Genomic DNA, 108,213 nt, shown 5'->3' on the forward strand with positions numbered 1-108,213 from the left:
AGTAAAATCTCCTCAGGACCAGACAAGAATCATATTATTGCATCCAAAGAGCAATAATATTCTGTAGAAGGTAGGAGAAGATGCTCTCTCAAGTTCTGAAGTTGAATTCTCTGTTAAAACAGTGGCCTTTTCTTTGTCTTCTTCTGGTCATTTTCATGTTTCATATGGTCATCTATTTCATCGAATATATATTTATATACAGTTCGATGAATGCTTCCAAATTGATCATGATACATGAATGGACTGCAAAACCGAAACTTGCATGTGCCCTTAACATGGTAGGACCGACCTGATATCGTCAGTAAAAGACTACCTGACCAGACCAACTGAAAACTATTTACTTTAGTAGTGATTTTGATGTTTGCACCATTTGAAAATGACAACCCTCTCTCTCTCTCTGTCTATGGGAACTTGTAATCCGCTTGAAAATCCTGTTGTCCCAAGTTTATGAGAACTAATTAATGTTCGAACTATAAACATTTATTAACATGCTGCATATTTTGTGCACAACAAAATCGAATTCTGGCTAGCTTCGACATCTGAAGATAGCTCTATGTTAATGTTAGTACTGCCCATCCATCAATACATGGGCCACAAATACAAACCAGATCCACTTACTCAGCAAAGACAAAAACAAAATCATGGTCCCAGTTGTTTTTATCTGGGTAAACATTATAAATTCATTGAATAAGAAAAAAGAATGAGTACTTTATAATTATGGCATTAAAATATATTCAAAAATTGTGGAAGCTCGTGTTTCGCCTACAATCTTTCTTTGCTCTTGTCGGTTTTTAAATCATTTCTTCTTCTTTTTGATATGTCAGATTAATCGAGTTTTGAACCATGTCTGAAAGTCTGAACGGCCATCGCATAGATTGATGAAACGTGTAATAGGTTTTTGTATTTTTGTTATATAATATTCGATTATTTAACTAGGAATCGTATCAATAAATATTACTTTCAGCGACTTTCGGTTTTATCTTTACTTGCTCAGAGAGAAGTATAACAAACGAATTCCGCCAAAGCAGTTTACTTTACAGGCAAGACGACATTCATGAACTTACCGCAATAATCATATATTATATGATTATTTAACTTGTTTAACATCCGAAGAACAAGGGTAACCTCACTTTCACTGTGTCACATGCCCCATTTGTAACTGCCCAAAACAATCTTAAAGAAGGGAAAGAATGCTAGGATAATGTATACGTTGAAAAATCTAAGAACCCACATTCTCTAGTCTTTAATCTGAAGCTTAATTATCTTAGTAAGCTTAATTATCTTAATTATCTAAAATATGTCTACCCTTGAAAAATTATATAAAGCCCCACAAATTCAAATTCTATCGTATGCAAATCCGTTTTTGAAGTTTCAAGCAAGTTCAAACTGCTAATCATTGAATGAATTAATGAGATATTTTAGAAATATTATAAATTTTATTAAATAAATCTTAAAAATAAATGTGTCTAGTGTCAACATTTAAACAAACATAAAAAATAATTAATTCTTTTTTATATTATATTATTGATATTAAACTAATTTATTATTGTGAAGTTAATATATAAGTCTTTTGCAGTAATTGATAATAATTTTAGTATATTCTTTAATTAACTTTATAGCTTTGCTTGCCCTCTCCTGTATTACGACGTCAGCCCCCAGTATTCAATATAAGTCGGCCATACATGTGACCCAACGTCCAACAAAAACTGGACACAATCACATTTGTATGTCTGCAACACCCACGTAAGACTCGAAAATCTATATTTCGGTGGAAACTAATTGTAAAGACGATCAATGTAATTGATAACAAAAAAACATATCCGTACACAAATATTTGCTAAAATTAGTAGGCAATATATCATACAATTTGAGAAGGATGTCAATTTACTCATAGTATATTCTGATCTGCATCAGCAAATTCATTGTCATCTTACCCTGAAAATCTTGAATTTAACATAAACTAATTAAGTCAAAACTAGCTAGAAGCTAATACTTTGTTGCCTTAATACAACTAAAAAGATATCAAGGCATTGAGGTCCTGACTTGTCCTGTGACAAACATAAACATGTACTGATGCACTCTTCAAGTTAAAGCCCACAGATATGCCTTTGTGTGTGGGTCACCCTTTCACACTCTGCATTGTTTTATCTTTGACCCAAGTTGCACTTACATACCACGGGCTCAAAAAGCAAACATATCCATACACAAATATTTGCTAAAATTAGTAGGCAATATGTCATACAATTTGAGAAGGATGTCAATTTACTCATAGTATATTCTGATCTGCATCAGCAAATTCATTGTCATCTTACCCTGAAAATCTTGAATTTAACATAAACTAATTAAGTCAAAACTAGCTAGAAGCTAATTCTTTGTTGCCTTAATACAACTAAAAAGATATCAAGGTCATTGAGGTCCTGACTTGTCCTGTGACTAACATAAACATGTACTGATGCACTCTTCAAGTTAAAGCCCACAGATATGCCTTTGTATGTGGGTCACCCTTTCAGACTCTGCACTGTTTTATCTTTGACCCAAGTTGCACTTACATACCACGGGCTCAAAAAGCATGCAGGTCCTTAGAAAAGAAATTTGTTGCTTAAGCTAAATGCTTACCTATTTTGATGAATTGGCAAAGCATATATGCCTCTCATTCTTTCTTACATCTAAATAAATTGAACAAAACAAAATAGAGAAGAAGAGAACAGTATAAATGATTGGAACAGTATAAGCAAAGATCTCCACCCATGTGCAAAGATACCATTTAATCTCTTATTAAGACCCTACCCACTTAAAATGAGTAAGCAAATTCAGCTCTATTATATGGACCCAAATTAAGTGAAACAAGCTGTACTTATCCATAATGAAAATTTGGGAAGATAAAAAAATGACAAGAAGTTTCCCAAACCAGCTGCAACAACGAAAATCATGCAGCAATATAATAATGCATAAGTTAAAAAGAAAGCGGTTGAGAAATGCATGTGCATAGGTCTAGATCCACGGGCTCAGCGGTTGGTAGACCCAACTAGAACCAGAGCATGTGCACTTGATTTTCTCAAATATTTTTGTAACTTTGGCCGGCTGTCAATCACAACCAATGGTATGTGACTTTAGTTCCTTATAAATAGAAACCCCCCTCGTGTATTTTTAGTATCATACAAACACAAAAGCAAATCATTACACCTCCCCCATCTAAGCTCCTCTGTTTCTTTCCTTATCATAGAGTCTAATAGAATGGCAGCTCAAGCATTCTTCTTTAGTCTTGTTCTTTTCATTATTCAGCTACAGTTGCTTGGAACTACAGCTGACTATGGAGGGTGGCAAAGTGCTCACGCCACTTTCTATGGTGGCGGTGATGCCTCAGGCACAATGGGTAAGTCCAAGTGCTACTAAAATTCAGTGTTACTATGGCATTACTATATAGGAAGTACAGAGTTTCAGAAGTAGAGTTTAACTCATGAAAAGCTGGTTAGTGTTCCGAGCGTTTGACAAGTAACATAGTAGAGCTTTAACTAAAAAGCTCTTTACCATTTTAAGTGTTTGGCAAATTTAAAGATCTGAATTAATAGAGGCCTAGTGTTTTTTTTTTTTTTTCAATATAACTTAAGTTTTTCTTTTTATAAAAAATTAGCTAGTTTTTTTTTTTTTTTTTGTCACACATTTAGCATAAAAATTACCAAAATTATATCTTTTTATATACATTATGTAAAGAAGCTACCGAAAACTATGGAGTACTCAAATGTACTGTAAAACTGTTTTGAGCTTTAATAATTCTCTTAAAGGTTCATCTAAATATTCTACCATTTCTTCTAAGACTTTAAATCCCTTCAAAAGTAAAAACAAATGGGCTCTCAGTCTATAGTATAAACGTATACTTTAAGAATGCCATTAAAACATAAATAATAAATTAAGGTGTATTTAATATTATATTTAATATTTTTGAATTAAAATTTAAAAATAAAGTCAAATTATACATTAATATTAGGGAAAAGAACACACAATACCTAGAATTTCTGTGCACTTTAAAATTAAAAACAGAAATTCTAGCTTGCAATTGAACCTACATCTCTTCCTTCTTTTAGAATTGTGTTTGATAGGGTTTTTTGTGATATGCAGGAGGAGCATGTGGTTATGGGAACTTGTACAGCCAGGGGTATGGAACGAACACTGCAGCTCTAAGCACAGCCTTGTTCAACAATGGCTTGACCTGTGGTGCTTGTTACGAAATGCGATGCAATGATGACCCCAGGTGGTGCCTCCCTGGCACCATCACTGTCACAGCTACAAACTTTTGCCCCCCAAATTTCGCAGAGGCTAATGACAATGGTGGATGGTGCAATCCTCCACTCCAACATTTTGATATGGCAGAACCAGCTTTCCTCAAAATTGCTCAATTCCGCGCTGGAATAGTCCCCGTGGCTTTCAGAAGGTAACTGATTAAATTTATTATTTTCTAATAAATTAAACTTTTGAGACGTCCGATAATTTATTATGGTAACTTACTATATAAGTTACACTTCAATTGGTTCAACTTTAGTGACCTCAGCTAGCTCATTATGTGTTTTGGTGATGACAGAGTGCCCTGTGTGAAGAAAGGAGGAATAAGATTCACAATCAATGGCCACTCTTACTTCAACTTGGTCTTGATCACCAACGTGGGTGGTGCAGGGGATGTTCATAGTGTCTCAATCAAGGGGTCTAAAACTGGGTGGCAAGCAATGTCAAGGAACTGGGGACAAAATTGGCAGAGCAACTCATACCTTAATGGTCAGAGTGTGTCTTTTCAAGTCACCACCAGTGATGGTAGAACTGTGACAAGCCTCAACGTGGCGCCTGCCGGTTGGCAGTTTGGTCAGACCTTTTCAGGGCCTCAATTTTAATTTTTCCATTTGAAGTTTGGATTTGGAGGTAGAGATATATAGTCAAATCAATATTTGTATATCTAGTTGCATGTGCCTTTTACAATTGTAACTTGTAAAAGAGCCAGAGAGTGTGTACTGTGGAGTGGCTCGCTTCTGCTGTGGTGGCTAAATAGTACCCGCTGGGCCTTTCACATATTTAGTTTTGAGAATTTGATTCCTCATTCAAGTTATATATATATATATATATATATCGATTTTATATTTCCTAATTGTAGTATTTATTATATCCAAAATTGTGTAATTAGTATAAGAATAGTACTGTGCTTAATTATCCATAAAATATCCAATATTCTTGTTTTTTTTTTTTTTTTTTTTTTTTTTAATGAAATAAAACAACTACCATTACTCTCAAGAATCTCCTTCCACCGGTAACAATATTCACCATTACATATCTTCCTTATCTTCTTGAGGAGTAAAACGTCTTAAGCTTTCCCTGCCATACCACCTAATGAGATCACAGCAATTGTTCTGCGGCTGAAATAGTGAAAAGATAAAATTTAGTTACAAAAAAAACCTTAATATCTTTTTATTGGAAGTGAATTTTGATAAATCCACCATTAGATTACATCGTTTTATTATATTCTCCATACTTGCAAAATTTCTAGAAAATTAATAACTATGTTATCAATGAATTGATTAAAATACGAGTTTTTTGTAATTTAAAATTATGCATAAAATATAAGTTTATAGATTATATAGTAACTAATATCTCATTGACACAAAATTTGACATGTATATAAAAAACGTAAAGAGCATGCAATTCAACAATTAGATTTTTAAAATATGTAGTAATATTTATTTATTGAGTAAGGTTGTAATCTTAAGCTACAACTAATTTTGTAACTAACTTTTGTCTATAATAAAATATCATCATTAATATGGATTATCTTAGATGCCCAAAAAGGAATGGTAGTATATTTTCTTCAATTTGGATTGCACCAAAGCTAAACAAGCTAGGCTAGACTCAAATATGCACAATAGAATGATGAGTAACCAGTAACCACTATTTCTAAATATAGACTCCAATTTGCAGGGCCAAGTCCGGCCCAAGTAACGACACTACCGCGAGCAACTTTTATTTTTTGAGAAACCACCGTGAGCAGTTTGTCGTTAACAAAAAAGCCCAATTATGCTTATCAAGCGTATTTTAATGACTAAAAGTATTTTTATTTATTTATATTTTTTGGGTAAGCATGACTAAAAGAAATTTCAACATGAATGGGTTGGCTTAATGATTCATAAGACTTCAAGAAATTCATGAAATTTTAGGTTTGAAACCTTTTACAATTAGAGTCAGCTTTACGTAATAGGCAAATGAGACGGTTGTTAAAGGCCCCAAGTGGAAAAATGCTCACAAATATCAATGAGGCTGTTTCTTTCATTGCAATAGTATTAATTAAACTCAAATATTAGCCAATAAATAAAATAATATTTTTTTATCAAATGAAAAAACAAGAAAAAAAAGAGAAAAAAAATGCTACATCCACAACATTTTTCACAACAAATCTTACGGGTACGTTTGATTGGAAGGATAAAAAAGTGGGAGAATAGAAAATGATGGGAGGATAGAAAAAATTTTAATTTCTCACATTTTTGTTTGGTTGGGAGTGGAAAAGTAGAGGGATGCAAAAAGTAAGTTTGTATAAATTTACTCATATACCCTTATTAAAAAAGTGATGCCCAATTAAAACAAAAAAGTGATAAACAACAACAACAAAAAAAAAGCAATCATCCAAATTTATTAAAAAAATAAAAATCATCCCCAGGAAAAAAAAAATCACATCCAAACCAAAAAAGAAAAAAGAAAAAAAAAAATAAAGCACTGTCATGGCCCCAAGAAAAGAAAAGAAAAAAGAAAAGAAAAGAAAAGAAAAGAAAAGAAGAGGCAAAGTCCAAGAAAGAAAAAGAAAAAAAGAAAGAAAGAGCACCCAAAAAAAAATATATCTTAAAACTAGAACTGGACGTGCACCCAAAAAAAACAAAAAACACAAAAAACAAAAAAAAAAAAACAAAAAAAACAAACAAACGTATCAAACGAAGCCCATGTTTAAGTGTACATGGGCATTTTTGTCATTTACCTATCAAACTTTCCTCCACCCAAATTTCTCTCTATTTTAGAGAGAAAACTTTTTGGTAAGTTTAGGAAGAAAACACCTAGGCCCCATGATATTTTCCCCTCCCTCTTCCAACCAAACACCCTCCAAAAAGTTTTTTTCTTTTTTTTTTCATCCTCCCTAAAACCTACTCTACCAAACACACTATAAGTGTCAAGTTGTGATTGATTGTTATTGGTAAGTAAAAAAATAATTTTAATTGTAAGTTCAAATTTGAATTAGTAACAATTTAACATTTAGGATTTGTTGTAAAAATGTTGTGAAAGTAGCACTTCTATATACATTAAAAATAATTATAACATTTTTCATAATAGTTGAGTTGATAAACTTTTATTAGTTCTCATTTAGGTCCACCACTAACATTACATTTTTCTTTACTCCTATCAATATGCTACAGTAACATGTTTGAAAAGTTTTTCAAATGTTTTGTGTTTATAGGCTTTTTCAAAAAAAAAATAAAAAATACATGGGTAATTATTGTAATTTTGCATCTAAAACAAGAAAATAGAGTTTAAGTAATATTAATTTTTTTAAGACATATTTAAAAATATAAAAGGCCTCAGTTTAGTTTTTACCCAAGATCCCTAAATGCATCAAGCCGTCCTACTTAGCATTATCTAGGGCCACCTCCAAGGGACTCCCTTGAAAGTTGCACATACTTAAGGAGATAGTTGGATACTTGAAAAGGTTTAGATACCCTCTTTTTTTTTTCTTTTTTTTTTAATAAATGAAAAGGTCTATTACACTTTATCCAATTTTGGTAATTTGGATTTTGGTTCTTAAAATTTAAAAGGTTTTTTTTTTTTTTTGAGAGTTTCAACCAATGGCAAATAAACTCAAAACAACTTATATCCTAAAATTACATCATTTTGAGCACACCACGTTAAAGAAAAAAAAATTATATAGTTTTTTTTTTAATCATTTTAATTCATTTGATTTTCTTTGTTTCTCCTATTGTAGTGATATACCTAAGCATCATTGCCAAGGAAAGTCCTTACACAAATTTCTTCCCATAACTTGGTTCCAATTTAGTTTCCGCATTGGTTGAAATCCATGTGTCTCCAACTTCCAAATTCATCATCCATGACAACTTCACATTAAGAAAAACCCATAAAACCATATTTTCCATTGTTGCTCCGTGTATACTTCGATCTCATGTATCCTAAATACATAAAAGCACGTTCGTTTACAATTTCTTTGAAGTTTCTCATTGTAGGTGCTTTTTGTGTTAACGAGCTGAAGCCTGTTTTGCTATGCCCAGACCCATCCTGCTGTGGATTAGAAAGTTAGGCCTAGCCCATTGTTCTAGCAGGACCATGCTATAGGCCAGTCTGTGCACAAGCCTAGCATCCAAGAAATATAGACAACAAAGATAAAAATATACATATACATATTAAAACTACAAGCATTAGCACAAGTTTTATGGACTTAAAAGTAAATGCCTTTACAATAGAAAGTTAGCTATAACAAGTGGGTTAGTTACAGTAGAAAAATTCAGTTAGCAGAACAGCTAATACAACAAATATAATAAAGATGCTACGGTAAAACAACTGATACAACAAATATAATAAAGTTCCAGCATGTAAACTTATGCATGCAAGCGTTTGTCATGAAGGTGAGATGCTGAATCTTCCCGCAAGAAGTGAACCAAAAAGAACCCAAACCCCAACCTACACACCCTTACTATTGGACTATGCCATCAAAGTTGTGCATTCTGGAGAATGGGCCTAGATGGCTATTTGTTATTTCTTCTGGGATTTCGGAGGGTGAGTTTGCTAAAGAGAGAGGGAAAAGACATTGATGCATGCCTTTTTGCCGTGTTTTCTCTCTTTCTTATCACAATTCCTTTTCCTCTTTTTTTCTCTGTTATTCTTCTTTTAGTTTCCTCTATTTTCTTACCTTGGGCCTCTTTCCTTTTATCTACGACAACGGCCCCTATTTATAATGGGTTGATCTTATAAGATTTCTCCCTTATACTTCAGGGCTTTTCCAACTGTTTCTAGTCCACCGTGGACATCCCTTCAGGGTTGCCCACCAACCCATTGGTTGCCCGTCCACTACTACTATTGGACATGCCCAATGTATTCTCTTTTTTCCGCTACTCATTCCATGACAAATTTCCCTTTGTTTGATTTTGTTATAAGCCTTTCCCAATTATTTGAACAGATAAGGCTTTGGGGTTTCTCATTACCTACCTCTTTGGCATGCATCAAGTGGTACTAGCCGTCTACTATCCTTTTTGGGCAAAATGTCATCCCAACAAAGCATTTTCCCAAAAGAGACCCTGGCTGAAAAATAGAAATAGGCTCTTTTCCCCCCTCTACCAAACAACACCCTCTGAATCCCTTAATTGTGGGCCCACTTTTCTTGTATTGGTTGGGTATAAGTTGGTGGTGCTCAGGCTGCTGTGTGCTTGTTTTCTGCTTTTGTTTTCTTTCATTCCCTCGCCATTTCTACCATTATAGGTTTGTTTTGTTTTGTCCTGCTGCATGTCCCATTTGCCCATCCTTATCCTCTATGGAGAGTGATGTGGGCTTTTCTCTCTGGGCTTACCTTGTTTTCTTTCATCCCTTCTTGGGCTCGTGGGTTTGCTTGGCATGATTTCTTGCCAAACTGGCCCATTGGGCTTTCATTCCTCTCTTTCTTTCTTCCTCGGGCTTTTATGGCCCATTTGCTTCTATCTTGCTTTACTTTTACCTCTTATTGTGCTTGTGGGCTTGCTTACTGCCATTTCCTGCCATGCTGGCTCACTAGGCTTTATTTATTTATTTATTTCTTTTTTACTTTCTTCTTTGGCCTTTTATGACATATTTGTTTCTATTTTGCTTTGCTTTTATCTCTTATTGTGTTTGTGGGCCTGTTTGCTGTCATTTCTTGCTATGTTGGCCCACTAGCCTTTATTTATTTATTTATTTCTTCTTTGGGCTTTTATGGCCGATTTATTTCTATTTGCTTTTCAATCCTTCTCTTCTTCATTTTTTGCTTGTTGTTGAGCATTTCTGCTGTTGGACCCTTTTTAACAAAAACGGGTATCAACACTCATTTGCCACATTTTTCTAGAGACGGTTATAATTAGAAATCACATAATATATGTAGGCTTTTTGCAGTTGTCTGATCAAGTGTTCGGTAATATTATAGTGGTAGCATTCAAATCCCTCTCAATTATCAAATTATTAAAAAAAAAAAATCAAATCATAATATACTATATTATATAATAAAAGTTGGACTTAGAACCATATATATCTCCATTAATTTCTACGTTCATGACATTTTAAAAAAAAAAAATTTAAAAATAATATCTGTCATATTCCCTTACAACCATCAATCATGTTTTCATTCTTCTTCTTCTTCTTTTTTTCATTTTTTTATATGTTAACGTTGATTAGAAAATAAAATTTCAATAGGATTTAAACTCTATAATTATATCAAATGAGACTCTATAAATATATATCATTTTTTATTTCAATAGGATTTAAATTTTATATCAAATGGAATCTACCAACATATTCATCCTTTAAAAAAAATTATATCCTATATTTCCTTACTCCCTCATAAGATTTAAATTTTATATCATATGAGACTCTACCAATTTATACATCTTTTAAAAATAAAAAATAAAAATCTATCTTGTATTTCCTTACATTCACATTCTTTTTTTTCCCCCAATATTTTATGTTATGTTGATATCAACTTTTTTTTTTTCATTTTATTCATATGACTTTTTTTTTATTCCACTTTTTATGAATTAAGAACAAATACATTGATTAAATATCATAATTTCAATAGGATTTAAATAAATTCTATATCAAATGAAACTCTACCAATATATATAACCTTATATATCATTTTTGGAGTGAAGCTTACTCCAATATGTGAATGCCTACATCTCATGACAACACAAGTTTGCTTTCTTTCTTCTTTATTATTTTTCATTTTGTTTATTTTCTTAGGTGTTACTATTGGTTCTTAGTCTTCATGTGGTTTTTAATTAACAAATTCAAACCATTCGAAAACTTGTTAAGTTTCTAAAAGCTCCTTCTTTGTTTTTATATTTTGTTTTTATTAAATTGATTAGATTTTGTGTATTGGTTGCCTTTTGTTTAAACTAACTTTCTTAGTTTTGATTATATGCTTAGGGTCTTAGAATTAATGATTAAATATGGTTAGAACTAATAGATTAATTTTAACAATTTTCGTATTTGATTTTTACGTTCCATTAGATTATCAAGATGTTCTACACGTGTATTCTTGAATTATCAGTTTTAATTTTAAAATATTATCAAGATTATATTAAATTTGGCCTTATCAATTGCTTAGAATGTTTTTTTTTTTTTTTTAATTTATCAATTTAAAATTTATTTTGGAATTATCAATTTAATTTAATTCTAGGAAGATATCTTACCCCTTACTTTAGTGAGATAATTATTTATACTTATCACTTTTTCTTTAATCTTTATTGAATCTTTAACTCTTTTAGGCAGCTTTTATGAGCATTACATTGATTCTTTATCTCAAAGATAAGGCTTCCATTGCTACTGCAACAATGGTGGACAGGTACATATCTCATGCAAGCATACATAAACTTAAATTGCCTCTTAATATTTTGAATGCTTTATTATTTTGCTAGATGTGATTAGGCTAAAAAGAATATGCTTCATTAATTTAATAGGATTTATTTTATATAATTTTTTAAACAAAATGAAATATATTTTTTGAATAGGATTTATTAATGTTGTTTCCCCTTTTTCCTTTTCTTTTTTTTCAATTTATATTTGGAATATTAGCACTTATTTATGTAAAGTGCACAGAATTATGTATATGTTTGCAACAGTAATTAATATTTTTTTTTTGCTAATTATTAGTATAATTTTTTATTCCCAAAATATTCTTCATTAATCTTTTATTTTGTTGGTTTCAAATTGCAAAATTTTGGAAATTTAATTCCTAAAATTTCATAATCTTTAAAAAGTCATCATTCTTTCAATATCAATTTTTTATGCATTAATTATTTTTACTCTTGAGCCATCACTATAAAATAGGTTTTTTTTTTCCTTGCAATTATGGAACTTATTTGACAAAAGTAGTAGAATCAAAGTTGAAATGATAGCTCTCCTTTTCTTTTCTTTTTTAATTTTACTTTAAAGCTTGGTAATAGGTGGTCAAAGACTCATGTTTACAATCTATATGGTTCTTTTTTTTTTCTTTTTCTTTTTTTTAACATTTAATTTTCTTCTTGATTTTTTATTTGTAGTTACATATCATTTGTCGATACATGTACAAAAGTAGTGTGGGGGGTAAAAAACTTCAAACACACAAAAACGAAATAAAATGTCTAGGTAACTAACTTGCACAATTCCACAATGGGAGGCCCAAATAATTGATTAAGAAAGCGGGGAGTGAAAATGAACTATTTTAAAATACATAAACAGCTTTCCCAAGGTGTAGGGAGTGAGCAAAAAAACAAAAGTACAAAGTGACTCTACTTAGCTGATCTAGTTTTTTCTCTCTCTTCTTCTTCTCTAGGGTTTTCTCTTAATATCTCCCAACTTCCTCTATGTTGCAACCCCCTCTTTTATAGGCATTTTTCTTTCCATTATCTCCCCTACTAGCCTGCTGCCAGCTGGACTTTTTTGGGATACTTGTCACATCACGTTTGATTCTACCTCCCTATTATCATGAAATAGGACTTTTGGGAAGTGTCTATACTATTCAGGTTGTCCTCTATATATTTAATGTCGAAGAGATTAGATAGGGAATTTCTCATTAATGAGGAGGTGACTGCCTCTATGATCCTTTTCCTTTTAAGATGTTTCTCAAGATGAACTAGGTGGGAGTGGCATCTTGGTCTAAAAAAAGCATCAGTTGGACCAAAATTGGAATTTGACCATGATTTCCCAACTATATAGTTAGTAGGCAATGTTTTCAAACTATATTTTTTACTAGCATCTTGAGTCTAAAAGACTCGATTTTGGCTTATAAATTGAGTCTCAAAAACTCAATTTCCATGGTCTGATCACGTCTGATGTGGCATCTTTTTTCACGTGGGGACCACCTGGAAATCGAGTCCTTAAGACTCGATTTATAAACCAAAAAAATTTATAAAAAAAAAAAAAAAATTAAGTCTCAAATCTCTCATGTACAAGCTGAAATACTTAAAAAAAAAAAATACAATCAGATCAGAGAGAGAGAGAAAGAATCTAGAGAAAGAGCTCACCTCACTAGCACGGCTGGGGCTCGCACAGCTTGGGTCTCGACCCGATCCAGTCAACCACAGCCACCCAAACTCCAAACAAAAGCCAAAGAAACCACAACAGGGAGAAGGAGTGAGACGGATCTGGTGGTTGTGGTGGTGTTTTTGTTCTTGGATTGAAGCATGAGAAGATTGAGAGAGGAGTGAGACAAGAAGANAATCGAGTCTCTTAGACTCGAGATACTAGTAAAAAATATAGTGTGAAAACATTGGCCACTAATTATATTATTTGAAAATCAAGGTTAATTTCTCATTTTGGTCCATTAGTTGCCTGTGGTCCTTCTTTTGTTCACCGAAGGACCACCCATGCTCATGACCTCGGATAAGAGTTTCGATATTGATGGCGTACTCAAATTTCCATGGAAACTGCTTACTGGAGTTACCATTTACTCTTTAGACGCTCTTGCTTAAACCTACATTGATGGGCCTAGCCCATCTTTTCAAGTATGACCTTCTAGGCCCAAAGGCCCAGACCGAAAATCAAGTTCAACCCCTTCACAAGTAGTAAAATCAAAGTTTGACTCTTTTATATATATATATATATATATATTTTAAAGCTTGGTTGTGGTCATAGAGTCATGTTTACCATCTACATGGTTCTATTTTTTTTTTTTTTTTTTTAACACGGTTTAATTTTCTTCTTGATTTTTTATTTGTAATTACATGTACAAAAGTAGTAAATCAAAGTTGAAATGATAGCTTTTTTTTTTTCTTTTCTTTTTTTCTTTTTATTTTAAGCTTGGTAATATGTGGTCGTAGACTCGTTTATTATAAAAAAAATCTATATGGTTCTATTTTTTTTTTTTTTTTAACACAGTTTAATTTTCTTCTTGATTTTTTATTTGTAGTTACATGTCATTTGTAGTTACATGTATCAATCCAAGAGAAAACAAGGTGTGAACAATATCTAATTACTTGAACACCAATATAAACCTTTTAAAAGCTGAACACATTCTACCTTCAGTAAGTGTGCATTTGGTTGTTGATGAAAAATGAAAATTATTTCACTATTCAACTTAATTTTGCTACTATTTATAGGCCTCATTGTACTTTTTGGCACTATTCATGGACTTCACTGTACTATTTCAACTAACTTTTACATTTATCTACAGTACTTTCAGCAATACTTTTTCAGTTTCAACAAAATAAGTGGTATCTAAACACACTCTAAGTGGTCTCTTGGAGATCAGGCAAGGCATAATTCCTAATGAAACTTCTGTATTTTATCAAAGATATCTATTTCAGGGGATGATTCCAATTCCTGCAATAAAGATATCTGTCAATTTTCAGACAATATTTTAACCAAATCAAGTTCAAGGCTTAATTACAAATGAAATAATCTGCTTCTAAAAGCCCTACTCTGATGTAATCATAAAAAGCTGGATTAGAATCCACAGTTAGCAGGAGTAACAAAGATAAAACTTGAGACAATCCAGTTCCAGAATTCTTCCCATTAGCTTCAGATGGAATGCAACAAGCCCCCAACTTTGACACCAAAAACTGCAGCAACACACAATCAGAGGAGAGCAGTAAATGTTGACTGAGGAAAGGGCAAAATACTTGAGATTTTATGATCAATAAATGACATATACCTGAAGTTGTTCACCCAGCACACTGATCATTTCCATGGATGGGTTACTTCAAAAAGTCCTCAGCAATAAAACATCACAGTATTGGTCTTGTAAAAAGAACCAATGAATTGTTCAATTAAGTTGAAAAGATTACTGCAAAAATTCGACAGTAGACAATCTCAATGAGAAGTCATATTGACTGCAATGTGACATAATTGAACAAAATTGGCCCTGTATAACTTGAAAACTAATTAATAGCCTAATTTTCAAACAACAGTACTATAAAAATTCACAAAATTTAAGGGAAAATATAATATCCACCAATGATAAAGAAAGAAAGAAAAGTGAAGCACCCCCAGACCTAGAAAATCTGAAATATAAAAGAAACTTAGGCAATCAGAAAGCAACCATCACAAATTACATTAAGAACATCCAGCAAAGTGATCATATACCCTCACTAATAAATGAAACTTGTAGAACAACTTCAAAAAGGAAAAAAAAAAATTTTGGGGGGGGATGAAGAGATCTGGAATTTTCAAGAGAATTTCAGAAAACCCAGAAATAGAAAAACATATTAGATAAAAAAGCAAATATCACCAGGAAAACTCTATCTGGGTGAAATTAATCTTATCGACAACACCAGCAGTTATAGGATTGTTCTCCCTGCATGAGTCCAGTAAGAGCAAATATGAACATAAGGCTCCACAAAGGAACACAGATAAATTAAATAGTGTAGAAAGGCAGTGCACATTTCCAAAAAACCATCAACAACTGTTTGAACCGCATGCACAATGGTATCCCTGGAAAATAAAGGGACCGCAGGATCAGATGCACAAGAGGCTAGAGACAGAATGTGGCTGACAATCGATACCTGCAAATATCAAAGAAGCTAGACAACATATTATAACTAAAGAATCTCTAATCAATTCACTTAGTCCTTACTAACAAGAAATATAAATTAGTTTAAATTTTTGTCAACTATATCAAAACAAATCAGCATTTGCGTAACGAACCTTTCATGGAGAGATGCACATGGAAATTCGTGTGATGCTGTACCATTGGGCTGGATGGAGAAGAATTATCCATTGTGGATGCCCTAAACTAGCTCATGGACCCTACTTAGTTTAAGAAGTTCTTTTAATCCAATAATAGTCCGTGGAAGTCAGTTGATACTTAGTAGATTATTGTTTTGACAATTTAAATCTTTTCAGAATTTTTAATTAAGATTTTAATGTATGGCCAGGATTTAATCAATGGTGGGGCCAGAGTTTGTTTTCTTAGGGTTTTCTTTAGCATTACAAAAAAAAAATTGTAGTTCTCATAAATGACCTTCAACAACAACCAAGTCTTAGTCCAAACACTTTGGGGTCAGACATGAATCCTCATCAGACTAGTAAGGGTCGGCCATATGTATTCTATTCCACCATTCTATTCTTTTTTTTTTTTTTTTTTTTTGATAAGAAAGATGTATATATAAAAAGCTACCTTATGCAAATAGCACAAAGCAATCCAAAAAATTACGAGGAAAAAAAAAGAGCAAATAAGAATTAAGTAAAAACAATGAGAAAACTAAGGCTGTGTTTGGTTTATGTAAAATATTTTCCGGAAATGCTATTTTCGGGAAAAGAAAATATTTTCAAGTGTTTGGTTTCATTATGAAAATTGTTCTAGAAAATATTTTCATGTGTTTGGTAACATTTTGAAAATGCTATTTTCCACCACCACCCACACAAAACCCACCACCACACAACAGGAAAACCACCAAAACACCACAACAACAACAAAAAAAAAGATCAAAGAGAGTAAAAAATCAAAATCACACAGAAACGTAGATCGGTTCGTGGGTCGATCAAAATCACACAAAAAATCAAAATCAAAGAGAGAGAGATCGGTTCGTGGGTTCATGGCGTGAAGGCTATAGGTCGCCAGCGAAGTCGAAGGCGTGATCTGGGCTCTAGGTTCACCGACGAAGTTGAAGGCATGATTTGGGCTCTCTCTCTCTCTCTCTCTCTCTCTCTCTCTCTGCGCATGAGTTCGGAAATAGTTTGAAGTGAAAATTTTGACTGAAACTAATTTCCGGGTCAAAGCCATTAAACACACGGTCAACTGAAAATATTTTCCGGAAAATTTATTTTCCATTCGCAACCAAACACCCGCATTTACGGAAAAGCATTTCTAGAAGTGATTTGAAGCCAAAACAAACACAACCTAAGAAACAAAGGAAGGGAATCACTAGATGTGAGTCTCCAAGCTCAAGACCAGTCAAATAGAGAACCACTAAAAGAAGCAAAGCAATCAATCTCCTGATCTATCCATGTTCTCAAATGTTTGTCATTCTATTCCATCCAAAATAATACTCTCTATTACTTCCCTAATTGACACTTTTTTTTTTACGACTTCTATTAACGTATTTTTTGGTCTTCCTTTATCTTTTTTCATTCCATTAACTTGAATCAATTCACTTCTTCTCACTAGTGCATTAATTGCTAATCTTTAAACATGATCAAACTATTTTAAGAAATCTTTTCATCAATAGAAGTTACCTTGATTTTTAAAAGAATTTCCTCATTTCTATGGGAAATGGTAAAATTTAGCTTGTTCCAAAAGTTTAAAAACTAATAGGAAATAGTAAATTAAATCATTTAATTTTTATTCTAATACTACCCTTCACATGTGGGCTCAAACTCCCCTTCATATGCAGGGTCTAACATGTAGAATTTTAGATCAAATCAAATCTGCAAAGTGCAAACACCCTAGAAGCCTATTAAACCCTAAATCTTAGTCCCGATAATTTTCACAATCAAACCCTAATTGGCCCTACCCCTTTCACATCAACCCTAATCCCAATTCCCCAAAATAGAGTTAGAAGGTGCAGGACTCGGCTGTTGCCTTGCTTCGATTAGCATAACACTAAAATTGACAAAATACTAATACATAGCACTCACTATACACATGATAACCAATTATTTATTTAAAAAAGAAATTAAATAAACATAAGCCTTCCTTTCTAGGATTTAACATAATTTCTCAATCCTTCTATCATATCAATAAATCAGATTATAGTTGATTGGAGTTGCACATGCAAGAGGAGGGGCGAGAACCCAGATCATTTCCTACTCCACTATTCTTTTGCAAGGGAATTGTGCAAGTTCATCATTGGGATGTTCAGAGCTATGTTGCACGGACACTGACACAGACACGGACACGGACACGGAGATACGGCAATTTTTGAAAAATAAGGACACGACACGGCGGGGACACGGCGGTTAAATAATTAATTAAATTTTATATTTAGGCATATTTTTTAATATTTTTAGACATAAAATACGTTTATGTCTAGAATTTAAATTATGTAAAAATTACAAATAAATAAATTAACACCCAAATTAATACAATAATGTACATAAATATTTATATTACAAACCAAAAATTTAAATAAACTACGTTTAAATACTAATAATAATACTAAAAATAATAGTCAAAATAATAATATAAATTATTTTCTCTTGAACCAATGGCATATTAATGACACCATGGCATTGATATATGTTGCTCAAAAGTTTAAATTTGAAGTTGAAACTTTCACGTGAGTTGGCAGTTGACACACAAAACAAAGAGGTAATATATAAAAAAGTATTATAAAAGTTTAAATGAATAGAAGAAGACAGAAGGCAGTGGTTTTGCGAAGAAAAAGAAAACGAAAAAGAAGCAGAAGAAGAAGAAGAAGGAGAGAGGAGGAGCTCGCCGATCGGAAGGGACAAGGTACGCCGGCACAGCGTCGACGTCTATGGAGTTCTCCGATCGGCCCGATCTAGCTCCGGCGAGGGCAGCGGCAGCGGGCAGAGGTCAAAGAGAGGGTACGCCGGCACAGATTTTTTTTTTTTTTCGTTGCTGGCGTGTCGGACGCGTCGGATCCGCGTCGGCGCCATGTCGAAGCCGCGTCGGCGCCGTGTCGGAGCCGTGTCGGAGAAGCGAAAAAAAAAAAAAAAAAAAAAAGGGACNGGGGGGGGGAGGAAGACAGTAATTATAAAACATAGAATTAAAATAAAATCTTTTAAAGCCTAAATCTAAACCTCTAGGCCCCAAAAATCTGAGAAGACTTTTTGAAAGAGGAATTTAATCATATGAGGCCTTAAACAACAGCTCCGCTTCCTGTCCACCTCAGCCACATCTTAAAGACCAAAATAGATACTAATGGGAAAATATAAGTACTTACACTACAACAACTAAAACATAAAGCTTCTCAATGTAAACTCACTTAGAAGTACTTGAAACAGAAGCTCTGTGCCCAAGAATATTTATAAGAACCTCAATTCCAGCCAACTGATGACATTTATGCCTATTATGAACAGCTGCTGCTATTTTATAATGCATTTCTACTATAAACTGCACACTGCAAGGAACCACTAAGAAATAATGAAGAGATCTGGAATTTTCAAGAGAATTTCAGAAAACCCAGAAATAGAAAAACATATTAGATAAAAAAGCAAATATCACCAGGAAAACTCTATCTGGGTGAAATTAATCTTATCGACAACACCAGCAGTTATAGGATTGTTCTCCCTGCATGAGTCCAGTAAGAGCAAATATGAACATAAGGCTCCACAAAGGAACACAGATAAATTAAATAGTGTAGAAAGGCAGTGCACATTTCCAAAAAACCATCAACAACTGTTTGAACCGCATGCACAATGGTATCCCTGGAAAATAAAGGGACCGCAGGATCAGATGCACAAGAGGCTAGAGACAGAATGTGGCTGACAATCGATACCTGCAAATATCAAAGAAGCTAGACAACATATTATAACTAAAGAATCTCTAATCAATTCACTTAGTCCTTACTAACAAGAAATATAAATTAGTTTAAATTTTGTCAACTATATCAAAACAAATCAGCATTTGCGTAACGAACCTTTCATGGAGAGATGCACATGGAAATTCGTGTGATGCTGTACCATTGGGCTGGATGGAGAAGAATTATCCATTGTGGATGCCCTAAACTAGCTCATGGACCCTACTTAGTTTAAGAAGTTCTTTTAATCCAATAATAGTCCGTGGAAGTCAGTTGATACTTAGTAGATTATTGTTTTGACAATTTAAATCTTTTCAGAATTTTTAATTAAGATTTTAATGTATGGCCAGGATTTAATCAATGGTGGGGCCAGAGTTTGTTTTCTTAGGGTTTTCTTTAGCATTACAAAAAAAAAATTGTAGTTCTCATAAATGACCTTCAACAACAACCAAGTCTTAGTCCAAACACTTTGGGGTCAGACATGAATCCTCATCAGACTAGTAAGGGTCGGCCATATGTATTCTATTCCACCATTCTATTTTTTTTTTTTTTTTTTTTTTTGATAAGAAAGATGTATATATAAAAAGCTACCTTATGCAAATAGCACAAAGCAATCCAAAAAATTACGAGGAAAAAAAAAGAGCAAATAAGAATTAAGTAAAAACAATGAGAAAACTAAGGCTGTGTTTGGTTTATGTAAAATATTTTCCGGAAATGCTATTTTCGGAAAAGAAAATATTTTCAAGTGTTTGGTTTCATTATGAAAATTGTTCTAGAAAATATTTTCATGTGTTTGGTAACATTTTGAAAATGCTATTTTCCACCACCACCCACACAAAACCCACCACCACACAACAGGAAAACCACCAAAACACCACAACAACAACAAAAAACAAAGATCAAAGAGAGTAAAAAATCAAAATCACACAGAAACGTAGATCGGTTCGTGGGTCGATCAAAATCACACAAAAAATCAAAATCAAAGAGAGAGAGATCGGTTCGTGGGTTCATGGCGTGAAGGCTATAGGTCGCCAGCGAAGTCGAAGGCGTGATCTGGGCTCTAGGTTCACCGACGAAGTTGAAGGCATGATTTGGGCTCCTCTCTCTCTCTCTCTCTCTCTCTCTCTCTGCGCATGAGTTCGGAAATAGTTTGAAGTGAAAATTTGACTGGAACTAATAAAAAAAAAAAAAAAGGGACACCGCCGGACACCGGAATCTGGCGCGTCGTGGCCGTTCCGGTGTCCGATACGTGTCGGACACCGACACGATGCCAAAAATGGCGTGTCCGTGCAACCTAGGTTCAGAGTTTGGTGGGTGATGCCCAAGACTGCTTTTGTTGATTCAAGGTTGGAGAAGGAAGCCAAACTCCTTCCAACACAGAGCCTGGGATTTAGGACATCCATGTTTGATGTGGACTTTGCAGAGGGAAAGTACTCAAAGGATTTTTAGGGAGCAGCAATTTTCAACTATGAGAATTAAGTTGACGTTGGTAAGCTCATTGTTTTCTTGACTTTAGTTGATACAGGGTGACCAACTGGTTTTGTAGAATTCATATCCTCTTTACATTTTTGAGAGATCTTTGGTTTTTAGGAGGAAGAAACCCAGCATACTCATCAAACCAAAAATCTGACATATTGGTGACTTATATTTTTTTATAATATTTACCATTACCTATCCAAAAAAAGAAAATGATTAGACAGTTTGAAAAGCCATGAGATTATGTGATATCTTTTAAATTAGACTAATATTTTTATGCTTGTCATGGATCTTAAACTTCCTAAATCATATAGAGAGAGAGAGAGGAGCAAACCATATGTTTCTTTATGAGTTTGTCTCATTCACTCCTAGATATCCCAGCAAGACACAAAATTGAACCCTGAAGAACAATTGCTGCCTTTTCCCACCCAGATTCCTTACTGCAATGCAATGCCATACAGATAGCAAAGATTTGCACAAGTGATTTTCGACCAGAACAGCCAACAGTGACAAGCAACCTGGTATCAAACAACCATCAGATTCAATTACAAATTTACAAGGAAATATATTTTTAAGAAGACAGATAAAAGAACCAGACACCAGAACAATCAACAAGCAATATTAGTTTCATGTTCAGTGGGGAAATATACATAATACATTAGTTACAACTTATATATTTAACAATGACATTTTCGAAACTAGAGTATTCAACAAAAAGAACTTGATATCAAGCAGAAAGTAGAGGTTCCCATCCCCTTGATATAAAAATGAGATAGATATTAGAATATGTTGATACCTAAGCAACCCAGCTTCGTTTAGAGCAATCCCCATGCAGGACCAGAGCTGGAAGAAGCCAATGGCAAATACTATATGAAATAACTAGGTTTGGCATCAGAAACAAATAGTTGACGTATCTACATTGAGCATGTGCAATGTGTTCAAATGGACCACTTATGGATAACATATCCCAAACCAAGAAAAAACCGTTAAAATAATATAAATTTTGTTAGCATTATGGTTAAATTGATTAAATTCATCATTTCCTAATAGGTTAAACTTTTGAGACAATCGATAAATTAACATGGTATTAAAGTAGGGAATCCTAAATGTTATGCCTGTCTCCACCCTACCTCCCATTTAAAATGTTAATATCCCACATGTTGGGCCTCACTTATTAAGAGAAAGTGTTAGAATTATAATTAAGTAATTAAATTTATCACTTCCTAATCGCTTAAGCCTAGAGAATCGGTAATTTAAAAAACTTTAATTAGTCAAAAATATATTAATAATGTGGAAATTTAAATATAGGACGGAGTTGAGCTACCAGTATTGCCTGCACATAAATGGCACTACACAAGCAAATAAATATCCAAAGCATCAACTTTATTTTCAACTTAATATATCAAAATAACACATTGTTGGTCAAATAAAAAAGGGACTATAGGTTAGCACCATTTAGACTTATAAAGTCCTTAAATGCACTTTTCTTATCAATTTCATGAATCATTGTTAACTAAAACAGATGAAAAATATTGAATTTTGATACTTTCATAATTTTTGAAATAGTTCATATCAAAAAGCATCAACTCCAATTATACCACCAAAATAAGTCAAACAGATTACAACACACTATATCAAAAAGTTACCAACGCATTCAAATATTGAACTCTCTTAAATTCCCACAACTCCAAATATTTGCCAAGTTTTGATTTGGTGTGTGTGTGTGTGTTGAAATTACTGTTTTTTTTTTTTTTTTAATCGCTGAGCGGTGGCGGGGTCAGAATGTGACAGGTTAATATGCAATACCACAAACACGACATGAACATGCCACATCAAAGGATAATCAGGCATAAAAATAAATGTGATTTAGCATAAACTCAAACCAAGAAAATAATCATTGCTTAATCTATTTCAGAAACAGAAGATCATACAAATTGGTAAGCTTAAAAATAGAAGCATCATGTACATGACTTGGAGAATTTACCTGTAAAGAATTTATTTCCTAGAAATATTGTATAAAATGCATACATGAAACCTTTTTTTCTTTTTCCTTTTTGGGTAAAAACGTATACTTAAAACTTAATATTCAAGTTTCCGGTCAAGCATATATATCAATGCCTTTGAATTTTCAAAATATCCATGCCTTATGGAACAGAAACAATTTTATTATGGGGTTCAATTATGCAACCCTGAATCATTTCTAGTTCAACAAAAGGACAGCTTTTTTGAAACACTTGAAACTGATGTCACTTTACTTTGTATTGGAGAATGTCATGTAAAAACAATGCGAGGAATATCACAACTTTATTTAATGCATATAATGTGGGAAGCAATTTAATGTTTCCTTCTTTTTTGATAAGTAATTTAATGTTTCCTTCTAAGGGAGCAGATGCTATACTTGTCTGATTCCTCAATCAATCCATAAACCGTAGACAAATATCGGCCCCTAGGAATTTTGTGAGCATAGTGTTTATGTGAGCTCCTTTTCCAACATGTTAGGATGTATGTATTATGTAAGAAAGTGTCAATCCAAGATGTTCTTCCCTTTGTCTAGTTTGAAAAGATAAAGAAGGGAAAGTCCTAAAATTACATACCCCCAAAAAATAATCACAAAGCTAAGTACAAACTTATAACTGAATTTTCACAATGTATTCCAAGACTTAAAATTCGTCTCCCTATCTCTACAAACTTTGTCCTCAAATAAACTGAAGTGCAACCTATGCCATATATGATAGCAGTTTCCCTACCTATGTTGGAGAAAACTATATTAACAATGAGGGTTGTTCACACACACTAAGACAAATTAAAAGGGTTTTTTGTGGAAAAAGTGAGCACATTACCTCCACAAGTGCAACTAAGCTTACACCACAAGCAACCCAGCAAAAGAGAATTGATCCCATTAGTTTTTTTTTTGATAAGTAAAAATTTTATTGATCTCAAAAAATGGAACACCCTAGTACACAGGGAGTGTACAAGGGATCAAACAATCAAGAACAAAAATTACAAGAATCTAAGAAATCAAGAAAGGATGAAAAGGATTGGTTCCGCAATGCAGCCAACCAATCCATTAAAGTGCTAAAGAAAAATAGCTTCAAGTCTGATGTGGATCTCTCCTTATCTTCAAAGCACCGACTATTTCTCTCCCTCCAAAGGCACCACAATAAGCAATGGGGAACCATAAGCCATATAGACCCATTTCGATGACGGCCAAAAAAGCTTCAAGTCTGATGTGGATCTCTCCTTATCTTCAAAGCACCGACTATTTCTCTCCCTCCAAAGGCACCACAATAAGCAATGGGGAACCATAAGCCATATAGACCCATTTCGATGACGGCCAAAACTGCCTTGCCAACATGCTAGAAGGCCCACTACAGATTGCGGCATAACCCAGCTCACTCCAAACAACCCGAACACCATAGCCCACATATCCATTGCAACTGGACAATGAAGAAAAAGATGATCAACCGATTCCCCATTACACTTGCACATGTAGCACCAGTCTAATATCCAAACCTTCCTTCTTCGTAAATTGTCAATCGTTAAGCATTTCCCTAAAGCAACAGTCCAAACAAAGAAAGCTACTCAAGAAGGGATCTTCTGCTTCCAAATGCTTTTCCAAGGAAAACAATAGTCATTAGAGCCCATTAAGAGATTGTAATAATCCCTAACCGTGAAGCCCTTCTCTCTAATAGATTTCCAGCACATCTTATCCTCACCAAGCCCTCTAACTGACGCACCATATATGGTATCCATGAAACTATCTAGTGCCTCAAGTTCCCGGGCATGTACAACCCTAAAGAAACTTACATCCCAAAACAGGATTCCGTTATCAAACTTCATAACCTCAGCCACACTAACCGCTTGATCTCGGCAAAATCTAAACAATTCAGGATAGCTGACTACAAGAGATGTTTCTCCACACCAACGGTCTTGCCAAAATTTCACCCTAGACCCATCCCCAATATCATATAGAATGTGGCGAGAGAAAGTAGGCCATCCCCGACTAATATTTTTCCACAAGCCAACACCATATGGACCATTAGTTCAAACAAACAAACAAACTTCCTCATCTTCTCCTATTTCTTATAAATGTACTCTTATTTATTAAAAAAAAAAAATGGCTTCAATCCTTTCCTTGCTGGCCGTTATGAATTTCCTAAAACATTTTAAGTTTTGGACTTCTTTTTGAATTTCAATATCATAGCCTCTGCATTCCAAGAGTGTCACCCTAAATGTGATCTAAGCTGATATTGATGTAAAATAGGTTAGGGTGTCAGTTTTTGGTTGGCTAAGTGTTAAACATAAGTTACGGTCTAAGATTTAAATATGTTATTCTTTAGATATCCACAACGATATTTTTGCCAACATAGTTTTAGTATCTTCTTTTTGTCTAGTCTATATTCTATTGTTTGGTATAGTCAGATCAGCAAAATTGTCAAGATGATATGCTTATGTGGTTTTTGAATTCACAGCAGGCAGGAGTGCTATGCAATATACTCCAGGAGATGTTTCAAAATTGATGAGCTTCAGTCCTATACTCAACGGGGTAGAATTGCAGCCGCCAGTGTCCAATGTCTTCCCAAGTCACCTTCCTAGGAAAAACAATGTTGCTGCCACGGTTTGCATCTTTGCTTTTCTACTTATTACTGTCACTTTTCTAGTAATAGATTTGTTTTCAATTGAATAATAACCTTGGCTTTATTTCCTGAATATGTTATGGTTTGTTTAACATGGTTGTTACAGAGAGAAAAGTGCAGGAGACTAATTCAAATTGCGGAAAAATGCTTAGAGGAGGCAACAAATTATTTCTATGGCATTGAGGCATGCAGTGAGGTTTTGGATGGATATGTTCATGACGTTGGGCCTATGCTAAAGTGTGAATGTCTATGTCTACGTGCTGCTTTGTTGCTCCAGGTTATTCCTCAAAAAAAAAAAAGAAAAAAAAAGGTTATTTGAAAATTAAGTTACTTGGTTGGAAGTGCAGTTTCATTCATTTGGTATTTACTCTTTTCTTTTTCCCCAGAGGAAGTGGAAAAATGATGCTCATATGGCCGTAAGAGATTGTTACAATGCTAGAAGAATTGATAATTCCTCTTTTCAAGCACATTACTATATGTCTGAAGCTTTATCGCAGGTATGGATCATCCAACTTCATTCTATTCTTCTGGTCTAGGTGTTTACACAGGATGCAATCTGTAAGGGTTTTGTGCTGGCCCAGGGACTACAAGAAACTGCCTTGTCATCTAGGCATGTGAATTTGATGACTGAATCTGTCCCTTTAGTTGTTTAGTGATTTAATGAGTCTTATTTTCTTGCAGTTAGGCAAACATAAAGAGGCTCTAGAATTTGCCCTTACAGCTCAAATTTTGTCCCCATCCAATTCTAAAGCGGTAGACAGAGTGGACAATGTCAAAAGGGATCTTGCTGCAGGTTTGTGTCTATAGTATGTTTTCTCCATTTATTATTTCACCTATTGGTGCACCCAATTTCTCAGCTGTTAGTGTAATGTCAATCCAGTTGGTTCCATAATAGTGTCTGGAAATTAAGATATTTTTAGTCATTAATTAAAGTGAGATAACTTGTCATTAATTTAAGCAACCTTGAATGTCATTAGCATTGCAGTGCACATTTCAATATTTAGTTACAAAGAGGAGGCTTTAGCATTTGTGGGTTCAGAATCTTAAGATGAAATTCAGTCTAGTTTAGAAGAATAGATGAGTCTAACTATCAGAAACCTCACTGAAGGTTAATGTAGTTAGCCCATGATATTTTATTCTTCTGCTGGGGAAAGGATATATAGAAACCCTGGTTGAAGTAGTTTCTAGATTTGATGGAAAGGTTGTTGGACAAAGGTTAAGATAAATCATTTTCATTGGTTTGATTTCACTGCGGACCTGTCACTATCAATTCTCCTGTGCATTAGGGACTTGATATTGATAAATGACCATATGTTCCAAAAGCTTAAGTTATTAGGAAACAATGAATTTAATCATTTAACTATTATTCTAACTCCTCTCATGTTTAAGCCCAAACATTATAAATAGGGCCTAACATGTGATTTTTACCTGTTTAAATTGGAGGTAGAGTGGAGAAAATTTTCAAACTTAGGACCACTTGCTTTGATACCATGATAAATTACCAATTTTCCAAAAGTTGAATCTGTTAAGAAATTCTGAATTTAATCATTTAACCATTATTAAAGCTGTTATGTATGGTAATAAGTCCCTGTGTGCATTATTAGTGGAGCCTGTCATATGAGAGAGATGAAAGTTTTCTTGGAAGTTGTAATTCAGCATATGTAATCTAGGGCAAGTTAGTTTTGCCAGCTGGAAATCACTGCTTGAACAGGTCTACGAGGATTCTTTTAAATGTGGTATATTCTTGTAAGAAACTTGGTTGCCACATGTTATATTTTGAATATGCGGTATGCTTGTCAGGAAACTTGGCCAGTGTATAGCAAAGAACCTAAGCTCAATGTAGCCCTTGAAAAGTGTTTTCCTATAATGCAACTTCCAATTCTACTAAGTTCAAGTCACCATGGTAGGACAGGTTGCCTTATGTTAGCAAATCCTGGTTGTGTGTAAAATGTAAATCTAACTTCATGATTGCATTAATAGTTGAAGCTGAAAAAAATAAAGCAAATGATGGATTGCCAAGGTCTGAATCAAGAGGTGGAAGAGTACTCTCATTAAGTGATATACTCTACCGTTCAGAAGCTAATAGTGATGCTTCGCAAGATGGTCCAAGATCTGAAAGAGAAGATTCTGATTATGATGAGGAAGTGGAGTTGGACTTTGAAACTTCAATATCGGGTGATGAAGGACGTGATGTTGAATCAAACATTCTTCATGGGAGTTTAAATGTGAGATTTCATCGAAGAGGTGATTCAGGTAGAGAAAGTGTTGGTGCAAATGGCATATGTGGATCACCTTCATCATCATCACAAAATGACAGGATACCTTATCTGGTTCGTTTTCATGTTTTGTTTTTTTAAATGCAAATGCAATTGTTTCTGGATTTTCCTTCTCATAAATGTTATGTTTACTTAATAGCTCACCTTTATAATTTAGCAGTCATTTTAGCTATAAAAAAGAAAAGAAAGAAGCAGCCATTGGAATTGCTGATTAATGCGCGCACGCAAGCGCATTAAATGGGTTGCCCGAAATATGGAATCCTTTGTTCTCTTTCTTATCATATATTATATAATTTTTTCTCCCATTCATCTTGCATTGGCCATGTAAGTCATGCTTTTGTTTATTTGTTTATTGTGCAGCCTGAGGTAGCTATTGATATGAAGCAGAGATATGTTGGTCACTGTAATACTGGAACTGACATAAAGCAGGCCAGTTTTCTTGGCCAGAAAGGTACTTTCTTTAGTATTGGTCTTGTTATAATTAGATTATACTGTGCAAGTTTGCACTGGTATTAAATTTCAACTGTTCATAGTAGTTGTAAAAACATTTGTCCCAAGTATTTAAACTTCTACATAGTGTCCCAGCACTGTATGCTGATCCAACAAAAATAACTACACTAACATTCTTCATTTGTAGACTTGCTGAATAACACTGAACCAATTATGGGCCTTGCACATAGAGAATAGATAAATTACCAAAAAAGGACAGGCCTCACAAACAATCAGGCTTCAATCATCTGTTGTTAATAGCTAGAGTGAAAGAAAGTAAATCATTGTGAGAGTACAACTGTAGAGTGATTGGCCTTTATTATTGTGTGAATAATTAAATATGTAAAAAATGTAAAAGATGACTGACGTAAGGGTTGTTACCTTCACATCATCATTTCTTTTTCGTTCACTTTACATCTTAGTCAGCATCTGTTCACATTCAAACTCCCAATTGGTGATTATGTCTCATTTAATAAAATCTGTGCTTGAAAAAATTCTTAAGTGGATAATGTTTAATTAGTTAAACCTCCTATATCCTCTCTCTCTGCCTTTTAAAAAAATTATTTTAGTCTTACTTATAAAAAGATGGTGAATGTGGGCCCTATAACTGTAAATGGCACTTCCTTTCCCATTTACTTGAGGGTGGGCTTCTTGGGTGTCTATATTTTATTAAAGAATTGAATTTTCCTCCAAGTTGATTTAAAAGAAAATTTCTTCAATCTATTATTTGGTGATTGAAATGATTATCCACGTATGCTTTTAGTCATGGGACCTATTTAATAGTCATCTGATCTGTTTAAATGACTTAATAGATGATGTGATTAAAGTACAGTTGTTTAAATGACTTAATAGGTGATGTGCTTAAATTACATGAGAATGATTTTATTAATGGCCAAATTACGTTGGAGGAGATTTCTTTAAACTGGTTTGCAAGAAAATTTTCGTATATGGGGGGGAAAAAAGCCTTTTGCATGCATACATACTATTTTCTACTATTTGTGTGCACGCGATGCTAATACATTTATGGTTGTTTATTTTGAATCTTAATTTTCATAACGATTTGCATGTTTCAATATGAACTTCTGTCCTAGTTCTAAATTACTTTTGATATTCGATATTGATGTTGATACCTCCATTAGTATTTCTGTTTTTTGGAACCTTGATATGATAGTTGATGTTGATGTATCCTGTTATTCATGCATCTTCCAAGTTTAATGGATGGGATGAGTCAATGGACAATATAATGTAGCAATCACATTGTTTCTTTTGTGATTTAAGGTGAGTTTGTTGCTAGTGGAAGCGATGATGGAAGATGGTTTATCTGGGAAAAGCGAACTGGTAGACTGATAAAAATGCTTCTGGGAGATGATGCTGGTAATTGTTTTCTTTAACTGTGAGATAAATGGGGTTTGTTGCAGTCTTGCAGACTGTAGTCTCTTAATTGATTGTATTGTCTGATATCACTTTTTCGTGTCCTTTCTTAGTTGTGAACTGTGTCCAATGCCACCCATATGATTCTGTTGTGGCAACTAGTGGGATTGACAACACAATAAAGGTAAGGTTTATCAGTAGTAGTCTGTTTGTTGGAGAAGACAAGGATAATTTCTGAATTTTGGTGGTCCATTGTTGTAGATATGGACTCCAACCGCTTCTGTCCCATCAATTGTAGCAGGTGGAGCAGACAGACCAGAAACTGCCGATATTCTGGTTGCCATGGAAAACAATCAACGAAAATTATCCCGTAACCGTGAAGCTATACTGTGAGCCCTATTGAGCCTTCAATATTTTTCCTGATATTTTATTAGATCAATATTCTGGTGGTTATTTATTTATTTGGATTGGCAAGTACATCATTCTGGGAGAAGATTTTCCTGCTTTTGTCAAATCAGTTTCCTTTCTCACCAGTGATCAAACTTGATTGCTTCCTCCTTCATTTTGGAGGTTATACTAGAATTGAAGTTCATATATGTTGCCCTTATCCTATTTATCTCTATTTTATAGTCAGTTATACTAAATCACATTTCATTGTTTTCATTTCTTTTATAATATGTAGACAGTTAGTTAATTGCTAATACTAACAAAAGGCAATCCCAATAACAGTTTCACTCAAAAAATTTTGTCACATAAAATTCCTAGAAAGCCCTTCAAGGCTTCATCTTATAATGTTGCAAAACAAAATTGAAAATTTAGATGAAAAAGGTCAAATATAAATTTTAGCTACAAGATGTTCACTAACCCCACTCTTCACTCTAATTTCTCTCCTCTTTGCTCTCTCTCTCTCTCTCTCTCTGGTTGAAGAGATTTTGCCATGTGCAGAGGCTGGTTTTCTGTTAAAGGGAAAAGTGTGGTTCTGAATTTGTTAAAATCCAGATTCATACTATAGCTGCTCATTCCTTGAACAGATCTGTGTAATCATGCTAATATTTAAAAGTACTAAGTGGTACTTGGCCAATCCACTACCTTCTTGCGTAGTTACACCTTCCACAATAGTCGAGAGAAATGCAAATAATTACTTCAGAAAGAGGATGAGAAATACTTAAAAGATGTGATTTTACCAGGAGAAATTCTGAGATATAATTTACATATTTCACCAAGGAAGAGAACTTTTTCCTTGGTCAAATGGATAATTGGAAATGCAAGTAAAAATAAATTTTGAAATGAAGAAATCCCCTTAAATATAGGGGTGGTCATATTGATGAAATGATAAGGGAGAGTCGCTTGAGATGATTTGGTTGTGTGTATAGAAGAGTGATTAATTCACCAATGAGGAAGAGTGAATTGATTCGAGTTGAGGGAAAGAAAAAAGGTAGAGGAAGACCTAAAATAACATTATTAGAACAACAACAACCTAGAGTGCAATCTGTTAATGTGCTGTGAAATATCATAAATTCATAATATTAATAATCCGTGTCCTGGTGGTTTGTGCCTTTTCATTGGACATTCTAAATATATACTTTTGTTTGATAGTCACAGAATTTGTCATGCTTTGTAAGCTGTCTGCAAAATTGTTTTTATAAGTACTTTCATGAGTGTGGATTCTTCAGAATTTGTTAGACAAGAATGAGTTGGGTGTGGGCCTGAATCTATTGTCATGAATCTCCCTACTATTTTGACAGATACCTAGGATTGAAAAACTGAAATGCGATATTCTGTTTTGAAATGAAAACATGTTACATGCCACATTGTTATTTTGAATCGAGTAGAAGCACCAATGTCAAACATGCCATAGTATGTGAATGCTTCCTCGTACACAATGTCCAAGTCAATCAGAAGGGATGAACAGATAAAATTTGCTACCTGTGTTAAGATCTAAAATTTAGTTTTAAGATTGCCAATGAATTAAAAGGGGTCAACTGGCACTTTCTTCTCTCATCATAATGGGTCAGAAAATGGGGTTTGTGAGTTCAAGGTCTATTGTGCGTGTGCGTGTGCAGTTTACCAATAAAAAATAAGGAAATTTAGTTTTAAGATTTAGACTAGCCTGCACATTGCACAAAACATGTGTGAGCATGCAGAATCAAACTATGTTTCTACTAAAGGATTATATGTTTTGTTAATCCCATTCTCTTCAGATGGATTCTTACTTTGGTTATATTCACAATGAAGAATTACTCTGTTAACGTGCAGGCCTTTTGAAATTTTTGAGCGGTTTCGGATGCATGAATTTAGGGAAGGAACATTTCATCCGTTTGAGTGTACACAGAGCTAATCAGCTTCTTATTGAAGCATGCATGTAAGTTATGCAGTGTCTGTTTGTTCATTATATTTGCGTTTCCTGGTACTTCATATCATCGCTTAGTATTTCTTTAGGGATTTTTATGTACAGACAATCAAAATGAATCTCAAGGTATAAGGTTTGCTAGTAATTTAAACAAATTGATTTGCTGCATGTGAAAGGTGTACACACACACACACACACACCCACACCATGAAGTGGAAGCAACAAGTTGATGTTGTTATATCCGTATTCTCGACCTTGGATACCTTTGGATTTTTTTTTTTTCTTTTTTATGAATAAAAGCTATGGATTTTTTTATTTATAGAATTGTCAACAAGGACATTATATTCCAGACCCTGATTGATTTCTACTTTTATACCATGAACAGCTGCTGCCTGTTTAAATGTATATATTGAGTGGAGTTGTTTATGCGAAATGCAGAAGGTCGTGAAAGGGGAGAGATACAATCAACCATATTGTTGGTAATAGGAAACCAGTTGATACTTTGATACCAAGTGGCGTCCTGCAAAAATAAATTGAAGATTGAATAAGGACACCCTTCATCCCTGGTTAGAGCTTTTTTGCTCTTTTCATGTTAATATTAATGATTTATCCTCTCAAATTTTCATTCGTCTGTTTGGTAATATACATCTGAAAATTTCTTGTATAGTTGGTGTACAGAATAAGAACACAGAACTCCAACATTTTGTGTTTTATTATTAAAATTTTCTCTATAACATGGTGCACAGTGCGGTTGCCACCTGTAATGTAATCACTTTTATCATTACCATCGATCATAACGGTGTTCATCATAGTTCTAGTTGATTACTTAAAAATTCGAAACTTCAGGATAGTGAATTCTTTAATTCACTACAAATTTAACACACCTATTCCGTAAAGTTAGCCCAACATGCCAGCAATATTATAGGCTTGGGTTTGTTGTCTTAGCTGGTTCCTCGGACTGTGTTCACATTATTTTTTGTACCTGATGTCTTATTTTAACAAAATGGAAGTACTTCGTCTAATGCAAATCAATAATTTATGTCATGCATTTGATTAGAAAACTTTAGAAGGGGATCGGAGTGAATGGCTGTATGAGTCTTGACTAAAAGTTGTAGAATATAAGAAAGTCGACTCCAATAAATTTTAATCATTGACGTGTACGCTTAAGTAACATTGTCGGCCAATACATAATATGTTTATCTTTTCCAATAAAACTAGTTGGCACTTGGCACTCCTCTAATTCGATTTTTATTTTTTAATTTTTAATTTTGTGTGTGTGTGTGTGAATTTTCTTTGAAAATTCTAATTTTTATGGGAAAATTATTAAATGGTTTTTCTTTTATATAAAATATACTAGTATTACTCTCACATAATAGTAAGTGTTCAAGTGGTGGGCTCATTGGTCTCAAGCGTGCTGTGAACCTAGAGAATTTAGGATCAATTTACCATACTATTGATCCGTGTGGTTTCCGAAGCCTCTTGTGGAGAGGTATTGAGATAATCTACCAATAATTACACTAAAAACTGTATGAGCTCATGTTTAACCTCACTTAGGTCGGCAAAATGTGTGAAAATTTTGGTCATGTCTAACCTCACTTAAGTAGGCAAAACGTGTGAAATTTTTTGGTCAAATATTAAGTGACTCTAGACTTTTCATTATGCTTAAGGGTGTGTTTGAATACTGCTTATTAATTGAAAACTGAAAACTGAAAACTTATTACTAAAAATACTATAATAAAATAATTTTTAAAGGCAAAACACTGTTCATGAACACTATTTACGTTTACGCGTTTTTGTGCTTTGGTTGGTCCATGAACAGTGTTATGGGATCAGCAAAAAAAATGCAAATGCAGCTTAAACGCAAACGCAATGCCAGGCAAACACACTAAATAAAGCAAGCAAAAACAATATCAAATAATTTAAAGCTTTGGTTAGAAAAGTAATCAATATTTATCTATTAACTTTACATAAAAACATCACGTTTTAGCTTTTAGGACTTCTCATAATGAAAAAGAGGATCAAAGAAAAGTATTATAGAAAGAGTAGCATTTCAAATAAAAATTCTGTGCACAACTGTGTGCACATTCACTCACCAACTTTGTGGGAGGAATTGCAGACATAATTATTCAGGTAGCACAATATGTTCCATTATGAAGCAAATATTCCAGCTGGAATCTGGCAGATTTTTTTGCCTGCATTAGGTGTGAAGCATTCATTTTCATGCAAATAGCCAATAAATATAAATTAAAGGAAAAAATTTGGTTCCAAAATATATTTGAAGCTATCTTTTTCCAACCAACTATGGCTGTGTTTGTTTCGTGTAAAATATTTTCCGGAAAATACATATTTTCTGGAAATGCTATTTTCCGGAAAAGGAAAATATTTTTAAGTGTTTGGTTGTATTATGAAAATTGGGGTGGAAAATATTTTTATGTGTTTGGTTCAATTAGGAAAATGCTATTTTCCTACAACAAATTCCGGCAGTAAAATTCCGAAGTATAACATACCTTAAAACCTACCAATCACCTCAGCATTTAAGCAAAATTCAAAGCGTTTGAGCGCACGAATGACCAACTACATAATGACTTAAGCCTCAAGCCTATACACATATTGGCTTCCAAGTGTGTGCACTTGTGTGTGGATATCATACGAGTGAATATCAATACTTGTGAGCATGCAATTATCAAAACATTTGAACGTAGGAGCATGTAATCATTAAATCATCCAAAATTATGAGCATGAAGTTAAACAAGCAAGTGGGCATGTGATTGTTAAAGCACATAGGCATAGGAGTATATGATCATCAAAACATTAATCATCAAAGAATTTGAACATCAAAGCATCTAAACATTGGCCATGTGATCACCAAAGCATGTAGGCATGTGAGCATACTATCGACAAAGCATGAGAACATACAAGCATTTGATCATGAGAGCAAACAATGTGATTGTTAGAGCATACATGCCTATGAGCATTTAAGCACCTAAGTACACATAACTCTAATCTCCCAATCTCCTCAACATACAAGCACAATCATCAAAGTATTTGCTTGCACATACGCCCAACAACACGATCACTTATGCCTCCAAGACTATAGACATTTCACGATCATCGTGTGTGCACTTGTGTATGGATATCAAACATGTGAATACTGATGCATTTGAGCATGCAATCATCAAAGGGCAAGTAATCATCAAAGCATCCAATCATATGAGAATGACAACATACAGGTAAATGGCATGTGATCATCGAAGCATATAGACATGGGAGCATACGATCATCGAAGCACCTGAACATCAAAGTATGTGAGCATAGGAGCATGTGATCATTTAAGTAGACACGTGAGCATTTTATCATCAAAGCAAAGTCAAATGTGAATAGGTTATCAACAAAGCATGTGATCATGAAAGCATCCATGCATATGTGCATGAAAGCATCCATGCATACCTTTAATCTTCAAATCATCTCAGCATTCGAGCACAATCATCAACACATTTGAGCGGAAAAATGTCCTACTAAACAGTCACTTTAACCTTCGAGCCAATAGATATTTTATCATCCAAGTGTGTGCACGTGTGTGGATATCAAACATGTGAATATCAATGGATGTGAGAATGCAATCATTGAAGCATTTCAAAATAGGAGTAAGTAATCATCAAAGTGTCCAAGCATATAAGCTTGAAGGCATACAGGCAAGTGGGCATGTGATCATCAAAGCATGTAAACATGGAAACACTTTATCATCATGGCACGTGAGCTTAAATGCATGTGTTCAACAAAGCTTGTTAACATAGGAGCACCAATCATAAAAGTCTCCAAGCATATGAGCTTTAAGGAATATAGGCAAGTGGACATGTTCTGGTTGAAGCATGTAAACATAGGAGCATATGATCATCAAAGCGTGTGAACATAAAAGTGTATGATCATCAAAGCATGTGACCATAAAAGCATGTGAATATCAAAACGCGTAAATATAAAAGCACATGATCATCTTAGCAATTAGACATGTGAGCAAATGATCATTAAAGCAAGTACACATGTGAGTACGTGATCAAAAAAGCATTGAACATAAAAGCACACGAACATTTAAGCATCCAAGTACACATACATCTTACCATCCAATTACCTTAGGAATTAAACACGATCATCAAAGCATGTGAGAGTCCGGGCATCCAACTACATGAACGTTTCAGTCTCCTACCATATCGATATATTATCATTCAAGCGTGTGAAAATGTGGATAAAAATAAATCTCATGAAGGAGTGACACTTAATTTATATGAACCATTTAAGCGTGAGAGTATATGAGCATTTGATCATGAAAGCATACAAGGATATGATCATTAGAGCATACATGCATATGAGCATTTAAAAACTCAAGTATATATACCTCAAACCTACCAATCACCTCAGCATTCAAGCAAAATCATCAAAGCGCACGAATGTCCTACGTAATGACTTAAGCCTCCAAGCCTATACACATATTAGCTTCCAAGTGCATGCACATGTGTGTGGATATCATACGAGTGAATATCAAAGCTTGTGAGCATGCAATTATCAAAACATTCGAACGTAGGAGCATGTAATCATTAAATCATCCAAACTTATGAGCATGAAGTTATACAAGCAAGCAGGCATGTGATTGTTAAAGCACATAGGCATGGGAGTATATGATTATCAAAACATGTAATCATCAAAGAATTTGAACATTGAAGCATCTAAACATTGGTGCATGTGATCACTAAAGCATGTAGACATGTGAGCATGTGATCATCAAAGCAAGTACAAATGTAAGCATGCTATCAACAAAGCATGAGAACATAAAAGCATTTGATCATGAGAGCAAACAAGAATGTGATTGTGAGAGGCACCCAAGTACACATACCTCTAATCTCCCAATCTCCTCAGCATACAAGCACAATCATCAAGGTATTTGAGCACACGTTGCCTGTTAGAGCATACAAGCACAATCGTCTTGTTTTATTTTAGTTGAATTTTCTTTTAGTAATCAAGGGTCTTTTTGGACCTATAAGGTTTACCAAAACGACTTGTAGTTTCAAAACCATAGTAATTTTATTGGACTTCTTTTTTTCTATGTGGTTTTTAATAGTTAAAAAAAGATAAATTCAGAGCTATAATGGTGTTGAGGTTTGTTCAACGCAATTCTTCCCTAAGCAATGTCAAGGACCCTAGGTGTAACGCCTGCAAAAACTAGGAACAATGTCATTTATCTTTTTTTACTTCTTTCACTTCAATTTCCAGCAACTTGAAATCTTGCAACTAGATCATAATTCCACACAATGAGAACCCTAAAGAGAATAGGATAAAAAACCTTGTACAATCCACAAACCAATATTGGCATTACTGAGTTATTTCTAACAGCCAACCAGATCTGCTTTTCTTCCTTTTTCTCACCTGTTTTGACTGTTGAACTCTAAAATATACCCAGCTTGTTACTCCCTAATTGAATCTTAATCAACCTACTTCTCTATAATTACCAACCACAAATCCATAACCCCCATCAACCCCAACTCCATCAAATACATGCTGCAAAAGTGAGTCTGAATGAGATTTTCTTTTTTCTTTTTCTTTTTTTTTTAAAAAAAAAAGTTACTACTACATAATACCATAACATTCAAAAACTAAAATTAAAACATAAGATTCCTACCAAGTACTACTTATCAAAAAAACAGATCCCTACCAAGTGCTAACATAATTTATCAATGGTTCAAGTGTGCAGGCTTCAAAAGTGAAAAATACACATCAAATAGAAGAAAGGAAATATAAAGCATCCTATTAAACATCTTCAACTAATAGCAAAATAAAACACCAAAGGTTCATATGTGAATTTAACATGCAAGTCTATCGCAATAATTTCAAAAGAAGAACATGTCAATCTCTGGCTCTTTGAAGTATCGATAATATTTAAGGTTTTATAAAGCTAAGGATTTTGTTTAAATAATTTTGGCATAACCATACAATTATCCTAGTGCTCTATACATATTTCTTACCCGAGTAAACAAAAATTCCTGCCTCTTTTGTTTTCTAGGAGTTATAATGGACAAAGTACTTTTATCATGGTCACATTAAGACGGTAGCTGTGGTGGTCAACGTGAGCACAGGTCAGCAATGCAAGTACATCTACTAGTCAATTTGTCAAACACTACTAATAGTTCAAGTCCTTTTAAGTTTCAGGGATGAGAAAACACAATCAACTAAATGATGCTTTCCTTCATCACCTAAAGGCAGACCAAAGAAAATTGAGCTAACTGAGATATTTTTAATCATGGATATCCAATACAAGGAGAATACAAAGCACAATGGATGAAAGTAACCTTACCACCTAAAAGTCAAGTTTACCAAAGATAATGCAAATTTCTTAGACTCAAGATCTTTTTAGACCATTGAACTTCAGAATTCTAACACATAAAAATTATTTCTGTGTAAACAAAAATATTTGAAACTCCAATCTTTAAGATCACATTCACGAGTACCACTGCAGATTTCAGCATCAACATTGACATCTACACTTCAATAAATTAGAAACAATGTAAACCAAATGAGAACAACTAGAAAACTAAAGAGTAGGCATATTCATAATACTAACCCATAAGGATTATTTCTGTGTTATAAACTAAAATATTTGAATCTCCAGTCTTTAAGATCACATTCACGAGTTCCAGAGCAAATTTCAACATCAACATTGACATCTATGCTTCAATAAATTAGAAATTATGTAAACCAAATGAGAACAACTAGAAAACTAAAGAGTATGTTATATTCATAATACTAAAAGCAAACAGACCTTCCAGTTAGCATGTCACAAAACTGCTTTCAGGAGACTCTTTCCTTAGACTTCAAATGTCACAAATGTCATCCAGCCAAAAAATGAAGAAAGAGAATATGTACAAGTACACGTGTTGGTACATATCCCATAACTGAAACTCATTACATATAAAAACACCCCATGCAAGCATTAAAGTAAATTGCATTCTTGATTGCTTGAAGAAAGATTTGATGTGTGGCTAGTCCAAGAATACATCATGACTCATACAAAAGTCAATAAAACCCAAACTCACATGAAACTTAAATGTTCTACAACTCTACCCAGCTTCATTAAGTTGACAAGTTCCTTGTGTTATGTTATTCTCAAGAAGTGAATAGGGTAAAAATTAAATTACCCTAACACAAGACATTTTGTTTATACGATGTTTCTAATCATTATAACTAATTTTTCCTTAGCATATATACTACTCATAACACTTGTAATGGTTTCTCTGTAGCTGTAGCCAAAGAAGTATAAATGCTAGTAGCGGAAGCAATCAAGGAAGACACAAGAGGAGAACTAACACTCATAGAGGAAGGAGAGGAATAATATGAAGTAGACTCAATAAAGACTACAACAACTCCAACAAAGTGTCTTTGATTTCTTTTTATGGACTTCCTGTCCTTTGCTTTACATTAAAAAAAAAAAATGCTCTAAATAAATATATAAATGAAAAGGCACAACATATACGTCCAACTCTACTTCCTCCCTATAAATAGCAATGTGCATTAGAGTAAGAATAACAGTTACAAGCGTGGGTTGAGGCTGGGGACTAGCAACTAGGACCTCCCTTTCTGTAGCATGTTTTCCTTTTGAGGAAACCACCAATGTAACACTAAAGTTTGAAATAGAGGAGATTATTAATAGACCTTAGTATTGAGAATCACTTTTCAAAATCTAAATATCAATCTCTATTAACCAAAATAACATTCCAACTCATAGAAGAATCTAGTAACAGCAATATATAAGGTTGCAACCACATGACAATAAATATTGGCCATAACAACTAATTAGAGACGGTAGCAATATCCACAATGTACTTTTGGTGATAATCATGATGTACATTTATGCACAAACTATGAGATAACATATAGTTGTTATCAAGAATGAGATCAAGTGAAAATCTTATTTGACTTGTGTTTATAGATTATGGTAATCTAAAGACATCAACATCATAGGCAATGTTAGTAAAAGCATCAAGCACACTTAAGCACATAAGTCTCTTGGAGCCTAGACGCAGCTGCTTGAAGTAAAGTACACAGTTTTTAAATATAATTATCTCATAACTTTCAATAGATGTATTTGTAACTATATAATAAAAAATAATAATAACTCAAAATTTGTATATTTTACCAAGTAGATAAGTGCACTAATATAATGTTTTAAGTTCAAATTTAACCTAACTTATTTCAATTCTTAAAATTTTTATATAGTAAAATGAAAACAATTATCAATAGTCAAAAGCACAATTATCTAGTCATAGAAAAGCATACCAATTCACTGAGCAAGGAAAAATCTAACTTGATAGTCCGGATCTCGGAGCTTCAATCATTACCTGTAAACAGATACACCACAACAAACATATAACAAAGAATTGAAAGAAATAACCAAAATCAATGTATGCAATTAGAGGGAGAGAGGGAGTCAAATTGGCCTCAGATATCCTAAACACCAAAATTACAACCTTAGTGCTAATGAACTGAATTCCCAATTATTAAAGTCCATATGAAATCTCATATCCCAGCTTCTCTTCCCCCCATGACATTGTACCAAAATGCAATCCAATGACACCTCTCTACCTAATAAACAGTCTATAAACCTGTAATGCCCCTATCAAAGGCTGATCTCTTACCAGAATAGGACCCAACTACCGATACCAACCAATACCTACTTCAAAGTAAATGTATTGTAAGAACCTATCCCACCCTTCTCACACTTGTAAATACCTAGGGCTATGTCCTTACAACTTAAGACAGATTCATAAATTGAGAACCTTTCCTTGAAAAGTAACATGAAATGAAGTAAAAAAACTGACCTGGATGAAAACCATAAGCCATATTATTCTTCAGACCAGGGAAAGGAGTAGAGCTTATATACCTGAATGATTGTGTGGTATGGATGGTCAATGGCCATTTTCTTCACAGTGACACCAAAGCAAACTGCATAGTCCAACAATCCTGGTTAAAAAAAAAAACACCCAACTCTATTAAGTATAACAATTTCACCTCAGTATCAAACCTAAAAATTATGTGGCCCCGAAGTTTCCATTCAGTTACCCATTCCTGATGCAATTTGGTATGCTAAAGGTATGAACTTGTATGACTGAACATACACACACACACGCACGCACACACACATATAAGACATCAAACACGCAGAAGATAAATTATTAAAAACAGGGGAAAAAAACATCTTAAGAAGTAACTAACTATGCTAATTTCAATGTGTCATTAATTGTGCTAAGCATGCTATTTACAACATTTTGTCTAGAAAAGAGAGTGAACCACAGGGAAACTAGTAGAAACACCTGAAACCACATATGTTAGATCCTCCAAGGAAGCTAAATTCACTTTAATTAAAATTCATGCAAATTAATTCAGTTTCAGTAGCATATATTCCCATGTAACATGATTCAAGCTTTTCAATTATTCATTTCACCCAAATAGTGCATAACAAATTTCAATTTGTTGAACAGAGGATTTGAATAAATAATTGCATACCACTCTCACATCATATTTGTCACTTACAACCAAACAACATTGATATCACTCCAATACTAGACTGAGAAAATTGTCTCTGTCATCGTCCAAGATTATATGAAACCAATCACATAATTTGAACTAGATTTAATTCAAACAAAAGTTTATAGGCTTAAAATTCATCTTTGTTAGGAGATGACCAAGCATCGGTGCAAAAATTAAACATAAAATCTTCCAAGTATGATTCACTAGCAACTCCATCAAGTGGGTTTAAATATAGAAACAAGTATTTACATTTATATGCTCAACAGATTACTGATTATTCAGTTCACCAAATATGACATAGACACATTCTCAATACCTGCAATTTTTCAGCCTCTTCCTCATCCATTGCAAGTTGCTTTTGTAATTTTCGTGTTTTTACAGAGTAGTTAGTCTTCCTCCCCAAAAATATTGTACATGGAAATCTTATTAGCAAGGTAAAGAAACATGGTGGGCATACCACTATGGAACCAACAGTACAGAATTCACCAGTAAAATAAGTGGAGTCAGCATTGTAATTCACCTTTGATGAACTTTTCAAACATCTAATAAGTGCCTCCAAGTCTGTTTTCGGCAAAATTAACATACCCAAGAAATATTAAAAAAGATTTTTATTTTTTTTATTTTTAAAGAGAGAGTATAACTTAGGATTCCAAGGATCTCATAAATTAGTGGGCATCTGAAACCTTATGTTTCCTTAAGCGCGCGCATTGCTGCTTGCCACTCATTAGAGGTATGTCTATCCTCTTAAATCCTAAATAGAGCATCTGCATAATGTGCAAGATGAAAATGAGTTTAGATTTGTCTTTCAATAGACTTCTTGTTTGTCATCTTCTGTTCCTCAGCAAGTGAAACGGCAGGTTTACACAACTCTAAAATAGTTCTGGAGCTGCATTTTAAACCGCAAGCAGAGTGTACAAAACAATCAAAAAAAATTATAGAAACTAGCACATATAAAACCCAAAGGGGCACAAACCAAATTTTTTGAATATATAAATTTAGATTATGACTTGCATGTAAACCCAAACTAACTGTGTATATGTCTGATATCAAAAGATTTAAAAACTATTTTACTGATGTATTAATTAAATGTAGACATTCAGTCAACTCTGCGTTGCATTGCATTGCTACTGATATTAAATGAGTTTCAAACAATTCAAAACAAATTCATAAACGCAATAGTTTCAAACCACAAAATTGTTCAAAACAATTCAAGAAACTAGTGAAGTCAGATTCAATATGACACAGAGTTGATAAAAATAAATTAATACTAGTTCTAACAGTTTCAATAAAACAAAGTTTAAAGTTCCATAAATAAGGAAAAGTTTTGAAAACTCTCTACCCTTCCAAGCCAACACAAGGTTGAGTATTGCTCTATGGCTTCAAGACATAGGAACTTAAACTCATGCCAAGCTACAGTGGCTTGAGAAAAGTAGAAAACCTGGAGCCCTATTACCAAAGAACAAGATATCAGAAGCAGGATTAAGTAAAGTTTTCTGGATTAAAAAATAAAAAAACAAAAACAACCATTGATCATACCTAAAAATGGTTTTTCATAAGCATCTAGAAGCACCCTCTCATTGCGGATAAGCATAGAACAGCCTCAAATCTTATTCCGCAAAGACCACAGAGCCATCTGACATGTCACTATTACAATTTATGAATGGATTGAGGAACTATGTTGCCCAAAATTAAACATTAGAACGTAACTGGAATTGAACAACCTATTCAAGGCAATGCAGTTTCTATTGCTTAGGAATAAAAGATCTATCATAGGAACCAACAACATCAACAAATTAAAAAAAAACAACACCAAAACAGAAGAAGAGCGTGCTTTTATAGAATCAAAGACAGACGTTTGCATCTCATTCAGCACAAAAGCTAGGCTGATAACAAAATACCTGGTTTGTGGTTGGAATTACAGGTTCAGAAAATACTCTCTCCTTCTCTGTAAAGAATCTGGTTTGTGGTTGGAATTACAGGTTCAGAAATACTTTCTGCTTCTCTGGAAAGAATCTTATTCTTCCACATGAAGATGCTGTCCAACGTAAATCCCAAGCCATGCCAAGATGATAAAGAATATGCACAGGTGACATTGACATAGCAGAAATTTAAAATAAAAAAACACTATATAAAGAAAACATATATTTTTTATTCAGTAATAATCGGTTTTTTTTTTTTTTGAACCGTAGACTTGCACAATGATTTAGGATTTAAAATTTTACAGAATTTCAAACCATTCAAATACATACTCAACTTTGTGTTGGAGCCCCCCAAAATCAACATTTATTGAAAGGAAATCTGTTAAATATAGTTCAGCAACTACCAGGATTGACTAAAATCAATTCTAATTATCCAAAGAGAATTATACCAATGTCAGAAAGAACCACACAAGTATAATTTGGACTTGATTTCCAAAAGGTCACTACTATTGGCTATTGCCCTCTATGTCAGGAGCATTGTATCACAGGTATAATAAGTACCTGGAGTTTGATTATTGTTTGGTAGATGTATCAGTGCTCTCTTCACTTGCATGGTAAACAGACAACACAAGCTCCTAAAACAAATGAAACATAAGTTGAATACATAAAGTCCAGTAACTGGTTTAAGAATATGAAATTTTGATGAATATTACCTGCTTTGAATCTTTCAGTTTTCTACAAAATTCATCACAATCTCCCTCCTGCAATGCCCTCAAGCAACTAATTTGTAGAAATTAAAAATATTTCATCCGCTACAATTTAATGAAAATACGTTTTTTTCTTGGTACAGTTGTTAAGACCACTGAATATATATTCACATGTCCTAGTCCTACATAATATGAAATATCTATGGATGATGAAAATTAAAAATCATACCTTTTAAGTGTGAGGTCAGCACCATGAGCTACTTATTAACCTTTTTTTATGCTTTGTAATTAGTAACTTATGGTAAAGTGTGACTTGTTGCAGCATAGTTCAAATAATTTCTCAACTTTGGCAATGTACAAAAGGGCTAAATGGTCACTTTACTAGTACATATCAAGAGTATTCATTTCAAATCAAGAAATTTATTATTGAAATGTTTACATTACACCAATGTATAAATACCATATTGGTGGCTCTTTCAAGTTAGCCACTAGAACAAAATATGCTGGTACTGGTGTGTGCCAATGTATTGTCTCAAGATTATTGCTAATACGTGCGTGTATTTCAACAAACATGAAGTCAAACTAAATATACCTTAATTTCCTTTCTTTCTTCTTTTTATCTATTGAATAGATTATTTTATTAATCAAAACCTTAATTTAAGTTCTAAATATTATTTTGTTTGGGCTGTTTGGGAATTGGCTCTTAAAAAGGTAATTTGGAGAGTCAAAAAAAACCATAAGCCAAGTTTGAGTCAGAATAGTAGTTCTACTTTGGCCCAAGACCTTGCTAAAGAACAATGATCTTCTAAGGACATTCAGAAAGGTAAATAATATAGACTAACCTTGTGTGACTGGATGATCCCATACAAGCTGTCAGGTTCATTGATTTGAGTGACTGCTGAGACTAGTATTTCAACATGAAGTGGTAATTGATGATCAAGAAGACCCAAAAAAACAAAAAATGCAGAATTTATGCGAATCTTCAAAAATGCATAGGACCAAAATAGAAATAAGAACAGTTCAAATGTACTTGAAGATTAAATGGATCCTTAGTGGCTGTCTATTTTTTACAACATATTGGACCATAAATATGATCCTGAATAGCAGGGTAAAAAAAATACCTCTATATCAAAAATGGGTATGACACAGTATCTCTGTGAGACTTACCATTTCATTATGGGAGAAATCTGGACTCTCCATTACGAGGCTGTTGAAATGGTCTTCACACCATTACTCAACATACATCATAGAAGTAAAATAAGAACCACATTTCTAGAAAGTAAACAATCCATTTCACATTAACTGTCAAATAAATGATAAAGAAGTAAATGGATTGAGGAAGCAGAATTAAAAACACAAAAATAAGAAGGAAACTTCAACATTCACAACTGCTGATTTAGCTACAAGAAGATAATCAATGCAAAGCCAATAAACCAAGGAACAAATAAAACATGTTAGAAAAAGAGAATGGAGCATATTCTAATTCCTGTGTCTTTGATTTTTCTTTTATTGGACTCGTTGTCCATTGCCTCACATAAAACAATGCTCTAAATAAATAAATAAATGAAAAGGCACTAGACATACCTCCAACTCTACTTCCTCACAATAAATAGCGATGTGCATTAGAGTAATAATAATAGTTTCCTAGCTGAGGACCAGAAGCTAGGACCTCCCTCACTGTAACAAGTTTTTCTTTTGAGGAAACCACTAATATAACATCAAAGTTCGAACTAGAAGAGAATTTTTTTTTTTTGATAGATAATGAAAAAATTTATTAATAAAGAAAAAGCCAACTTGAGTACACTGGGAATGTACTGTGGGGGCAAAAATCAAGAATCAAAATTACAATGATCAAGCAAAACAGAGAATGAAAAACAAGAAAAAATGCAACAAAGCTATAATCCAATCAAGGAGAGTATTGAAAATCACTTTTTCAAAATTTAAATATCAATCTCTATTAACCAAAATAACATTCATATTCATAGAAGAATCTAGTAACAGTAACATATACCGCATGACAATAAATATTGACCATAACAATAATAGGGCATTAAAAGTGCAAAATTCTATTTAATTTTGTTACTTCTCTTATGGATCAGCACTTCAAGTCTCTAGTGATGCAGGTGGCAAAAGGTTGGTCTTGTTTTATTTTAGTTGTATGTTCTTTTAGTAATCAAGGGTCTTTTTGGAGCTTTAAGGTTTTCCGGAATGGCTTGTAGTTTCAAACCCATAGTTATTTTATTGGGCTTCTTTTTTCTTTGTGGATTTTAATAGTTAAAAAAATATAAATATGCAGCTATAATGGTGTTGAGGTTTGTTTGATGCAATGCCTGCAAAACTAGGAACAATGTCATTTACATTTTTTTCACTTCTTTCTCTTTAATTTCCAGCAACTTGAAATCTTGCAACTAGATCATAATTCCACACACTGAGAACCCTAAAGATCCCTACCAAGTACTACTTGTCCAAAAAAAAAAAGATCCCTACCAAGTACTAACAAAATTTATCAAAGATTCAAGTGTGCAGGCTTCAAAAGTGAAAAAAACACATCAAATAGAAGAAAAATGAAACACCAAAGGTCCATGTATGAATTTAAAATGGAAGTCTATCGCAATAGTTTCAAAAGAAGAACATGTCAATCTCTAGCTCTATGAAGTATAGATAATATTTAAGGTTTCATAAAGCAGAGGATTAGGTTAAAATAATTTTGGCATAACCATACAATTATCTTAGGGCTCTATACATTTTTCTTACTCTAGCAAACAAAAATTCCTGCCTCCTTTGTTTTCTAGGAGTTATAATGGACAAAGGACTTTTATCGTGGTCACATTAAGACGGTAGCTGTGGTAGTCAAGGTGAGCACAGGCCAGCAATACAAGTACATCTACTAGTCAACTTCTCAAACACAACTAATAGGTCAAGTCCTTTTAAGTTTCAGGGATGAGAAAGCACAATCAACTAAATGAGGCTTTCCTTCATCACCTAAAACCAGACCAAGGAGAATTGAGCTGAGATATTTTTAGTCATGGATATCCAATACAAGGAGACTACAAAGCGCAATTGACGAAAGTAACCTTACCACCTAAAAGTCAAGTTTACCAAAACTGATGCAAATTTCTTAGACTCAAGATCTTTTAAACCATTGAACTTCAGAATTCTAACCCATAAGGATTAGTTCTGCGTTGTAAACCCAAATATTTGAAGCTCTAGTCTTTAGCATCACATTCACGAGTACCACAGCAGATTTCAGCATCAACATTGACATCTATGCTTCAATAAATTAGAAATACTGTAAACCAAATCAGAACAACTAGGAAACTAAAGAGTATGCATATTCATAATACTAACCCATAAGGATTATTTTTGTGTTGTAAACTAAAATATTTGTAGCTCCAGTCTTTAAGATCACATTCATGAGTACCACAGCAGATTTGAGCATCAATATTGACATCTACATTTCAATAAATTAGAAATAGTGTAAACCAAATGAAACAACTAGAAAACTAAAGAATATGTCATATTCATAATACTAGAAGCAAACAGACCTTCCAGTTAGCATGTCACAAAACTACTCTCAGGAGAGACTTTCCTGAGATTTAAAATGTCATGAATGTCATCCAGCCCAAAAATGAAGAAAGTGAATATGTACAAGTACACAGGTTGGTACACATCCCATAACTGAAACTCATTACATAGAAAAACACCCCATGTAAGCATTAAAGTAAATTGCATTCTCGATTGCTTGAAGAAAAATTTGATATGTGGCCAATCCAAGAATACATCCTGACTCATACAAATGTCAATAAAACCCAAACTCACATGAAACTTAAATGTTCTGCAACTCCACCCCAGCTTCATTAAGTTGACAAGTACCTTGTGTTTTGTTATTCTCAAGAAGTGAATATGGTAAAAATTAAATTACCCTAACACAAGAAATTTTGTTTATGTGATGTTTCCAATCATTATAACTAATTTTTCCTAGCATATATACTACTCATAACACTTGTAATGGTTACTCGAGAGCTATGGCCAAAGAAGTATAAATGCTGGTAGTGGAAGCAATCAAGGAAGACACAGAGGAGAACTAACACTCATAGAGAAAGGAGAGGAATAATATGAAGTACACAGAGATGCAGTGATCTACATGCATATGAATACTTGAGTTCAAACAATGAAAAGATGAAGCCGGGAAAAAATATAATCCAAGCCCAATTAACAAAACCTCATAGAAACTCAACACACAAAATTCAAAAAGTACGCTTTTATATGGAACCACATTTGTGTGGTGTTTGAATCGAAGAGTCCAATATACCCTTTGGCATCCAAATTCCTAAGAATGGCCTAGGAACGTAATGATGCCCATATTTAGTTCGACAAGATATATGCAAATATGAGATTTTTTAGTTTGACAAATTCAAAGGAATTCAAAAGGGTTGCATTTTTTCCCCAGAATACCTGTGCATAAAATAAACTTGAAATATCTTATACGTTGTAATTTTTATTGAAAATACCAATAATGTTATCTTTTTAATATATATATATATATATATAAAATAAGGGCCATAAAAAAGATAATAAATGCATCACATGAATCCATATAAAGAAATTTAAAGCATAGAATAAACACCTTAAATTGCATAACCATTGCCAATCTGACTAGCTTTTCCCCAAAATAAAAATGAAGAAAGAAATGGTTAGGATATAGCATAAAACTTCCCCAAAACTGATTCCAATGCATAACACCTGGCATTAACAAAAATAAACTCTTTATGCCTTGTTTTTGGGACATTCTGGCATTTTACCCCCTTTTATGTTTTTAATTGGCAAAATGCCCCTGTTTCGAAACTATATAGGTGCGTGCCCTTGTTTTGATACTCGATGACCCTAAAATCGAGTTACTTAAAGTACTCGATTGATTTAAAATCGAGTTATGCCCGATTAAACTTAAAAAAAAAAAAAAAAATTCATCAAACTCGAGTAAATGGAAATCGAGTTCCAAAACGTCACTATAGGGTTTAAAAACGCCACTATAGGGATAAAAAACGCCGCTATAGGTCCACTGAAACCTGGTATAAAAAAATTTTCCAGAAAAACGCCACTATAGGGCTTAAAAACGTCACTATAGGACTTAAAAACGCCGCTATAGGTCTCCCTGAATATTGGGCAATCACACTTGTAAAATTTTTTTGCATGAAACTCGATTTCCCTAAGCTCGAGTTACATACAAATTATTATTATTTTTTTTTTTTTTTTAAGTTTGATCGGGCATAACTCGATTTCCTACAAATCGAGTATTTCATTAAAACTCGATTTTAGGGTAATCGAGTATTGAAACAGGGGCATATCCCTATATAGTTTCGAAATAGGGGCATTTTGCCAATTAAGAACATAAAAGGGGGTAAAATGCCAGAATGTCCCCTGTTTTTGTAAATGAAGATTGATTAGATATGTGGTTTGATTGATTTTTTCAGAGGAAATAAGTTTAATACTTCTTGGCTTATAAAAATTTGAATACTTTCATAATCTTTTACCTATCTAATTGAGGTTAGGTTTTCTAATAAAGTGAGGCTAATATTGTCAATTACTAAAAAAAATTATAACTTTCCTCAACCTTAGGAATGTGGACACTGACCTGTTTGGAGGAAATCTCTATTCTCCTAAATGTGAGGTTTTGTGGGTATTGGGATGCCTGTGGACATCCGAATTCCTTGAGCTACTTGCAATGAAACAAGGGAATACCTCAGAATCCTTTTAGGAAATGATTCTTAGGAATTTTAAAAGATGATCCTAACCAAAAGCCACATTAGGGAAAGCTAATAAATATTAATTTTATTAAAATTAAGAAACTAGCACTACAAAGTTTCCTAACCTAGACTTTTTTCCCCCCAATTTATATTCCATTCGAAAATCTTCTTTTTTTTATGTAAGTTGTTATAGTTACTCTTGTTATCTTTTTGTATTAGCATGTTATTTTACATTATGAGCTAAGGTGAGGGACTAATTTATAAGCATATAGAAGCAATTTGCTAATTAGAGTTATTTCACTTTTTTTTTTAGTTATTTGTTATCTTTATATATTAGCATGTTATTTTACATTCTAGTAATTATGCCATAAACCCTAATATAAATAGGTGCTAAGGTGAGATAGTTGCTAAGGTGAGGGACTCTCTCTCTCTCTCTCTCTCTCTCTCTCTCTTAACCCAAATATCTCAATTTAAAACTCAAGTAAGAAGTTTCTTTAGTAGGAAAAAAACTCATGTAAACTAGGAGCATTCAAGAGAGCCCTTTACAGAACTACAGTCTAAGGTTTAATACATCCACAAATCAATAAAAAGTTACAAGAACCCTATCCATAACAGTATTTTCGTACAATGAAAACAAATTTGATCTCTTGCTTTCTTTTTGCAAGTAATAAGATTTTATCAAATAAGAGGAAATACTTCTGCACACAGGAAAAGCACACAAAATTCTAGAAAACGGATGTGATCTCAACATAAGACTTCTCAAAACCATCATAAAGCCTACAAGGTCAAACACTATATGTCACCAAAGCCTAACCAAAGATTCCATTCCATGTATCAGATATAAACACTAATGGGTGCACCTAGATCATCTTATATGTTCCAGTAGAAATTCGAAGAAGCATAATAATGAAGGATGGTCAATAGAAATTTATTACTGACTAAAGCTACCTATGGATGGACAAAACACCTAGATTGGAACTGCAAAGTTCATCACTAGCTTCAAAGATGCAACAAATATATTGCTTTAGAAAGATGAAATCAAAAATAAATAAGGTAATTTTTTGTTCTCATTCATACCTCATATGCACACTAATCTCTTTAAACTTTTCCTTGCTCGTTGCTTGTTGACATCAGGATGGTAATGAAAAAAAAATGAATGGAAAAGTCAGGATTGCAAGGAAATCTTATCAATGTATGTTTTAGTGCTCATAACTAGAAGAAAAGAAGTAAAAGAAAGAATTAAATTAAGATAAGCAAATAAATCTCTCAACAGGAATCAAAAGAACACATATCTGATTTGCTAACACATTTATAACAAAAGGAAGCAATTTGCAAATTAGATCAGTCCATACACATGCATTCACCTTTCCACACTAAACTACTTTCAAGGATAAGAACAGTAAATCATTTATGTTATTGCTGGCAGACTGGATCAATACATGTGAGCACAGGAAAGTCTCTGGTACAAAACAAATATCAGAAACCAAATTTCTAGCCAACATAGGAAAATCACCACTACCCCAAAATCAATCACTGCATTATCTTTTTTAAAGAAGTAACTAAGCATTTTATTAAGGGGAAAAAAAGGAATATTCCAGACACAGAAATATACTAGGCAACCCTAAAAACTTGAAGCAAAAACATTCTATAGCTTTACAATTTACAAAATTATCAAAAACCCACAAAGGTTTTCATAAAGAAACACATTACATAGACACAAAAGTCCTGATTGGTTGCAGAGAAAACATAAATAATGAACAAAGAGAAAAACCCAGAAACTCAAATTAAAATTCTTTACTATGATAATTCAGAACACAACTTAATTTCATATTCTTCTTGGCAACCAAACATAATAAACGAAAAATAAACAATATGTTATAAAGAAAAATGGAAAACGAAGAAAGCCAATTAGAATTGAGTTACTACTGGCAGGCTAACTTTGATAAGCTGTTTGATTCTTTGCTACTAGCAGACTTGGGGACCCCAGAGTGGTATAGTAGTCCCAGAAGCATAACCACTGTCCTAACCCGACCCAAAGAGACTACTACAGTCAAACTGAGAAATTTTCTCAAAAAAATAAGTCAGTTTTAAGTATGAAGTATAACAATATTAATTAACATTACAGAAGACATATATGATCATTAATAGGATTTAAATTTTGAATACGTGAAAAGTTTTCTTGCAAAAAAAGAGGAACTCAACCACACAAATCTGAAAGATTATTACATGATTAGGGAAGGCTTAACTTATAGAAATCTCACACTTTCCAGCATCACTCTTATCCTTAGCACTAACAAGATCTATAGATATGAGTCATCTGAATAACAGCCCATCTGACTGGGAACAGTATTAACATTGCTCTTCAATGATTCTCCTCCACACAATATCCCCCTCTATGTAGAAAATAATACCACAGCATGCAAATACAAATTTCCTACACACACANTCATAATTTGAACAAAACTCAAAAAAAAAAAAAAAAAAAAAAAAAAAAAAAAGAAGGGTGACAAATTGATGAGCTTAACTTTTTAACAATTGACATAAGGGCAAATCAAAGGCAAATAGACAAAGGAATCAAGACAAACAAGCATAGCAATGCAGGAGTTTAATAAAGCATGACGAATGAAACCTCAAATACACACACCAGCCCAATGAAAGAAAAAACTAAAAGTTTAGCCTCAAATCGCATTTATTACTGTAGAGACCACAAGATAATTTTGTGGCCTTGAGAATTCTTGCAAACACAAAGCTTATCGGCAAAAAGTATGGCAGGGTCAAATGACATTAATTGCAACCAATGTAACAAAACTTAGACGCTACAAATTGCAAGATGCATGTATATATTACAAAGTTTATTTATGTTCCCAAACCAATACAATCAACTTCTCTACAGCAGATACCACAAAATGAAGAAGTGTTAAACTAAAAAGTGAAAGAAGTGTTCTATGTAGCCAAAAATTCTCCACATATTTCCAGACATACTGTATTCAGGGTGGCCAAAATTAGTGAAGCTTTTATGACTATCAATTGTATCCAGATTGTGCCCCTTCATTCATGCTAGGTTAGATGATTTTTTTTATTTATTTTTAGTTGACATTGTAAAAACCAATTAGTACACAGAAAAATGATGCCCAAGATCAAATTCAACTCAAAAAAAAATGTCAAAAAAGCAATGGATAAGTTTATCACAAAAATAAAATAAAAAAAGCAACAAATAAGACTTTCACCTACACACAAATCAACTATAATAACTATGAATTTCAATACCTAGCAGGAATCAGTCAAACCCATTAAGCCAAGATTTGGAACACCTGCAACATTACCTCGATAACAATCTCCCTACATCGATCAAGCAGTCACCGCATAGGATTGTCATCAAGATTAAAGGGCAGGATATTACTTTTAACTTTTCCAAGACACCATGCTGTAAACTTGCAATATTTTCTCAATCTCACAGCAAAAACAAAAAGGAAAAGAATTGCAATACTTGGCTGACAAAAGTTTTTATAAAAACAACTTTGCAACATCAGTAGATAAGCTCACTATTATACAAAAGCGTATTAATCCTGATACACTATTGAGAGTGCTGAAGGTGTTAATGACATTTACATATTGGAGTTGCTAGAAACAAACCAAAGGAATGAAAGAATTACATTACCTTCTTTAAAGGGCATTTGAAGCACTCAAAAGATTCAGTTCAACAATAACATATGCTATATCAGAGAATTCGATGTCCTCAACTACAGTGACCATACAAAGAAACAAAATCAATATCTAGCAATTTCAACAGTAAAAGAGAAAGAAGATTATAGACAATATCTCTTACACACACCTAAAAGTCCACCTCATGATAACGAAAAAACTACATGTCAATAAATAAGACGTATTACCAAACTCCACATCAAGGCACAAAAACAAACTTCCTGGGATATAAAGGAACTTTTTATCATGATGACACAGGACAAACCAAAACTTTGTAACAAGAAATTAAAGAAAAGGAAAATATGAACATCAGCCTGCACACAAGAAGTACATGCAGGCAGTCAAATCAAGGAAAATTACAATCATCAAGAAACTTGAACAGATTAGAATTTGAATGGTATGATAAAGCAATCATCAATTCACATAAAGAATACAATAAAAGCATCTTAAACCCCGTGCACCATTCTAAACTTTCAAATGCTCTATTGTTCCGCTCTCTCCGTATGTACTGTATCAAGTACATGAACAAAGAAACAAAATCAATATCTAACAATTATGACAGTAAAAGAGAAGGAAGATTATGGACAATATCTCTTACACACACCTGAAACCCACCTCATGATAAAGCACAAACCCCATGTCAATAAATAAGATGTATTAACAAACTCAAATTGTATTACCAAACTGCACAACAAGGCACAAAAAGAAACTTCTAGGGATATCGAAGAACTTTTTATCACGATGACACAGGACAAACCAAAACTTTGTAACAGGAAATTAAAGAATAGGAAATTATGAACATCACCCTGCACACAAGAAGCACACGCAGGTGACTAAATCAAGGGAAATTACAATCATCAATGGTAAACTGATTTTCCCAACATAGGGACCTTTGGAGATCGAAGCAAAGGCCACGGAGGAAGGAGTTACCTTTGTTTGGGAGATGTATACAAAATGTGTTTTTTGAATGTGATTCTAAGATAATTTCAAATAGTCTCATGGGGTTGCATACCCCTCCCATTGTTGTAGCTAATATCCTAACTGGAATCGGCCAAAGGCTTGATGATTTTAGGACTGCTTAAGTCAGCCAAGTGAAGAGGCAAGGCAATAAAACCCAGCACATATCCTGGCACAACATGGAAAACATTAAACACGCATGTAAAACAATTTTTAATGAGAGTGTTGGAAAAGTTATGTCTGACAACGTATACTATTTTCCAGTCTCAGGCCACTAGTGCACTAAAAAATGGGACACCTGGTCAATTGGCTCACCAGTTTGCTGCTCCAATTCAGACAGGTTGGAAATTTAATCCTATCAATTAATCTACATTAAATTGATCACCCCTGCTACAATGTGAAGGAATGCAACATAAATTTGATTAATAATATCTCTTCAAAGACATATGGCAGGCAAGAAGAGCAAGCAGCAAGCTACTCCACTTCAGCTAAATATATCAATTTCAGCTAGGGTTAGTTCTCTACAAAAAGCAAGTACAACAAAACTAATATGAATTAAAAACTACAAAAGAAACTTCAAAATAAGAGAATCATAAAAGTCTAGTAATGATTAGAAAATCAGAGTTTAACAAGGACAGTATCAATAATAAGTACAGGAAACATAAATGATAAATTTTTTTGGGAAGGAGGCTAATTAAAGACGAGATCAGGGAAAAGGGGTTTTATGTTGCCATTCTGAAATTAGTAATGACAAAGCAGAATCGTTTCATCATCATTCTAAATTAGTTTTTTTTATTGGAAAGCCACACCATGCAAATAAAGTGTGAGAACACAGTCTAAGAGGATACACGTTTTGGCACTCACATATAAAATTATGTTTCCAAGGAGCACAAAAGCAGCATCTACCTGCATGGAAATTAAAACGAACATTAAAGTGGCCGCTCAAACAAACAGTTAGAAAAACTTGCAGGCTATTTTAGTAAATTTCCCAACAATTAGATCTTTTAGGCTGTGTTTATTTCACACTATCAACAAACCAAAGAAAGGTTGTCTATCATCATAACTATAATTCAGAAAGGCCAGAATGTGCACTCCTCCCTAATCTTCAAAATCAAAAGCATCCACACTACAGACCCTGTTCGACCACCTAATGAGTGACACACCTGAAACCCTAAACACTTCCCCCCCTAAAAAAAAAAAAACACGCATTGTTACAAAAACATTTTTCAAAAAGCACCTAGATTGGAACTGCAAAGTTCATCACTAGCTTCAAAGATGCAACAAATATATTGCTTTAGCAAAGATGAAATCAAAAATAAATAAGTGCCAATTTTTTGGTTCTCATTCATACCTCATATGCAACACTAATCTCTTTAAACTTTTCCGTTGCTCGGGGTTGCTTGTTGACATCAGGATGGTAAATGAAAAAAAAAATGAATGGCAAAAGTCAGGATTGCAAGGAAATCTTATCAATTGTATTGTTTTATGTGCTCATAACTAGAAGAAAAGAAGTTAAAGAAAGAATTAAATTAAAGATAAGCAAATAAATCTGCTCAACAGGAATCAAAAGAACACATATCTGATTTGCTAACACATTTATTAACAAAAGGAAGCAATTTGCAAAATAGATCAGTCCATAGCACATGCATTCACCTTTCCACACTAAACTACTTGTCAAGGATAAGAACAGTAAATCATTTATGTTATTGCTGGCAGACTGGATCGATACATGTGAGCACAGGAAAGTCTCTGGTACAAAACAAATATCAGAGACCAAATTTCTCAGCCAACATAGGAAAATCACCACTACCCCAAAATCAATCACTGGCATTATCTTTTTTAAAGAAGTAACTAAGCATTTTATTAAGCGGGAAAAAAAGGAATATTCCAGCACACAGAAAATATACTAGGCAACTCCTAAAAACTTGAAGCAAAAACATTCTATAGCTTTACAATTTACAAAATTATCAAAAACCCACAAAGGTTTTCGATAAAGAAACACATTACATAGACACAAAAGTCCTGATTGGTTGCAGAGAAAACAATAAATAATGAACAAAGAGAAAAACCCAGAAACTCAAATTAAAACTCTTTACTATGATAATTCAGAAACCCAACTGTAATTTCATATTCTTCTTGGCAACCAAACATAATAAACTGAATAATAAACAATATGTTATAAAGAAAAATGGAAAACGAAGAAAGCCAAATTAGAATTGAGTTACTACCTGGCAGGCTAACTTTCGATAAGCTGAATTGATTTCTTTGCTACTAGCAGACTTGGGGACCCCAAGAGTGGTATAGTAGTCCCCAGAAGCATAAACCACTGTCCTAAACCGACCCGAAGAGACTACTACAGTCAAACTGAGAAATCTTCTCAAAAAAATAAGTCAGTTTTAAGTTTTAAGTATAAGAATAACAATATTAATTATAACAATACAGAAGACATATATGATCATTAATAAGATTTATAATTTTGTGATACGTGAAAAGTTTTCCTGCAAAAAAAGAGGAACTCAACCACACAAATCTGAAAGATTATTACATGATTAGGGAGAAAGCTTAACTTATAGAAATTTGCTCACACTTTCCAGCATCACTCTTATCCTTAGCACTAACAAGATCTATAGATATCGAGTCAATCTGAATAAACGGCCCATCTGACTTGGAGACAGTATTAACATTGCTCTTACAATGATTCTCCTCCACCACAATACTCCTCTCTATGTTAGCAAATAATACCACAGCATGCAAATACATAATTTCCTACACACACCCCCCCCCCCCCAAATAAATAATAATAAAATATATTAAAAAAAAAAAATCTTACATAAAATATTTGGGTAATAAATTTAAAACCCTAGCTTTCCATTAAATAAAAAACACAAAGACGTTTGCAGCCTCTAATTCCATTCTCAAACAATCCAACCAATCCACAAAAGGTTCAAAGTAAACCATAACTTAATACCCATATAAATAACAAAGCACACATTAGGGTTTCATCCTTATAAAAGTTAGATAATTCCCCACACATTGAGAAAGGTTGAGTCAATGTCCACAAACCCACCAATTCAATAGGCAGTGAATAGTTATAACAACTTGTTATACAAAAAAAAATGGGCTTTATGCTGTCATTCTAAAATTAGTAATGACAAAGCAGAAGCGTTTCATCATCGTTCTGAAATTATTTTTTTTTTATTGGAAAGCCACACCATGTGAGTTTTGAATCCACAACCTCACCCTATGTCCCAAGATTGAGGGAGAAGACGTGCTACTCGAGCTAGAGCCCATCGGCAAAATTAGGTGATATGCTTACCAAAAATTACTCTAGATTGTTTATATGACTATTAAAACCAAATTTAACAATTTGAATTAAATAATGATGGTCATTTTTTGTTCATGCCAGCATATGTGACAGTGACATATGCAACAAGGAGTTCATGTCTTTCCAAGAATGTCTACACCTTGCCAAAGGAATACATGTCAACCAGACTACTAATAGAGTAGAAGGATAGTAATTGCCTCTCTTCTGGTATTTGGATACTTAACATAACTGCCTCTTGGACTAGATCCACAAGATTGAATGTGAAAGTGCTGAACCAAAGCTATGCTCAACATGACCCTTTCTTGCCCAAAGCAAATTGAGGCCTGGCATGAACTTCTCTAGCACTTGTCACAGGCTTTTTCACCTAAACCAACCAGCCCAAGCAAGCCACTCCTAAGACCAGTGGTTCGGGTATTCCTAGCTCAATTTCCTCTCTACAAACTAAGCAACTAGCCCTTGCACTGGAAAAATTCCATTCAAAAGGCAACTCACGACCACAAAAGAAAATCTACATTCTCTAGGTTTGGCTCCATGTAATACCCATTCTGGCAGCAATGCATAATGTCTTGTCTCCATACATGGCTTCTCCAAGAAGCCAATGTCTCATACCAATGTATGGCATCATGAAGTTACACCCTTCCAAAACATTATCCAGCATCTCTCAACCTTAATCATCATCTACATCTTTGATCCAGTTCATTTTCAAAACTAGTTGTTTACTAGTGCTTATGTTGTATGATAAGTAATCCTTTCACTTGTAACAGAAAGTTAGTTAGCTGATAGATTGTTAGTGACAAGAGCAATAGCCTAGCAATTAGTTAGAGATGTTTGTTAGGCTTTGGCCAATCGCATGGCAAGTTCTTGTAACTTTCTAGCCAGTCAGCAACTTGGTTATGTATCTATAAATAAGCAAGGCTGCCCTAATTGTAACTAGTTGAATTTGAATCCAAGAAATCTATCTAGGAGGTATTATTCCAAGAGTGTGTCTCTTGAAGAGCTAGTTCATTCATTCTTTTATCTAGGCAACTTAGCTTTCTAAAAAATCTTTCTCTTTCACCATTCTTTTCTTCCATCAATCTTCTCCAATAAGCATCACCCTGTTAGCATACACATCGAGCTCCACCAATGCCCTAGCTTTTACCATTCTAGCTGCACCCAAAGACAGCTCTTTAAATATATTTATTTTAGGGGGTGGGGGAAGCTTAACAGTCATTTACCCCTCCTTCAGCATTAAAAAAGCCGTATGTACGGCATCATCAAGCTCAATATCATCAGTGTACCTAAATGGGAAAGGGAACTTAGTCAATATGAAGAATTGGAAAAACTTAACAAAAACAAAATTGGGGAAAAAAGAGGGGGTAGGGATGGTTTTGACAGATAACTAAAGTTAAGTGAGAAATCCTACATCAGTTATTCTTAAGAAATGCATCTAATTGAATTAAATATGTAGTAAATATAGATAAAAGTAAAAGAAACATCGCTACATGCATTTTAAGTTCAAATTTAATGGTGTGAACAAATGTATATGACCTGTGATATAACCTATGAAGCACGGGTGCGTTTCGAGACTCGGGTGCGGGTGCGGGTGCGGGTGCGGGACACGGCAATTTTTGAAAAAGGTGGGTGCGGGTGCGGTAGGACTCGGCAATTAAAAAATCATTAAAAATATTTTTATTTATATTTTTAATATATTGCTAAGCATACTTTTTCACATTATATAAATATATACCAAATAAAAAATTAATATTATCAGTTTTTACTTAAGGGCCAAAAAAAAAAAAAAAAAGTTTAACAGTCATTTACCCCTCTTTCAACATCAAAATAGCTGTATGCACGGCATCATCAAGCTCCGTATCATCAGTGTACAGCTCCATATCATCAGTGTAGCTAAATGGAAAGGGGAACATAGACAATATGAAAAAATTGGAAAAACTTAACAAAAACAAAATTTGGGAAAAAAGAGGGGGTGGGGATGGTTTTGACAGATAACTAAAGTTAAGTGAGAAATCCTACATCAGTTATTCTTAAGAAATGCATTTTATTAAATTAAATATGTAGTAAATATAGATAAAAATAAAAGAAATATCGCTACATGCACATTAAGTTCAAATTTAACGGTGTGAACAAATGTATATGACCTGTCATATTACCTCTTGCTCTTTACAGAGTTGCACTTGATCTTTATGCCGCAAAATTAACCATAGCCATGAGACAAGCTTACCAGGACAAGTGAAATTACAGAAGGTGCATCTCAGCAATACGATGGGTAACCTAGAGGGCTTTTACATGATTCCCAAGGAGTGGCAAGTCAACGAATCATTTTTCACAAAAACCTCAAGAGACTTTGCATGCTTGAAAAAGACGTGTTTCAATAAGTTCCACCTCTTTGCTTGATCTCTCACCAGACACATTGCAACCATTTCTTTAAAAGACTGATCATTCAGTTAGAATATTATTCTATAAGAGAGACATTGAAAGATGGCAACCACCAAAAACATATCTTTTGAACATGAATACCTTAGAGAACTTTCAAAATTACAAATAAACATGTAGAAGACAAACATGTAAACAACTCCAATATTTAATGTGAGAGACTGTATCTTTTGAACCTGAGATCAAATAAAAGCACATAATAATTGGCAACCAAAATTTTAGGTGATTTGAATATTGAAAATATTGAGAGAAGCCTGCAGCTTTGAAACAAAGCAACCACAACATTCTAGAAAATTAGAGATAATTCACATATGGGATTTGCTAATGTGTACCCTTAGGGCATATATTAGTAAACTATTTTAGGAAACTTTTTATGGAAAAACGAAAAAGTAATTTACTGTTTTGACAGGTTTTTCAATTTTCTATAAAAACTTTCCCAAAATGGATACTTTAACTGGACCCTTCACATATTTAGACAGAAAGATATTTCAACCTGTGATATTACAAACTAGAACTTTGATTTCAAAAATGCTTCCAAGAATATAAAAATAAAAAATAAAACAAAATTCAACTCAGAAGAATATAAGAAAGAGAACAACAAAATCAAATCAACCTTACATAAAAGAATGCAAATGGATCACCCCTAGATTATACAAAATAAAAGAAAAAAGGCAAGGATTTGCTACAAACTAAGTTGCAGCAACTCCTGCAAAAATGCACACTTGTCAATGCCTCAGATAAACACCTGTCTATGCTTCTATTTAACAGAAAACTTCCACGTCAAGATTAAATTTTTCAACAAAAGGCCACTTGCCCAAATATAAATACACAAGCATCATTTAACAAAAATTAAATTAATAAAGTAAAAGAAAAAATCAAAAACCCCAACAAACAATTGTTAAGTAAATCAGGAATAGGTAGTTAACATAGAAGCACAATCAAAACTTAGGTAATCTAAAGCAAAATGCTAAAAAGATTATGATAAATAATAGTAAACAGTGACTCAAATTGAGATTTATAACATGCACTAAGAATGGCAGGAGTTGCAAAACAAAAAATAGAAAAACTAGCATATTTACCCAACTATAGAGGTAAATCCAATTAACACTGAAAGCCAAGCTCTTCTCTGCTTCCTGGTATTTGGAAACCAGGAAATTAATTAGCAAAAATCCAAGTAAACAAATTATGAAGCAAATCCAAAACATAAGTTAAATCCATATGATTCCCAAAAAGCCCAACTCATGCCGGTAAAAGAGAAAGCACTGTCCTGATTTCCATTTACAGCCATATTCGGGTCACACTGTTATATTACTACCCCACACCTATAAGAGGCATTGTCGGATTAGCCATTGAAATTGATATTAAGGTTGCCAACACAGAATGACCAAAAATTAAACAAGACAGATGCAAAAAAAGCATAAGAATGGCAAGAGAAATTTCGAACACTCGCTCACTGAGTCTGGAGTTAATGATCCACCCAAAAAAATGGAAACGAAACCTAGGAAAAGTAATGAAAGAGCCAAGTATTAGAAATAATTAAAACAACCAAAAAAAAATCATCTTTAAAAATTCTGATGATTTTAGGAAAGTAAAACAAACAAGGTAGGGAAAGAGGGCTCATTGGCGAATCAAGGTCCACAGAGAAGCACCATAAAAATCTTGCTTCATATAGTTAGACATTAAGTGACAATCCAAACTGGATTTAAAAGAGGCACCCCCAACACAGTATAACCAGGCTCAACTAAAACCAAGAAAACATCAACAAAAACAAACATAATATGAGATTGTTGAGAAAACTAAAGAGAATCCTGATCTCAATTCAAGGTCACTCCAACAAATTGTTTTTCTAACTCATAATTATCTTAATCCAAAAATTAAAACCTTTTAACTTTAGAAAAAGAATATTGAAATTACGAGATAAAGAGAAACTATTTCCTTAAGTTCCCCATCAAACTTTGTTTCCTAAGTAGACAAACCTATCAAAAAAATAATTAAACATTGGGATAGCAGGGTCATAAAAACCCAATGTTAACTAACAACCTTTAAAAATTATATTTTGAACCCAAAAGGAAGCACATGTTTAAAAGCATGCATCTATATATCTAATACAATTAACGAATAACAATGCATCATAATTTGACCAAAACTCAAAAATAATAAGAAGGGTGACAAATTGATGAGCTTAAGTTTTTAACAATTGACATAAATGCAAATCAAAGGCAAATCGACAAAGGAACCCAGACAAACAAGCAGAGCAATGCAGGAGTTTAATAAAGCATGACAAATGAAACCTAAAAAACACACACCAGCCCAATGAAAGAAAAAACTAAAAGTTTAGCCTCAAATAATATTTATTACTGTGGAGACCACAAGATAAGATTGTGGCCTTAACTCTTTTAATTAGCAAGTAACAACTTGTCAGCACCACTATCCTCTTTCAACCAAAATAGGCAAAGAAGTGTTCCATAAATAGAAGAAGTCTTGCAAATACAAAGCTTATCAGCAAAAAGTATGGCAAAGTCAAATGACATCAATTGGAACCAATGTAATAATCCAGCAAGACTTAGCCCCTACAAATTGCAAGATACATATATATATATTACAAAGTTTATTTATGTTCCCAAACCAATACAATCAACTTCTCTACAGCAGATACCACAAAATGAAGAAGTGTTAAACTAAAAAGTCAAATAAGTGTTCTATGTAGCCGAAAATCCTCCATATATTTCCACACATAATGTATTCAGGGTGGTCTAAATTAGTGAAGCTTTTATGACTGTCAATTGCATCCAGATTGTGCACCTTCATTCATGCTAGGTTAGGTGATTTTTTTATTTATTTTTAGTTGACATCATAAAAACCAATTAGTCCACAGAAAAATGATGCCCAAGATCAAATAAAACTCAATAAAAATGTCAAAAAAGCAATGGATAAGTTTATCACAAAACAAAACAAAACAAAAACAAACAAAAAAACCCACGAATAAGACTTTTGCCTACACACAAATCAACCATAATAACTTTGAATTTCAAGACCTAGCAGGAATCAGTCAAACAAAAAAAAAAAACCCACGAATTAGACTTTCGCCTACACACAAATCAACCATAATAACTTTGAATTTCAAGACATAGCAGGAATCAGTCAAACCCATTAAGCCAAGAGTTGGAACATGTGCAACATTACATCTAAGATAACAATCTCCCTACATCGATCAAGAAGTCACAAAATAGGATTTTCATCAAGGTTAAAGGACTGGATATTAATTTTATCTTTTCCAAGACACCAAGCAGTAAACCTGCAATACTTTCTCAATCTCACACCAAAAACAAAAAGGAAAAGAATTGCAATACTTGGTTGACAAAAGAATAAAAACAACTTTGCAACATCACAAGATAAGCTCACTATTATACAAAAGCATATAAATCCAGATATACTATTGAAAGTGCTGAAGGTGTTAATGACATTTACATATTGGAGTTGCTAGACACAAACCAAAGGAATGAAAGAATTACATTACCTTCTTTAAAGGGCATTTGAAGCACTTGGAAGATTCAGTTCAACAATAACATCAGCTATATTGGAGCATTCGATGTCCTCAACTATAGTGATCAACACAGTTAACACTGTTTCAAGTACATGTACAAAGAAACAAAATCAATATCTAACAATTTTGACAGTAAAAGAGAAGGAAGATTATGGACAACATCTCTTACACACGCCTGAAAGCCCACCTCATGATTAAGCAAAAACCTCATCTCAATAAATAAGATGTATTACCAAACTCCACAACAAGGCACAAAAAGAAACTTCTTGGGATATCGGGGAACTTTTTATCACGATGACGCAGGACAAACCAAAACTTCGTAGCAGGATATTAAAGAACAGGAAAATATGAACATCACCCTGCACACAAGAAGTACATGCAGCTGGTCAAATCAAGGAAAATTACAATCATCAAGAAACTTGAACAAATTAGAATTTGAATGGTATGATAAAGCAGCCATCCATTCACATAAGGAAAACAATAAAACCATCTTGAAACCCATCGTGGTCCATTCTAACCCTTCAAATGCTCTATTGTTCCGCTCTCTCCATATGTACTGTTTCAAATACATGTACAAAGAAACAAAGTCAATATCTAACAATTTTTTACGGTAAGAGAGAAGGAAGATTATGGACAATATCTCTTACATGTCCTGAAAGCCCACCTCCCCATGATTAAGCAAAAACCCTATGTCAATAAATAAGAAGTATTACCAAACTCCACAACAAGGCACAAAAAGAAACTTCCTAGGATATTGGGGAACTTTTTATCACGATGACATAGGACAAACCAAAACTTTGTAACAGGAAATTAAAGAACAGGAAAATATAAACATCACCCTGCACACAAGAAGTACATGCAGGTGGTCAAATCAAGGGAAATTACAATCATCAAGAAGCTTGAACAAGTTAGAATTTGAATGGTATGATAAAGCAGTCATCCATTCACATAAGGAATACAATAAAAGCATCTTAAAACCCGTCGTGGACCATTCTAAACCTTCAAATGCTCTATTGTTCCACTCTCTCCGTATCTACTGTTTTGAGTACATGTACAAAGAAACGAAATCAATATCTAACAATTAGGATAGTAAAAGAGAAGGAAGATTATGGACAATATCTCTTACACATACCTGAAAGCCCACCTCATGATAAAGCAAAAACCCCATGTCAATAAATAAGATGTATTACCAAACTCAAATTGTATTACCAAACTCCACAAAAAGGCACAAAAAGGCACAAAAAGAAACTTCCAGGGATATCGGAGAACTTTTTATCACGATGATGCACGACAAACCAAAACTTTGTAACAGGAAAATATGAACATCACCCTGCACACAAGTACACGTAGGTGGTCAAATCAAGGGAAATTACAATCATCAATGGTAAACTGATTTTCCAAACACTGGGACCTTTGGAGATCGAAGCAAAGGCCACAGAGGAAGTTCTCTTTGCTTGGGAGATGTATACAAAATGTGTTTTCTTAATGTGATTCTATGCTAATTTCAGATAGTCCCTTAGGGTTGTGTACCCCTCCCATTGTTGTAGCTAATATCCTAACTGGAATCGGCCAAAGGCCTGATGATTTTAGGACTGCTTAAGTCGGCCACGTGAAGAGGCAAGGCAATAAACCCCAGCACATATCATAGCACAACATGGAAAACATTAAACACGCATGTATAACAATTTTTAATGAGAGTGTTTGAAAAGTTATGTCTGACAACGTATACTATTTTCTAGTCTAAGGCCACCAGTGCACTAAAAAAAGGGACACCAGGTCAATTGGCTCACCAGTTTGCTGCTCCAATTCAGACAGGTTGGAAATTTAATCCTATCAATTAATCTACATTAAATTGATCACCCCTGCTACAATGTGAAGGAATGCAACATAAATTTGATTAATAATATCTCTTCAAAGACATATGGCAGGCAAGAAGAGCAAGCAGCAAGCTACTCCACTTCAGCTAAATACATCAATTTCAGCTGGGGTTAGTTCCCTACAAAAAGAAAGTACAACAAAACTAATATGAATTAAAAACTACAAAAGAAACTTCAAAATAAGAGAATCATAAAAGTCTAGGAATGATTAGAAAATCAGAGTTTATCGAGGAAAGTATCAATAATAAGTAGAGGAAACATAAATGATAAATTTTTATGGGATGGAGGCTAATTAAAGATGAGATCAAATAAAAGGGGTTTCATGTTGCCATTCAGAAATTAGTAAGGAGTAAGGACAAAGCATATGCGTTTCATCATCATTCTAAATTAGTTTTTTTTTATTGGAAAGCCACACCGTGCAAATAAAGTGTGAGAACACAGTCTAAGAGGATACGCGTTCTGGCACTCACATATAAAATTACGTTTCCAAGGAGCACCACAGCAGCATCTACCTGCATGGAAATTAAAATGAACATAAAAGTGGCAGCTCAAACAAACAGTTAGAAAAAACTTGCAGGCTATTTTAGTAAATTTCCCGACAATTAGATCTTTTAGGCTGTGTTTATTTCTTACTATCAACAAACCAAAGAAAGGTTGTCTATCATCATAACTATAATTCAGTAAGGCCAGAATGTGTACTCCTCCCTAATCTTCGAAATCAAAAGCGTCCCCATTCCAGACCCAGCCAGTTCCACCAACCCAATGAGTGACACACCTGAAACCCAAAACCCCAACAAAAAAAAAAAACACACACACACATATTATTACGAAAACATTTTTCAAAAAGATAAAAAATTGTTGAAAAATAATAACCCCCATTTGAAACCGACACATTTCACATTTCACATCAAACATTACAAACATAAAATTACATGAGAATTTTATACCTTGTAGGAAGTCACAATTTTCGAACAACGGGAATCGATCAACTCAGCACCTTCAGTGTAATGCCCTTTAGCCCGGTTGTTTCCGAAAACGAAGTTGTCCGGCCAGAAGCACCGCAGTAGCGACCGGTGGAATCGATGCCGTGCTCAGCGCAAACCACTTCCCAGAACTTGGCACCGATTTGGTTCCCACATTAACCTCCTTGGATGTGAAGTATTTCTCTCATTTTTGGAATAGCATAGCAGAGAGTGAATTCGAAAATTAGGGTTTGAAAATTGCGGTTTTGTCCGTATAAAAGTTAGATACATCCCCACGTATACATTGAAAAATTCAACTTGTTATACAAAAAAAAAAATCAAAATAACACATGAAAAATAGTACAAAAGCGTTCAAATTCATTCCCAAAACAAAACCCATATAGGAAAACCCAAATCAACTGGGAGAGGGAGAGAAATTGATCTTACCTAGGGAGAGAGAGAACGAAGATCTTACCAATGAGAGAGATAGAAAATGCCGAGTAGATCGGTGGCGTGGCCGGGACAGGAGAGAAGGGAGAGCGGAGAGAATGTGAAGAGAGAGACCTTTGGGATTTTTGGAGAGAGAGAGAGAGAGCAGTCTTTCCAAAACTGATACGTGGAGAAAGAGGGTAAGAGAGCCTTTGGGATGTGTGCATTTAAATACATAAATTTCGGCTTTTTTACAAAAATGACACCGTATTTGCTTGTATTCTTTTTTTTTTTTTGGATTCCACGTCCCAGTTTTACAAAACTCTTCCTTCTTTTTTTTTTTTAATTCTTCCCTTTATTTTCCTAAAAAGAAATCATTTATATTTACCATATTTCGTGATGGTTACATTTCCAATTACAAAATTACTTAAGGCTCCGCTTGGAAGTTCATAAGGGAATATAATGAAATGGAATAAGAGGATTATAAGAAAATGGAATGGAATAGAATGTATTTAAGTAAGGGAAATGAAATGAAAATAATGGAATAGAATGGAATTAAGTAACCTTGATTGGATGTTTTAAAATCAAGGAATAGAAAGGAATGAAAATGAATGGAATGTAAGTAATCTTCTTTGGGAGCAACATGAAGGGAATGGAATGGAATCATTTTACGACAATATTACTATTACACTCCTATTTTAAAATAAAGGGTTGAATATATAGGGGTATTTTGGGAGTTTTATTAAAAAAATCATTAAATCTAATTTCATTCCCTCTTATTCCTCCCAATTTCGAGGGGAATGAAAATTTGAGATTTTAAGGGAATAGAGAGGAATGAGTGTTCCCTTCTATCCATTTCATTCCCTCCCACTTAAACTCCCAAACAAGGGAATAGACTTTCCATTCCCTCCTTTAAAACTCCCAAACAAGAGAAGAGAAGAATATTCTAAAATTATTCTTTTTATTCCTTTCCATTTCATTCCATTCCCTCCTACCAAGCGGAGCCTAAAAATGCGTGATGAGATTTATATACAAAATTATTTGACTAAAAAAAATGTCAAATTATAAAGAATGAAAATTATTACCTTTTAGGGGGAAAAATTGGAGAAAATCAGACTTAACCCATTTATGATTAGGCCGATTTTGTCACTTAAATCATCTATGGAGCCCTCTATTATGCAACCTTAATCCACCTTACCCTATTCCATTTGTAAACCTCATTTACTATATAAGCCAACTTTTATAACACTCTTTTAAGACACATTTTAAGGAAATTTTTTTGGAGAAGAACTCAAGACAATAGATTTGGCCAATACACTATTGAAATCACATTACATAATCAAAATAATGTGAGATCTGGCTTTTGTTATTGATTTCGAGCAAGGAGAAACAAGTTTTCACCATCATCATCCTCTCACATTGGTAAGCCCATGTTCTAGGGTTTAAAACATTTTTTGAAAAAAATTATACTAATTTTTAGCCATTTTGATGTTGCTGAGTAGGAATTAAAGATTCACCTTACACCATGTCTTCATCATGTGACTTTTACTCGAGTTCTAGTTAGCATTTTTGTTCAATAAAGAAATGTGCACTAAGGACCTCTTTGACACTATCTAACTTTGTGAGGAGATTTTTTGGCTGTTGCTTTTACAATTACTAATTACAAACCCATGTGATACGTGAGAATAAATAGTTATTTTGTAATTATAACATAATGTGTATAATTTTTTCTCTAAAAAATTGTCGAACATAATTTGTTCTCCCTAAAAATTAAACAATTCTTATTTGGTCCAATTAAATCCACTTCATTCAAATTCCATCTAATTAAGTCTACTTTAGTCCAATTCAGTCAACTCGGTCAATTTCAATCCCCTTCGTTCCATTTTGGACTAATTGGGCTTTAAATTGATTCTTTTTGTAGGTTGCCTTTTCAAGTTTAGCTCACAAATTCTTTTTTCTTTTCTTTTTTTCTTAATTTTCTGGTTGAAGAGTATGAAATTTTATTATATTTTGACTAAACTCTTTAGTTTTGAGTTAAAAAATACAAATAACATAGAGATTATAAACTATAAATATGAGTCCTAAAAATGTAATAAAAGTGATGATGCTGAACAGAATCAGTAGGCTAGATAACTCAGCTTCGATAGGCTGAAAGTAGTACCATAGGCCTGAAAAATGAACAAAATATTAAAGGAGACCGAGGTAGACCGGCCTAAGACCCTCCGATGACTAAGTTAGTATCTTTCCACAAATAGAGTTCTAACTGTATTGGAGTAATGTCAGAATGCTCTCAAACCTTTGCTTGATTCAGACCGGTCTTTATATAGGGAACCCTGGAGCAGTTATTTGGTTTAGTAACTTCCCCAAGATTTATGGAAGTCCGAAATTCCAAAAATAACTTCTTCAACGACTACAAAAGTTGTAACCGCTAATGGAAGTTACATACTTAGGAGAAATTGGTGGCGATAAACACGAGTCGTCCATGTGCAAAGCACATGGACAACTCATCCGTCCTGATTACCTGAGGGTTCGTCTATGTTCTTTGCACATGGACAACTCCTTGTATACAAAAAGATGTCGTGTGGTCGTCCATGCGCTTTGCACATGGACGACTGACCTTCCTAAGGTTCATTTGGTTAATCAATACTCATGGACGATCCCTATGGACGAACCAGAGATGGTCAAATTTGTTATCCCATAGTTGCCCCCTTCGTCCAAGGGTCGGCCAAGGAAAGATTCAATTTTCATTAGCCAGAAGGTTAGGAAATTTTTTTTTTTGACCACATGTCTTGATTTCATTGGTTGACCCCTCACGTCCATTGCGTTTTTCAAAAGAACAGCCACGTGTCTTGTTCTGAATGGCTGGGATCGCTTCGTTGACCTGCTTCTGGGCCCTATAAATAGGTACATTCTCTTTCCTGCCCTTCACCTTTTTCATAATCTCCCTTCTGCTATCTCATCCAGAAGTCTCGTTTAGCTCTTCATCCTAGTTCTCAGGTACTTCCTCTTCCTTTTTTAGGTTTTTCGTCTTAATCTTTACATTAATTATGTCTTCGTCTAGTAGTATAGAGAGAGAGATTAACGAGTACCAAGACGTTTCTTTTGGGAGTTATGAAAGTGGTGAGGGTAGCATAAGCTACAGTAGTAGCTCCTCGGACGAGCAATACTCATCTGGGGTTCCTCGCATTCCCTTCAAGGAATTCTAGGAAATACAATGCAGGATGGCATCCGAGGCTGGGACTAACTCGTTTAGGGAGCCACCTAGCGTTTCTCAAGACGAGGATGAGGAAGAGGAGAATGTTATATATAGTTGTGCCCCCGAGATATCGTCCACTCTAGACGCCCCAAAATTAAAAACTCTTGTAGATAGATACCAGGTCTCTCTTGAATTCAACCCTCGTCTACCCAAGGAAGGAGAGTGGTGTTGCTCTCCTTCTTCTAGTTTAGAAGTATATGCTTCATACCTTTTAGTTGGCCTTAGGTTTCCTCTTAATTCTTTTTGTAGAGGACTTCTCCATAGGTTGGGTATTGGACCTAACCAACTCAACCCCAATGGATGGAGGACAGTAGTTGCCATGCAAGTGCTATGGCGTGAAGCATTGGAAGGGGACTGTCCTATCACAATGGACGAGTTCCAATACTGTTATAAGCCCTCAGAGATAAAGAAGTCTGCTGATTTTTACTAGTTCTCATCCAGAGGCTCCTACTATAGTTTAATAAAGGGCCACAGCTCGTCTGACAGGCTTTGGAAAAAAGAGTTTTTTTTTTATTATTTATGGAAATTGGGCTGGGGACCCAGCTGGTGTGAGTAATGCCCCCTTCCCACCTTTTACTGGCCCTTTAGGTTGTCTTCGTCCTAAGGGTATGTTCCCTTCCATTTTATTTTATTTTTCTTTATATATTTTCCAACTCTTAGTCGTCTAACCCCTTTTCTTATTGATGCAGCCATTGTTCATCCACGCTTGGACAAATTTTACTTGGATCAAATTGACCAAGTGTGTGCCTTCCCTGGGAGAACCTTTCACGATCTAGTCACTCTCAGTCGTCTAGCTACGTAGGGGCTTGGTCCAGAACCTACTGTCAAGAATTTAGGTCATGAGAAAACCACTTGTCGAAGTAAGTGTCGTCCATCCTTTCTTTTCTCTCCCCTTCTCATATTTTTTTTAACTGATTTTTCTCGTCGTAGGAATAACTACAATGAGGGGGAACAAGGAAAAAACTGTAGCTAGTGGGGACGAGGATGCAACTACACCACCAGTCGTCCAAAAACCTTCCGTCCAGACAGGGAAGAGAAAGTCTAAGTCAATATCCAGTGCTGTGGATCTGGACGATCTTCCAAGTCGTCGAGGTCTTAAGAAACAAAAGCCTGGCAAGACTTCTCTTCTCAAGGTTCCTAAATTCACAGCTCTAACGGTTAATTTGGATGACCCTATAGTGAATGTGGAACCCGTCCAAATAGTTCATCCCGTCTAGACTGACCTTACTCCCCCTCCAGCCAAGACTCCTCGCAAGCCTTATCCGTCTGAGCCATCTGAACGTCCTTCAAACCTAGTGCTAGACGAGGGCTATGCATGGAGGACGTTCAAAGGAATCGTCATTAATAATAAAGTTAATGAATGTTATAATATGTCAGTGAAGAAATTTGAACGTTCTAGTATCCATGACCTCTTTAAGGTATGAGCTTCATTCGTCTTTGTGTGTTTTCAATAAGTTTTTCAAAGAATGAAATATCTAACTTTCCTTCATCCACACATAGGCTACGTCAAAGTTTTACACAGCGACTTGCCATGCCAAGGAACTTTGTGAAGAGGCAAAGACGGCGAAAGAGAAGGCTAAGAAGCTGAACAATAAAATTTTGTTAAAGAAGGGGGTGGTGATTAGGCTGACTGATGACTACAATCGTCTACTAGCAAGTGAGACGAAGTTGAAGGACGAGGTGGAAGAGCTCAAATCAGATGATGTCGAGAAAGACACTCGTATTGCTTACTTGGAGGGTCAAGTTTCTGGATTTGTCTCATCCTTGGAGAAAGCACGTGAGGAAGCCATTCTAGCCTTCAAGAAGTCTGACGAGTACAAGAATCGTCTAGACAGCCATTATGCTGCTGGGTATGAGGACTTCCGTGCTAATGCCAAGGAAGTTTTTCCTAATTTAAACTTTGACTCCTTCAAGCTTCCCCTTGTTACAAAAACCTTCTTGCTACAAACGAGTTTTGATGATGTCAACAATATAGACGATGCCAACAATGAAGTTACTCAGGACGAGCCCAAGTGATTTTATTTTCCTTTTAGAAGATTTATGTTTTAATTTTGTTGGAGATGCCTGTTGTTTTGGGCTTTATTTCTTTTAAAATTCATTCAAGTACAATTCTCTCGTCCAAGTTTATGGACGAGCTTTTATGAACAATTACTCATTACTTTCAAGGGTTTTTAGACGGTAGTCGTCTATCCTTTGAATTTTATGAATGAATAAATGCTTTTTATTTTCATTATTTATTGTGTTTGAATATGCTATAAGTTTTGTGGAAAAAATTATTTATATCGTCCATACCATTTCTGCGGTTGGGGTTCACCCACCTAAGGAGATTTTATCTCGTCTTGAGCATATGGACGAATTTCTTCCTGCATCTTTAACAATAGTACAGTTCGTCCATGAGTGGCGTCTTTTTGCCAGCTTTATTCATTATTCAAACTTGGGACAATCAATTACTCGTCCTTAGCAAAAATTGTTCCCAACTAATACTCGTCCATGTGCTGGATTGTTAGGTTGGTTAAATTCGTCTATGGGCTTGTGGCATTTTTTTTTTCAACCACATTATTCGTCCATTATTTAGACGATCATACCTTGGGTTTTATCTCGCCTTGAGCTTAGACGGATACACCTTAGGTTTTATCTCGTCTGGAGCTTTAAACGGACGTATCTTAGGTTTTATCTCATCTTAAGCTTAGACGGACATACCTCAAATTCATTTTTCCTGCTTTATCCTTATTTGAAGGAAAGCTTATAGACGGTACATCCTTACGTCCAAAGATTTTATTCATCTTTGGCTGTTTGCCTTTTGTAGATTATTTTGAATGAAATCATAGAAATAAAAGATTCCCCTACAATCATACATATACTTGAAAATACATCACACATATATATATATTTGGAAATCCACACCATGTAATCATTCGTTCACAGGCTTGACCCATGCTTAAGAGCTAGTGCCTTTAGGGAATTAAAAATACTTATACAATCACAGATTCATCCATGAGTAACACAAAATACTTACATATCTAAAAACACAGTAGTAGAAATAATCAAACACAAGCAAATAACACTTCAAGCAATAAATTACTTCCAACATCCATCGCATTCGTCCTGCAACAATGTTCGTCCATGATCATCCTTTATTGACCTTCTTAGGTGTTCAACATTCCAAGGGTGTTCCAGATTCCTTCCATCCAGGGCTTCCAAGTAGTAGGATCCTTGCCTCTTGAAGTTGATAACCTTGTAAGGTCCTTCCTAATTTGGTCCCAGTTTCCCGTGGGCCGAGTTTTTGGTGGCCAAAGAAATCCTATTTAGAACGAGATCCCCAATGTTGAAACGCCTAGGTTTTACCATGGCATCGTGCTGCTTTGCCATGAGATTTTTTTATCTTACTGTTCTCTGATCTGCTTCCATCCTTACCTCGTCTATAAGATCAAGGTTAAGACAAATTTGCTCCTTGTTTTCTTCATATTGATACTTCATCACCCTATGGCTGGCCATGTACACCTCTGCAGGTATGACTGCTTCACTCCCATAAGCTAGTTTGAAAGGAGTTTCTCTAATGGGGGTTCTCGCCGTTATTCTGTAAGCCCACAAAATACCTAGTAATTCATCTGACCATACTCCCTTTGCCCCTTCAAGCCGAGTCTTGATGATTTTCAACAAGGATCGGTTTGCCACTTCTGCTTGTCCATTGGCTTGCGGGTGGGAGGGTGAAAAATAATGATTCTTAATTCCTAGTTGTTCACAAAATTCTTTGAAGGGTGTGTTGTTGAATTTTCGTCCATTGTTAGATACTAATACCCTTAGTACTCCAAATCTGCACACAATATTCTTCCAGACGAAGTTTTTAACATTCTGCTGCGTAATTTTTGCTAAGGATTCAGCTTCCACCCACTTAGTGAAATAGTCTATTCCTAACACCAAAAACTTTATCTGTCTAGTTCCAGTTGGAAAGGGGCATAATATATTCAAACCCCATTGTGCAAAAAGCCAAGGGGGCATCATTGGAGTAAGATATTCTGACAGCTGTCTAGGAATATTACTGAAACGTTGACATTGATCACATACCTTGACATATGCTTTAGCATTAACTTGGATGGTTAGCCAATAGTATCCTGCACGGATGACCTTATGGACGAGAGATCTGGTTCCTGAGTGGTTCCCATATGCTCCTTCATGAACTTCCCTCAACACGTAATTCGCTTCGTCTGGAGCTAAGCAGCTTAGGTATGGCTGGAAAAAACCTCGTTTGTATAGTACCTTGTCCACAAGGATGTACCTAGCTGATTTAACCCTGAACTTTCTGGCCTCTTCCTTCCTCTCTGGAAGCCTTCCGTCCTTCAGGTATGAAACTATCGGGGTCATCCAATTTTCTTCATCTTCTAGTTGTAATATTTCGGGGAAGTCTACGCTTGGCATGTACTAGATTTCATTAAACCCATCACTGGCTTCATTTGTGGAGACTTCCTTTGCTAGAGTATCTGTTTCCATATTCTCTTCCCTTGAGATTTGAACGAAATCAGCTTCCTTGAATTTCTTCATAAGTCGTACCACCTTTTTCAAATATCTCTTTATTCTATCTTCCTTGGCTTCACATGTCCTGTTTACTTGCCCTATGACCAACTGAAAGTCTCCTAAGACAAGTATTGAATCTGCTTCCTTTAATTTAGCCAACTCCAACCATTTAAAAAGGGTTTCATACTCTGCTTCATTATTAGTTGTTTGGTACTGCAAGCAAACTCTGTGCTTCAATTTATCTCTTCCTGATGATTGCAAAACAATTCATATACCTCCTGCATGCAGCATAGATGATCCATCTATATGAACGACCCATTTTTATTGTCTTCTTTCTCATCCAAGTCCTCATAACTTGGAGTGAATTCTGCAATGAAATCTGCCAAAACTTGAGCTTTTATTGCATTCTTCGGTCAGTACCGGATGTCAAATTCACTGAGTTCAACTGCCCATTGGATTAGTTGTCCTACAGCTTCTAGTTTGTTCATTACCTTCTTGAGTGGATGGTCAGTCATGACATTGATGACATGAACTTGTAAGTAGTGTCTTAACTTCCTAGAAGCTGTTATTAGTGCAAAAACCAATTTCTATATCAGTAGGTACCTTCCTTATGCCCCTCTCAGTGCTCGGCTAGTATAATACATAGGCTTCTGCACCTTCTCTTCCTCCCTGATCAATGCTGAACTTACGGCATGTGGGGACACTACTAAGTATAAATATAATTCTTCTCCTAGCACGGATGGACTTAACAATGGAGCCGTAGTAAGATAGTCTTTTAGATCTTGGAAGGCCTTTTGACACATGTCCATCCATTCGAATGCCTTCCTGAGGATTTTGAAGAAGGGTAAATACTAATCTGTGGCTTTTGAAACAAACCTATTTAGAGCTGCAACTTTTCCAGTGAGGGATTGGACTTCCTTGATATTCTTCGGTGGTTCCTTGTTCAATATTGCTTGGATTTTGTCTAGATTTGCTTCAATTCCTTTATGTGAAACCATGAATCCTAGAAACTTTCTTGACGACACTCCGAAGGCACATTTACTAGGGTTCAATTTCATCTTATATCACCTAAGTGTCTCAAAGGTTTCCTGAAGATCGTCCAAGTGGCTTCCCTCATCTAAGCTCTTCACAAGCATGTCATCGACATACATCTCCACATTTCATCCTATCTATGGATGGAACATGTGATTCACCAACTTTTGGTAAGATGCCCTTGCATTCTTTAGACCGAAGGGCATCACCTTGTAACAAAATAAACCTTGACTGGTAATAAATGAGGTATTTTCTTGGTCAGCCTCGTCCATCTTCATCTGATTATATCCTGAGAAGGCATCCATGAAGCTCAACAGCTGATGACTAGCTGTAGAATCAACTAGTTGATCAATACATGGCAAAGGATAACTATCCTTAGGGCAAGCTTTGTTCAAGTCAGTGAAGTTTACGCACATTCTTCACTTGCCATTTGCCTTCTTCACCATCACTACATTTGCCAACCAGTCCAGGTAATAGACTTCTCGGATAAACTGTGCTGTGCTGTGATTAGTTTCTGAACCTCTTCCTTAATAGCCTTCTCTCGTTCAGGAGCGAACACCCTCTTTTTTTGACAAATAGGCTTAGAAGAGAGGGACACATTCAATTGATGAGTAATTACACTTGGATTAATACCTGACATGTCGTCATGACTCCATGCAAAAACATCGATACTATTCTTCAGAAACTAGATGAGGTCTTCTTTCGTCTTCCCATTCATGCTTGTTCCAATTCCAGTGAACTTTTCAGGATCATCCTCTTGCAATAAAACGTCTTCTAGTACTTCAGTAGGTTCCGCGACAACTCTTTTTTCTTCTATACTCATAGTCTGCACCTGCTCATCCAACGCCGACATGGCTAGATAACATTCTTTGGCTGCTAACTGATCTCTTTGTGCTTGCCCTATCCTGTACTCCGTAGGAAATTTGACCGATAGGTGGTAGGTAGATGTTACTATCTTTCAACTGTTTAAAGTTGGTCTTCCAATGATGGCATTATATGAGAATGAACAATCCATCACAAGGAAATTCACTTATTTAGTTATCTGCTGTGGATATGACCCTACCACTACAGGCAAGGTAATGGTACCTACGGGCTGCACTTTCATTCTTCCAAATCCTCTCAATGGTGAACATGCTAGACGAAATTGATCTCGTCCAAACCTTATCTGCTGAAAGGCAGGATAATACAATATATCCGTTGAGCTTCCATTATCTACCAACACCTTCCTAGTTCTGTAATCTACAATGAGTAGGGTAATGACAATTGCATCGTCATGTGGATGATGAATTCTTTCAGCTTCTTCATCCGTGAAAGAAATGACTGGCTCATTTGTATCCTTCGTCCTTAGGGATCGTCCAGAAAGTTGGACGTTTTGCACCACTTTGAGATACGTTTTCTTTGATTTGGAAGATTTTCCTTCAAAAGTCCCTCCTATGTAACCCTTATCTCTCCAAGTGGAGGTCATAATGATTCTTCTACCTTTCCCTTTAACTTCTTGTCTTTATGATCCCTTCCAACAAAATGTCTCAATTTCCCTTGTCTAATGAGGTTTTCGATTTGCTGCTTCAAATCAAAACACTCGTCCGTGTCATGCCCATGGTCTCTATAGAAGTAACAATATTTATTCTTATTACGCTTGTTAGGATCTCCTTTCATCTTCTCTAGCCACTTCAAGGAAGGATCATCCCTGATTTGCACGAGCACCTAATCGAGTGGGGCATTTAGGGGTGTATAATTCTGATTCCTCGCTAAAGGACTTGCCTTCCTGTTGTCTCGGTCTTTCTTATCTTCCGTTCGTCCCTTCTTTGGACGAGGCCCTTGTTCAAAGTGGCGAGTGGGGTTTACTTCCATTCTTTTAGCCCTCTTCCTCTTCTTAGCGATGATTGCATCTTCTGCATTCATAAAGTTTTTGGTTGAATGGACTAATTCAGCCATGGACTGAGGTTCTTTCTCATAGAGCTTGTGAATGAATAAATCTGAGTTAACCCCATTGTGGAAGGCTGCCAACAATAACTTGTCGTCCACCTCATCCACTGTTACTGCTTTCCTGTTGAAACGAGTGATGAAGGATCGCAGGCTTTCATTCTCCCCTTGTTCAATAGTTAAAAGACTGGACGAGGATTGCTTGTGCCTTTGTCCTCCAATGAAGTTGTTAACAAACAACTTACTCAACTCTTCAAAAGAACTGACTGTGCTCAGAGGTATTTTGCTAAACCACACTCACGCTGGTCATTTAAGGGCGGTAGGGAAAGCTCTACACATAATCTCGTCTGAGACTCCTTGAAGATGCATAGTTGTCTTAAAAGTTGCAATATGATCAAAAGGATCACGTGTTCCATCGTATGAATCCAAGGAAGGCATTTTAACTTTAGGGGCAAGGGATGACCATTAATGGAAGCTGTGAAAGGGGAATCTATTCGGTGAACCAAATCCTCTACGAGATTTGTCCTTCCCATATTCTCCTTCATCTCGTCTATAACCTTCCTCATCTGATCCATCTCTTTCTCCAAGTGTGGCACCCTTCGCGAAATGGTGCCCTTTGATTGATTCTCGGACTTAGCATTTCCCCTTCTATCTTCTTGACTTTGGGCTTGTTCTTCAGCATATCCTTCACGGTGCTGCCTCTCTATCTCCCTAGTCAACTCTTGATTCTGATGAGTTAACTCTACCATGGCGGCTACCATGGATTGTATATGTTAGATGGAAGGCAATTGTGTGACAGGCTCTTATTGGTGATCTTGGTTGGGATGGCTAGAAGCATCCCTACTCTCTTGGTGGCCTGGGCTAGTGGCTCTTGATCTAGTCTGAACCATACTAGCCTTTTGTCAGAGAAAGATAAACTACCAAACTTGAAGTTTTCTTTTTCCCCACAGACGGCGCCAAATGATGCTGAACAAAATCAGTAAGCTGGACAACTCAGCTTCGATGGGCTGAAAATGGTACCGAAGGCCTAAAAAATGAACAAAATATCAAAGGAGACTGGGGTGGACTAGCCTAAGACCCTCCGATGACTAAGTTAGTATCTTTCCACAAATGAAGTTCTAACTGTATTGGAGTAATGTTAGAATGTTCTCATACCTTTGCTTGATTCAGACCGATCCTTATATAGAGAACCTTGGAACAGTTATTTGGTTTAGTAACTTCCACAAGATTCGTGGAAGTCCGAAATTCCGAAAATAACTTCTTCAACGGCTACAGAAGTTGTAATCGCTAATGGAAGTTACATACTTAGGAGAAATTGGTGGCAATAAACACGGGTCGTCCATGTGCTTTGCACATGGACGATTCATCCGTCCTGATTGCCTTAGGGGTCGTCCATATGCTTTGCACATGGACGACTCCTTGTATACAGACAGATGTCGTGTGGTCGTCCATGCGCTTTGCACATGGACGACTGACCTTCCTGAGGTTTATTTGGTTAATCAATACTCAAGGACGATCCCTATGGACGAACCAGAGATGGTCAAATTTGTTATCCCATCAAGTGATAAATATTCAAAAATCCTATTTGGTCCACTTCAGTCCTATTAGGTCAATTTTGTCTTCTTCATTCCACTTTGGTTCTATTTGCTCTACATTGGTCCTATTCTATCATCTTCAATCCTATTTGGTTCACATTGGTCATATTCAGTCCACTTTGGTTCTTTTCGGTCCACATTGGTCCTATTCGGTCCATTCTATCCACTTCAATCAACATTGGTCCTATTCGGTCCACTATTCAGTCCATTTGTCTACTTTGGTCCTATTCTATCCATTGGTTCTTATTCAGTCCTATTCGGTCCACCTTGTTCCCATTCTGTCATATTCTGTCCATTTGGTCCACTTCGTTCCATTTGGTCCATTTGTGTCTACTTTGGTCCATTTTTATGCATTCACATATAATAAAAGATATGTTTGGGTTGAGACTTGAGAGCACCTGTTCTAAATCCAAATTTATTACAATAAATATAAATCTCAAACTTGTAATATCTAAAATTTTAAGCATAATTTTATTGTTGTTATACTTTTATTGAGCCACACTAAAGTAGCATTTCAATTCATCTGTCCGGCTAAATTTAAGTGAAAGTTTTTCTAAGCCTTAAGGTTATAAATATACAAATATAATCTTTAGGGTAGTTACTCATTTGTTTTAACCTTATTACTTATAAATGAATTGCATGAAGTTGATTATACCTTCAAGCAAAATAAATAAATAGTTATATATATATATATATATATGTATATGTGTGTGTGTGTATGTAATTTTAATTAAATAAATTATTCAAATTTTGCATTTTCTTAAAATAAATTATTATGATAATCAAAACTCGTAACAAACTTATACTGAGTATGTATAATTTATTTTTTAAATTTTATTGCGATAAATTGTTCTCCTTCAAAATTTCAAAAAGTAATTTTCATCACTCTATTTTTACAAATATATAATTTTATCATTTTTTTATGTTTTTTATTGATATAATTCTTTTTTGAAATTGTCATATTCTTACAAATATTTTTATCATGTATTATATTGTCCCAATTTCTTTGGTATAATTAAAAATTTTAAGGTTCAAAGTTATTTTCAAACTCTCACTCTCTTGAGGAGATTGTTGGAATTTGCAATGAATGCACCTAGTTGACAACAATTTGAAATGGAATGGTTATTGTAAGTGTAGGTGAAATGGTTATTGTTCTTGTAGGCAAAATGGTTATTGCATTCCGAAATAATTGGTCAGTTAGACACAATTGACTAATAATATTTGGTGGTGTAAAAGTACACAAGTTGGCTGAAAAAGTGCACAATTTGAATATTGTACTCACATAGGATTCACAATTAAACAAAAGGTACATAACTTGGACAACAATATTGGCTAGCCACAAAACAATATTCATTAATCTTAACAACTATATTAATGCACCATGCACACACAAAATACCAACTTTAGTGCACTATCTAAGCTGTCTAGTTAAGACTATATTGATTTATAAGTTATACATGTACCTAATAGGTTTTGAATCCACGACCTCAACCTTCATCCCATTAAGTGTCAGTTTAGTTATTGGTTATTGACAATTCCCATAGTTTAGGGTGGTTTTTTGAAATTAACCGTTTGATTAAATTATAAATGTATACAACAATTTTAAACATAAAAAAGAAAAAAGGAAAAAAGAAAAAAAGAGTAACTCAAACTAGATGAAATAAACTTAATAGTACACCATTGGAGATGTAAATGATGTCTACTTCTTTATTCTCATATTCTTTGATTTAATTTGTAGGGTTACCTTGATCCGGAGTATTTCTTAACTCGTAAACTAACAAACAAGAGTGATGTTTAAAGCCTTGGTATTGTATTTCTTTAACTCCTGGTTAAGAAGCAGCCAATCTCACATGGCAAAAACATTGTTAGAGACATTCCATTTTGCAGATTTTTGTTTTACCTTCAATAAAACATTGAAATCATTTTAAAATCTAATCTTCCCTTTCGGCCTTATGTGAAACACTCATTTATTTCTATATTACCAGTGATCATTTTGGCATATCGGCATAATTCATATTATTTGATCCTTTCAATACTTTGGCTTAAATTTATGTAATAAAATGGCATTTTGTAGTTTATATATATATATATATATTAAAAGGTTTTATCTAGTTCAAGTTAATGTTGACTATTGAGTGTAAATCTGGTATGATATTTTTCGGGTCATTGATGGGTGAATGGGATTTTATCCTCTTGAATGTGTGGTGAAAATTTTAAATTTTGCTCTCAAATGTTGTGAAGATAAGACAAATGCCAGAACTTTAGTTGCAGAGGTTGATTAAGAACTTGGAAGTGTATAGCATATGATGCTTGATTCCAACATTAGATTAGTAGGTCCTATGGTCACCAATGTTGAAAAAGTCATGACTCCATCATTATCATCTTCTATGGTGAAGGATCCTTATGTGTCATCAAAGATATCTGGCATTGAACTTGTTAGTGGAGTCATTCCATCCATCACGCCTAGATATAAAACATTTATAAGATAGGTTGTATTAGAACCTGGAATGCTATGATGTTGAAATTTTGAACTGGGAAATGATATTTACAATCATCTTGGTTGTTAATGTTGAGTAAAGTATCACTCTTCGATCTTCATTATATATGTGTGTGGGTGTGTGTGTGTGTTTGTGTATATATATTGTGAACTAATTAGTTAAATGCAGTAGATGATGTAACTTTACATATCAAATGTTCACTTCCCCAAGTTGGGAGTGATTTGTGCCAAATACACTGATACTAGAATTATAGAAACATAAGGATTAGAAAAGCTTATGGAACTATGATTAACATTTGTATTAATTTGCAGTGAAGGCATTGTTGGGTGCTGGCCATCAAGAGCAGTTTGGGCAGAAGTTGTATGCTACAATACAACATTTGACAATGGATATCTACAAGTTCAACAATTGTATGATTTGAGCATTTCTTGAGTTTATTTCTATCATCGACATGAATAATGTTGCATATTTCTTTCGCATAGAAACATTTTTCATACTATATTTCTTTTGTCCTCCTTGCATGTTGAGATATCTACTAACTATATAAAAAGAGCCAATGTTTTATCTACAATGATTTTGGTTTGTTCAACTTTTTTGTCTTTTGTAACATGCCAAAACTGTGAGTTTGAATGAGAAAGAAAAATTTTTAATATTAAAAAAATGTTATGATCACAACATTTTCACCAAAAATTCTAAGTGGTAAGTTATTTTAATTTTTTTTTTTTTTTTTTATAAACTAAGTGACAAGTTATTATTGACTATTATTAGTGAGAAAAAATAATTTTAGTAGTAGGTTCAAATTAGAATCATTAATAACTTACCACTAAAACTTTATTGTAAAAATGTTATCGATGTAACACTTATTATTAAATAGTACTATTACCTAAAAGTCTTAAAATAAGAAGAATTGGTGAGTAGCTATTTTTCTTTTCTTTCTTTTTTCTTCAAGTATGCTAGTTTGGTTTTTTCTTCAAGCACACTAGTTTGGCTTAAGCTTGTTTTTGTTTTATTTGTTTTTAATAATTTTTATATGTTTACTTTGTACTTAAAATATAAGCTTACATTGTAGAATGTAGATACACAAATAATGGAAAATATTACACACATTTGCAAAAAAAATGGTACATATTGTACAAATTTGCAAATGTGTACAATATTTGCTAATTTTTTTTATGTCTACAATATAAATTTACATTGTAAATACAATGTTAACACAGAGAAATTGTGAAAATGATGTGACACATGTATTAATTCTTTATGGGTCAAACTAAAATAAAATAAAATAATAAAATATTAGAGTGAGATCTAGCACAACTAAAAATAAGTGTATTGTATTGTGAAAATGTCGTGACATTTTATTGTTATCATAATTGTAGGGTCAAGATTTGTAGCCTAAACCCAAAAGATATGGGGTGTAAGCCCAATAAGCCCAATACAATGAATTTGTAGAGAGTGGGTGAAAGAACTGAGCTATTTGTGAACTAAACAACAGTTAATCAAGGTTTTAAAAGATGAACAAGTACAAAAACACACTTTAAACTTGAATAAACTTATGTCCGAGGAGATAAATTATTGTTTGAAAGACTAATACAATTCTGAGAGTTACAGTAACTTTTCCTTCTTCTTCTCTTCCTCTCTTTTTCAATCCCCCTCTCATGAGAGATCCTTTACATTTATATAGTTTTCTTTCAGACTATCTTGATCGTATACTTATTCTTCATCTAAGCATTCATTTGAGTATATGTCCCATTAGGTATCTTCTTTGATTCTCCATAAGTGGTGGCAGCTGAGACTGCACTGTTTATGGGTCTTTTCCACATAAATACGGCCAGAAAAGTTACTGCAATGCATTTAATGCGGTGGTAGCAGTTTTTTCCTTAGATATTTCTCTATTCTTATTATCTTTATACGTGTCTGAAGTTCATCCTTATCGTTGGAACTTCCTGAAAGGTCATTCAAACTGTCGAGGTATTTGCTTGACCAGTATTCCTCATATCCGAGAAGGATACGCTCATTGGACTATATTTCTTTATCATCCTCCTTACGTGATTTTCCACTCCAGGGTCTTTTCCAATCATTTACTACTTCTCGGACGTACCCACGTCCTCAAATAGGGTCCAAGGCCCAATATATGAATTTGGGCTTTTATCCCCACAATAATATTTTTCACAACTATTAAGGTGAAAGTTCTTTATATGTCAAAATAAGATAATAAAATATTAAACTAGAATCCACCGTAGTTGAAAATAGAGGTTTAAGTACATAGTTTTGTTCTTCTTTAAATAAAAGTTCAATCTTAATCTTCTCACTTAAAGGGGTAGCACGTTCCTTACATGTTCCACCCAAACTAGTGTCTCTTCAGAGTCCACATTAAACATATATAATTTTTCAAAAAAATGTACACACTATTTTGTACATTCAGCACACATAATTTTTTTTTAAAAATATATAATAGTTTTGTACAATAAACGTACACAAATTTTCAAAGTATGCATAAATTCTGTAGATTCAATGTACATAATTTTTGAAAGTGTACTATTCTATTCATTCAATGTACAAAAATTTTCAAATAATCTACACAATTCTTTACATTTAACATACTAATTGTTTCTACCTTTTCAAAAAAAAAAAAAAGTACTAATTGTTTTAAAAAATGCACACAATTCTAAATATTTAACATACACTATTTTACAAAGAATATATATAATTCTATTCATTCAACAAACACGATTTTTTTTAAAATGTACACAAATTTGCACACAATTTTTCAAAGAATGTTCATAATTATGTATATTAAAAAACACAACTATCAAAGAATATAGACAATTTTCTAGTATTCAACTTATACAATTACAATTTTTGAAAGAATGTATTCAATTTTGTATGTTCAATTTACACAAAATTTCAATAAAATACTCAGGGCTGGGTGTCTGGGTTAATTGGATGTCAATATACGTGTAGGGTTGGCCTTTGCCTGTTTGAATTTAGAATAAAGGGGTCCTTTTGGATCATGGACGGAACCAGGTGAGGCCCAAAGGGGCCCGGGCCCTCCCTGATCTTAAAATAATATACAAATATAGGTATATTGTCAGCCCAAAAATAATATGTATATTTTTCGGCCCCTCTCTTCCAAGATCATCAATCCAGCCCAGACCAAACCCAAACATGTCAATTCTCAGCCTAAAAACTTAACAAATTGGATTAAAAAACAAAAGAAAAAATTTAATGAAATGAAAACCAATCTTTGAGAAATAATGTTAGAGTACAATTTATTTTACAAATTTTTTTACAAACTATTAATATGATGAATAATTAATAGTAAATAAAAATTTGATATTTATTTCATTGCATTTTCCTCAGTTCTCAGTTTCCCGCTTCATGTCTTATGTCGCCTCCTTACCATCTTCTTTTATTTTTTATTTTTTTACCTTACTTTTACTTTTATTGTTTTATCTACTGTCAATCTCTGTGCAAAATTTTAAATCCGTGGACTGTGTGATCAGTAATCTGATCTGTAATGGGAACTGAAAAATATTCATTTTTCACCCATCCACAAGTCACAAGCTACGTGGCTTGTGTTGTATTTTCATTTATATTTTCTTTAACTAGGTACAAAATACAATATTAGTTCAATTCATCTTTTAACTCTTAAAAATAAATATTAAGAGTATTATTCAAAAAATATTAAGAATGTTCTAATAAGTATTACTGTTTACTAAAAAGAAAAAAGAAAAAAAAAGATATTTATTCCACATTGGTTGTGTGTGTCTAGTGTCCGATATTTATAACTCCAATCTATAACTATAAAGGTTAGGCCCTTTTATAGCTGTATTCTGGTTATGTAAGAGCATCCGTAGCAGCCGTACCAAATGCCAAATATTTGGCACATTTGGCATATCAAACACAAAAAACCCCCATTATCGGATGTTTTAAATCTTATTATTTTTGCCACATGTGAATAGTATCCTCACAAATTTGCCACTGTACGGATAGCTGTGGCATAAGTTTTTATTATTTTTTTAGTCCTCTTTCTCTCTCATCTCTCCATCAGTCTCACCCTCAAACCTCAATCATTTCCTCTCAAACCCCACTTTGTCTCTCTATCTCCCACTTCTTGTTTCTCTCGGCACAGTCACCCTGCTCGGCCTTGGCGCTTCCGTGCTCACCAAGACGCTGACATTCACTGCCGTATTCTCCGCCTCATCGGGCTCGCTTTCTTCTTCACCCACGGGTTCATCAAGGCCGGGCTCGGGAACCGAATCACTTACCAGCTTGTCATTGGTGCGAATCCGACTTTCAACATGATCAAGTAGACGATCAGGTGGACCGATTGGGCCAAGGCGGTGATCGTGCCTAGGTTGGTGTGGTTGATTGTTGGGGTGATTTGTAATGGGGTTCGGTGTTATGGGTGTGGGGTTTTGATTTGTGGGAGTGGGTTTTGGGTCGTGGTGGTGCAGTGGTGGCGTGGGGCCGTGGTTGTGGTTGGGTATTGATCAATCAAAGATCTCTCTCTACCTCCAAACCAAAACAGAGCAAGAAACACATCCAAAACCTTAAAATTTTTCAACAATGGCAGAGATTAACGGCTCTTTGCGACAAACCCATCCAGAAAATCCCACACTCCAAACTTTCTTTCATGCCCTCGACCCTATATCTATCGTCCTCTCTCAAAATTCAAACTCCAACCAACCCGTCCCTCTTAGACTCACCACAAAGAGCTTTATCATGGAGAGAGGACCCAGATATGATTTGATTATGGTTCTATGGGTTGTGGGGCTTGGGGCTTCCGATTTGGTGTTGGTGGGCTATGGGTTTGTTTTGAATTGTGTTTTGGGTTGTGGAGGATGCGGTGGTTGTGTGGTGGTGGCTGTTGGTTGTTGACAGCAGTGTGGTGGCTGTTGATTGTGATTGATGAGTTGTAAATATTATTTTAATGTGTAGGAAATATTATTTTAATATATAGAATTGAATGATAAAACATCTGATAAATGAGATGTTGTAAAATAATGTAATAAAATAATAAAGTAGGTCTTCGGTGTGACAAAATGGCATAATTTTTGCCACATCTGCTGTGGATGCTCTAATGTATTATAAATTCAATTTAAAATATTATTATTACTATTTTCGTGTGTGTTCTAATAAGTATTACTGTTTACTCAAAAAAAAAAAAAAAACTCTTAAAAATAAAGTACGCAGTAATTAACTATTTATACTATATATATTAGTACAATAGTATAGAAATTTTTTTAAATGTATATTTATTATTATTATATAAAAATAATTAGCGGTAATTCCAAAAAGATACACTAATGTTAACTAGTATCAAAACATTTTATTCATTTTTTTACCAAATCGATATGACTACGTGAGTGTTTGGATTCACGTTTTTCCCTCACATTTGTGTTTTTTGCATTTTTTTTCCCCAGCGCGTATGAACAGTAACCGCACTGTTCATGCACATGGATTCACTGTACATAAGACAAAGTGCACTGTTCATGGGTCCTACGGCACTATTCACGCATTTAAAAATTATTTTGTTACAGTATTTTCAGTTTTCAGCAAAATAAGCTATATCTAAAAGGACCCTACCAGTACGATATTGACTCCCTTGATTACAGTGCATTACAAAATAATAAATTTGTATATTTGTCTTTGTTAATATTTTGTTAATACTAAATAGATGCTTGTTTGGACTTTCATGAATTTTTTTTCCTTATACTTCCACCCCTCGTAATTCGAAATATTAAGTTCGTCCCTGCTTTGGATCTTAAATAAAAACTAATGGTCAAGATAGCATAACCCGACCCAACCTTCTAATTATTCTTTTTTTTTTCCCCCCAATTAGGCCCTATGAAAATTTTCTCTTTCTTTATGATATGGTTTAAAAAATCGGAACGAATATAAAACTGAAAAAGGTACTTGTGGGAGGAATGAATTTTTCCCCAATCAGGTATTGTTCGCTTTGGAAATGGGCCAAGGAGTCAATGGCACCCTCACAAATTTGTTCAATACCACATTGAGAAGAGACGCCTCCTACCTTTGCCTTATAAGCACTTGGCCTAAGGAAGAGTGTACCATAGTGTGTGTGATCTAATAGTTCTTGGTTTTCTAGTCCAATTGGGGTTGGACTAATAGTCGAATCATGATATCATAAATAAATAATTATTAATTATAAATATAAAACAATAAATATATAATAATTTTATAAATATGGAATTATAATACTCAAGTTTTGTCCTACTACAAGTCAATAGTTTCACATAATTATATCAAATTTCACTAATATAAATAATTAATGAGTATATTAGAATATTTATTATATTTTAAATAAATCCTTATAACACTAATTCAACAAATCCTATAACTTTTATATATAAAAAATAAGAATAAAAACCTAAACAACTACTAATTCAAAAAATCCCATCAAACCTGGGAACTTTCAACTCTAAGAGCACTAGCATATCTAGGAGTCTAAAACTTTTGTCATTTTACCATTTAAAAGTTACTTTATCTATTCTACAATACCATTTTACTAATGCAACATTTCATTTATTGTTTTTCACATCTAAACCATTACTTCTCATTTATTTATTCATCTCTCATTCTTCCTCTCTGAATTTTTCTCTCTTTGTCTATGTCTCTCTCGCTCTCTTCATGAAGCAACCTAGCAGCCACCAAAGACTACCACCATAGCACCACCAAATCCTGTAAACCCGCACCCATTGCCACCACCTAACAAATGCCAATATTAGAAAAATCAAATAAAGACAAAAAACACAGCCACAATCCAAAAAGAGTGAAGACCAAAAAAAATCAATGTCTAAAACATCGAAAATACCCCACCACCACCAATTACCCAACACCACCAAACACCCACAAACATAACAAATACCCGCCATTGCAAGACCCACCACCACCGCAAGATTCACTACCACCAAACACCCACAAACACAACATATACCCTCCACCACAGCCATGTTAGGATCGAACTCCTCTTGGTCCGCGAGCACTGCATTGCCTAGAGGCCTTTTGGCACTAGATCGATGAGAGAGGCAGAGAGTTTCGGGGTTGGAAAGAACAACCACCATGAGCAATGATGGTGACAAAGAGAGAGCAACGAGGGAGAAGGAAATCAAAGAGAGAGAGAGAGAGAGAGAGAGAGAAAAAAAATTATTTAAAAAAATAGAAACTTGCTACAAAAACATCTTAAGATATTATTGATTGTAAATTTTTTTACAATTAGATATATCTTTTTTGTGGTTTGATATTGTAAAATAGAAAATTAAGAGTTTTAGAACTTCCAATGCCAATGCTTTAACCAAAACGTTGAAACTTCCTATGAAAACATGTAGCGTGCATTTGGGAAGCACTCTTTCCTTGTGTTTGTGCATTTTACTGAAAAAATGTGGGCTTCACGACATTGTTTACGGATCCACAGAAGTCATCTAAACACAAATTTTAATATAAATTTGAGTCCCACAGCACTATTCACACTTTTAAAAATTATTTTGCTATAGTATTTTCAGTAATAAATTTTTAATTTTTAACAAATAAGCGGTATCTAAACACACCCGTAATTCAAATTCTATAAATTATTCAACTCCCAAAGGCAGCTGTCATCAATTGAACAAAACAAAAAAAAATAAAAATGTAAAAGTTGAAGCTCATCTTCTCATTATGAGATGAAAGCAACGAAGGCCAAACTCACCCCAACCATACACTAGGCTTCTACATCAGCTAGCCACTCCAACGAAAATAACCTTGGGTCATGTCAGATCAGTGTGAATCGATCTCCACCAACTCGTTCACAACCCCTTTGACAACTTCCTTGCTTCCTCCGTGGCCTACCACTGTTCCAAATTTGCCGATATAGAAGCAACTTGGCTTCCTTGTGCACCCAACCATAACCCTCCACTTAACCCATGACAACAAAGATAGAAAATGATAAAAATAAAAAATAAGAAGGGTTACTTCCACAATATTTTAATATTAAATTTTAGATGGTAAGTTATCATCGCACATTTTTGGTACGATAGTCACTTCACAAATAAGTACTTGTAGGGTGTTGGGGGCAAATGTTGGGGTTCAAGTTTCAAGGTAGGAGTTTCACATATGCTCTAAGGTAAGTGGATTTAGCATGATTATTAAATAAATTGAATTAGGCTTGATCTATGTAATTGAATACACTTACCTTGGCAAGACATTCTTCTTAAAAAAAAAAAAAAAACCTTGACTAGACACATATATAGCCCACAACATCATTGGTGGTGCAAAAAAATTTAGCAATTAGTTTTATTTTAGCATTCAACATAATAAAATGATATAAACAACACAATAAAATAATATATCCACTGTAATAAACAATAATCAATGTCACCAACATAATAAAATAATATATCTTTTAATAAAAATATTTTTTTAAGAGAAATACTATATTCAGAACATTTTCACAATATTTTTTTATAAAAAATTATATGTGGCAAGTTGTTATGGGTTTTTATTGGTGGGGTAGAAAAAGAATTTCAGTAGTAGGTTTAAATTAGAACCAATAAAAACTAACCACCTATGATTTGTTGTGAAAATATTGTTTAAATGTTGTGGACGTAGCACTTGCCCTTTTTTTTTAAAGCATCTAAACTACGTTGCACAGCCAAAAAAATGGGCTTTCCCTCCACGAGCATTTTATTATATTTAGTTGATAAATTTAGCATTTTAGCAATTTGCTTTCACTAATTCTAAGAGCCCGTTTAGATACCGCTTATTTTGCTGAAGACTGAAAATACTATAATAAAATAATTTTTAAATGTGTGAATAGTACTGTAGTACCTATTTTAAATGAAAATTTGTGTGAAAAAAGAGGTTTATGGGTTCCGTGAATGGTGCACGAGATCTACTGACAGACATATTTCAGCGCAAAATTTGCTAGTCAAAGAGGTAGTGGGTCCTATGCACAGTACACGGGACCCACTAACAAACAACATCCCACATGAAAACACTGTTCTAAATAACAAAAAAAAAAAAGAAAAATACAAACGCTGACACACTATCCAGAAACGCAATCTAAACGCTGCCTAATGCTCTTAAACGTAATGCCATCCATAGGCCATTTTCAATTTTTTTTCCTACCTTCAAAATGAGCCTAATATTGAGAGAGAGAGAGAGAGAGAGAGAAGCCTTTCTAGTTTTTGTGTTTTATAGAAGGAAACTCCTTAATTAGTTGGCTTTGCTATTTAATTATAATTATATCTAAAAAAAAAAGAAAGGAATCCAGACACTTTCTGCATGACAGGAACAAAGGAATTACTGATTCTAGACTTTTAGTGACACATAAAGCAACCCTCCAACCTTTTACAAATATAAATAAAGGTAGGAAATATATAAATTCTACTTTCTACAGCTTATACACGTCAAGGAATCTTTCGTACAGTGTGATTCCAGCATCTAAAGCATGCCTTTTTTTTTTTTTTTTTTTCTTGATGTACGTGCGTATATAAATAACCACCGCAAAGTGAATCTCATAAAAAACAAAAATTCTCAAGTACCTAGGACCTAGGAGAATATGTGAGAGTTTGGGTACAGCTAAACTTGGGTTTGCGTTTGCTTGATTAAAATAGTCTCGTGTACTGTTTGTAAGATTCTTTAATTATAAAATTTAATAAAATTAATTTTAAAATTAAGTTTTATGATATTATTTATATATTTAAAAATTATTTTATTATTATATTTTTTAGTTTTCAGTAATAAACAGTATTTAAACATACCCATAAGTTCATCTCTATTTGTTCGAGACACCGAAAGGGATGCTTAATTTTTTATTTAGTTATACGTGGATGAATTAGATTAGCACACTTCGAATATATCAGATCAAGTTCCACCGTTTATATAAATCATTTAGAAAATCAAGTATTATCTTTTCAACATTGTTTCAATGTAACGAAAAATTATACTAGGATTTTTTTTTTCTTTTTTTGTATCGCATTAAATACTATAATGAGATTAGAAACGATTAACTGCCACAACAACTCCCACTTACCCAAGAAAATACATAAAAATAATTGAAATGATAGTGACAAGGAAAGTGAGTGAAAAAACCCAGTTGCACAGGCTTCTATCCTATGACTATGGTGTCCAATGTTTTGTAGGCGCTTATGTTTCACGTGCTCTTCCTTCGTTGTTACTCATTAGTAATAACCTTTCTCTCTATAAAGAGGGAAATAAAACCCACATTTTCTTTTTTTCAATATTTGCCACTCCATTAACAATTCTTTGCTTTCTAGCTTTTCTTTTAGTTTATATACTATATAGCCTTTGCAGCTTCCAATGGCAGATCTCAAGCCTGTGACCGAGATTTCTTTCGCTGAAATATTCCTGTGCAGCGCTTTCGCGGCTTGTTTTGCCGAGGTACCATTGATCTTTCCTTATTTTGACTTAAAATTGTGTTCATTCAATTCTCATTTATGCGTTTTACTTAATTTGATATCTGGGTATTAACAATCTTTGACTTTTCTTTCGTGTATTGAGCTCAAAGAGTATGCTTTGCTTCCTAATCTGGGTTGTTAAGGAGATTTATTATTATCAGCGTAGTGTGATTCTTTTGATTTATATGTCTCATTTGGGTGTTCTAGGAAATGTGGTACAGCTGAATTTCAAAAACCATTTGTCTGTCTGTCATCAACATTTTTTTTTTTAATTTTAAATTATTACTAATTTTCATCTTCTGGGTTATGTACAGTTTTTTAGAGTCTCAATTTTTCTAGCTACAACTATAATTCAATCAAGCATCGACAAATAAGCAAATAAGCTACTGCTTCTTTCTTGTGTTGAAAACAGGTCTGTCTGTTGTAATCAAAGCTTATGAAATTCTATTACTTGAATTTGATGTGTTTGTCTGCTGGTGACTACCGAAACGTGATCTGGGTGGAAGAGTTTTGTGTTATTAACTATTAATGTTATATTGTTGTTAGAAAAATGGTTAAATTATTAAGTTTACCATTTTCTACTAATTTAAGCTTTTGGAATAATTGGTAATTTATCATGTTCTTAGAGTAGATGGACATGAGTTTGAACTCTGTCTCTACTCTAACTCCCATTTAAAGGGGCGACTATGCCTACCAAGGACAATTGGTAATTTTGCAATTGATGTTTGGCTTTCAGCTATATTCTTTTATGATTTTCTTTTTAAAATGTGATTTATAGGTATTAGACAGCATTGCCCTAGTTTACTTTTGAAGGATTTTAGTCAATGAGTAATGGTATTATACTACATTATGTGCTATGTTCTATCTTCCCCCCCCCCCCCCCCCTTTCACTTGTTTAAGCTTATTTGACTTCAGAAATTCCTCCTCATTCTCAAGCAGTTTGAAATTCAGTTTTGAAAACCTGTTTCGTTTATAAAAATTTTCCTTTATGACAATGAAAGAAACTCATTACTTGATTATTTAAGAATTGTATTCTGATTGTAAAATTGATGCATTAACTTAATAAGGCAAAACAGCAGTACATGATCTCAAAGTGATGGATTTTGTTTTAGCCTAAGTTAAGATATTAGTTTCCATAATCTGTTTTTGTAGTTAAGCATTATGATATAACGGTTCATGCTCTATGCATAATGCATTTGCTTTCTTTAGTAATGTCACAGTTCTTTTCTTCTAAAAACACATGCACACACACCTATTGGAGCTCACAAAAATATGAGTGGATTTCACTTGTCATTGTCTTCACTGATTTTTTTGCAGTTCTGTACTCTTCCTTTGGACACTGCTAAAGTCAGGCTTCAGCTTCAAAAGAAAGCAGCAGCAGCTGTGGTGGATGGAGTGGGTTTTCCCAAATATAGGGGCTTGTTGGTACTATGGCCACCATTGCCAGGGAAGAAGGTTTGTCGGCACTTTGGAAAGGCCTTATTCCAGGATTACAACGCCAGTGTCTTTATGGAGGCTTACGGATTGGCTTATATGGTCCTGTGAGTTTATTATATGTTCTTTTCATGAATACAGTTAATTCTTATGCTTTCTCAGTGGCACAAGTTTATGTGTATTCATAAATTGCATGTTGAACAGGTCAAAAGATATCTAGTTGGCAGCGAATTTATTCAAGAAATTCCTTTATACCACAAAATACTTGCTGCTTTTTTAACAGGTGAAAATGTTTCTCACTTTCCTGCCTGCTGTTCGAATTTGCATACAACCTGCATTAACTTTCTCAAACTATTGTCACCATTCCCATTGCTTCTTTAGTTTTCATAATAAACTTTTTTTTTAATAAATAAAAAAACTTGACAGGTGCTATAGCAATTATTGTGGCTAATCCAACTGATCTTGTCAAAGTTCGACTTCAAGCAGAAGGAAAATTGCCGGCTGGCGTGCCTAGGCGTTATTCTGGAGCTTGGGATGCTTATTTCACCATAGTGAAGCAGGTCAGTTTTCTTGCAGTAGTATTGTGCTTTTCTTCTCTTCTTCTTCTTCTTCTTTTCCCAGTATCTAAGTGTATCATTTCAAATATCTATAAAAAACTAGGAAGGTTTAGGGGCGCTGTGGACTGGCCTTGGCCCCAATGTAGCAAGAAATGCTATAGTAAATGCTGCTGAGCTAGCCAGTTATGACCAAGTGAAACAGGTAACATAAAAGTATTAGGTCTTTTAAGTGAACTTGTTTTGTATTTCGAAGTTGCTGCTATGTTAAGTTACTTCCAAATGTCCTAACACACTATACTTATGCAGATGATTTTGAACATTCCAGGGTTCATGGACAATATCTTAACTCATCTGCTAGCTGGTCTAGGTGCAGGTTTCTTTGCTGTCTGTATTGGTTCTCCTGTTGAAGTGGTAGGCATTCTTTTTCTGCTTCCTNTTGGACAATATCTTAACTCATCTGCTAGCTGGTCTAGGTGCAGGTTTCTTTGCTGTCTGTATTGGTTCTCCTGTTGATGTGGTAGGCATTCTTTTTCTGCTTCCTCTACTTTTAGCCACGAATTGTATGGTTTACAGTCTTCCAATAGTCTATTTTCATCTTCGTATGCTTTGATTTATAGTTGTATGTTTGTATATGACAAGTTGACATTCACTATTGTAGGAATTTATTCTGTCATTATTTCTGTGATGTTCTCTTTGTTTCAATGATTCTGACAAATCAGCTCTAAATTCAAGCTTTTATATCAGACTCTGTCCTCCAGAACTATTTTCATTTAAGAAAATTTCCATTGAACTTCATTGAAATTTTGCAACACTGATGGAAAAATTGATAATATGATGGACACGATCCAAATCTTGGATAATTTAAAACAAGCACGACATGATAATTATAAAAACCAACTATTTTGGATTCAAAAGAGTCACATGCTGTCTCTCATGTGTGTAACCTTGTAAATAGTACTAATAACATTTAGATATCTTCATAAGTTCATTTTGACTATGAGATGATATTTTTTTATATGAGTGAATCTGTACAAGCTTTCTTGCTTTTCTAACATTTTATTGCTGTTGAAGCTGTTTTCCTGTTGTAGCATAATCTGCAAAATTACTCGCTGCAGGCTTTAAAGTGGCTGTGCTAGTGAAAGATTGTGATCAAAATTTGTTTCTTATCATATGAAGCAATTTTATATAGTTTTTTAAGGATGAGCTAGTCAGTCAATGTTGGCTTGGATGCCATGCTTGTTATGTTCCAGGTGAAATCTAGAATGATGGGAGATTCAACTTACAAAAACACGGTTGATTGCTTCATCAAAACTTTGAAGAGTGAGGTATGTTGATTTGTCTTTGAAGTTAATAATTTTCTTTTATGTATTTGTGAATATTACTCTCCTCCCCCACCCCCTTCTCTCTCTCTCTCTCTCACACTCTCACACTCTCACACACACCTCACAAAGACACTTTAGATTGGACTCTCTAAAAGGCTACTGATTTTCAAAATGGAGATCATTCAAGGAAAAAAAAACTCTTCTATGTTCCTCTTTTTTTTGTCCATTATTACTTTTTGGAATATCCCAACACATTATCTACTTTGAAAAGTCAATAAGAACAATTTTAATAATTTTCGTAGCCAAGAGACTTGTAGCTCAAGTAGCATCTCCTGGTGTTTCCAATGGAGACATCTAGTGTTCAAATCTCTCCTTTCTAATTCTAACTATCAAATTTTCAATATAAAAAAGAAAAAGAAAAAAATGTACACCACTTATTATTAATCTTTCTACTTATCAAAAAAAAAAAAAATCCAAAAATTGCCTTTTATTGTATTGAAAAAAGTTATTGTTTTTTGTCCTCTTGTTTTGTATGACTTTAAATTAAAGATGATAATGTTGAAAACTTATGCCTTTTAATTTAAAATATGATGCATTAAATAACACATCCCCTTAGAACATTGGATTCTAAAGTGAACATATAAAATGGGACAGAGGGGTTCAAGTGGTAGTTCAACGGCAAGGCATCCTTTGTGGTGTCCCACATTTGTGGTTTGAACTGCACCACCTCCCTCCCCTACTATCTACTTATCAAGGAAAAAAAGAAGGGAAAAATGAAAAGAAAAAGGGATAGAGGGAAAATAATGAGAAACCAGTGATCTCCTTTGCCTAAAATATAGGGTGGAGGCTGAATGCACGTGGAACTTAACAATAAAAAAAATCAATTGAATTATATATTGCAGGGATTTTTTTCCTTTTAAAATGAGAAACAAGTTCTTACTCTTGATTAAGAACTTGACATAAATGTCTGCATGGACCATCAACTTCAGCAATAAGCACTAACTCATAAAAATTATATATTGCAGGGATTTTTTGCCTTTTATAAAGGGTTCTTCCCTAATTTTGGCCGGCTGGGTTCTTGGAATGCTATTATGTTTCTAACTTTTGAGCAAGTAAGATATTAAAATTATGTTAATGCATCTTGGTATTGATTCTGGGAATTGCTATTCATCCTGCAGTTTTCATTCATATGTTGCAATGGAGTTTACTATTTCATTCTCTTAGACATAGAGAAAATGTACTAGAATTTGGAATGTTAAAAGAACTTTTTTCTAGACTAGAAGAATTGCCTATGCTCATAGGAAAGTGTAAATTGGTGTTCCATAAGGTAGTGCACCAGGTGTCTTCAGTTTATCCACTTACGGTTTTTCATTCATGGAATGTGGATTTGCTATTGAAATTTTTTGCCTCACTGTATCTACCACGAGTTTCATTGGTCCAGATGTGCAAACTAGAGTTCCATTTCTAATGCGGGACTGCTGAATTGGCCTGATGACACTCTCCATATATGAAGTGGGCACAATTCTGGAATTGCATAACCGTTCACATTAGACTTTAGTAGACTACTATGTTAGTTGTTATGTCTTTGAACCTTATGGGTTATCCTCAACTAAGAAATATAATTTAAAAATATATATATAATTAAAAAAAAAAAAATTTTAGGTCGGTAGATCTTTTTGTGTACATGATTCTCTGTGAAGCCTGAAAGTATTGATTCTTTTAATATAAAAATTTTAATAATCATTTTGAGTGTTTGCAGAGGCTTATGCTGATTTACTTTTGCTTAACCTACTTATAAGTCAATTAACCACTCTGTAATTGAAAATCTTGAAAGTGCTCATTATTTCATCTCCATGACAGGCCAAGAGAATTTTCTGAGGTGAAGTCCAACTCTATAGCTTTCCTGGTTTGGAATTAGCAAGCAGGAAGGTGCAGCCTTTGCTTGGAAATTGCCTCTTCATCTGTTTCTGATTTTTTGTGGAGAGATAAGATTACCACTACATTTTTTGGTTCACCACTCAGTTATATATATAGGGTAGTGTATGTAACATTGAACAGACTGTCAAACTAGAGTGACTTGAAAAGTTATTCATTATTATTGATCCTTTTGCGATAATTTGCAAGCTGCTTTCCTTGCCATTTCTCCATCAAATTTGACATTGCGTACATTATTACGTTGTAAATTTGAATGAAAATAAACCACTATATTGTGGGATCTTCATCGTGTACTTGTTATCGGCCTGAAAGGAAAAGAAATTGAGTGGGTATTCCCGTGGCAAGATCTGAGGGTTGAGTTGTTCTCGATGTTACCTGTATAGATTTTTTGGATCAATTTACTGAGATGTTATGCCAGTTGCTCGTTTAAATCTCATCTAGACTTTAGATTGATATCATTGTTAATTTACTAGCCAATGGTGGTATCTTGCAGAACATCATGTACATTTAGCTCTTTATAGCCTGGTGACCCGTTATTTTAAATACAGACTGATTGGACTAGTAAGGCATATTTGAAACTGCAATGAAATGAATTTCAGAACACGCTTGTTTCATCTGCAATATATCTTGGTTTCTTATGCATAAACATGGTCCTCCATTGATGGCAATAGCTCTAACAATGAAACATAAGCCTGCATTGTCTTTTGTCTGGAACAAAATGGAAAACATCAATTAAGACTGATTAAGTGGTTCCAGATTTCAAGTCTAGAATCTGAAGTGGCTACATCCGGTTCCAAAAACAGCAAATGTTAATATTACATTTACCTTCTCATTAGTGACCTAACCATCTTAATTACAAGAATAACCTAATGATATCCTAACAGCATTAGTAATAAACAAACAATCCCAAAAAGCCCTTTATTTGTTTAAGAACAGCCAGCTTGACATATAACAACCTCAATTGTTTGCCCTATGTCCTAGATACCAGATAAACCCTAGCCTTAATAACCGAACCGTTTCCAAGCTTGAATCCAGGACTAACTGGGAAACCCACAATTTGACCTGCAAGCATGCGCCCATTAGAAAACTTAACAACACTCTCCATATACTGTGGATGAAGCTCAGCTCCCCGACTTGCCTCGAACTGACTAGGTGCTGGGTCAAGTGAGAATGCCAGCAAGTGAAGCAGCCACACAGCCTTGGCAAGCTGCAAGAATTCAACATAAAACTGACTCCTAGGATGGTTCCCAGCCAATACCTGGCGCCGCTGTTCCAAGTCTCCAAACAAGGACTCCTCCATTTTGGGATGAACAATGGAAAGGTACCTCTTGGAGCAGAATTTGCCAAAGTGACAGGTGGGCAAGATCCCAAGAAGTTCAGAAGGGTCCATTGCCTTCATATCGCGGTACTGGGTGAAGCAGTCACGGCGAAACTGGTCTGGATTGAGGAGGGATGAAAGGCTGCCATCCATGTAGAAGGTCTCATGGTCAAATCCTTGAAAGATTTTGCGGGAAATGTAGGATTCAAGAGCATATTTGGCATGGTGGCTAGCAATGACAGATGGAGTGTTGGTAAAGGTGATACTATCAGTGGCAGTGGTGGCGGCTTCAATGGAACGGACAGCAGCAGCAATGTCCCAGTGGGCAGAGCGCATGTGGGAGAGGAGGAGGGATGTGAAGGACTTGGATGCTTCTCTAACCTGGCTCATTGTAGTTTCAAAGAGCTCAGAACTTGGGGCTACTGCACCTGTTACAATTAAAAGTAGGTAATCAGATTCCTTAATCAATGCAACCAGAAGAACATAAAACCTTCTAGGAAATTTTTATTGTTTTAGTTCCTACAATTTAGGCTCAAATTTTATTGGTCCTTTGCCTAATTTCCCCCCTTCAATTGTCGAATTAGTCCATAAGGTTTAATTTTTGTCAATTTTAGTTTCTTTCTTTGTCAAAATGAGACAATCTAGACCTTCCGTCCAAATTTGTTAGCAAATGTAGCTATGTAAACATTTCTAAATCTTTAGAAAAATCACTCATCAAACAATAAGATCTATTAAATGGTAGATCTCGTGAATGGTTTCAATTAAGTTTCTAATAAAAAGCTCAAACAATGTTGTTTACTAACAATCTTGGACCAAATGACCAAATTAATTCATTTTGATAAAGAGGGGGACTAATTGACAAAATTTAAACTTTCATGATTAATTTAACAATTGAAGTAAAATTCCAGGAACTAAATTGAGTGAGTTCTAGTCATAACTGAGAAGATAATACTTTCTTCCCCATTTTTGTTTTTTTTTTTTTTGGGAATAAAAAAATGAGTAGTGGGGGTGAGAGAGGTGGTGGCGCCGTATGAGGCGGCGGTGGAGGAGCTGAAGAGGGAGGTGAAGGTGAGGGAAGTGGAGGTGGAGAATCTGAAGGAGAAGCTTAGGAATGTTGCTACAGTCACTACTACTACTGTTACCAGTGGAAAGAAGGGAAGGTCTCACTCTCACTCTTTGTCAAAAAAGAAGCTTTCTTGCACTCTTCAACCTCAAGGTCAAGCTCTAAAATTTTATCCTAATGTTTTTTTCTTTCCTAACTTTTTATCAATTCTACTACGACATCTCGTTTTGTTGGGTGGTTCATGTTTAGGTTGTTTTTGGTTTTTATTTTTTGGTTTTTACAGTTACACCACCATTTTTTCAGACTGCACACTTCATGGTTCTTTTAGTTAATAAAATGCTGAAACTAATGGCAATCTTATTACAAAGTGATGTCACAATGAATGCAACTAGTGCTAGATGTACATTAATAACATATGAGAAATGAATTTCTTAATTACATTTTTGGATAGTGTTTAAAAAATTGACACTTAGCTTTGTTTAATAAAATTGCTAATAATCCTAGCATAAATACTTTAGTTAGATGTATGTTTTAACTGTTTACATTAATTCAAAACCATAGTATCATTAACTTCTCCCGGGCATTGGAGCTAAAACTAGTAATTATTAAGTAATTCAAAAATACAACGATGCTACACTCCTTTCTCTCACATAAATAATAGGTCTTATCATGAATTTAATTAATAGGATTATCATTTAGGTGAAAGGAGGAAGGACTAGTAACTGAATAATTTTCCAATCCAAATTGTCCCTCCCCCCCCCACCCANCAAATCTACTCATCACTCCCCTTCAAATCATGTAACAGCAAGTGTATAACAAAATTTGGCCGAATTGAATGGGGACCAATGTATTAAAATTTTCAAACTGAGCTTTCCCCCACAAGGTCCACGATATTGAAAGTCTTGTAAATATTGGAGAATATGCCTCGAATAATTACTAGGTTTGTCAATGGCGTGTAGCTTATGAGTTATGAGTCTTGATTAGCCAAACGGAATAAAAAATTTTCTTTTAAGTAAAAGGTGTAGAAGTCTACAAAATAGCACTAATTTCTCCTTAGTCCAAGATGCCACTCAATTACAAAGGCCATTAAAAAAAGTATTATTATGTAATTGATGTTGGGGATTGGAATCTAAAAGCAATACATACATAAAAATATATCATGACTTTCAATCATTTCTTTAGACTCAAGATATTAAGAGTGAGCATAACCAATATTAACCAAAAGAACACTAGCCATATTATTTTATGGGAAAATTATAATGACATCTCCTAAAGTTTTTTTGTTCTTACACTCATCCCCCCCTCTCCCAATTAAGTAGAATGTAAAATTCAAGATGTTTATAGCCCTTTTTCAGTCATTTAGGGGCAGAGGGGGTTATATATATATATATATTACATTGCTCAATATTTTTTAATTGGATGTAACTTTTGACAAATCTACCGTTAGATTATATTGTTTTTATATATTTTCCATACTTGCAAAATTTCAAGGTAACTAAAGATTAATAGCCATGTCATCAATTAATTGTTTAAATTCAAGTTTTTGTAGTTTAAAATAATGCATAAAAGATGAGTTTATGGATTAAATGATAAATAACATTCAAGTGGCATGAATTGTAATTCAACGGTAAAATTTTCAAAATATGACTTCTATAACAAATTATTGTGTGGTGTAATATTATTTAGAATTATACTAAGTATAATTTGAACCCAACCCTATATATATATATATATATATATGTATATAATTTTATAATTTTATAAAAGAGAAGTCTGCGTAAATAATTTGCATTTAAAAAAAAGTGGGTTTCTTAATTTAAACTAGAAAGAAAACAAAAAAAAGCAACGTATGATAATGAAAAACCTCAGTTAGTGTAATTTGCCTTTATTTTTCTAGTCAAATCACTGCAAGTCACCTAAAAACCATATTGCATCCCACTAGTTTCCAATCAGCAAATTGATAAAAATGCTACAGTTGTTCTCAATATACTTAGTCTTAGTAATAATGGAATTTAATAGATAGATTCAAATAGTCATTACCCATTAGTCATTATAAAAATAGTCATGACTCATTACCCTTGTACCTTTTAACCATTTTTTAAATAATAATTTGTATTTTCTTCCTCCCTTTCTATCCCAAAACCCAAGGTCTCTTTCTCTTTCTCTCTTTACTTGTCAAAGCAATGGTTGACTTTGGTCGTCGGTAGTCATCGTTGTCGGCCGATATGGGTGTTGGGTGGCCAAACGGCCCAAACTTGCCAGAATAGGGTAAAAGTTGATGTTTTTGTTTAATTTGAGGAAAAAAAAGCAAAAAAACTAATAATGAATATTTAATAGAACAACTTAAAAAAAAATGAAAAGAGGATTATAGCATATAGGATATATTTTAAAAAGTTGATAGTTAAAAATAAAATAGAGAAAAAGTAGATTTTTATTTAAATATAAAGATGAGATGTGAGTGATTTAGGACATGACTATCAAGAGTGGCTTGATCAATATAGACCCCAATAATCATACAGGCTTTTGGTTTATGGCTTCAGAAAATGAGAAAACTCTGGACATGCACTGTAACGAAGGTTATGGTCAACAACCACGTTAAACACCTCTATAACTTTTAAAAAGAAAAAGAGGTTGTTATTAACTATGTTAATAAGCAAAGAAAAACAAACAAACATGGGAGTATAATAGCTAGCCTGGGAGGGACTTACCTTGTCAATCCAATAGACGAAGCTGATAACAGAAAAGAAGACGAAAATAGTTGTGGAGGCCCATCTCTTCCCAGGAGACATCGAAAAATAACCACACAATGGAGCTCCTTGTGACCAAAACCAGAAAACCGAATGAACGCTAGTTCCCATATCCATTGGATTAACAACTACCTCAATTTCTATCTCCTTGCTGACTTGAAATAGTGATAATGGTTTATTATAAGAATCACTTCTTTATCCAAATTCATCTTCTTTTACTTTTCTTCTAAAATCTGTGGCCACTAGACTTTCTAACAAGGCTGTCCATTTGGCTTGAATTTTGACGTATTGCTTGTTTCTCAAAAAAAGAATTTTGATGTATTGCTTAATTACCACGGCATAGTATCTTATTTGATCGAATCTTTTAATTTTTTTCTCTTTTTAATTTAAATGTAAGATACATCGCATTTAAAATAAATATCATGTGTTGTGTTTCACATCTAACTAAAAATGGAAGAGAACGGAAGGAAATTGCAAGATTCCTATTTTGCCACTTGTGATTAATAGCTTTGGATTTTTATTTCTTTTTTTAAAAGGTAAGAGAAATTTGGTGCTCATGCAAAAAAAAAAAAAAAAGGGCTAATATTATATAATAAGTATTGCTATAGTTACAAATTATTTTACAACATTTTTACAAAATGTTAATGTGGCCAACTTCTTATTAATTGTTTTTTTATCTAAACCCATCATTAATATCAATTTTTCATTTACTAATAATCACTCACCACATCAGTAGTTTATAAAATTTTTTGTAAAATAATTTATATCTCTAGTATTATTCTTATATATTATCTTTAAACTATCATCTTGTCTACAATAATAATCTATAATAATATATATATATATATATATATATATAAAATTGAAGACGTTTGCCTTTTGATTTGTTTCGTAATATTTTGCTACATAAGATTTTGTGACATTATTTGTCTAAGTTATTTATATTAAAATTGAATAAGTTTATTGCATTTCACACTACAATTTAGGTAGGAAGATACCAAATCTGCTTATACGTTGATTAAAAGTTTAAAACATTTGTTCTCAAAAAAAGAAAAGAACACCACATGATTATTGGTAAATTCTTTTAGCAAAACGGAATCAAAAACTTCTTTAAGCAAAAGGTTTAGTCTACACAATGGTGCTAATTCCTCTTTTAGTAGTACGGTTTAATCCAAGATGCCACTCAATTATGAAGGTCATTAAAGAAATATATTACATATGTTAAGGATTGAATTATTAAGCTCCATTTGTTTTGATATTAATGTTTTCTAAAAAAATGAGTAATTTTTCAAAATTTATTTTTTAGAAATCTATCTTATTTTCCTATGTTTGGTAGTGACCTCAAAATGAGATAGAGTTGTTTTTAATAGTTTCCATATTGCCTCTGAATTTCTTTTATTTAGCGTGGCATGAAATAAAGTTATTTTTTTAAAAAAATTTAGCAAAAAAAAATCTCTAAAAAATAAGTCATACTTTTAATAAGGGTTTTCCATTAACCAAAGATAATTTTCTTTTTACTAATATTTTCTAATGTTACTAAACACTGGAAAACATGAAAAACTATTTTCACAAAAAGTTTTCTATCGAAACAAATAAAAATACATATTTAAATTATATCATGAGGGCTTTTAACTCTTTCTTTAGACTTAAGAGTTAAGAGTGAATTATAAAAAAAGAGTTAAGAGTGAGTCTAACCAATATTCACACACACACACACACACACAAACTTTCACACTAGACTAGTCATATTATTTTTCTAGAAAAATTACACTGACCTCCTCTAAGATTATTTGTTTTTACATTTATCTCCCCTAAAATGAAAATTATTTATAATGACCTCCCCTAAATAGATGAAAAAATATATATTTTTAAATCCTATAAAGAAAAGGTTTTAAAAAAAAACTCGAATTTCCTATTAGAGGTTGTGCGAACGAAAATTTAATTGGAGGGTAAAATAAGTAATGCAATATATATTTATAGTCAAATAATCTAGGCAGTTGAGGGGAGGGGGGAAAACTGATAATTAATATTTTAAATGAGTAAAAAAATAAGAAGTGGGGTATAGGATACATTTTAAAAAGTGGATATGTGTTTTTATTTTAAGAAGAAAAAATTGGAAAGTTAAAATAGAAAAAAAAGAGTATATTTTTAATTTAAATATAATTAAATTTTAGAATTTTAGATGTGAGTACTTTAAAATATGGGTGAAAATAGTCAAATACTACGTTTTGGCAAAATTTGTGGCAAACTAGTACTGTTTCGGAAATATTTAGCAATCTACCACTTTTTTAGTACTCGAGTTCAACTAAATCGAGTTCTAAATAGTATTTGAGTTTAGTGAACTTGAGTTCTTAGTGAGTCGCTAGCGTGGCATTGTTGACCTGGAATTTTATAATTAAAAAAAAAAAAAATGTGGTACTCGATATTACTGAAATCGAGTATCTCTTTATAGTACTAGAGCTTAGTTCAGTCAAGTATTTTTTTTTTCTATTTTTTGTTTCTGTTGGAATGGATTGAATAGTCAAACTTAGTGGCTTGACATTAGCCAACAAACCATTAAATGGCTTGCATGCCTATGTCAGGAAGATGCATGATATTCAAGAAGTTTCATGTGTGAAGAAATGCAAGAGCCTGCATTAAATGTTCCTCATGAATTGCCAAAGAAGATGGCTAGGAACAACTTGCAAACCAAATTCATGCTTATTTTCTTTGCCATAAATGCTTGCCATTTTTTTTTTGACTTGACAAGTTTCTTTGACTTGCAAGAGTGAGTTCCTACGGGAGATATAAAAAAAGAAAAAAGAAGAAAAAGAAGAAAAGAAGAAGAAGAAAGAGTGCCTCTACGTAAGACAAGAGATAGAAAAGAACTCGACTATATGAAAAGTAGGAAAAAAAAAAAAAAGGTACTCGACTGTATGAAGCTCGAGTACTATAAAGAAGTACTCGATCTCAGTAATATCGAGTACTACATTATTTTTTTAATTACACAAATTCCAGGTCAGTAGTGCCACGCTGGCAACTTACTAGGAACTTGAGTTCACTGAACTCGAGTACTATTTAGAACTTGATTTTGTAGAACTTGAGTACTAAAAATTTTGTAAATTGCTAAATATTTCTGAAACAGTGCTAGTTTGCGACAAATTTTGCCAAAATATGGTATTTGGCTATTTTCGCCTTAAAATATGGCTATAAAGGGTGTGCCTAACCAGCATTGATCATAACCACAAGAATCGATAAAGGCTTTTGGTTTATGATTGCCATAAACTCTTGACTTGGTCATGAAAGTTATGCAGAATGACACATCTAAAGTGAATCTAATTTTTCTTAGCAAAAAAAAAAAAGTGAATCTAATTTTTTGTGTAGCAAAAAAGTAGTGAATCTAATTTTTGTGCAAAGTTTTGACGAACAAGGATGGTCACCAACCAAGAAAACATTTGTAATAGCTCCCAAACATCCCTATTTAATAAATAAATAAAAATGGATGGTCACCAATGCCCCACACCTCCATAATTATAATAAAGAAGAAACAAAACCCCACTCAATGCTCATATCACTTTCAAAAATATGTAGCAAGCAAATCAATTTTGAAAGAATGCTGGTGGAACAAAGGAGCTTTTATTTTTATTTTTATTATTATCATTAATTGTGTTAATAAACAAAGACTAACAGACATATAAACAAACTTACTTGGGAGGGACTTGCCTTTTGAATCCAAATCCAATGGAGGGAGATGCTAACAAATGAGAAGATGAAAATAGTGATGGAGGTCCATCTCTTCCAGTAGACACTGAGAAATGACCACACAATATTATTATTTTACAAAATACTCCTAACATTTGGTTGATAGTATATTATTTTTCAAAAGAAAGAACACGTGCTTATTATTAGAGAGAGGTTTCATTAGAATGTATCGTAGGATAATCTCTTTCTTTTCAAATATACCTATAACATATAAATTCATAAAACTCATTACACAAAAACAAATAATAATTGAAACGAAAATAGAAAGCCCTCTAAACACACGTGTGTCTACATATATATATATATATATAGTTTATATTTATATTTATGATTATGTTTATTCTTTTTTTTTTTTTTTGAGAAACTATGATTATGTTATTCAAACATGTACATTATTATCATGTCCAGTGCATGTGAAATATATAAATAAATAAATAAATATATGTGTGTGTATAATGTGTATGTGAATCTTTTTCATGTACATTTCATAAATATCTATTTCATACTAAAATCAAATGCTATGTTTGAGGAAAATTATCAAATTATGTTATCAATAATATTGAGTATAATCAAATGTTTAAATTATGAATAATTAGCATATTAAATTATCAAATTATGTTATCAATCAAATGTTTAAATTCCAAAACTGTGGAAGAGAGAGAAAGGAGATTTTAATATAGCTTCGATCTACCATCCATGGCAACACTTTGTGGTTTTGGACTGGCCGGGTGGTATGGGGGTGTGGTCTTTCGTGCTTAGAATGGTTTTGATTGATTGATTTTTTTTAAAAACCTTTTCCAGAATATGGTGGTGATGGAGAAAGTGAAAAAAAATTTGGGAGCATTCAGAAGAAAGTAAAGATATTTTTTTGGTGTGTTTGGCATACGCCTTCTATTTTACTGATTTCTCTGGCGACTTCAATTAGCAATACTTTAATAAGTTTTGATGGAGGTTTGCACCTTCTTTGATTAATGATTGAATGAAGATAGTTATAATGAGTATTTCAATGAGATAGTTACGTCAAATCCAATTATAGGCTCCACCATTTCACAAGCTAAAATTTTGCCTGGGTCATTTTTTCATCACATTCAGTGGTATATTGTGTAACTTTAATTAGTAACTCTCATAACTTTATCATTTATTTTATTTTATTTTTATTCTTAAGACTATAATAACATCCTAATGGAAGGTTATGCCAAATTTGATTGTATGCTTGCATGCTAACTTATTTAATGTGAGATTGTGATTGGGTTAGATAAGTATGTTATATTTTTGTCCATGGATCTTGAAAATGTCAACAAGGATCAACATGATAACTGATGTAACATAGGGAAGTGGAGAAACGTTGACAATTAATGTTTATGTATAACAATATAAGTTATTATTGTATAACAGTATAACAATATATGTGTTTATGTTAAATATTTGTCACTAAGGAAGGTGTG

General features: G+C 33.9%; 5 protein-coding genes and 2 long non-coding RNA genes across 17 annotated transcripts; 3 read left to right on the forward strand and 4 right to left on the reverse strand.

Moving 5' to 3' along the window:
* Positions 1-3,123: 3,123 nt before the first annotated feature.
* LOC112024980 (expansin-A8) lies at positions 3,124-4,993 on the forward strand. The gene is made up of 3 exons (XM_024057629.2): positions 3,124-3,373; positions 4,117-4,429; positions 4,577-4,993. The coding sequence occupies exons 1-3, from the start codon at positions 3,235-3,237 to the stop codon at positions 4,878-4,880; spliced, it is 756 nt and encodes a 251-aa protein (XP_023913397.1). The 5' UTR covers positions 3,124-3,234; the 3' UTR covers positions 4,881-4,993.
* A 9,082-nt stretch (positions 4,994-14,075) lies between these two features.
* On the reverse strand, positions 14,076-24,336 carry LOC112024998 (serine/threonine-protein kinase ATM). Of its 6 annotated transcripts, none has more exons than XM_065768342.1 (8): positions 23,966-24,336; positions 21,460-21,643; positions 19,507-19,628; positions 19,355-19,420; positions 19,116-19,250; positions 14,879-15,010; positions 14,646-14,786; positions 14,076-14,547 (listed from the first exon to the last, which is right to left on the reverse strand). In XM_065768342.1, exons 2-6 carry the CDS (start codon positions 21,460-21,462, stop codon positions 14,938-14,940), a joined length of 399 nt encoding a protein of 132 aa, XP_065624414.1. In that variant the 5' UTR covers positions 21,463-21,643; positions 23,966-24,336; the 3' UTR covers positions 14,076-14,547; positions 14,646-14,786; positions 14,879-14,937. The 6 variants fall into 6 exon arrangements, 4 of the variants coding, with proteins under 4 accessions (XP_065624414.1, XP_065624415.1, XP_065624412.1 ...); XM_065768343.1 differs by having other exon boundaries at positions 14,076-14,562; XM_065768340.1 differs by having other exon boundaries at positions 14,508-14,786.
* A 1,233-nt stretch (positions 24,337-25,569) lies between these two features.
* Positions 25,570-33,059, forward strand: LOC136065310 (protein ALTERED SEED GERMINATION 2-like; the record flags this gene model as incomplete). The annotated part of the gene is made up of 11 exons (XM_065768345.1): positions 25,570-25,743; positions 25,869-26,039; positions 26,149-26,259; positions 26,444-26,555; positions 27,743-28,092; positions 28,399-28,489; positions 29,806-29,901; positions 30,012-30,082; positions 30,160-30,287; positions 32,155-32,260; positions 32,634-33,059. Coding segments are annotated over 10 exons (1,386 nt in total), but the record flags the coding sequence as incomplete, so codon positions are not given.
* A 1,724-nt stretch (positions 33,060-34,783) lies between these two features.
* LOC136065306 (uncharacterized) lies at positions 34,784-48,918 on the reverse strand. 5 transcript variants are annotated; one of them, XR_010626941.1, is made up of 6 exons: positions 45,612-48,918; positions 45,287-45,348; positions 44,451-44,498; positions 44,299-44,372; positions 43,355-43,853; positions 34,784-43,264 (listed from the first exon to the last, which is right to left on the reverse strand). It is a non-coding gene; the product is annotated as an uncharacterized LOC136065306 (long non-coding RNA). The 5 variants fall into 5 exon arrangements; XR_010626942.1 differs by having other exon boundaries at positions 43,355-43,451; positions 43,717-43,853; positions 45,287-48,918; XR_010626940.1 differs by having other exon boundaries at positions 43,355-43,462; positions 43,717-43,853; positions 45,287-48,918.
* A 12,237-nt stretch (positions 48,919-61,155) lies between these two features.
* Positions 61,156-67,610, reverse strand: LOC136065309 (uncharacterized). 2 transcript variants are annotated; one of them, XR_010626948.1, is made up of 4 exons: positions 66,974-67,610; positions 64,797-66,801; positions 64,337-64,705; positions 61,156-64,228 (listed from the first exon to the last, which is right to left on the reverse strand). It is a non-coding gene; the product is annotated as an uncharacterized LOC136065309 (long non-coding RNA). The 2 variants fall into 2 exon arrangements; XR_010626947.1 differs by having other exon boundaries at positions 61,156-64,705.
* A 24,663-nt stretch (positions 67,611-92,273) lies between these two features.
* Positions 92,274-98,243, forward strand: LOC112009721 (mitochondrial uncoupling protein 2). The gene is given in 10 exon segments (XM_065768336.1): positions 92,274-92,634; positions 93,969-94,071; positions 94,074-94,192; positions 94,290-94,368; positions 94,512-94,645; positions 94,746-94,844; positions 94,949-95,053; positions 95,893-95,967; positions 96,990-97,076; positions 97,825-98,243. Coding segments are annotated over 10 exon segments (900 nt in total). The 5' UTR covers positions 92,274-92,553; the 3' UTR covers positions 97,843-98,243.
* A 375-nt stretch (positions 98,244-98,618) lies between these two features.
* Positions 98,619-99,647, reverse strand: LOC112009720 (protein GRAVITROPIC IN THE LIGHT 1; the record flags this gene model as incomplete). The annotated part of the gene is given in 1 exon segment (XM_065768335.1): positions 98,619-99,647. A coding segment is annotated over 1 exon segment (738 nt). The 3' UTR covers positions 98,619-98,869.
* Between the last annotated feature and the right edge of the window lie 8,566 nt (positions 99,648-108,213).

This window comes from Quercus suber, unplaced genomic scaffold (assembly GCF_002906115.3).
Source record: "Quercus suber isolate HL8 unplaced genomic scaffold, Cork oak 2.0 scaffold_922, whole genome shotgun sequence".
Classification (NCBI taxonomy): domain Eukaryota; kingdom Viridiplantae; phylum Streptophyta; class Magnoliopsida; order Fagales; family Fagaceae; genus Quercus; species Quercus suber.

What these genes read in the sequence shown, in the direction of transcription:
- LOC112024980 (XM_024057629.2), top strand. Translation starts at nt 3,235, where the DNA reads ATGGCAGCTCAAGCATTCTTCTTTAGTCTTGTTCTTTTCATTATTCAG. An exon ending in TGATGCCTCAGGCACAATGG is followed by an intron (nt 3,374 to 4,116) that starts GTAAGTCCAAGT and finishes TGTGATATGCAG; the next exon opens with GAGGAGCATGTGGTTATGGG. An exon ending in GTCCCCGTGGCTTTCAGAAG is followed by an intron (nt 4,430 to 4,576) that starts GTAACTGATTAA and finishes TGGTGATGACAG; the next exon opens with AGTGCCCTGTGTGAAGAAAG.
- LOC112024998 (XM_065768342.1), bottom strand. An exon ending in ACCCAGATAGAGTTTTCCTG is followed by an intron (nt 19,251 to 19,354) that starts GTGATATTTGCT and finishes GGTTCCTTGCAG; the next exon opens with TGTGCAGTTTATAGTAGAAA. An exon ending in TCTGTTTCAAGTACTTCTAA is followed by an intron (nt 15,011 to 19,115) that starts GTGAGTTTACAT and finishes GAATTTTTGCAG; the next exon opens with TAATCTTTTCAACTTAATTG.